The sequence below is a fragment of the Elgaria multicarinata genome, chromosome 4 (assembly GCF_023053635.1).
Source record: "Elgaria multicarinata webbii isolate HBS135686 ecotype San Diego chromosome 4, rElgMul1.1.pri, whole genome shotgun sequence".
NCBI lineage: Eukaryota > Metazoa > Chordata > Lepidosauria > Squamata > Anguidae > Elgaria > Elgaria multicarinata.
In genome coordinates, this window is record NC_086174.1 from 50,133,511 (window position 1) to 50,242,497 (window position 108,987).

The following is a 108,987-nucleotide window of genomic DNA, read 5'->3' on the forward strand; positions in this document are numbered from 1 at the left end:
AGCTGGAGTGATGGGAAGGAGAACGGGAAGGAGAAAGAGAGGGGAAGAAGAAAAATATGCCCAACCCTGGTTAATCTAGATCATGGGTGTGCAGAAGGTAGATCTCCAAATGTTTTGGACTTCAACTCCCAGAAGCTATGGCTAATAGTCAGGAATGTTGGGAGTTAATCCAGTGCTAGGACTGAAGTCCAAAACGTTGGGAGGTCTTCTTTCTGCCCATCTCTGGCCCCCGAATGGACAGCCAACTAATGCCTGGGATAACACTGATCTTTGAGAGAGCGTCGTGCTGCTAGGGCATTTAAAATATTGCAAGACTCCAGAAATCCCGAGTCTTGCAAGATTTCAGCTTTCTTTGTCTCATGATGGTAGGGAGCACCGGCCACCATGAGACTTTGCCAGTTGGTGCCTGAGAAGCCACTTGAGTACATTAGGTTACCAGTGGTAGCAGCATCCAGGAGCTTTAACTATCAGGGGGCTTGGTCTGCCTTTTCCTACCCCACAATCCCCCCATAGTCTGCTTAGGGTGGTGGCCTTTTCCACATCAAGCAGGTTTAAACTACATTAATGCAAAGAGCTCTTGCCAGCAATTCGCATGAAAATTCCTGTTGTTGTTGTTGTTATTGTTAAAAGGGATTTTATTTTTAAATGAACATAAAAGCAAAATACCCATATTTATAGTAGACCAGATAGTAAGTGTGTGTGTGCGTGCATGACTGTGTGTACAAAACACTCAACAGTGGGGATGGGGAACATGTAGCCTTCCGGATATTGTCCAGATGATGACCATCTTGCCTTTCATGATGGAAGGTGGCCTATAAATAATTTTAATAATAAACCCCCATCAGCCCTAACCAGCATAGGCAATGGTGAGGGATAACGGGAGGCCACATGCTCTTCATCCTTACTCTACAAGTTTCTTTAATCTCTATATAAACCTCTAATCCATATTAATTCTATTAGAGCAGAGCTACATGTTACCCTCAACATAGGGCTGCTATTAAAAACAGCATCCTGTAGCAATTTCACCCCACTCTCCCTTCAAACATTTATTTATTTATTGCATTTATACCCCACCTGTTTTCTTCCAAGGAACCCAAGGCAGCGTACATAATCCTCCTCTCCATTTTTATCCTCACAACAACAACCCTGTGAAGTAGGTTGGGCTGAGAGTCTGCGATTGGCCCAAAGTCACCCAGTGGGTGTCCATGGCCAAGTGGGGACTAGGACCCGGATCTCCTGACTCCCAGTCCAACACTTTAGCTACTACACCACATTGGCTCTCATCGTGCAGGCTAATTTATTCTGATACCCATACTGAGCATCAATGCCCCAGCCCACCTCATCCTCAGATCTTGTCATGTCCCCCCTCTCCTCATCATTAGTGCCGCTGGCAGGGCTGGGCAATTGCAAAGCAATGACTTTAGGACAAAGAGTAAGTGATCCTACCTGTTTGTGATGGCAGGGAGAAGTCTCGATGCGGAGACAACCTTTTCAGCAGGGGCTTCGTGCCAAGCAAAACACCTAGTTCTAATGTTAGCTTGAAGCTATGGCAATTATGTTGTCACAAATACAATTTCTTTACTAATAAATTGGGTCTAACAGTGGATTATGAAAAGCACCACTTTCTTTTAAAACAACAATGTTATATAATTAGGGGCTGCAAAATCAAACCTTCAAAGTTCTACAGCTTTTAAGCACTAGCAACTAGATCAAGGTCTATTCTACATCCAGTTTAACAAGATCTCAAGTTAGTTTAAGTTCTAGCAACACTTGTTCAAAGCCCAAATTTAAACTACAATTATTATTAGTCTTAAAGAAAAGGAGTTGAAAGAAAACTAGCACTATCCCTTAGTCTATAGGATCACTCTTTTATTAGTATAGTCTAGGGATTAGCAGAAATGTTTGTCTAATGAATGCTGCTACTATATTGAGCACATGCCTGAATAAGCTTTGTGTTGATTGAAACCTGTCTATTTATAAGTGCTTCTAAATATTTAAGAAAAACCTTCCTAGGTTGCATAGTGCTACTGCTTGGGCTGCTAGATCTGAATGCTTTACCATTTGTGATACGAGGTCTCTTAGGAGGTTTTCTTCATTTACACATTGCTGAACTATTTTCATGCCAGACAACTCACAGAGCAATTTACCACATATTCACACCCTATCAGAAATGGAAGAAACAGGAAGTGGTAAAACTACCCTCACCAGTTGGCAGGATGTTATAGATTATTGGCTTATCAAATAGTTACATGTTGTGCACCATGATAAGTCACCATTTCGCAACTGAGGTGTACACTCACTTTCTCCTATGCTATTAACACCACTGTGCCTATTTTTCTTTACTATTCTACTTTACTGTAATTCCTTCCCAGATCATCTGCATTGCGCCACTACCTCTCTTTTATTTCAATTCCATCCTAAAACCTACATGTTCCATAAAGCCCTTGCCAAATGCTTCTGACTCTTCATTCCCAACCATAACAAAAGTATACAAGAACAGCGGTGCAGCAGGATCAGAGCTAAGGCCTGTCTAGCCCAGAATTCTGTTCACACTGTGACTAACCAGATGCCCCAACGGAAAGCCCGCAAGTTGTACATGAGCGCAATAGTACCATCCTGCTTGTATTCCCCAACAACTGGTATTCAGAGGCATACTGCCTCCAATACTCAATGTAAGGTATAGCAACATGACTAGTAGCCATTGGCCTCATTCAGACAACATGCTAAACCATGATGTTTAACCACAAAATGGTTAATGGAATGCACGATTAAGGTTAATGCATTCTGTTAACCATTTTGTGGTTAAGCAGCATGGTTTAGTGTGTTGTCTGAATGGGGCCACTGATAGTTTTATCCTGTAACTTGCATTTGTTCACCTACCTCTCTGTTCCTTTCATCTCCCATTCTAAACGCTTTCTCTGTGGTCTTCCCCATGATCAAGCTTCAGATTGCAAGAACTCTGATTTGTGACTTATCTTTTTCATTTTTCTTTTGTTACAAAGTATCATGTACACTAAATGCATAAGTTTCACCCTTCAGTCCAAGCTCATTTATTTAGAAGTACAGCCAGCTCACTTCATTGCCTTAAGAAAAACATTGAATTTGTCAATTATTATGACAAAAGAGGGTTTCTGAGCCAAGAGATAATTTGTCCTCAGAAAAGTATTGAGTTGATACCCTCTGAAGTCAATGTCCCTTTGTGGAAACATTGGCATTCAACATTCTCCAGGAGCGATGAGCTAGTGCCCCACCCCCAACGCAGCTCACCTCATAATTAGCTGTTTCCCCAAACCTTCCTGAATAATTCTTAGGAAAAGCTTGGGCTCTTTCTGAACTTCTTATCAACAAAGCATGATAAACCTGTGGGAACCTGGCCATGAGCCCTCCCTGTTGTCTATCCTGCCCAGAACATTGCCCTGGCAAAGTGGTGGCAGGAGAGCAGGAATGTGCAGTGAAGTGAGCTTCAGCAGTAGCCTCATCACCTTTAAGGCCCAAAAGGGAGATTCCACTTCTGAAATCTATTCAGTGGCTTCCAATTCACTTCAGAGTCCAATATAAACGTCTCCTGTTGACCTATAAAGCTTTTCACAGTCTAGCTCCTGCCTATCTTTCCTCTCTCATCTCACACTATTGCCCTGCTCGTGCTCTTCACTCTTCAGATGCAATGTTTCTTACCTGCCCAAGGGTCTCTATTTTTCTTGCTTGGCTTCGTCCATTTTCTTCCGCTGCCCCTTGTGCCTGGAACGCTCTTCCAGAACATTTGCGAACTACAAGTTCAATCACAGTTTTTAAAGCTCAGCTAAAAACTTTTCTTTTTTCTAAAGCTTTTAGAACTTGATTTTGATCTTACTTTTATACTGTTAGTTTTACTCTACCCTGTGCCTGTTTGGTGCATTCTCTTCCCCTTCTTATTGTTTTATTATGATTATATTGGAATGTAAACCTATGCGGCAGGGTTTTGCTATTTTATTGTTTTACTCTGTACAGCACCATGTACACTGATGGTGCTAAATAAATAAATAATGCCAGGGTGCTTCTGGATTCCTCCAAGCTGATGGGATCTCAGCTAGCCGTGATGGATCAAGAATCTTAGGGTTATGGTGGACAGCTCAATGAAAATGTTGACCCAATGTGTGGCGGCTGTGAAAAAGGCAAATTCCATGTTAGCCATAATTAGAAAAGGAATTGAAAATAAAACTACTAATAGTCTAGTCTCATTATACAAATCTATGGTGTGACCACACTTAGAATACAGTATATCTCTCCGGTCACTGCATCTAAAAAGGGATATTGTAGAGTTGGAAAACATGCAGAAAAGGGCAACTAAAATGATGAAGGGGCTGTTGCAACTCCCTTATGAGGAAAGGTTACAACAACTGGGATTGTTTTGCTTAGAAAAACAGTGGGAGTGAGGAGACATGATAGAAGTGTACAAAATTATGCATGGTGTGGAGAAAGTGGATAAGGAGACTCCCCCCTTTTCATAATACTAGAACTCGCTTGTGGGTTTTGCATGGGCAGCTGGTTTTCCAGTGTCTGAACAGAATGCTGGATTAAATGGATCCTGGTCTGATCCAGCATAGGCCCTTATATTCTTAAGGGGGGAACATGACCTTCACTGCCCTTAATACCTTATCAGAACAGGTGGTTCCCCCCAACCCTACAAATTGAATCAGTTTTTCATAAAGATGTTTCGTACTGTTTTACAGTAACTGAGAATCTTGAAGTCACTTTATACTTTGCACATTAATTCTATGGGCAGTGCAGATGTTATGGACATCATTACTGGCAAAATTCAACAGATGCCATTGCACAGATTCTCAAATGATCAGTCAAAACCACAATGAGTCTCAAGAACTTTGTGGACATCTTACCAGGGTATAAAAGTTGACATTTAACAACCATACAGATCAAGTGACTAAAAGAGTGGGTAAGAGGGATGTATATGTATATATGTACACACACCAGATTAAATGTTGTGCTAAGTACTCATAATAGAGTTAAGACACCATAGTAACTGTAATGGAAGATCGTACGTATTGCTTACTTGCTTTTAAATATCACACATCCTCTCTATACTAAGCCTTCCTTCGTGACAAATCACAAATCCTTTGTGATATTTCAAAAAAAATATTTTTCTATCACCATGGGCATTTTTAAATGGCTTTTGGAAAACAGAGCAGCCAATCTGAGTAATCTTACTGACAACAGTTCCATAGATTTGTTAGCCATTTGTCTTATTAAGTTTAATTTTTTCCTAGATGCACTCCAGTTTATTTTTAAATATCAAGAATGCAATGTGTGTGCCATTCCTATTTTTTGTTGTTGGGTCATTTGTTCCTAAAATAATTTTAAAAAAGCCTGAAGAGTGAATCCTGTTCAGTTTTTGGTAATCATTAAAATGTGGTATAATGGAAATGTCCTAACCGTGATCTGTGCTCTTAGCCTCTTGGATGGGATTCAGCATCTTTGAATGGTGCACCCCCCTGGAGCATATAGGCAGGGCTTCTCAATTAATTGCTTCTCTGGGAGAAGGGCTGCTGTGCCCTCCCAAACCAGACTGGAAGAGCACATGACCCCTTACCGGAACAGAAGAAAACACAGCAACTATGCCCAAAGGGTGTGTCAACTGCTATTATATTAGATAAAACAAGACAAACACACCTGCAGAAAGGAAGTTGTCAGGAAAGGATACATTCCTAAGAGTCAGGAAAGGATACATTCCTAAGAGTCAGGAAAGGATACATTCCTAAGAGTCTCTCCTTACCCATCCACGCACCCCCAAATGTAGCGTCATCAGAGGCTATAGTTTAACCAAGCCCAAGCTGTCTTGGTCCAGGCGATGCAGGGAGGGAATACCCTCCATGGGACTGAGAGACAGAAATTTGCAGTAAGGAAATGTTCACTTTCTCCTGAGGGGCAATCAGCACCTTTGGGACTTGCCCAAGCAGTGAAAATAGAGGATGAGTAACAAGATGATTCAGAAGCATCCTCGGAACCGACCTTCTGAAGGAAGCATCTACAGAACGTGAAGCATCTATTTTTATCATTTCTGACACCTGTCCAGCCGACAGGATAGTGAGCAGAAAAACTATATTGAGACCAAGATGCTTCAGGGATCTCAACACATCTTTTAAGTAGAAAATCGCTGCCTACATCAATCCAGCCAAGCATTTTGTTTTGCAACTTAGAAGAAAACATTAAGTTCCCCTTTGAAAATGTTACATTGTGTGTGCTCAGCACGTCTGAACTTGGCAACTTCTTGCGGTAAATATGATAGGAAGAAAAATACACAAACTGATCTGAATTCTCCTTGAGGTGACTTCACCACCCATGAAGGTTAATTATCACTCTTGAAGAAAGTGCCATTCCGCAATGCTTGCAACACAAGCCTTACTATAGAATCCATTGCACTAGAAAGGTCATCAGTTCCTGTAATGCTGCTGGATCCCATTATAGCTAACTTCTACATAATGTGAGAGTCTCCTCTCATTCCATCTGTAAGCGGTTAAGAAATCAAGAAGTCACCCTCTCATGGCTTTTCTGGGACCTGCAAATAGGACAACACTTCCAGAAAGCTGAAGACAAACAGGACAGGGAAGAGACCTTCCTAATGCCAAATATGGCTAGCACTTCCACGTATACTCACATGTCTTTTTCTGGTCTACATAAAATGCTGCATTACATGCAGCTGAGTGTTAAGTGTGAATGTGACAAAATGAGTGGAAGGGTTGCATGTGCAGAGGGTCCCAGGTTCAATCCCTGGAATTTCCTGTAAAAAAAAAAGTTCTCAGGTACATCCTCTGCCTAAGGCAGGGGAACAGAACTTCTTTGAGCCCGAGGGCTGAGTTCCATTTCAGAGAAGCATTCGGGGGGCCGCATTCCAGTCATAGGCGGGACTGAAGGCAAAAGGGGTGGGGGCAAAATACCAGTGTATTTTAGCTCTTACTGCCGGTCACTGAGCCTCAGGAGAGGCATTTCAACCTTTTGTGGGGATGGGGTGGGACTGCACAAAAGCCAGGAAACTGCCAAACGATTGGTGGTGAAAAAGGTATGGCCATCTGGGGAACCCTGGAAGTCCAGATTGTGACCCCAGGTGGGGGGTCCAGGGCCTGAGGGTTTGCACCCCTGGCCTAAGGCCTTGTTGAGTGTTTGCCAGGCAGAACACACAATGCTAAGCTAGCAGTGGAGGATGGCTCCGATGCGAGTGGTGTGGTGAATTTGCTCCGGGTTTCAGTCAGAACTCTAAAGAAGCTTTCCAAAGTGCAGTTACATAGCTCCTTTAGAGTTCTGACTGAAACTTGGAACAGATTCACCACCGCACTGATATCGGAACTCCTGTAAACTAGATTAACCAATGGTTTGACTCAGAAGACAGCTTCTGATGTTCCCCATATGCCTTCAGATAACATTGAATGGTAAACCCAGTTTTACCACTCAATGTTCTATGATTCTATACTACTGTGTAATATCAGAGAAGGCATCAAATATCATCCACCACACTTATTCAAGTTTTGCACCACCCATAGAAGCACATGTCTGAAGGAGTAACTTCTTTTTAGCATCCTTACAGATGCTATATAACTGGAACTGCCTTCTAGGCATGACAATTATTTGTAAACGCATCCAGAATGACTCATTTTGGGTGTGTGTGTTTGTGCACAATGGGAACTCCATGCACACCAAAGAAAAATAATTTCAGCGTGGTTAATGCATACCTGACAACACCTTAAAAAACTGAAAATAAACACAGGTTCACTTAAAATGCACCAGTCTTTTATTATAGGGAAAAGATGCTTTAGATACAGAAGAAACCACTATGAAATGACAACTCTGTGTGCTTCAGAAAAAAAGCAAATTCGGTGTCAGGAGTCATCAGGAAGGAGACTGAAAGTTACATGTTATATATTGTATCCCAGTCCGGTCAGCCCATCTTCAGAAATATAGCTGAGCTAGAGCAGATATCAAAATAAGCAACCAAATGGTCCGGCAATTGAAGCATCTTCCTTACAACAAAAGTTGAAGGTTTAGGTTATGACAGAAAAACAACAGGTGGTGGGAAGAAGTGTGCATAACATAGATTTATATAATTATCATTGTGAAGAACTTGAGATCTTCCAAACAAACAGCACATTCAGGACAAACAGAAGGAAGTACTTATTTGCACAATGTAGAATCAACTTATGCAACTCACTGTAAGATGCAACAATGGTCACAATTTTAGCAGATTTCAAGGATTATATACATTCAGAGAGGCTAGTCTAATGGCTATTAGCCAAGACAGGAGGGGAAAAGGAAAAAAGAGAGACTTATTCAGAGGCAATATATCTCAGTTTATCAAATGCTGGAGACAAAGGAGAGGGATGATTATCTCCCATCATGGCCAGCTGGTAAGGGCTCCCCAGGGGCATCTGGATGGCACTGCTAGAGATAGAAATAAAGGGGCAGCTTTGATATTGCCACGCTGGCACTGTGTTCCCCCTCCAGCCTGCAGTTTCACTACTGCAGGGTCGCGCTGGGTAATTCCCATGCCAGGAGTGAGTGTGGAGCTTCCGGCGGTCATCCGGCTACTGGAGCCGCTGCCTGCCTTCCCCACCCACATCTGGGCTTCCAGAAACCAATCGGAGGTTGCCTTCAACCAGGGAACTGCTCTGCAGTGAAGCTGGAGCAAGGTTAGATGGTGGAAGGGCCGTATTCGCCTCGCTCCAGCCAAAATATCGGGTATAAGTTTCTGAATTTTTTTCATTTGCAGCTTTGTGGGAAAGCCCCGTGGTGGCTGCTGCATTGTATAACTTAAGCAACACCACTGTGGGCTTTTAAAGCGAATAGGCAGCCCCCAGGACTAAATAGCCCTGGTCTCATCTAACAAGGGTTGACCTTATTATTTACACCTATTTTTAGGTTATTGGGTATGCAAAATGACAGTGCTATGACAGTGCTTGTGTGAAATCTTATGGGATGGACCTGCTATGCTACAGGGTGCTGAAAAGTCAGGAAAGCTACCAGAGCCCAACATGTAGCGTCCCATAAAGCAAAGGATCAGATCGGTGTAAAGATGCTGTGGCAGTACAAGCTACCACTGATTGTGCTGCCACTGATGTGCAAATTTATAGGAATGTGTGGCTCATTTTCTGTGCTTAGGTTTGGAAACCACAGAGATAACGTGATCACAACTGGGACCTGTAGCAGCATTATATTTGCTCTAAACATCACATTGTTTGGTTTCCCCCCTATCTTTCTAATCTCCCTGCTCACCCTGCCCCAACCTCAACTGAAACAAGAGCAAACTAACTGCCTCTTTCCTTTTTCCCTTCTAGCATCAACATGACTCTTTAATCTCTCCTATCTGCAAACTGCACAGCTATGGAAACGAGCCAATTATGTCATGCACTTGAGCAGAACTAATCCTAAATTTTTTTTTAAAAAAAGGCCTTCTAAATTAAAAAAAAAAAAAACAGTCAGTTTTGTTCTATAAAACCCTGGCCAAGATTAATCGCACATTCACCTAGCTTGAGAACCAACAGACATGACCTTAAAAACACTTTACAATCATAGCAATGCTGCCCACAATTAAAAGTTGAGACATATGGAAAAATATTTATTAGAAAGTGCCTTGGCGTATCTGATTTACTGCAAACTCATTAGCATGAACAGGAGTCAACCAAGTGGGACAGCTTGACCCTTCCTCTCTTCCAGGAAAGTATCTTCTTTTACTCAGGTCTGATTCTTTAGCAGGTTGCTAAGTTCTTGCAATTCCATTATCAAGTTCTCCATAGCTGTCACTTCTTCAGCTAGGTCACTGGAAACTTCTCCACTCACGGGATCTGCAAAAAGCTGCTGCACAAGAAAATTTTAAAAATCAATTTGTAGCAACAACTTCATTCTAAACAAGAAACAAAATAAAAAATAAAAATAAAAATCCATCTTAACTATAGATTTGAAAAACTATCCGCCATAACAATTTCCATAAGATCAATGATCTTATTTCTTTCTGGCGCCTTCAATGGATAACCCTTTCCAAAGACACCATGCTAGTGTCACTCTGTGGACAGCATATGAACAACATCTCTGTCATTGATGTTGTCAGTCTAATTAGAACTAGATAACTTTGTGTCGTGCAACGATACTTTCCAATCTACAAGCCAAAGGAAGGACAAGAAACTCGTATCAACTGAAAGCAAACTATAACACTGACAAATGGGGGAAAAAAGGGTGGGGGAAGTGGTCCCCATTGCAAGCCACTAAGGGGCTGGTGTCAAAATCTACAATTACCAGATGTCAGTGCCAAGTGCGGGGTGATAGGGTCTTCTGGTACCATTTTGGTTAAGACCTAGGATTAGCAGAGTCTGCAGCAGTCCAAAATGGATTCTGTGAAATCAGGGCTTGGGTTTGCTTGTTTGTTTGCTGTGGTCCACAAAACAAAAATTAAGACCATAAAATATATACCCTATTTTCCGGCGTATAAGACGACTGGGTGTATAAGACGACCCCCAACTTTTCCAGTTAAAATATAGAGTTTGGGATATACTCGCCGTATAAGACTACCCCTCTTCCAACGCACACCAAATAAAAATTAAAAAAACATCAGATTTGATTTCAATCCTATTACCTCCTTCTCTGCCTCTCAGATCTCTCTCGCGCGCGCACACACAGAACACAGACCTCCGTCAGGAGTTGCTCGCCCCCCCTCGCTCTCCTCCTTCCTTCCCTCCCTCGCGCTCTCTCTCTCTCTCTCTCTCTCTCTCACACACACACACACACAGAACACAGACCTCCGTCAGGAGTTGCTCGCCCCCCCTCGCTCTCCTCCTTCCTTCCCTCCCTCGCGCTCTCTCGCTTTCTCTCTCTCTCTCTCTCTCACACACACACACACACACACACACACAGAACTCAGGAGCTCGCGCTCCCTTTGCCTGCCTCAACTCCCAACACCCTCAGAACCCAAACAGTAAGTTTGGAAGTTACAGCACCCGCCCTAGACACCCGGCGTATAAGACAACCCCCGACTTTTGAGAAGATTTTCCTGGGTTAAAAAGTCGTCTTATACGCCGGAAAATACAGTACATATAGTAAGACAGCCACAGAACAAAACCAAGGTAAAAACAACAAAGGACAACAGCAGTGCAACAATCTAAATATAAATGTTTAAAACAGAAAGACTAAAAAAATTGGGAGAAGAAAAAATCTTCAGCTGGTGTCAAAACAGCAACAATGTAGGCACTGAGTGAGCCTCACTGGAGAGGGCATTCTAAAACTGGGGTGCCACCACTGAAAAGGTCCTCTCTCCTAGGGGCACCTAGGAGGAGGACTTCAGAAGACTGCGGTAGGGTCTGGTAGGTATACATCATGATGCCACTGGCATGCGCTACAGCATATAAACCTACGTAGGCTCAAACCTGAATAGTGGGGTATTAGTCTCTCCCCTACTTTTGATAACTTTGCAGTAGCAGCAAGGGTGGCCTAATCCGATTTCAGCTACGGCCTGTACTGTACATGCTGGGGTTTTCAAAGTCATGGAAAATGTAGCTCCCAGCGGGCCAAGAGCATGATGAGAACCAGTCCCTCTCAGTCACCTCTTCTGCTCTCATTTGGCAGGCAGGCTCACAATCAGCTCTGAGGCCCGTGTGGTGTGACTTCCCTAGCACTGCGACATTACACTGCAGGTTGCTTGTGTCTGTTGCTGATGGGAACATTGTGTACTATTAGATTGATGAAAACAAATGGGTGGCATGTATAGAATATTTATTTATTTATTTAATTAATTAAAACATTTGTATCCCGCCCTACGTCACTAGGATCTCAGGGCAGTGTACAGATAATCATACAATATAAAACAATAAATATACACAGCTAAAAACGATTTAAACCATTTTAGCCAACCTTTAATTCATAGATAGGAAAACATGGTGAAGAAATGGGATAATGCTGCCTTCGTGGGCTCTTAAAAGGAGACACAGTGTTACTTCTTGTGCTACCAGCTTACAACCCAGTTTTTGGCAAGGACAGCAGGACCAGAACAGCTCACTTTGGGTTGGGCTGGGAGGCAGAGAGGAAGGAAGACCACTCCTTTGTGTCAGCTTCCCATCATGTTTCTTTTTAGCAATTTCTGGCTACCCAGAGTGAGGAGAGCTGGGGAGGAAGGAAGACGTCTAACTCAGAGCTTCCTCTATCTTTTTTTTCATGAGTTCTCAGCCAAATCCTATACAGCTGGACTGAAGGCACAGAACTGTCTGGGGATTATGGGAGTTGGCATGAGAACCTGAACACGCAGCCCCCAAAATAGGGCATTTTCTGCATGCCATCTTCCTTTCTGGTTTTGACAGGAGAATAGTACTGGACAATTCTGAAGCAGTTTTTCATATGTTGTTCATATGAGTTTACACTGCTCCCTGTTTTTCCACTCATGCAAGATTGTGTTTAGTGATGCCCTGCAGAAGCAATATCAGCAATTCTCCAATAACTTCTTATTTATTCTTTACAAAGCCTCAGTTACTCTTATTCTCACCACAATACTAGCAGAAAATGCTTCAGAAAGTTGCTTCTTAGAGAAGTATTAGTTACCCTACTCTGCAGAGAGAGACAATTGAAGGGGTATTTGCAACCACTGAATCTGGTAAGTTTCTCACAAATGAACAAATAAAAAAATGTAGTTATAAAAACTACCTGTTCCTGTTCCTTCCCATCATAATGTCTTTCAGTGAGAACTGAAGAGTTAAAGCAAAATGAAAGTAACAGTTCTAGAGACCACCAGTAAGGCCACATATACATCCATACTGACCCTGGATGGCATCCTTGTTACAGAGACAATTCCCTTTAATGATGCCCATCTCATCCTCACCTTTGCTTTGGCTGCCAAACCACGCAAATTGAGTCGAGCTGAAGAGAGTATCTGCAATGCTTCTTGGTAATTAGACTTGATTTTGCTGCACTTCATTGAGACTGCAATTTTAAAAAGACAAAATAAAGGTTTGGTGGTGTGACGCTCTGCCCCCCTGTGTCGCCTCAACTTCTCCTGAGACACCCACAAGCACCCGACAGGACTGTCCACGCCACTAGCACTCAGGACCACTTCAACCCCCCCTGTGCTAATGACGTGTTTGAAGGTTTAAGTCTACTGCTGCTGCTCTTGTCTCGCCTCTTCTTCAGGCCCCACAGCCCAGCAACCTAGCCCTGTTTCCCATTCCGCTGCCACTATCTGTTGTTTTCTCCTCAGACACCTCCACAGACCACACCAGTTGTTTGTAAATATAATTGGAATTTATTAACTTAAGTGTGTGTATAAGCTTAATGGTTTCCTCAGTTCAAATGTGTATGGTTACAAGGTTCAAAGCGTATTGGTTTCAGTCACTTCTTCCTTATAAGTTCTACTATATATATCCTAAAATCTTCTACTTCTCTCTACCTCACAGAATTCTAACCTACACACTCTGTCTCATACACTTCTCCCACAGAATCCTACACTTCTGTCTCTTAGCATACCCCTTACTTAACTGTCTTGCTGTCAGCCCACTCTCTCTTTATAAAGCGCTATGTTTCTCCAGCTCCTCCCACTCTTACACAGCCAATCAGCACTCCCCCCTCAACCATCCAAACAGCACTCAGGCATTCAACCCCCCTTTACAAGTTGTAAATACATTGAGGCCTACTTACTTCCTGGAACTTTATACATATATTTACATTTATAGCAGATAAGGCAGCTGAACATCACAGGTGGTTATTAGCATGGTGGCTGAAAATGACCCCTTAGCTATCAGTTGGTTCTCTTCAGGAGGAAAAAATCTTGCTTATGAAAGTCCTTAAAAGCAGCATCAATACAAACCAGTGCAGGACCCACTGTGAATGGCTTGTTTCCCTCCTCCAGCCTGCTCCGCCTGGCCTCCCAAGGGACTTTGAGGCAGAACTCTAGTTGGGCACTTTGGAAGGAATGTTGCTGCCAAGGGGAAAGGGATGGCTTGACAAACCCTAGAACAGACCATGGGTTATCAAGGGATTGTTGGTCCGGGTGCGCATGACACGCTAACCCACCTTGGGCTATTCAAGTAACCCATTGTGGATTAGTGTGCTGTGCAAATGCAGTCATTGGCTTCAAAAGGTGAGGGTAGTGAAATGTGGAACACTGGAATGTCAGAGTAAGAGATTACATTCTACTAAACCTTATTAATAGGGAAGGGGGGAATCAATGTCAGGAGTGAGACCAGGGCCCCAGTGGTTTCTGATTCAGAGCTGGAACTCTTAGACCGGTTAGTGGGGGAGGAAATCCCCTGAGGGAGTTGTGGAAGAATCTTCCCAAGGACTTGATAATCCGGTGGTCCAGGCTGAGACACTGCCTACCCCCCACCCACATTAGGAACCAATTCTCCTAGGAGGACGGGGTGAGACTTGGTCACCGCAAGGGTGTATTGTCTTGTCGGTCTCAGCGGGTGGAAATAGGGAGTGGTTTGAGGCACTCTGCCAGAATAGCCTCTCACCAGAGGAAATGGAAAAGGGAGCCACCCTAAGGAAGGGGCTTCAGCCACTTTTCAGGTTTTAACATAGCTGCCTATTGTCAATTAGGTGGCAACTTCTCTATCTTGCAAAAGCTTTCCCTAAAAGGGAGCTCTGGATTAGCTATTTAGGCCCTGGGGTTTCACTTAAGTTGTATTGTGGAAAAGCTTTCTATTAGCATAATAAAAGCCACAATTAGCTTGAAGTTCAAGCCCCTGTATGTTCATTATGTAGAGGGAGGGCTACCATTCCTGACAACCAGATATGCTGCACCCATCATCAGCTATTCATTTCTCATAACACTTAATTTGTTCCTTAGTACAGTACAACCTTGTAAATTCATGAACCTCCCTCCCACCCCGCAATGAAATACAGAACTACTCCTATGACTTGGTACTTCACAAAATCATGTAGTTTTAAAACTATGATTGATCATGCAATTTCAATAATGAACGTTTAGCTCTGAGAAAGTCTAGCTTTGTGTCCATACTAGGTTTCAGCTTTCAATCTTCCCGTTAATTACAGTGACAGAACTCTTTTTCAGATGGACAATTCAGTTACCAGTACTTTAAGCAACTCATTTCCTGACAAGCCAAACTGATAGAGAGAACAATCAGATTTTTAGAGAGATCTGTGCAAACTACTCCAAAGGGCAGCTTATTTTAATAACATCAATAGTCCTCCATTTGCCATCAAGAAAACTGGGTGTATTGAAGCCTTTTAATTTTAGGCCACGAACCTCAGCTGAGTCCAGATAACATGGAAGACCTATCTACAAAGAAAGCCATTCAACGTAGTTATTTTGGTTGGTGGAATATTGCTTGTAAGGAACTTGGAAGAAAAACATTTTTCATCCATTCCTCCCCAACAGAAATTCAGTTTCCAATAATGAGAGAGATTTCCAGGACTTCTGTGTGAATGCTGCTTTTTCCATTATCTCAATCTTTAGAGGTTACAAATAATTTTAAATTTCTGCCTTCTTCCTACTTTTTACTCACAGCAGGCTTCTTTCTAAAGTTTCACAAGAATAGGACTATATTTCAAATAAAACATACAATCACAACATCTTAACCTCCTCACCCCCCTACATACATACATACATACATACACACACACACACACACACACACACACACACACACACACGTAGATTATATTAGTGTGTATTGCTGGTATTTCTGGTAAACACTTTCTTAAATAAGTAACCAACAATGATTGATTGCAACATTTCATACAGAACATACCATGTGCAAGCTCTAGAGCACCTTTTGCTACCTCCTTAAAAGAAGAAATATCTTTGTCCCAGTCCTGTGATTGGATTTCACATTTGTGTGCCTTGGAGAGATACTGTAGTGCCTGCAAAGACAGAACAAAAGTGAATTTAGAAAATAATCTCGGATTGGTGTTATGTAAGAAAGAAAAGAAAAAAAAATCGCCCTCTAAACATTGTACTGATTTGGTAATATGCTAGTTCCTGAATCTTAGAGGACGGTTTCCTTCCCTACAGCTGTAGCACAGATGTTTTTCGCTGTTATTGCCTCTCAAGTATGAAAGACATATAAGTAACACGTGTTTAAGAGACAATTTTTTACCTTTTAAAAAATCTGTCTAGACTGATGGATGTGACCCATATTTTGCTAGGTCGCAATGATTAAATGCATATGAAAGCAGGAAAACACTTGTATTTTCATATTTTGAACCATTATGCATCTAAGGAATGTAAACCTCAATAAATTGCTCAAATCTATACAAGGAGTAAGATGCCTATTTTATTCTGTATCAGTTTCTCAACATGGAAAGAAAAATAAGACACGGACTCTGAGAAATGGAGAAAATAAAAAGCAACTGCCAATTATCCCAAAGCTAAGCAGATGCAAATGAAGCAAAGCAAAGAATTAAAATAAACTCTTTCCTAAATCTAAATTTTACTTTCAACAAAATCATTTACAAAATGCTTAAGGCCTGAAATCCCTTAATGGAAGAAATTTAAGAATGTGCTTAATTCTCCCACAATTTCCAATGAGACTTAAATCTGTTTTGATTGGAAGCTTCAGCTGTTCCAAAACGTAGGGCTGCTTGCTTTTCATCTGGAGCTAGATAGAGAGGCCATAATCATACGAGTCCCGTTTCAAATAACCGAGTGCCGGTTTCGGTTTGTTTCTAGACTTACTTGCATGTGCTCTTTTCTTCATACTCTCTTCGGCCAAGTCAAGCATACCTTACTTATCCCATGTATATTCCCCTTTCTAATTAAGATCTGAGGAGGGGATCCTACTGTGTCTGGCATCTTTTAGGGAAGTCTGTTCTATGACAAGAGCCAGGAGAAGACATTCTCTGTTACACTGCTGCAAAGATGTAAACTCTTCTCAAAGGGGAGAACTTTGCTTTTGGATTTAAGGAAGTTAGTATCTGCCAGACATTTTGTACTTGTTAATGGCTGTTGCTGGTTTATATTCTTTTATCATGTTTTAATGCTTTTAATCTGTGCACAATTTGAGTACAAATTGGTTGACAGTTTTTATGTCATTTGGGTACTTTGTGGCAGAAAAACAGCTTTTAAAGATCTGAAACTATCAAGATAAATATGACACCTGGGCACTGACAGATTTCTCTGGATCTTGTTACACAGGAAATATTGGGGAGAAAATGTTTCCTATAGTGAAAGGATGTTTCTTTGCACTGGAACTTAAGAGTGTAAATTGCATTTTAATGTGTATCATGATGTATTGTAATGCATTTAATTACCATGTATACTGTTTAGAGATATTTTTAACTATGGAGAATATAAATCTATTATAAAATAAATCCAGTTCAGTTTTAGACTGCAAATGCCAATCAGGAATTTGATCATGTGTGACTTTACATAAGAACATAGGAAGAGCCATGCTGGATCTGAACAAGGGTCCAACTAGTCCAGCATTCTGTTCATACAGTGGACCAGGGACCCACGAGCAGGACCCGAGTGCAACAGCACCCTCCCATTCATGTTCCCCAGCAACTAGTGTACATAGGCTTACTGACTCCAATACTGGAGGCAGCTCATAGCCAGCAGAACTAGGAGCCGTTGATAGCCTTCTCCTCCAGAAATTTATGCAACCCCCTTTTAAATCCACCCAAATTGGTGGCTATCACTACATCTTGTGGTAGCAAATTCCGTGGTTCAACAATGCGCTCTACTTTTTCCACCCCCTCTATCACTATGACAATCACAGAAAAAAAGTAAGTCTCCAGAATTCACCATAATCCTTATTGGACTTCCAGTCTAAACTAAACTGTTTTTTCACTCCATACAGATCCCAACTCCACTATGTGCAGAGAATCACAGCCAATGACATTTTCTGGAAGTGTCCAACTCCTATCTTTTTATCATGGTCTTATTTTTTTTAGGTTGATTACCTTCTGCATGTAACTTGGCCATCAATATTTGTGGGACTGAGATAGTAATAATGGCAGTGAAGTTATGGGCACTTGAGAAAAGAAACAAGAATTAAAATTGAAGGCATAATCTCATATGATGTGCATGAAGTAATATAGCGAGAATGATTCACACCAGCATTTTACACTTTTATTTTTGTTCATAAAATATTAAAATGCAGAAGCAGGTTCTAAAATTCAAATGTCGAGGTTACGAAGCCAAACTAGACTTGAAAAGAATAGTTTGGTTACAGGTGCTTCTTGAGCTGTGGAATATAACGTAAGACATGGCTTTGATTCTTGGGAACTGTTAAATTGGAATGGAAAGCAGATTCCTGCCTTTACAAATCACCACAGAGGATTTCATTTTGGGGAGGGGCTGGCAGAGCAATGAGCTGCTGGCAGAGGTTAACAGCAACATGAAATATAGGGAGCAGAATAAATAAGGATGAGAAGGAACAGAATTGTTATTAAAATTAAACAATCTGGAAGATGGCTGAGATGCAGGTCCATGAAGACATATGATGAGTGAGGCCAGGCACAAGCTAGAGCTAATTACTGAACCTAGTCTGTGATGGTCCTGATAGCAAAGACATCTTTTTTTCTCCACCACCATTGCAACCTCTCAGTGTAATCCAGTGGAGCTTTTCTGAGCCTTTCTGAGCACATGGAAAGATATGGTGTGACATGTTTGCAAGACACTTTGAGGACAAAGTTGCTCAAATCCACCGTGACTTAGACTCCACAGCTACAGCAATGTCATTAGTGGATGTGTCCAGAGTTGATACCTCATCTGGGTTTATCAGATGATTTTCAATTGTTAAGGCCTGAGGATGTGCAAAAGGTGCTTTGTTTAGTCTGGCAAACCACTTGTTATGCTCAACGATTGCATTTCATGGCTTATTAAATCTAGCAGGGAAGCAATGTCTGACTGGATCTAGGAGGTTGTAAATACCTTTGGGGCAGGGAGAGAGAATGCTCCTATTATTATTATTATTATTATTATTATTATTATTAGTAGTAGTAGTAGTAGTAGTAGTAGTAACCATTTGACCCATTCAAGAAGAAATTAGCCTGGTCCCAGAAGATGTCCATCATTATAGGCCAGTAGCTAATATCCCTTTCTGGGCAAGGTGGTCAAGAATGGCAGATATTCTTGGATGAAGCTGATTCTCTAGGTCTATTTCAATTGGGTTTCAGGACTGGTTTGGGGAGAGAAATTGCCTTGGTTGCCTGTGGGATGAGCTTTGCCAAAAGAATAAGAAGGGGAGTGTGATCCTGTTGATTCTCATGCACTTCTTGGCAGCCTTTGTTACCATTGACCGCAGTATCATTCTGGATAGGATACCTGAACTAGGTGTTGGAGGCACCACTGGCAGTTTTGCTCCTACTTGAGTGGCTAATTCCAGAGGGTAATGTTGGAGGACCACTAGTCAATCCATTGGCAATTATGTTTTGTGGTTCTTATTTAATATTTATATAAAGCCACTGAGAAATCTGGAGTTTTGGTTTGAGATGCAGATGACAATATGCAGATGACACCCAGCTTTCTTTCTTTCTTTTAAGTGAGGAAAAGGCTGTCCTGTATCAATGCCTGGGATCAGTAATGGACAGTACGAGGACTAGCAAATTGAGATTCAATCCAGAAAAGACAGAGGCGGATGGTTTGTCCACCCAGGTGAGTGATGTTCCATTAGATCCAGAAGGAGTTGGTTCCCCCTAAAGGATCAGGTCTGCAGTTTGGGTGTGCCTATCTATTTAGCATTTTTACTAGAGGCTCAAGTGGCCTCTGTGTCACTACGCACTTCTTATAACAACTGTGACTTACCTGAAACAACAACTATGATGTACCTGAATAGATATAGCCTGGCCACAGCTACCTATGCCCAGGTAACCTCCAGTTTAGATTACTGTAATGTATTGAACAGGGGACTGCCTTTGAAACTGGTCTGGAAACCTAATCAAAAATAGGACTGTCAGTCCGGGGAAGGGGGATCACGGTTCTCTACTGTCCCTTCTCCAGCCCTGCTCCTGTCCCATAATGCTTCCTCTTTCTACAGGGAGAAGAAAGAGGAAGTAAACAAAGACCACGTGGCCCATTCAGGGGCCATTTTAATCACGCCGCTCTTCCTGCACACAGCAGGAAATGGCAGCACATTCTGGTTGTTGTTGTTTTTAAAAAAAGCCGGTTTAAAAGGGGTCCATTTTGTGATGGAAAACAAGCAAGAAGGACCGGGAGACATGTGGGAGGTGGATGTCGTCGTTTCAAGGATGCGCGAACATCTGTAAGTGGGCAGTAAAGGGCGTGCGATAAAACACCCGTCTGATGACGCTCTATGATTCTTAGTGGAGACTGGGCAATTTGAACATATCATGCCAGTACTTCTTGATTTGCACTGATTCCCAGACTGTTTCCAAGCCCGATTCAACTGCTGGCTTTGACCTTTAAAGCTCTTAATGGCTTGGGAACGGGTTACCTTCTACATGTATCTTCCTGAACCATACGAAACTCTTCAGAAGCACTGGTCTGTGAAGGCCTTTTCAGTGGTGGCACCCCAGTTGTGGAATGCCTTTTCTAGGCATGTCTGGTGCCTTCGTTACAGCCATTTCGGTGCCAGGTGAGGACCTTTACATCCTTCCAGGTCCTTTTAAACTGTGATCTTAAGGCTGCGGTTTTTAATCCACCATTTTTATTGTTAACTTTTTTTTACTGATCTGTATAATTTGGTTTTATTTTCTCTACTGCCAACAACAAATTTGATACTGAAATTTGTTGGGTTTGTTTTGCTATTTTAGTAGTGTGTTTTAATATTATATAGTTTGAGTGCCATCCAGAGAACATTTTTATTGGGCAGCCTACATGAATACTTTAAACAATTAAAACAATTAAAAAAATACTTCCCCACTTGAGCCTTTCAACATAATGCCTATGCTTTTCTTTCCACGTATCTAGCATTATAGCTGGAAAATATGAACAATATTACCAACCATTTGTTCCATGGCACTCAACCTTGCTGGCTTTAACTGGGAGCAGGCAAAGGAAACCGAGGTGAATACCAGGAAAATACTTTGTTACAGTTATATAATCTATAGTGCACGTTATGCTGCTCCTAAAAAGGAAAGGCTTTATATAATGCACATTGTTAGCATTTAAAGACCGACACACACATTGTAAAGGAGAGTTGGGGAACCAATGCCATATTCTAAAATGTTTTGAAAGCTGCAAACATTAGTTTTATGTTCAGAATCTGATGCCTCTTTCACACACACTATGTGGCAGTTTGAAAAATTGCCACACATAGCTTGCCTTAATTTAATAGCTGAAAAGCACATCAGATAATCTTGGCTGCTCCACAGAGATGAAACGTTTGCTTGTAGCATTTCAAATTTTCAATACAACATAAAAACACTAAGAATGATGCAAAATGTCTATTTCGTATTGTCCTTGTATTATACTGTTTCAGCACAGGGAACCTGGCCCCCAAAACCTGACGGCCTCCTTTAAGATATAGTTCTGCCACAAAACTAACTACATTATAATGTCTGTACAAACTATGCTTTCAGATATTAAGGCATGAGAGAGCATCAATACATTGTGGGAAGAAGATAACTGATGGACCGCTGGTCATTTTTTAGTATTACAGTTAGTACCAGCTGATTTGCTGGGATTCTTGGAAAGAAATATTGGACTAGATGGACCTTGATTTGATCAAGCAAGGCATTTATTATATTCTTAGGATATAATATTCTTAGGATATAAGACTCGTGTATACTCAGGATGACTTTACATTGATGATTTGTGCCTTAATTGTTATGAGCTCATGAATATGCAGTCTTACTTTATACATTTAGCTCACATTTACTGACCAAGGGAATTCTAGTTAAAAAAAACCCACAGTTGGATTCTGCAAATTTAAAGCCATTGTACTTATATTATAATATTAAGTTGCATCCAGAGCTATTCAAAGGCTATTTAGGAGGGAAAGGCTGTTAATATTGTGTATGGTTTAGGGTTTGATGTGTTGGTGTTCTGTGCATTGACTTTGGAGTTCTGGATGTCTTTAACCTATAAAGCCTTACACGACTTGGGACCACAATACCTGATGGAACACCTCTCGCAACATGAACCTACCCGTACACTAAGCTCAACATCCAAGGTCCTCCTCCGGGTGCCTACTCCGAGGGAAGCTTGGAGGACAGCAACAAGAGACAGGGCCTTTTCTGTGGTGGCCCCCAATTGCAGAACAATCTCCCTGTTGAGGCCCGCCTGGCATCAACATTATCTTTTCTGTGCCAGGTCAATACTTTTCTCTTCTCCCAGGCATTTAGCAATATGTAATTAGCCTGGGTATGTTTTTGTGGTTTAAAATTGTATGTTTTTGTGATTTTAAATTTTTGTATATTGTTTTTAAGTGTTTTTATCCTATGTAAACCACCCAGAGAGTACTAGAGGACAAAGCTCTACACAACTGGGGACCGGGATACCTGACAGAGAGCCTTCTTCCTTATCAACCTGCCCAGTCACTGAGGTCATCTGGTGGTTTCACATGGACCCATGGTCCAATTGGAGTCCACCAGGAAAACAGCCTTCAGTGCGGTGGCCCCCATCCTGTGGAATTCTCTACCTTTGGAAATCAGGCAGATGCCAGTGTTGGGTTGCTTCCTGTTCCTCCTGAAAATGTTGTTTCAGGAAGCTTTCCTTGAATGACCGGCTGCAAATTTACCAGAACTCGGTTTTATCAGAACTCTGTTTCTTTTTTAAAGTAGTTATTTTTAATATGGAGTTTTTATCCTTTTATCTTACACCACTCCAAAATCTTTTGGATGTAGAGTGTTATTATATTATTATCATCATCATCATCATCATCATCATCTTTTTTAGGAAGGTGGCGGTGGTGAAATCCTGTAATTAAAAACTTCCTTGATGTGGATATATTTTACTAAGAATATGCCTAATTATTTCTTATTTGTATGTCAAAAAGTTAGGATTTGAAGATGAATCATATCATATTGTCTCTGCTGAAGCATACAAAACTGGACATGAAACTTAATGTTCAGCTCTAGGGAAACACTGAAAGATGGAAAGTCACATTGCCATGGATTTAGAAAAGCTATGTAATACAAGCATTCCAATTTCTGGGGATGGGGAGATAGAGGTCAGCTGACAGAATACAGATAAACAAAGCAGCTTCTATTAAAGGTCACTTTAGCTAGAGGAAATCCTTCCACAGCGATCAAGGACAGAAGGATCTTTGTGCTACTATAGAACACTCTTCTGGATACAACTTATATGTACTGGACAAGTTCTCTATTTCAAGCTCATTCAGGTTCAAGATATTAACTCTGTGCTACAATGAGTCCTACAGATTAGGAGGGTCAGATGCCTGCCACATGTCCCAACCCCACGGTATGCCCTGTGTTCTCCTAACACCAATGACGAAATACTCTTTTCTAAAGAGTACATCACAAATGTATGGGCTTTCTTGTTGTTGGTCCACAAATTCATAAAGAGCACTGGCCTTATAATATATTCCCAGGTTCAATGCAGTTCTGCCAGCCCTATCCAGCAATATGCATGGAATTTCATGGATACCTGAATGCAGAAACATCACTAAGTGCAAAGCCACCATCTAGCAACAATGAAGTGAGAGCATTGGCATTATTTTGAAGCTGTAGCAGTTCTACCACCAGTTAATGGCTTACTTAAGAAGAGATTCAAGAATGAGTGGTGGTCATCAACAGGAAACATACACAGGAAAAGTTTTTTATTTGTTAAGGAATATTTGTTATTCTTACTTCCCCCTCATCCAAAGGGATGATCAGGTTCACACCTGCTTAGCTTCAGGAGTGCTGCAGCAGCCTCAACTGGTCTGAATCTATTCACTGGTCCCAGAAATACTTCTATGTGAAAATGTTCTTAAAGAAGGACAAAGGTACATCAGGAATATACAGAATTAAATGGGATTATACTGAATAATTTCTAGGTTTAATCTAGTTTCAGAAATGCTATTTCATTTGCTATATTTTACTATTACATGTCAAGGTGGAGGAACCCTGAAATTGCCTAGAGAAAAAGTCCGGCATGGTGGAGAAAAAAAGTCATTTTGCCTCTCTCAGACTGTGAATATCCAATGTAGCTAACAGTGGGGCAATGAGAATTCCCAACAGCTTCTACTGATAAGGGGCATAACACTACCATTAGCAGAAGGTGTGTGAAGAAAATGATTTCACTAAGGAAAACTTATTCTGTTGTTGAAAGGAGACAAGATATAACGGGTTTTTTCCAAAAGCAAAACAACAAAAAGTTAGCCTGGGCTTGCAAGGCAAAGTTGACATGTAAGCAAAGAACAGCAGAGTAAGAGATGCACAAATACTTTTATCTTGTATTTTTCTTCTTCCTGACTAATCTTTTGTCTCTCTTCCTCTCAGTTCTTCCATACTTATCTAGTTTTTCTAATCTTACTTATTATTTTCTCTTTTCCATCTCCCACATCCTGCTAAGCTTCTCTCTCTCTCTCTCTCTCACACACACACACACACTCACAAGCCTCCTTTCTCTTATCTTTGTTACTTTTCCTCATATGCCTGTCAGTTCTCCCAGTTCTCCCCCTTCACAGACCATCTATATGTTTTAATCCAGCCTCTCCAGATGTTTTTTTGGGGTGATGCTACACTTACTCCCACCAGATAGTACTACACCTGTAGGGCAATATTTATGTGTCAGCATGTAGTGTTGAAGGAGCAGACTGACCTTGAGGAACAGCTTAATAAGTGATTCCATACTGTGGTACAACTGTTAGGTTGCAGTAGATCATAATAGTTTGATGACTGAAAACATTCTTTTCCTCTGAGCACTGCTGCATTATGATAGTGCTTCAGCCATTGAAATTCCAAAAGAAAACTGAAACATGTAAATCAGTTTACTAAAGACATATTGCTTAAAAGAAACCTTTAACACCTCAGTACAGAATGTCTGAATTTTGAAAATATATAGTATATAAATAGAAAATATATAGAATATTAAAAATATGCAATGCAATTCAGAGATAGCTATATATGCCTAAAATAGAATTAAAAATAATTAAATAGATATAACATTGAGTGTATTGTATCCTTAAAGGAATAAATATTGTCTTAAGGAATTGCTTAAGTATGGCCCCACAGTAGTACATTTCATTTTGGTCTTGGGCGTTGATCTTTCCTGTTCCAAAGCCTCAACCTAGACCAGGGGAAGACAACCAGTATTGGTCCAGGAGCCAGATTACTCCCTTGGACCAAGCCGGTGAACTGGATGGTGTCAAGGGGCAGGGCCTAACCCTCAAAGCCCTACTCTCCCACATCATCATCCATCCCAGCTGAGCCCATTAAAAAAAACAAAAACCTCCATGTCTCTCCCTGCTTGGAGAAAAGGACTTAATGGTGGCTTGCCGGAACCAACAATATGTCTTCAGGGAAATGATTTACATGTTTCAGTTTTGTTTTGGAATTTCAGTGGCTGAAGCACAATCTTAATGCAGCAGTGCTCCTAGCAAAAGAATGCTTTCAGTCCATCTATCATGATCCAGTGCAAAGTGAGAGTGCTGCTCCTTCCCGCAACACTCGTGCCTCGACCAAGGTGCAAGAAGTGGGGCAGGGGAACCCCCAGCTTACCTGCGATCTCTCTGATCTGGCTGGACTGGGCCCCAGTGTGGCCTGGAGGCTGCCCTCTCCTGACCTAGACTGTCTACAATCTCCTCCCCCCTACCCATTTCCCTACAATTGCCACCAAATTTATTGACCTATAAATTTAAGCAAGATTTGCTGATCAGGTTGTCAAAAATAGAAAAACTGGAAAATGGAACTGTCTTAACTTTATGCATTCCAGGTATGGTTCTTGGGTAGTAGAAAAATCAAACTGTCTCAACGCAAGTATCACAACTCTAAAACCAAAACCTAGGTCTATAGGTATCAGCTGACGTTTTTACTGATTTACCTTTTCTATATCTTCATGGTTATCACTCTGCCCATTGCCGTACAGTCTTGCATACAGTCTCCAGATTTCTCCATCGTTTGTAACCCGAGAAGTCACTCTGCCAAAGAGTGCCTGCAGCTTTCCCTTTAACACCGTTGCTGTCTCTCCATGACGATCAGCCACTCCATCCATCACTGCTTTTACCAGTATCTTCAGCACCTTAGAGAGATGGTAATTTTTATTAGAACAGTGGACTAAAAGTTGGGTAAGAGAAAATGGAGATTGTAGAGAATTGTCGAAGTTTGAGGAATTAATAGTAAAAAAAGAAAAGGACAAGGGAAAAAGAATAGCGACAAAAGGGTTAATGAGTGAAATTGGAGTTAAAAGCATTAATGAGTGGAATTCATTAAAATATTTAAGGAAGAATCATGTCCCTTAGACAGCTTCTGGGTGCGGGGGAGCATAGGATTGTTCAGTTTCTTGGCTCCAAGCTCATAGACAGGACTCCAAGCTGGGAGACAGGAAAAGGCACTCCCTTCCCCGTTCATGGCTGGAGGAGAGAGAACTGCAGCAGCTACCTCTCTGTGCTCACAAAACCGAGCGCAGAGATGGGAAAAGGAGGCCTTCCTCAGGGCAGAGAGGGAGGAGACTGGGGACATGGGGCTATGAGATATTCCAGCTTCCTTCCTCCTTCCAAAGCCTCCATTAGATGGGCAAAATCACCCGTCTGGCTAAAATGCAGAGGGGAGGTGCGAGGCACCTCTGCATTGAATACTCGTAAGCCTCCAAGTTCAGAGTTTTACGAGTAGCCAGGGAGCATCCCATAGGATCCCATAGAATGAGATCCCATTCATAAATGCAAAGAGATGCTACACTTGTTTAAGGACAACAGCAAATTACTTTCATTGAATGGAGTTGATGATTATGTTGTCTTGAAGAATGTAAACACTACAAAATAAGTTTGTCATCTATTGGTGACAAACTTAGCAGCTAAGAAACAAGACAGCCAGTTTCTGAGTTGCTAGATTTATAAACAGCAGATGACAAACTTATTTAGAGGCACTCTAGTTATATTATGCTCTTCTAGAGAGCGTAATCATCAACTGCATTCAAAGTAAATATGCACACAGTTATTTTTTCATATGTCTTATTAGTACACTTCTTTTTTTAATATGTCTCACATTATACGATCACCACGAAGGATCAAACACTATTCTGCTCTATCAGGTTTGCTCTTCCCCCTGACTTCCCAATATGTTTTCATGCCCCACGCTGACTTTATCAAAAACAAAAATCTAAACTCTCCAACATCTGAGCTGCTATTAGTTATCACTGTATAGTTACAAAGCTCCTTTGATATAAAATTCAGCCTGTCAAAACATGTTCCCAAGCTGCCTTGATGCTTAGCAAAGTTGACAGAATTCACAAGGGGGAAATGGCTTTAGAGATCAGTTCTCACATGACAAAGCCGCCAGTCTATAGGGTACCATGCTGTAAAGGGCTCCTCACGTTAAGGGTCAAAAACAAGGAAAAGATCATTAGCAAGCACAGGTGTCTCCTGAACTTATTAATTCTGCTTCCTCCTCAGCTTTGAAATACCTCTCTGAAATTCGAAAAAGAATTGCTTTTCCTTTTCCATTTACAAAAACCTCCAGACCCAAATCGCATAATGAGCATATGATATGGAAAGATTGCATTGTGATGTTTCCTCCACTGGCGTCTGTGCTCCATTAAATCCTATTTTGAACACACATTCATAAACAGCTTTTTTTAAAATACATAAATAAATAAAGCCATGGGCTATAGTGAAGCAGAGTGCTTCAAACCCCACAGAGTATTTGACGCTTTTGTCGTTCTTAGCATATTATCAAAGCGACAGCACTGCTCAGTTTCAGTGGACAATGGTTCAGATAGATGTAAGTTGATTAGTACTGTTGAAGTACCACCTGATCATTCTTAGTTCTTGCACCAAAAAATATACTTGGCACCTATGGTGCAAAGTAAACCCCAAAGATGATAGATGAAGCAAATTGTACCAAATAAAATCCCACACCAAGGGAGCATGAGCTTCTTGCAGAAGGAAAAGCCTGCACTTGCTGTGTTTTTTGCTTTATTTTATTAATTCTGAAAAGGTGCTTTCACCCACTTAAAGATGGCCAGAAGGAAAATTTACTGTGCATTTCTTTTATTATATGGCAAACACAATGCAAGACGGCAGGATGCTCGGTTCAGAGGAGAAGGGTAAATGAAGAGGAGGCACTTCCACTTTCATTGGTACTGATTAGTAAAGGAAAACAAGATTCCATCACAGATTCCATCACCCAATTTTCATTAGGTTTTGATTTGGCTCAAATGTTTTACAGTGGAAACAGAGATATCTTGCAGCTTCTTTGTAAAATGGGAGACAGCCTATTGAATACATTCTGCCTTGTACAGGACATTTTCATGAACCTCATTTGAAACACTGAAAATCTGACACCTGAATAAGAAAAGTAAAACATCCCACCTGGACATCTTTATACTTTTCTTGCAAATCCATAAGCCTGTGATAAGCTTTAATGGTCTCTGAAAATTCTCCAACATCTATACTGGTGAGAATGTAATTTTCCCAAATCTGCCAATGTTCATAATTACACTTGAGAGCTTCCTGAAGGGTCCGGAATGCTTTGATTCTGGTGGAGAAGAAAATGAACAAATTAAAACACAGAAGCATTTTGTTTTGCCATTAAAAACTTTTCCTATTTGCTTGCTTGGGGTCTTTAAAATATAATGTCACATTTTGAAAAAACAACAACTTCTCAATAATTAAGAATCATGTTTCTCCTTTAACAAGAGATTGATGACTCTCCTCCCTTTATGCCAGGGCACTTCACACTATTGATGACTCCCTTCCCTTTATTTATTTATTGCATTTTTATACCGCTCAATAGCTGAAGTTCTCTGGGTGGTTTACAAAAATTAAAACCACAAAAACCATTCAAAATATAAAACAACCAGTATAAAAGCATAATATAAAATGCAGTGCCAGGGCACTTCAACCCATAGACTTTACATCTGTCCTCTTTTGAGAGGGCTCCCCTTTGTTCATAATTACAATGATATGGGAGATGCCCCCTTTTAGCTTGATCCCATACAGGTGACAGAAGTGTGCGAATGAAGCCATTCAGATGGGGCCTTCCCTCCCAACTGCTACCTTACTCAAAGTGAGGATGCCAGTTGCATGGGAAAGACCCATACGACTGGCTCATCCACACGATTACGTTGATTGCATACAGCACACATCATTGCATAGCATTGCTCCACAGAGAAGCATCTCTTGCACTACTGAGCTGTGTATGAAGGGGTTCTACATTTTCCCATGATAATATTTGACATGGTCAAGATGATGCCACTGGCCTGTCAACAACCCTCTTCTTGTGTTTGAGTCACTGACCACAGTTCAATACAGCTGAGTTGCTTGAACACCTATTCAAGCAGATCATTTATTAAGTCTTTTTCTGTGAAAAGCCCTTTAACCTAATACTTATGGAGGACAATTACACTTCCTTTAGAACTAGACAAAGTAGAAAAACAGATTTTTTTTTGTAGAGAATATTGTCTGTTAAAACATGCAATTTTAATCCGTTTGGTATGGACAAATTTCTGCCCGTCTCTCTTTTACACTGTAAAACATCTTGATTTGGTTGTGAGGACATTAAATTTAACAGCAGCTTTACATTATAGAAATACTGACTGAAGACATTATACAACAAATGTGGAAAAACAGGCTGCTAACCTGTAACTGCAGTTCTCAGAGTGGTTATCTGTCCAATCACACACATGGGATCAATGCCTGTACAGAGCAAGAATTTGGAAATGTGTAGAGCTCAGAAGAGCCTGCAGCTCTTGAGTAAGGAAATCCTATGCCTTTGCATTGCTCAAGGACAGGCCCATAGCTCTCTACACAGTTGCACAGAGGCTGCCACAAGCCCAAGTCAAAAGCTAGGCGTGGGGCGTGTGACTGCAAACATGACCAAAGTACCTGTAACAGGTAAGCAACTTGCTTTTCATCTTTGTGGTCTCTTTGCAATCACACACATGGGAGATTAGCAGCTGGCCAACTCTGAAGTGGGTGCAGGGATATCACCAAACACCATAGCCAAAAGACTACCCCTTTATGCCCTCATGTGTAGGGCATACGACACAGGCTTCAAGGGAGGAAGCCATACCAGTGTCGTACAAAGACAATGGGACCCCTTTAAACAGCAGAATCTGACTCAAGGCTGAGAAAGAGGCTCCCAAGGGACTGGAGATAGCATTATTGTCAAGCCTCACCACAGCAAATTGATAGCCAGCAAGCAAAGAGTAAGAGGAGAACTCTGAATTCTTAAGTGAGCCTTGAGGACTGATCTAAACAAGGATCAACACACAAAGAATGTTCCAGTAAGGCAAAAGTAGAGGACTTTTACTAAAAGCAATGCAAAGAAGAGAGCTCAGACCTCCAGGACACTGAGGTAGGAAAGGGTACTGGAGATACCAGCCCCCCAAAAGCATGGCCAGTAGAGTTTGTTGAGCAGGATACACAAAGCTCATAGACGATTCCTGTTAACAGACAGCTAAAAGAAATATTTGCTTGTTTGCTTGCTAAACCAACCAACATAACTTAGGTGCACATTTCTAGTTCTGCCATGAAGATTTGGCTAGTACATGCATTGTTAACAATCCGTACATGAATTAACAATACCAGTGCCCAGCCTAGGTACTGGCATCATAGAACCTCTTACAGAACATTGTGTACAAGGTACAAAGAGTTGGGCCAAGCACCAAGACTAGAAAAATACATCTACAGTATATAGAGCCTGGTAGGAAATACGAACTAGGTAGGGAAAGTTCACAGCATTAAATGATCCATACAATGTGTGTAAGGTACACACATTGGTCAAGTACACATTGGACAACTTAGGTCAAGTACTGTCCATATGAAGGCACTAGGACTGAGGCTTAGTACTAATGCTAAAGGTCATCTGTAGCCAGGAAAGTCCATACAATGTGTGCCTGGTACCTGGGCTCAGGCTAGGTACCAAGATTATCCACATGGAGAAACAGTATGTACCAAGACAATAAAGTATCTGTATTAGAAATGCATCTCAACCATATGCAGAAAGGACTGAAGTAGGTACCAAAAGTTTAGACACTGGGATGGTCAGTACAAAGATACGTTGAGAACTGGGTACTGAGACTTTGGTTGGGCTCTGAGAATAACCATACAGAGGAACTATTAAGTTCTGAAACTTTCAGTAAAAAGAGCCCCAGATACCAAAGCATCGGCTGGATAACCAGGTGAGTAAAGGGAGACATGATAGAGGAGTACAAAATTATGCATGGTGTGGAGACAATGGATAGGGGGACATTTTCTCTCTCTCTCTCATAATGCTGGAACCCGGGCTCATCACATGAAGCTGATTGGTGGGAGATTCAGGACAGATGAAAGGAAGTACTTCTTCACACAGCACAAGTTAAACTATGGAATTTGCTACCACAAGACGTAGTGATAGCCACCAATTTGGATAGCTTTAAAAGGGGGTTAAATAAATTCCTGGAGGAGAAGGCTATCAACGGCTGTTAATAGTCCTGCTGGCTATGTGATAACTCCAGTATCAGAGGCAGTATGTCTACGTACACCAGTTGCTGGGGAACATGTGTGGGAGGGTGCTGTTGCACTTATGTCCTGTTTGTGTGTTTCTCACAGGCAACTGGTTGGCCACTGTGTGAACAGAATACTGGACTAGATGGCTCTTCTTATGTTTTCATGCAAACAGTACCAAGGAAAAATGCTGGGTACTGAGTCCATAAAACTACAGAGAATGTTTGGCAATAATAATAATAATAATAATAATAATAATAATAATAATAATATGTTACCTGCCTTTCCCTCTGGATCGAGGCGGGGTACAACACAAATGCAAATGCCATAAAATACGTATAATTGATTAAAACATTTAAAACTAATACATTATTAAAAGGCTTGAACTGAGTATCAAACCTATGTACAGAAGAGGGTGAAATCTGGGACTGTTATTTGTGGAGTGTCCAATAATCTCTGGAAATGATGCCACACCAGGTCTACATTGAAGTTATGGGAGCTATGGGAGTTGCAGGTGGGAATGGATGAACAGCCAAAGGACGAGTTGTTGGTACCAAGGCTGCTGCAACAACAGTGTACTTTTGGGGATGCAACAGCTGTCAATATCAGACAGTTGCCTCCTTAGGACTCCCATGATGCCTGCCTTAGTTAGTATCGTCACAAGATTTGGTTCTTCAAAAACCTGACAGAACTGGGTATTTAGGGCCAGGTGACATACAAATCAGTTGAGACTGACAGTTCTTTGGGCCAGACGTTCAATGAGCCATGGTCAAAACCTATGTGATAACCGTGTAAAGGGGAGCCAAGACAAGACACCTTATGATCTGGAACTGTACCCAAGGAAGCTTTATATTAGCATCTGGATCAGATACTTCGGGGCCTGCCCTTGGAGGCTATCACAATTGCACTGGGGTTGGACTGGGTAGGTGGAGGCATCAGTTGAAAGAGAAATGGAAGTACCAGCTTGAAGGTATTTAATGCCCACACCCAGAGGTGTGGCACATAGCTATAAATTTTCTCCAGAATACTTCTACATAAACATTGGAAGTTGCTGGATAGAACATTTGTTCTGAAAAGGATGTTTGAACAAAAACACTGCTATCTCTTTATATCTATTTTCTATTCCTTATAGAGTCTGTAGCAACTGCATCTGTCAGTCTGTATGTTCCATAAATATGTCTAAGAGGCTCTTGAACTTATTTATGTCCTTTGGTTCAATGCACTTTCTTAGCAATTTGTTTCCTGTGTCCATAACTTTGTGAACTCCCTGTTGGTTTTCTCATTTCCAGTTTCCTGAGAGTAGATAAATTCTTCATAGTGATACAAGGGAAAAAAGGCAAGCAGATTAAAAAAAAAACTTTAATTTTTCTCTCTTGTTTTCTGAAGTTGCATTCTTTTTAGCAGAAGATTAATGGGACACAGTCCAAGCGACCAAAAATTATCTTGACAACTTACTTATGATACCAAACTTCTGAAAGAACTTGTTTATCAAGGTATTCACCCAAATCATTTTTACATAAACCAAACAAGCATACAGAACTGAGATATCGGGTCTCTTTACAAGATTAATGGCTCATTCAAAGAAGAAGAGAATAAGTGGCTTGTTATGCAGGCTGATACCGATCTGCTCCTATGAACCTAGTACTAAACTGCCAGTTTCTCCTTGAGCATCAGAAGGTTAGTAAAATATTAATCAGTAGCTATACCGTCTGTTGCTTTTAGATTTAGGGGCCCAGTTTCCTTTTCAATAAGGATGACGTCTTGTATTTATATATTTATATGCCACATTCTCTGCTATTGGCATGTCAACTGAAGCAGCTCACAACAAAAACAGAAGACACAGAACTTGCAATAAACTCATAGCAAGTCTACCACAAATAGTAATAAAGCAGCCACTGAAAATTCCATGGTTGATAATGCCACCATTAAGGACAATCCTGGAGAAATGTCCTGGAACAGCTGGGTCAGGGGGACATACGCATCCCACTAGGGCAGGGGTAGGCAATGAGCTCCCCAGAGGCACCAGTGTGCTTCCAGGCACTTTTCTTGCCACCCACTATCCCTCCCACTTCTTTAATTATCACATTTTCTTCCCATCAAAGCAAAGTGAGGGCCTGCAGCTGCTGCCATTGTAATGTCCCATGAAAGCCTCTGGGCCACACAGGAAATGAAGATAGCGGAAGGCTGCAGGCCAGTGCTTTCCTCTGCAGTGCACCCAGCCACCAAGGAAAAGAAAGGAAAAATGGATTCCAGTCACTTCTATTGGGTAAGCTGGAGTGGGGGGATGAAGAGAGCAGTGGGGGCAAGGGAGAGAAGTGTTGGGGCTCAGACCTCACCCTTACCTTGTACTCAGACTTTTAGACAAGTTAATTGTCCTTTCTGTTTAGCCGTACTTCCCATGGCAGCCACTTTGTGCTGATGCCCATGGGTTTCTCAAATTGCCAAATGTGCCCATGGCCCCAAAAGGTTGCCTACCCTGGCACTAGAGATTACATTCCATAGCGTGCATGCCACTACAGAGAAAGCCTGGCCCCAAAGTCCTGCAGGGCACACTGCTGTAAAGGGACAGGATGCAAATCAAAGCTTCAATGTAAGAACACAATGAAGGATGGAATTAATTGTATCCTGTGTAATACATGATGTATTGTAATATTTGAGGCTGGGCTGGGGGCTAAACTGTTGCTTTTCCTTTCCAACAGCTTTTAAATGATATAACCTCTAACTTTCTACTTATACTTCTGATGGGAGGCCAAATGGGAAGGTTTCAACTGCAGGTGATCATACAATGGATCATGAAAGTAGTACGTCCAAGCATTGGGAGCTAGTGGGTAAGGCTGGAGAGAGAGGAAACTAGCACTGTTTACTTTGGAAGAAGCAGCCACTAATCCCTTTGATGTACGTACTTCTGTTTTAATCTGATATATGCAGTTGATAGATTGTTCCAAGCCTCAGCATTCTGCAGTCAAAACACAAAAAGAGAATTAACATACAGTAAGAGGGATAAATATTTAAGCACTGAAAACATTAATTTGCACTTTTATCTGCAAACATTGATCTGTATGTCAACAGTTTTGACATTCATCAAAAAAATTGACTGTTAAAATTACAGCACCAATCAATAAGCACAACACAATCATAGTTACACATGTTTAAGTCCCAATGGTTTTAAGAGGAGAGTTTCAAACACATGCCTCTGAAGTGTTTCACTTTGGTTGGGTCATGCTGATTAGGAATATGCCAAATTCATGGAGAATACTGCCTACACTGAATCAGTTTCTGATGCCGTTGAAGTCAGCGGGTATAAAATCAGTGCAACATTAGAAATTATGGCATATCAAGCAGCGTTATGGTGACAGCATTATGGTAAACTACCACCTTAAGAATAATCTGCGGCTTGAAGGATTTTGGAGAACAGACCTGTCAATCTCTTTCAGAATGAGGGTGAATATTACTTCATTTGAGACAATAGTCCAATATTAAATTATTTACTGAAAAAGATGAGTCTCTAAATCATTAGGATACTTAATTTCATGGTCTCTGTGATTAAGAACCAAATAATGTTATGACTTTTTATGACATTGTGTGTGTGGGTGCACCATGCATTATGTGTGTGTGTGTGCATGCATGTGTGCATACAGACAAGCTATGGCATGATCTTTACACACAGCTGCAAAGACCTCCTGTTTCTGGGAATGGCTCAGTGCTCTTTAGTCCTTGTGCACAGCCAGGGATGGGAGGAAGAGAGATAAAAAGGGGAGAACAGGGCTTATGATGATCTTTCCTTATGGTTCCAGCTGCACCTTCTCAGAGATGGAACTTGGTTGCTGTGGTCCTAAACAGACTCATGAACAAAACAGGGCTTTTGAGTGAACCAACTTCACTTATTCCATAAAAGATGCAAAAATGATAATCAAGAACAGAAACTCTTTATCAAAGCAACACCAGAATGTTATCTTATAATCCTTTGAGAACTTACATCAGGTTCCAATATCACACAGCGTTGAAATGCTCTGGCAGCACCTTCATATTCTTCCAAAGCTAAGTAGGCGCAGCCCAAGGAAAACCACACACCCAACTGGAAGGGGGAGGGGGAGAGACAAGAATACATACCACAACACAAATTACAATATTTTATTGAAGAACTGCTTATGTTCTCTTACGCACAGTACCAAGTAATCTTTCTTGGAGTTATCTAAGGTAAATATCATAGAATATGGGAAGTATGCACATTATAAACCCTCATGTCTGGTAAATAGAGCTCTAACATGGTTTAACTTTGCCTCCACAGGACACTCTGCAAAGAGGCCACGGAATGAGGCTGTTCACACAACTTGGTAACTTACACTCAGTGGTTGAGTGTGGGTTCTTTTGAACCATGGGTTGTTTTTGAACCAAGGGTTATCATGTTGTCTGAACACAGCCAGGATTGCTTATTAATCATACGATTTGGCTTGTTAACCACCCTGAACAACCCCAACAGCAAACCATGGGTTCTGAAGATGACTTGTTTGAGAAAACAAACCACATTGCATGGTTAACAAGCTACCCTGGCTGCGTTCAGACAACACCCTAACTCACGGTTCAACAAACAACCAATGGTTCAAAACACCCCGCACTCAACCACTAAGTGTGGGTTAGCAGGTAGTGTGAACAGCCCCATTGGGCTACTCATATAACTGGACTCCCTAAGCACACAATGCCACAGCTTAAGGTGAAACCCATCATTATGGAGGGTGATGAGCGTGCTGCTATGATGAGCGTAACAGTCACTGTAAAGAAGCAGATGTATACACAGAAATCCTAATTTGTAAGAGACATTCCTCATGTGAATGTGGAGAAACACAGGGGGAAAAGTGTTAACCTGTCAACCAATCCTAACAAAACCGAGATATTCTAATCCTATAAATATTTAATAGCACATTTACTTTAAAGGAATGTGAAGCGTCACCGGCGAACTATTCAAGGTAAAAAACACAAAGATATCCCCTGCACAGTCTCATTCCTTGAGAATGACTTAATATTATTTGTCACACAGAAATACAGCCATTTTAAACATTAATTTCCAAATGCAGAGCTGGGTGTCCCTGAGGGCAAGTAATGAAGCCAAATTCTGTAAAGAAAAAATTACATCTTGCATTCAGAATGGCCTGGTTCAGAAGTAACGATTCTGGTCCAATAAACTGTTTTATGGGCCCTGGAACAAGCTGTTTTTGGGCCTAGGAACCTGCTCCCTCCTCATCCCTTGTGCGCTCAGCTACCTTTGATTCTTATATCACACTTTCTCATGACATCCAAACTGTAAAAGTGGTCTGAGAGCTCCCTTCGAATCAGGAAATGAAACCTTGGAACTAGGCCATTCTAAAAACCTGCTGTAATTCCTGATAAGTTAAAAAGGAATTTCATATGTACTTCTAGTGGTCTGTGTCTAAATCAGCTAACATATATAAAATGTTGTCTCATCTGTGTGTGAAATAATGTCTACTGGAATTTTTTCTTGAGATGTGTAAAGTTGCACATTTGGAAATGTACTGAAGTAAATGTACTAGCAACATGAGGCCTTGTTGACTGTTCAGTCACCCACCAGTCACACAGAGATACCCTCTAAACCAGACTTTCCCAATCTCCAGATGTGTTGGACTACAACTCCATCACTCCCAACCACCAGAGAATGATGGGAGTTGCAGTCTGAAACATCTGGAGGTCACTGGGTTTGGTAAGGCAGCTCTAAACAGTGGCACTCTACGTGTAGAAAGGTTTTGTTTTGATTTCCACCTGGTTTTTCCAAGTTAAGTTGAGACAAAGCCTGGCATCTCTGCATATGCCAGGAAAGAGCTACGACTCATAGATGTCAATTTTGAAATACAAAATTGAATAATCTCAGGATGTCAAATTTGGAAGCCCAGATAAAATGGTATTTGGATATTTTCCTGCCAAAAGGAGAGTGATTGTTTTTTGGTGCCTCTGCCTAATTACAAGAGGCAGGACTGGAATGATTCTGTGGAAACACATGGATTTTTTCATGAAAGAAAGGGTACTGCAACAGAATTGCAGGAAGTATGTTTAAGTAATCTTTCTACTTTTCAGAAGGAGGCCTTTAGAGGGCCCAACAGTGAAATAATTGCAAGGGAAAACTGGAGTGAGAGAAACCATGACTTCCGTAGGCAATTATGCTGGTTGGAATGAGATCTGGCAAATCACTCACAACTGCAAAAAATCAGAGGGACTGTGTAATAACTGAATGCAGAGAGATATTTCTGATAGCAAACTACTTTCCTCAACATTAGTTGTAAACATGAGGGGATACAGTGTGAGAAGCATTTCAAATGAAATTCTCACCTGAAGTAGGTTTCATTTCTGATCTTGTGAAAGAACTTGTTTATATCTTTGGATTCATAAAAATAGGGCTAATAATTTTATTAAAATTTGTTCATTAAAACATTTGTATACAGCCCTATATCACAAGGATCTCAGGGCGCCGTAGCTTTCTTTGGAAAGTTCTTGCTTTGCTTTTTATAGTTTTGTGAACCGCCCAGAGAGCTTCGGCTATTGGACGGTATATAAATGTAATAAATAAATAAAATGAAATAAATAAATAAATAAATAATAGTTGTAACTGTGAAATAATATGGCATGACTTACTTCCTCGTGAGCATGACTTGTCACATGGCCATGCCACAACTGTATTCTGGACATGCTTTCCTCTTTCGCTTTTATCGTTAGGGTCATGTTATGGCAGACTTGCCCCTCTCCTTTGAGGGGTAAGGCAGAATGTGAGACTAGGTCTAAACTTGCCTACATTTACAGCATGAGAGGAACTGGAATTTGAGGCTATGGTTTCAGGACTGCAAGGAGCATCTCAAATTAACCATTCACTCAAATTTAGGCAGGGATAATCTGGGTTCCACATACTGTGGAGATTCGATGACCGAGAAGATGCTGCTTTGGGATATGGGTCATATTTTTGAATGTGGGTCCCAGTGTTGGACCTGATGCCTTCTTTCTCTACAGAATTGTGTGAACTCTGAGTTCTGGAGCAACAAAGAAATCAAGTGTGGCAGAGCTGCATATATGGGTGCATACAGCAGTATATATACACCTTAAAAGGCCAGCATATAAATATTTTTAACAAGTTGTAATCAGTTTACCTGCATAGGGTTAATCTGTACTGAGCGTTCAAAGCACTCTACACATTCCCTGAAGTTCCTGTTGCGAAGGTGGAGAAGGCCTTTGGAGCGCTGAGCCCTGGCGCTGCGGTGGTTTGACAATTCCCAGGCTTTATCATAGTAAAAATGATCTTTAAGAACATCCCCAAGCAAGCAATATAATCCTGGTGTCTCCTTCTTCTCTACCTCCCGCCTCAAAATTTCTTCTGCCTATGGAAAGTAAACAGGGAAAGGTTCTTTGAAAATAGGAAGAAGCTACACCGCCTTTCAGTACTTCCTGAGACACGATCTCCATGGTTTTCTTTTCCCCCCTACACCCTAGGGTTGGAAACGTCCACTATTCTTTAGGCTTGGCTCCAGGTTTGGGGGCAGGGAAGGGGTGATCAGCAGTTTGTGTGACATAACAAACCCTTACACTAGGCCCAACGCATAAACACTTCTGAGGTCAAGCACCACCACTTGAAAACCTGAGGAAGGGTTCATTAAAACCTTTCCCCTAGCTATGAGGGAAACAGGTTTTATACAGGATCTGCTCTAAATATACTGTGGGTATAATATGGAGTGGGTGTTTAATAACTGTAAGGCAGGTAAATAATGCCAAGCTGACACGTGGTATTTGGTAGCTAACAAAATAATAAGTTTATTATTTAAAAACTTTAAATAAAAATATACTTCCAATCCTGTCTAATCTAAACTCTCTACACACCAACCACTTCTCTCTCTTTACACCAGTCCTAAGTCCCTAGAATCTAAACTCTTCTTACTTTACAAATAAAAAAACCTTGAGCCCCCCAAAACTTAAAAGCACCCTCCTTATATACTTCTCTTCCTATTACATCATAAACCACACCCACTCAGTTCTAACATTCCCTACTTACCAGACATACTAATCCCAGTACTACCCACCTCCCACAAGCTCCCACTGCTACTTTGACCCATTAGGGGTGGTGCCTCCACCTTCATGGGCTGACTCAGTGGCAGCATTGAGTGGCTGCCTATTACAGCACTATCGCCAATGGGTAAGCTTGCTCATAAGAAGGCAGAGGATAGAGCAGGGGGAAGCCTTTAGCCTCCCTCTCAAACATGCTCACTTGTGGGCTTATTTGGCTGCAGCAGCATAATGGCCTGAGAGCCAAGCAACTACTCCAGCTTTCTTACAGCACTGCTACTGGAGAAGCCTGCAAGCAAGTGAGCAGAGAAGCCAGTAGTGGCTGTAGCGCCAGTGCTACCGTGGAAGCCCAGTGGTGGTAGGCGCTGGAGGGGCATTCAAAGCATCAGCCCTGGTGCCTTCTTCTGAGGTAAACAGACTCGGGCAAATGCCCCAGGATGCTGAGTGCTGATGCTAGGCTTGCTCTCTGCCATTAAAAATGTGTTCATTCGATAGTCACTGAAAAGAGAAATAGCCATGATTCAAAGCAGATATTACCCTGCATCATCACTTTCTGGTAGAATGTCAAGTGACAAATACAAACACAAAACAACTTGTTGAATGGGGGGAAGGCGAAGGAGAATGAAGTTGGCATCTTGGGAAAGTTCTGCTAGCACAGAACACGAGCCACATAACACGTAACACATAAGTGGGTCAGTCCTCTTATCGCCCACAATTCAAAAGGCAATTAGCTTTTAGCCTCGAATGTTAAAGAGCCTGAGACCAATTTACTTTTTGGAGGATGCCTTACTTTGAGCAATGTTCCTTCACATCTGTGAAGGTTTCCTTTGCAGTGTGAGAGGTGCTATAGCATGGGTCCTTCTCACACTGGGAAGGCCTTGTCAAAAGCCATGAAGGTAATGCATTGCATTTTTTAAGATGTCAGGAGTCCGTGCTGCCACTCCTTGCCACAGATTGTGAAGGGGGCACCTTGATGTATAAAGGAACCGCGACACGGATGTCTTCCATGTCGCTTTGGTTCTGACATTAATAATAATGGTCGGAACAGACCAATTGCCCACTTGAAAGGAGGTTGTGTAGGAAAAGGCCAAGGTCTTTTCTGGTATAGCCACAAACTTCTGAAATTCCCTCTCTTTGGTGCCATTTTTTAAGATGATTGTTCAAAATGTACACTGCTTTTCATGTCTGGCTCCCAGAGTAATTTGAGAAGGGAAATTGTTCTTGATTCCTATTGGTTCTGCTCTTACTGCTCCCCTATGGTTCTAAATTCAAATGGTTTTTAATGAAATACTTGCTCATTCATACAATTCTAGTATTTTTAACTTTGCAGATGCTTCTGTATCTTCATTATGAACCAGTCTGAGTTTATATATCCATTGGAATCAGGTGGTAAAGCTCTTTATATTACTTTGAGTTACAGGGGTGGGAATCACATTTAATGCTCCCTAGCATATAACACCCCCACCAAACATTCCAGGAACAAGGCTGAGCTGAACCCTTCTTCAGACGTGCTAATGTTTTATGAAAAGGGAGGCTTGTTGGTTTATTATGGGATATATTCAAATATGCAGCTCTTTACCCTGTTGCCTGTATTGGTATAGCCCCAGAAAGGCTTCAAAAGCTTGATTCTTTTGTATTTATCAAACTGAATATCAAATTAAAGTGACATAAAGTATTCAATGGAATACTTCTAGCTTCCGCAAAGAACAATGACTTGGATCTAAAGCACCACATGCTAGATTCCGTCTGTACATTGAAAGTTTCTTACTGCTTTTGCACTGAAGCTCCTTCCGTCTGCCTGTGAAAAACAGGGGTACCTTTAAGAATGGTGTGTGATGCAGCACACAATCATCCCCACCCGCATCCCGCAAAGTATTTTGTTCATACATGGGACACCTTGAATCCAAGCCAGTATCTGTAGCTATACTAGTTATACTGTCATTACGGAGTTGGTTTCAAAACTGTGTCCATCATTAAACACATGTTTTGCAAGCAAAACAAATGCAGAAGAATTTTTTTTGTTACAAATCTTACAAGAGAAATACAGTTTCATTAAATTAAAATGAGAATTGCATGACTTACACAAAACCTGCTTGCTGTCTGGAAGAATGATTAAGCTATACAATAGCTTTTTTTTAAAAGGAACACACACACACACACACAGCAGCATGCAGTACAGAGAAGATACAGTGCAATATTTAACAACCTAGGCAATTTTGTTCTCTTTCTCACTTCAGAGCAATAGTATACAGTGTGAATAAATATCTCTGAGGTGAAAAGTGCACTGTGAACTGCTCCTTTACCTCATCCTTGGAAAAGTCTTTCTTAAATCCAGGTTACTGAATGGTAGTGCCTAGAAGAGGCCAGCTACTCAAAAATATTTCATATTTCGTGGACTTTCCTGGTTTCTGACTCCTGTTTAAACTATCTGAGTTTATTTGAAATTGGGTTCTTGAAGGACTCTAATCTGTGGACTCAGGTGAGGTGCCTGTGTTTGTGTCCTGCTGTAATAAAGGAATTCTCTGTTTCTTTAACACGTGTTTGGTTGCTGATGTTGTGGGGAAGCCTGGCCTGACAATTTGTTCCTACTGCTGAGGCCTGGTGATGTGGATGAGAGATTGGTGGGGTGCTTAACTTTGAGGCTTATAATATTTAGACACAGAAAGACAAACTCTGGTGCTTTGGTTTTTCTTTAATGACTTTGATAAGCTCGATGTATTTTGGATATAATCCTTCTTCAGGTGCTGGGTATATTAAAATGCCTTAAACAACTAAAAGGTCTTCAGCTTTGGGGAGGGGGGCATCTCCACCAAGAACTGCACTTTCAAAATCACTCGTACTAAACATATAACATCTAGCCAGAGAGAAATAACCAGTAGAATTCAGGAAATAATGACTGGGTTCAGACAACACAATAACCAATGGTGGTTTAAACAGTCAATGGTTGCTTATTTGACCCACTGTGGGTTATCATGTTGTGTAGAGGGAGTTTTTTAACCAACAGTTGGTTAGTTGGCCAAAATAACCAACACTGTGCAGAGTTGGCTATCTGAACCTCTGTTGGTTATCATGTCATGTGGAGGGCACCGTTGGTTATTTCCTCAGCCATTGTAGATTATTTAGTCAGCCACAGAGTTGCAAGGCAAGAGTGGTCAAAGTGGTGGCTGCCACTCTAGTCCAGCCGACAGGATAGATTTTCAGCAGCAATGGCTTAGTGGGAGAATACTAGTGGGAGAACTGGGGGGAGAGAGGGTTGGGGATGAGTGAGTCAACTCAGCATGGAGTAATAGTCAACTCAATGCTGATCCTAATCCTCACCACAGTTGATTGTCATCATGTTGTGTGGAGGAGTACCCCCAGATAAACAACTGTTAAGTTGATTATTACTCCATCACTGACTATCATGTTGTCTGAATGTAGCCAATGAATGCCACCTTCTGAGAAGTTGTGAGACTACTCCTAAATAATTTGAACTATTGGCTGATCAAAAATATTAGGTGCTTGATGTGCAACTTCAGACACCCTTGAAGAAAACTGAATATCAGGATCCATTCCAATCTAGTTTCTGGCTTGTATGGTTTTGGCATTAAGACTGGTGGATGACCTATAATCTGTTCTGTATTCATATTCTCGAGCTAACTTTACAAAGATTGAAACTTTCTTTTCTGGGTGTTGTTAATAAAAAATTGTATCACTAAAATAATAAGATGCTGTGAAAACAGTTATGTTTCTCTGGATTCAAGGACTTCTTAAAGTTTCAGAATGCTTTTATTTTTGACAGTAAAAATATTTGGATATTATGGCCATGACCCAGAAGTGTACCTCCAAAGCATGATATGCTCTTAAATTTTTCTGTTTCCTTTCATCTTAGGATATGCTATGACAAAACTTTGAAACTTTTTCTTAAATCTTCTCTAATCCTCATGAGTCTGCAGTGTGGGAATCTGGCACAAGTGGAAAATGTCACCAGTGCATGTGTAATATATTTTCTCCTCTTCCCCTATCCCGTTTTTTTTGTTTAAAGAAACCTCATGCTAAACCTGGAGGCACCAAAGTAGCTGTTCTGGGAATTTGCTGGGAGGAAGGAGTAGCTGCTAAGATAAAACTGCTCAGAAAAAAACCAGTTATGATATGGAAATAGGTGGATAATAAACTATATGCTTATAATTTGTACTTTAGTCTTTCAGCATCCCTTCTTAAATACCTGAGGAATTCTCCATCTGGAAATACATAGACTACTGGACACCAATATTAAAGAACTATTTTAAGATACATATTAACCTTACCAGCTCAGATTCATTTTAAATAAAATCTTCTAATTCTGGACACACTTTCAGCAGATAGTGGCAGGGAACATTCTTTATGCCACTCCTCTTTCCAGAAATATCTCCATTTCCTTGAAATTATTGTTTAAAGAGGGCTGTACAATGCCAGTGATAAATGCATCCTCTATGCCTGACTTACTGGCTTTTTGTATATCACTTCAAGTGAAGAACAAACACTGGAACCCTATCATTTCAGCCAACATTTCCTATCACTCTCATTTCAGCAATTTGGACTTATGCTGTACAGTGGTAGTTTCCAAAAACAGTTGTCTGCCAGGTGCTTTTCATAATAGTACTCTGACCACTAAAAACTAATTTGGAGAAGAATCACATATTTCTTCAAACAGTGATAGATAACCTTTAAAAAAAAAAGCCGAATTTAAAACAGAAGCCCTTCATTTAAAAAAAAAATATGTTTCTGACTAAGCACAAATTAAAAGTGCCCTTTGGCTTACAGATAAAATGCCCCCATTTGTGCTTTGCATAGAACTTAAACCTTGTTTTCAGTATTTCAAAGTCTTATCACAGAATTAGTTAAACATATTTTCAGACCATGTTTAGCTAATTCTGTGATAAGACTTCAAACTACTCAAGCATCAATTATGAAACAGTTTTAACCCGATACCTTCCTTATCCAGATATCAAAATACCATTTTCCTGTCTCTTGACAGGAGGTAGTGAATTTGTCCAAGCAGTAATGAATTTCTAGCAAGTGGAAAATATTGGCCTCAACTTTTCTTCATGACAGGATTTTCATATTGGCACAGTATCACTTTGGCACAAATGAGAGGAAAACAATTTTTGGCACCAAGATGCATATTTATTGCTTTATAATTACCACACTTAGGTATTTACTTAGCATAAGAATGCAAAGCATGGAAGACCAGACAAAAAGTTCTAAGTTATTTATAACATGAACTTATATTCCCTGTTGTTTCCCCTTTCTATGGATAGAAGAAGGCGAAACAAGAGGCCCATAAATGGAAAATGTATTCCTGAAAAACGGAAATCACAGTGGAATTTAACGCTCTAGGTTGCTATGGCTAATGGTATAATACATTTTAAAAGGCCTCCTGACTGATGGCCATAGCTGAGAAAAGAGCATCCTTCACCCCTATTCTCCAGAGCATTAGGAATCGTAAACACTGGACATAGTATGTTGGGGAGACTGGTCATTGCTGTCAGAACCAACAAGGAGCTGGACAGGGATCTGGGATGCAAATATGTGAATACAGATGGCAATTAATAAGCGTAGACACTCGATAGCTTTCTCAGAACATTCTGACTAGTTTCCAAAGCAGGCTACAAGTCATGCATATTTGGGATTGTCACTAAGAAACACTTTTCTATTATGTTCAACAGACCCAAAAGCAGGGCCAAAACACTCAGAGACTGCTGTAGTCTCTCTCTCTCTCTCTCTCTCTCACACACACACACACACACACGCACGTGTGTGTGTGTGTGTGAATGAGAGAGAATTAATATATATGAATATGAGAGGGACTAAATAAGTGAGGTGGATTAAGATCCCTAGGTTAATATCAAAAATTCTTTAAGGTTCTGCTCCCTTGATTTGCTCCCATTCAAGAATCCAGAATTAGAACTCGAGAAACTGGATTTGTTGTTTTGGGTGGTTCCCTACACTATGACTTTAAGAGATGCTTCCTAAATTGCTCTGCTAATGTGCCACTCAGCATATCACTCATGCACCTGTATGGCCTGGCTGGCTGGAAAGTGGCAGTGAGAGAAATATTGGGTACTAAATTTCCTTTAAAATGTAGCTGCCCACATTTGTCCACTTGAAGTTGCACACCAGGGTAAAGGCACGAACGGAGCATTCATGCTTTTAACTTTGCGTAAACGGGTCCTTTACAGCTGCCACTGATGCAGTGTGTGTGTGTGGGGGGGGAAGTGCACAATTTATGGAGGCCCAGAAATTGCACAATTCTCCACGTTGCATCAACAGCAGCCACCACTGATGTGCGGGGGAGAGGAGAGTGGGTGGCTGCCAAGCCTCAGAAGGGGCTTATGTGGACCAGAAGGCGGTGGCACTGGTGAATTCGCTCAGCCCTAACTACAGATGGAGGTGCCACTCTCTTTGCGCTATTTGCAGAGAGGGGAGCATCCCCTACCTGCAGTCTGAAATGGAACAGTCCGATCTACTACCTCAAATCTCTGCCACCTCATTTTGATGTTTTTGTGGACCACGTCTGAGCCATTGGGGGTTAGATGCAGGCCTGTGATCTTATTCTGCTGTTTTTATCTCTCTCTGTGGGAGGGAGAGAGCTGCAGGGAGGTCAGGGGTAGCTTTGGCCCCAAGCTCTCTTGTGAGATTTCTGGTTAAGATTTTGCAACAGGATTTTTTCAATCCCTAGGATCCTGGGAAGAACTATTTAGGCACCAGGGATCGCTGGATGCAAGGGAAGGAGAAGGAGGAGAAAGTATAGAAAGAAAGGAGGTGATCAGACAGAAGGAGTCACGAAGGCTAAAAGCAAGATGCCCTGCAAACCCTGATCAGGCAAAGACCAATATGGTCTTTGCCTCATCTTCACTGTTTTGAGGCCCAACAGATTAGCCTGTAAGAAGCTCTCCCCACTTTGGAGTTCTTACAATTTCAGGGACAACCTGACTTGGCTTCCTTGCTTGTGTAATCAGGAGCTAACTGCACCTCATTCACTGCTACTGTTTATAGAACAGGTTCAGATCTCGGCTAGAGGCAGGAAAGAACTTACATATAAACACTATTCTTTGTGCTAGTAGCATATGCTGTTCTGAGTAATTTTATAAACGTGGTGGAACATTGATGGGAAGGAATTCTTCTCATAGTGATCTTTCCCATACTTTCCGTTGAAATGAAAAGGAGATGTTTCCAGCAGGCCCTTAATGAATTTTACCTTGCAGATGTACACACTGTGAATATACAAAGTAGTGAACTCTGGAGTACACTATTATATACACAATAATAGTAAATGTAGCTGGATGTACTCTACCTTCCCATGCTGTCCTGCTCTTTCATAACAGATAACTACATCCTCCCACATTTCAAGCTTTTCAAAGATCTGCAGAGCTGAATTGGTACATCCGAGGTCAAATAGTAAGCTTGCAAGCTGCCGCTGCAAAGGATAATATTGAAAAATTCAAGTTAAGCATTTTCCCTGGAAAAAATCATTTAGTAGGGTTGATATGAACATAAGATAGAAAATATTTTAAAATGTCATAAGACTAGCTTTGAAAGGCATGGAAATTCATTTTCCCCCATCTGTAATGTACAGCAGCTAAAGAAATCAGCAATAAAACCCTACTGAGTTAGCACTGATCATCTTTCAAAATTTACATGAGTAGAGGTTGAGTGGGGATTTTATAAATGTAGTTCACTCAGAACGAGTTCAAACATGGATCTAGCAGATTTTTCCCCCTCCACAAGAGCCCTCTCATTAGCCCCACTGTGCTGGGTGGTGCTAATGACAGCACCAAGGGAACCAAGTTGGAGAAGGCTACTCTAGGCCACCCCCAGATTATAGATGGCAAGAACATCCATATGAACCAGCAATAATTCCCATGTCTGAGGTTACTGCTAGCTGCTTCAGACTTTATCTGCCTAGAGTCTGGGTCACATTGACATTTCTATATACAATCCTGGACTCGGAGATGGTCAGGAAAGAGCATTCGGGATAGGTGGCCAGCTTACATGTGTAAAATAGCTGTCAGAGTTAATGCTATTTTTAAAAATGAAATTTTGAATAACGTGTCCAGGAAGTGGGTGTCCAACCTATGCACTAGTGAGACTATTCCAATATCCAAAGGCAATTAAAAGGAAAGGAAGCCAGGCAAACTAAGGCAAAAGGGTAGACATAGGCACACTTTAAAGAAACAAGGTAGCAAGTAAAGAATTATACAAATGCTTGTTTCGGGAGAGCAAAATTCCATACCAATTTGTGTGTTTCCTCAAAGTTCTATATTGTCTGAATGTAGCTAGAATAGATCTAGCTGCTGAATGTAGTTGGAAGTGATCTAGCTGCTAAGTATTCCTGCCGTTAGTGATCTGGACAAAGGTGGTACCTCCAGAAACTGTTAAATGCTAAATCATCTTCCCATTCTAATTTATTCAAGACTCATCATACCATTAATTAAAGTGAGCCACACAGACTGTATTACTTATCAATTGGTCCTAAGAAACCTGAGCTTTAAAGAGTCTCCTGTCAGAAATATTCGATATGGTGTGGAGAAATTGGATAGGGAGAATACCCCCGCCCCACTGCCCCGTCTAGAAAAAGATCAGGGCATCTTGCCCTGTAAGAATGAGAGAGAGAAACAGATTAGGTTTGAACTCAAAAGAATAGAAGAATGAAAAGAGGAACAGACCAGCAAAGAACAGGCCAGCCCAGTTGTACAACAGAAGCACTTCATACCTGAGTTCACTTGATATATTCCCTAGGGGAAAAATTACAAGAATTGGCATTTTTTCGCTAGCAGATGCACAACCACTATCATAAGTAGCACAAGCAACCACCTAGTCTAATGAAGTTGTAATGAGTTCTGCAACACCTTGTGCAAGTGGAATCAAGTATTAGATTTGAGATGTGAAAGGATAAAACAGTGTTTCTGCAAGTGGCAGAAGCTTTGCACTAGCAGAATGACACCATTAAATACAACCCTTTATCCTGAATTTTGTGAGTCGGATCATGAGATGAATGCATTTGATATATTGATAAATACTACACTGATTCCACGGTAAAATTATTTGCCTAAGTATATAGACTTACACTATAAGTGCAATATGAAAGTTTTTAAAGGCATTTTCAAACACCATCCATATGTGATTAGGGTCCAGGCAATTTGCGTTAAAATTTAGGAACATAGGAAGCTGCCTTATACTGAGTCTGACCCTTGGTCCATCTAGCCCAGTATTGTTGGCACTGACTGGCAGTAGCTCTCCAGGGTTTCAGGCAAGTTTCTTTCCTTGCCCTACCTGGAGAAGCCAGGGATTGAACCTGGGACCTTCATGCAAATCATGGGCTCTATCACATTGAGCTATGGCCCCTGCCAGTTTAACATTGACTACTGGGAATTATACTGACACGGTGCCTCCCAGCAGGTCAGCTACTTTTACCTAAATTATTGCTAAGTAATCTGCACTATTGCACTTAGAAGCAACACAGTTGACCTGGGACTTCACCAAGATCATGGAAATGTTAAGGGCAAACAAGCAGGAAACAGGCAGACTGACAAGATAGGATTCAGGGAGACAAAAGCAAACAAAAGAATGAGGTAGACATTTGGAGCATTGCCAGGGAGCCCTAAATGGGAGCTACTGACAAATTCATCACTGATCCCTTTCTGTTTCCTTTTACATGGGCTTTTGGGAGGCTATAGGGAAAGAGAGAAGAGATACTCATGGCCTCAGGTGAGCTCGCATTCTAAGGAAAGTCAGGGCTCAGGAGGCACGATTCCCGACAGTAACAAATCATTTCTAAGATTTATATGTAAGTGTTTCTAGGTTAAGTATGAGAGAAATATATGAGATGGCTGTGCTACTTAGAATAATATTGCAACCACTGTCAATAATAAATCATCACGGTACCTCTTTACTAGGGGGCTCAGAAATTGGTTTGGCCTGAAAAAAAGCTAGACAATCAGAAATGAAAAACACATTTCCTTTTGTGAACTAGAAGGACGTTAAAAGGAAAAAATCCTAAGGAGAAAATATGCCATTGGTAAAAATGGTTTCTACTGTGACAGAGAAAAACAAGCACATTGGAAAACTAAGTTCAAAGTTAAAAGATGTCTGTTGGCCACACTCTCTTGACTATTAACCTAGATTTTAAACCTCTTATGTTTGTGATTGTTTGTGTCACCACTGACTAACATTGTTAATGCACGTTTTAAAATCATTCATGGATCATCACTCTTTGAACGTATATTAAAGCAAAAGCGTACTGAAGTATTCTTATATGTAGCTCTTTTTCAGTAGCTCACATGCATATATTAATACCGCAAGAGAAATTGGAAATGGGGGAGGATGTCAATGCTGAAAGAAATATTTAGCAGCCTTCGTGTTAACAAAACAAGTAATAACTTCCCCACTGCAATATCTCAAATTCAATCTCAATCAAAGGCATTCTGAATTCTACCTAAAACATTATGTGCTAGCTATTTGGTACCTGTATAGCCCACTGTGGAGGAACTTGGCAACTGTAAAATAGTTTCATGCGTTCACAAATAGATGTTTTCTTGTCTTCAAATTGGTCTGCAAGAGCCTGAAAATACAAAACATTCTTTTTGAACAAAGAAAATTAAAATTCTCCATAACAGTATTTAAGAATCTGACTAAAAGTAAAACAAAGTTATAATAGCATAATTGCATTAAATATACTACTTTAAGACTGCAAACTGAAACACAGAGATTAATAAACCCAATTGGATGCAATCCAAGGCAAACATATTTAGGATGGCACCGTAAGTGCCAATGTCAGAAAGGCTATGAAACAAACCAGATTTCACAATAAGATAGCCAGAGCTGAAGAATTCCTGACCTCAGTGGTCACCACGGGAACCTTAATTTTGCATTACAAAAAGAGATAAGAGGGACAGAGGTTTCTATAGCCAACAAGTCACTGAATAAAATGTTTAGGAGTATACTGTTTTTCATTAGAGAACATTAGGTACATAAGAGTTTCATTCAATAGAGCATACTTATCTGATTTATTTTCCACATTTTTCAATGAAAATATCTCAACTTTATAACCATATTAGTCTCCTCCTCCCACACTAGTGTATGTTGCTATGAAAAGCTGATTACTGCACTAGCCAACAAAGACAGGAGCTTCTCATTTTTACCATTTCTAACAGAGATTGCAGTTTGCTACGAAGACAATAGCCGTATTCAGCAGTAATGCTCATACATTGATTCAGAGCATGAATGGGACTATGTCAATTTGTTGTGCACACCCCAGCTTGCTCTGCCCCTGACATCCATGTGCTCAGTGCAAACATATGCACTGAGGAATTCTTTGCTCAAATGCAAAATATGGACATCACAATAGCTCATGATGTGTTAATAAGCGAAGCACAATAGCTTATTTTTGAAATACTCCACACTTCCCCATCACACAAAAGGGCTAATAAGCTACTGTGAGTAGCTTCTTAAGCTACTATGAGTAATATTACTCACACATATACCCGCCCCCTGACCTGTTGCAGTCCTCCTGCATGAGAAATGTGCTGTTTTACCTCTAAAGCACCCGATTCAACATCAAAACCCTTCAAGTCTACTCACTAAGGAGTGAAAATCCAGAGTGCACCAAAAAGGGGGTGATGGCTATAAGACTTCAAGGCTTTGCAGGATCAGGCCAAAACATATCCTCCCTTAATTGGGAGGAGTCCAATCCAACATCCACACACCCATTACTCACCAAAGAGCAAAAATCCCAAGTGGCAAGTGTATTCTACTTCATCTACACATGCAAGAAAAGGAAGATTAAAGCCCTCTTGATATAAATTAATGCAATAGACCAGAGCGCCCCCTGCAACGTATGGGTGAAATACTTTCAAGGGTGTTCTGGAAGGAACAAATATGTCACAGGTAAGTATGGCGACAATCTCAGAATAACATCACCTTGTAGATGGCTGGACCATAAATTCCAAAGAAGACACAGTGAATTAAAACTACAGGTGTGTGTGTGTGTGTCTGGCGGAATGCATTTTCATTTTACTGATTGACTCAAGGTTCCTGACTTGAATTTAGTGCAAATACTATCCAAGGCACACAGATTAATGATAGAGAATTTTAAGCAGTGAATTGGCAATTATGAAAGGTACCAGACTGACTGACCTAGAGAATGAAGACTTTCAATTATATAGATCAAGGACATGCAAGCATATACAGAACAATCTTCCTCCCATGGTCAAGAATAAAATATATCAATTCTATTCTGCAGACTACATATCTGAGCTACAGCAAATTTAATCTCGATGTTCAATCAAAATTTGTACTCTCCGGAGAGGCTCAAACAGATGTGAAATGAACTCAAGTGTTTAAGGGTGTGTGCCCTCCCCACCCTCAACGTGTTGTATTGCTGACACAGGCCACTAGTAATTTATTTTGTCTTACCATAAAAATTGACGTAGGGAGCAATTTTAGACAGAAAAAAAGCATTCTGGAAATTGTAGGACTTTCTTTTTTGTCTAAACATGCATAGGATTGTGTCCCAGTCCATCCAACCTTGTGGCCGATTCTAGATACTTTACTGGAAATGGATCACCAAAGTGTACTCCAATAGATACCCAATTCATTTCAAGTGAGATGTATGGTGTAGTTTCATTCATTTATTAAAGCAGGCATGTGGAAAAGTTGTGGCCTTCCAGATAGCCTGGACTATAACTCCCATCAGACCCTGACCATGCTGGCTGGGGATGAGGGGAGTTAGAACTCTCTATCTGGGCCTCCAAGGATTTCCTACCCCTGTATTAAAGGTCTTCAGGGAATCTGACAAATCAAAAACAGTCCAACTAATGACAACTCAAATTATAAAAAATAAGCATAGGCTAAAATAACTAAACAATACAAATTAAGAGCCAGGATCACTCCTCAAAAGCTCTGCTGAAGATCTAAAATCACCACAGTTCTTGAATGGCAAACCTCTCTACGGAGGGAGGATTACACTACATGTGCTACCACCAAAAAGACCCTGTTCTCCATCACTCTCATTTTTGTATCAACAGGTGTCTGGAGCAACGTCCTGTTTATTTGGAAGCAGTTGTGAATTAGCTGGTCCACAGGATTAGAGGGCACTGTGACTTTCAATGACCCAATGACCACAACAAGCACAAACAAATGGGTTATATCCAATGTTAGTCCTACTTCAATTATTCATTGATATGAATGAGATCTAAGTTAGACTAACGCTGCATACAACCTGTTGTATACAATCCAATGCTTTCAGTCCAACTTTGAAAATATTTATTTATTTATTTATGCCATTAAGTGGTTTACAGTACTAAAATCTTGCTCACTGGACGGTGAAAGAGAAACCCAAAATGTGTTGGACCTATTTAGAAGACTGATGGATTTAACTGCAAGGCAGGGCTGGTCCAAGACATTTTGCTGCTTGAAAAAAAGGATAAGATGGTGCCCCCCCCCAACATTCCATGAAAAAAAGTCTAATGAGTCTTGCAGTTTTATAGACAGTTTAATCTTACTTCAGCACAGGCAATGCGATGGCATCCTTCACCACACCTGAGGGCAGCAAAACAGCTTAGGAGGTGTGGGGCAGATTGAATGGCACACAAAGCTCTGTCTTTGCTGCAGCTTCCTCTAACCCAGAATCTGCTGCCTTGCTCTGCCTAATGGTAGGGCTGGCTCTGCTGCAAGGTGAAAGCTGGCCTTAATACTTTTTATTATTAATGGAATAACTTCAACTATCAAGATGTTTGTACACCTGTGGAAGAAAAAACTGTACTCTGATACACTATTAGAAAAATAATAATCTTCCAAGTAAGTTTGTCCACTTCCCTATCTACAGGAGAATTTGGCCCCAAATGCTCTTGTTCCTAGAATTAGCTTCAGACACAGGTTTCCACCTTACAAGCTGAAGTTACATACAGTTCTTGTCAATTACATTCAGAAAAGTAACTTTTTTAATGGCGTATTGGTCTCTCTGCCTACTAGACTGATAAATGTCCTATATGAAACCATGGAAGAACTATAACCTGACTTACCCTGAATAAGCCAGCAGAAATAGATTTCCCCTAAGAGTGTAGTGAAGACAGGGTCTGAGGTTGTACAAGAGTAAAGCATGAGAGGGCCTCATTTAAAAGTCAATAGATTGGCCACGCAGCAGCATACATTGCCTAGAAGCATTATATTGGTAGAAAGGCGATTTATATTGGAACCAGTTTTCCATGTGTACCAGGTGCAAAATTGAGGCCCAATATATGTAAATAAGGTCAAGAACTTATTTGTATATTTCATTATTTATTTATTTCACTGCTTTACTGCCCAGAGAACTTCAGATATTGGGCGGTAAAGAAATGCAATAAATAAATAAATAAATAAATAAAATAGTCACACTAGTCAGCATAAGACAGTTCTATGTCATTTAAGAATCATCTCATGGAGCATAGATAATGTAATGTAACTTTCCAATTTGAAAAACTTTCCATTCATCCGAATTAATCACGGAACAAAGTTAATATCTTGTTCTGTGATTAAGATAGCATTATTTGACATCTGCTGATGTGACACTGCTTTCATTCTTGAAACTTTACTTAATACCATTCACTTTAAAAGCAATGGATTCCTGAGGTCATAAAGAAACATTCTCCATAATTTGTCAAGCCCAGAAGTCCTCTAAACAAGGCATTCAGAAAAAAACAAAAACGTAACTAGACTTTCACAAATTTATTGAAAGCCAAGATATTTCAATTCCTTCCCACCCCCTCGCTCAAAATGGAACAATACGAGAAGAGGGAGGACACAATAGCACAATGCTATATTGTTAATGGGTGGAATTTCATTCCTGGCTGACAACATGTGGATACAATAGAAAAGATGACGAAAACTGCCTAGAATAGAACATACAATCACTTTATGCAAGGTAACATCTCATGGAAATGTCCTTACTAGGCAGAGATTGTGTGTTTATTACATAGGGGAAAAATCCCTGAACTAGTTTTTTCATTTATATTACTTGCAATCTCTAGCTTTTATTTTTTAGAAAGCCCCTTTTTCTTGTATATCAACTTACAGAAAGCTGAGCTTTATCTGTTCCTTCCTCTCCCCAGCTAAATCTCCACATTTTAATGAAATAGTTTAAGATTTAAGCAATAAAACTCTGCAACAAGGCAAGTACCCACATCAAGCACAACTGCTCATCAAGGATGTATTCCCACATCAAACGGCTGGGCGGGGTGGGGGGCAGGCAGGCTGGGAGAGCCACATTTGTTTAATTAACAAAGAAGAATGTAGGACACTGCTGTTCTACTACAGGGGGTGACTCATATGCAATATGAGTAAGCATCTAATATCAAAAGACCCTAATATTCTGCACTGATGGCAAGGTGAGCAAAATATAAGCTCTCCAAACAATCAATGGTGATGAATGTTGTCTACAGAAAGGACTAAACTTTGAGTTCTCCCTAAGGACATAAGTAACAATTACTTGTTTCCCCATCTTTGAGGGGTTCACCTGTGCACATCTTCACCATTAATTCTTCACAGTTTCTGGTATGGCATTTAGTATGTGAACTAACTCCAAAGGTCATAAATGGCATTCCATAAATCAGATGAGCTAATGCTTTCACAATGACGTTTTATGAATAGAGCAACGCTGAAATCCATTAGATTAGAGTTGAGTGGCAGAGACCACCTACTTGAAAATGGTCATAGGTAGGAGAGAAAGCCAAAAAACATTTTAAAATACTGTATGCTAAGGTATATACAGAGGTGGGGTGGGTGACTGTGTGGGTGCAGTAGTTAGGTGACCTTTTCTAGGACTGTATTAACCTCAACTGTACTTGGGACTCAGAATGACGCAAACACAAATATTACAATATTTTTTTTAAACAAAATGGAAATCCATGCCTATATGTAACATTTGCCTTTCACAAAAAGCATACAGTCTATCTGTGCATTTTTAACGGGACAGACAAAACAGTCTGTACTACAAGTCTGATTGATATTATGTCAGATAACATTTTACTGCTTTATGCTCCAACCTTTATATTATGTCTGGAACTGCAATTTGTTGAGTGCAAGAGAAGATCAAGGTGGAATGGCTTAAATCATAGCAATTTAAATCATAATTTGAATTACCGTGAAGAGAGACCAATTCAAAATAATTGGGAAACTTGACGTAAATAATTTTAAGATTCACATGTTAACTGAAAAAAAGTACATTTTTCTATCTGGCTAGAATAAACAAGTAAAAGGTATTGTTTTCCTATTATGTAGCCTGTATATAACTTATGATCATAATACAAAACCACCACCACCACCCATCCCTCTGGCTATACAACCCACATGATTTAGCACTGCAGAATTATGTTTGCTTAGAGAACAGAGGGCTGTAACCAAGTTTATGCATCCACCAGCAGAACAGACAATGGTGGCAGAACCGTTTCCCAACTCCCACATCTGCTCCAGAGGGTTGGCGGTACAGGAGGGGGGGAGAGGAAGGAGAAGCCCTGTTAAGCAAGAAGAGACCCTTTGACGGCTGGATGGAACCCCAAGACAGATTTCCAGATGATATATGCACTTATTTGGAAGTAAGCCCTATTGAACAAAACAGGACTTTCTTCCAAGTAAACATGTGTAGGATAAGTTCGTAACAAACATCCAAGAACTTCTGGAAACAAAGACTGGTGGGGGCGGGGGGGGGGGAGGGGATAACCTGTTTTTTAAATTAATCTGTAAGCCACTCTAGGAGCTTTTTCACCTGAAAAGATTTATAAATGCTCTAAATAAATAAATAAATAAATAAATAAATGAATTAGACTTTCTCAATAAAAAGTAAAGTATATGTCCTTCCTATTTGGTTAGTAGAGTAATAAATGTTCATAACCTGATAGCTGAACATATTGCAGTGTTCAGGTAATTGGAGAACATAAACTAGGAGTTCAAGATTGCCCATAGGGCACCATGGAGGAAACTAATGATATACAGGATGGTATCTCGTGGATCCTGGTACTTCTGATAATGCTTCTGATAAGCAGAAGACACTATGTTATTTACAATACTTACAACAGAGAAGTAACAGATTTTCCAATTAATCTTTTTTTTTATGGATACTGTAATACAATTTTAAAGAGATTAGGAGTATAAAACTGAATATGTTTGCTTGTATTACATGCACATTTCATTGCAAGGTTGTTTTTAAAAAAGAGACTTTGTACAGCATATTTATTTTTAATGTAAAAAAGATGTATTGATTTACACTGGAGATAAGCCAAGCAAATTCCATCTCACACCTGGACCATAGTTCTAACTAAAGTCAGAAAGTAAACCAAAGTCCATCTACACCAAAAATACTTGAAGTAAATTAAAACTCCCATTATAATTACTTCCAATTGCAATAATTACTTACACAATTGTGGTACAAGAATCAAGCCACATGATATCCATCATTCCTGTCAACTACAACCTTGCACATTGACACAAAGTAGTAGTAAGAAAGGAAGACATAGTGAAGGAACTAAAATATTATTCAATTAACTTAACACTTATTTCAACATATTTTCCATACTTCTAATGTAATATCCTATGGCTCTCACACTAGTACACTAACTTTCATGAAAAGAGCTATTTGTTTAACTAGGTGAAGTCTCATCTGCATTCTGGGTTCACACGCCTGGCTCACTCACACTGTGAGGATTTGGCACTGACTAGTAGGCTTTGTTGCTTATGAATCATCATTGGCTTCAAGCTTTTAATAATCATAATATAGAATTCAATATAGCCCCGAGAAGAAGGCTGCCATGAGAGTATATCACTGTTCAATGTTCAATTTCTCAGCTAATTATGGGCAAAAGGAGGGGTAAAATCTGAAAAAGTCTGAAATCTGAAACTCCCCCCCCCCCTATACTACATCCATTGCACTTTGGAGTGCAACATTCCATGTGGTCATATTGATCAGAGTCCATGATATACTTCCCACAACTTTTTGAGAGCTTTCACTCAAAGGCAGGACCTCATGTAGCCTCTTACATAGAGGTGGGGGGATTCCAAATGCCTTCTCCTCACTGCATTACGATACAGACATTTTGTGACCTCTTTTTCTCCTAATTCATCTTAGGCTATTTCAAGCACTAAAGCACATGAACGTTAGCTAAAAAGAAACATAAGAGAACTACAGTTTCCCAGTAGCAAAGTGCAATCACATATCCACTGCAAAGGGAGATAGAGATGGAAAGTTATGGCCCTACCAGCATTGGATGCTTGGCCTTAAGTTCAAAGAAGCAGGATCAGGAACAAAATGTTTCAGTGTGGAGTGTTCCTGTTTACTGTTCCAGACAGGAGGATGGACATGTCTTCTTTCTGGACTCCATTCTACCTGCTCTTTCCTCATACTCATTCAGCATGTTGAGGCCACTGAGCATGCTCAAATCTCCTTGGCCTGTTTTCTGTCTCTTGGCTCCCCCCCTTTAAAAAAAAACAACACTTGCTTTTCAGTGGCCCTTTTTTTGGCTACATTCCTGTTGATACTCAACAGCTGAGTTTGCTATTAGCAAGAACTATGAAATTATACAATTTCATCATCTGAAGGAGCCCAAGGAACATGTGAGTAACATCCCTTTATGTACCTACAATCTAGGTAAAATACAGTTTGATGTGGGCAAAATGTGTTTGAAAGTGTTTTCCACTCAGAAGTTGTAGTTGAGTAACATATCCAAAATTTGCCAAAATTCTAGGAAGGGAACACCCTCAAATTTGCATTTCCAAAATATCTCCAAGAAGGCACTGGATAAGCCAAAGTAACTAGGTGACTAGTTGCCCAGCCTGTTCACTGGGTCCAGACTCCCCAAAGATTATCCAAAATAATCTGCTGTCACTGCCTACTGAACAACCAGGGATATGCAGCCATTCAATAAAGAATAGAAAATAATGTTTCTACCTAATAATATTAACTCAGTTTATCTGAGTATCCCTTTCAGCTATGTTCTCACTGTCCTTTCCCATTCTTTGCTATTTGTCCTTTCTCACCTGTTACTCATTCTGACTCTGCACGCCATTCCATCTCACTTTCCTGCTCTCTCTCCTTCAACTCATTGGCCCCATTCAGAAGACACCTTAAAACACAGCTTTAACCATAGTGGTTAAGCCAGAAAGCCTCATTCACCATGGTTAAAGCCATGGTTTAAGGTGTCTTCTGAACACGGCCTGACTTTCTGTCTTAACCACCGTGGTTAAAGCCATGGTTTACAGTGTCTTCTTAACAGGGCCATTCTGTTAAAGGCAGACTAAATAAGAAGGAAGAGTGAGAGCAGGGGCTGCAGTTGAGGCTGCCAGCCCGCTTCAGGGAGGGACACTGTAAAGCCTATGCATGGATGAAGGGGTTACTACCAAGGACCATGTACTAATAATCAGCACTGAAATGTGAGGAAGGACACATGGTCTACATAGCTACCTCCAGTAATTTGAAAAGCAATGCAAAAGCCAAAGGTGAGGAAAGCTACTTCTAACAATTGTGTTCGCCTCCACAATCCTTCCCATTTGGATCCTTACAGGACACCCCAACACAGTTTGCATAGGGCCTTCAAAGGCTTGACTATAAATCCTGGGTTGAATGGACTTGGGAGGCTGATGAAACTTGGCTTAAGAATACCCTTGCTAAAGAAGGAGAGAAAAAAAAGAAATCTTTTGAAGATAATATTTAGAGGGGTTTGTTCATTTTATCTCGTTTCTGTACATCTTCAGGGCAAGCTGTGAGATAAAATAGAACGTTAAAGTGCAAAACTGAAAAGAATCTTTATTAATTATCTCTATATACTGTAGAAGGAGTTGTTTTAATAATTGCTAAAAAAAAGTACGTTAAAATATGAACATTGTACTTTAAAATGAAACATTCCACGCTTGTTCAGCCACAAGACTATGCAATTACCACATAAAGTAGCAAAGGGTTTATGACACCCACAAAGGATTTTAGGCTTGTCTGTTTAAAACTAGACAAAAGATTTTTGTTAAGAATCTAGTCAACATAAAAATAAAGAAAACCAAAGTCACATTCCATCAAACACAGATTTCAAATAAATCTTTTGAACTATACATTGAAGATAAATTATACCATAACTCATTTTAATTGCTAACATTACTTCTCTTTTGAAGAAACCACAAGAAAGAAACAGCTGTAGCTGATTAAAAAAACTTACTAGCCTATGGTCCGAATTTTAAGCCAATGGAATTCATTTAAAGATATCCATAACAGTTTTTCATTTGGTAATAATAGTCAGAAGACAGCAAAAGTATTTGTCAGTAAAGGAATTCTGAAATTTATAGTTTTATTACATTACACACACATTTAAAGTAATGTCAGTTTTGGCCCTAAACCTGTGGCTCCTGGAAAAGCATCCCAAGGACCACAAAATTGCTCGGAAAACCCCTCTGAGGTCAGAGACAGTACTCTGACCTTGGAAGGGGGTCTTGGACATCCAAAATCCCCTCCCCATTCCCTCACACCGGTAGGATCTACATTACTGCTTTATAGTGTTATTGAAGTGCACTGACAACTGTTGGGGCCAATTACACATCTGTACCAAGCAGGATATAACACTATGAAAGCGATATGAAAGTAGTACGTGTCAATGGGCCCCAACAGTTGCCAGTGCACTTCGATACCACTATAAAGCAGTAGTGTAGATCCTGCCGCCATATACCACTGTCATACCACTTTCAGAGTGCTATATCCTGCTTGGTGTAGATTGGGCCACTGGCACAGAGAGAACCGTGCCAGCTGCCTCTACGAGGTTGGAAAAGTGACCCCACAGTGGGTGGGTGGGGAGACTAAAAACATGCCTGTCTAGCAAAAATAGCCAGAAATGGAGGAGAGGGAGTTGAACATCATCTCTGCTGCTCCTCCCCACCCCACCAGCTTCAGTCTGGCATGGCACAGGAATCTTGGAAGACTCAAAGTTCAGAGGCCTCCAAGCAATGAGAGCATAACCAATAGGAGGACTGTAGCCTGGAAGACTAGTGAAGCAGGATGTTCCTTGTTGTGTCTTCTTCGGCTATACTTGAACTCTCAGGGATGGGGAACATGTTGCACTCCAATTTTGCTGGACTACAACTCCCATCTTCTCTTACCATAAGCTACACTGGCTAGGCTTGTGGCAGCCGCACTCCACTGGAATATTGAGGGCCACATTTCTCCACCCTTTTTCTTTATGCTTGATCATTTTATCTTTAATAATGCTTTCCACCAATTTACCCAGAACAGACAATCTCTGGAATCGGGTTTGGAGGTCACACACCTTTGCAGGGAAAAGCCAAGGGCCTGCTCCTACCTTTCTCATGTTGTTTTTGCACGGCTTAAGGCATAATGAGAGTACCTGTGTTGTGTAGCATACATTTAGCTGTATGTTTTAAAAGGCAAAACAAACAGCAGACCCCTAAAATCAAAGCTACCTTGCCACATGTCTCACAGATAAACAGGTTATTGTGCAATCGATAAAGAACGAGGGTCTGCAAAAGATTTGACCGAACCACACTCAACTTTAACTGCCAAAATCTCCTTCCTGCCCAAACATGTTGACGTATTCACTAAACCCAGTACATAGAAATCAGTCTCACTGCCATTGTGGTGAGAGCCAGTGTGGTGTAGTGGCTAAGGTGTTGGACTGGGAGTTGGGAGATCTGAATTCTAGTCCCCACTCGGCCATGGAAACCCGCTGGGTGACTTTGGGCCAGTCACAGACTCTCAGCCCAACCTACCTCACAGGGTTGTTGTTGTAATGAAAAAGTGGAGAGGAGGAGGATTATGTATGCTGCTTTGGGTTCCTTGGAGGAAAAAAGGTAGGATATAAATGAAATAAATAATAAATAAATAAATAAATAGTCACCAGCTGCTGTTGCTCCTCCTCATTGCTACCACTTGCTTGCTTGAGAGGCAGAGAATAAGTGGGATCTACTGCTCCTCCTTCTCACCACCACCATTTTCTGGACCAGAGCAACAAGCAGGGGAACAAGCAGACCGTAATAGTGGAGAGGAGGAGCAACTCCAGGGGGCTCTTGCCGCTGTGAGCCCTCGGCAGGCGTCGAACCATGGCTACCCTTGACGCCAGCCCTGACAGAAATTGTGTTCTGAGTCTTCACATCCCTGTTCCATTATCCATGCCAATCTCTTGGATGGACATAGTGACTCACACCACAGTGGCCCCGATCCAGGTGTGGTTTTATTTTTATAGGGATGGTTTGGAAGGCTATTTTGGCAACCTTTCTAACACATGCTTTAGTTTGCAAGGTGCTTTACAATCGCTTCTCATTCAGATTCACAACAGTACTTGAATCATCTTAGACTTGGCCATTAATACTCCCGCTGTATAGAAAGGAGACTGAGATTTAGAAACTAACTCAGCCAAGCAGGATTTTAAATGTCAGATTCAGTAGACAGCCATGCTGGCTCTAAACCACTAACACATTTTTAGTAAGTGACAAATCATTGCTTTCCTTTTTGTCCTCGATAATGCAGAAAAGTGATGATTACTGCAGAAAATAACACTCAAAGATGCTATTTTGAAAATTGAATTGCCATATGATACACACTTGCCAACCGCATACACATCTGTGTTTGACTAAGGCTACGGAATAGTCCTGGGAGACCTTTCAGTCTCACAAACTACCCATTAGATTACCAGTTTGCTGAGTAATTTTTAAAGGTATCTTTTATATTGCACACACTTTTGCCTCCTTAGTAAGCAATCGTATATCTGTGAATGAAAAGAGCACAAACAAAAAGAGGAATTCTCATGATTCAGCAGCCCAGTAAATCAGAAATATCTGGTACTGACAAACCTAACACTGCCATTATAGCTAGTGATTGCTTTGACTGCATGGGATTCCAATGTAACCATCATACAGATCAAAATACGTATTTGCTTGTGAGTCACACAAAGATATGCAATGAAATACCCCCAATAAATGATATTATGAAACGGGATCACTTAAGCACCTGAAGAACAAGTCAATGTACCACGAAGATGGTTTAATATATTATTAAAAAGCTTGTTTAAAATTCTTAGCCTGGTTTAATGCAATGAACATCTAGAAACCAAAATAGGAACATCTAAAGATGATCAAATCCAACAATACTAGGGTTTATTCGCAATTGTGGAGAATATCTCTTTCAATGTTTTTGTATTTTGATTTAAACGGTACAGAAAGCTTACGAGCAGTTTCCACAGAACTTTACAACTCAGTCCTATCTATGCAGAGCCGGACAGGACTTACTTCTAAATAAATCCTCATAGGACTGCAGCCTTGCAAATGCCTTAGTAGTCTTCCCAAAGATACTTTTTGACACTTCAGTTTGTTCTCCACACATCATCTAACATCTTTTGAACACCCTGAACATTTTGTCTTTGTGCCCGTTACCAGTAGTTCAGCTACATTGCCAACTGTACAAAGGCGGAAACTACCTTGTCATGATTCAGTGACAATGATCGAAGCAGAAACAAGCTTTTACTCCTGGTTATCCTCCATCAGGAGTGCAAAGGGCTGCAAGGCACTGAAATAGCAATTTAAAAAGCAAAGAAAGCATAAAGCATTTCAAAGCTAGAAGTTTGAAAGAGACCAGATTGAATTACACACCAAGAAAAATCTTACCTGAGTCTGTTTCATTGCCCGCTCCACTCGACGAATACTTCCTCTCTCAAGCTTCGTCCGAAGAAGCAAAGCGGAAGTTTGAATTGCCCAGAACTTTGGTTGTGAGAGCAGATACTGAGAAAAGGCAAAGAAAAAGGATGAAATTGTTTATTTTTAGAATCTGGAAGATGAGACATTTTGCTGTGTACTACCTCAATACACCTGAGTTATAGTAGGCAGCTATAGTTAATCTAGCAATCCCAGACGATTCTAGGTATGTAATTACTGAATTCTAAGAAGTGCACCAATACAACAAAGCTAGTTTAAATTCATAGTAATATTGCACTTAGGTACGGGAGACTATTTGTTGTGTATTAAGCCAATAATTTTATCTCAAAATAAAATGTCATGTGCGTATGGGAGGAGGAGTACAATGCAAATGAATTATTGTCTTCTACTGAAAGAAAGTGTATAATGTATCAGCTTTAGATAAACCACCAAAATACTGATGTTAAAAATAGAGTGCCATATTTCCATTGTTGCTGGAGGAAACCGTCACATGCTAAGAAGTTTGTCTCGACATCATAATGGCTTGGATCCAATAGTGACCCTCCCCAATTTCTGCTGATGCCCATTCCCAGCCTGTTTTAGGATGTTGTTTCAATTGTACAAATGTCCCAGTGTTGTTGGAGCTTCCTGTCCACTGCCTGTTAGCTTCAGAAACAGGCGAAGGGAACACCACACAGAGAGCTGCCCCATGATGAAAATTTCAAATAAGACCATCAAATAATCCTTGCATCACTGCAAAACAGGGCAGCCCGCCTACTAACAGGGACTGGCCAACGAGATCCTATTACGCCAGTCCTTCTACAACTTCATTGGCTGCCAGTCCAGGTCCAGGCCGATTCAAAGTGCTGGTATTAACATTCAAAGCTCTAAACGGTTTGGGGCCAGGTTATATGAAGGAACACCTCCTCCCATATGTGTCTGCCCGGACCTTAAGATCATCCACAGGGGTCCTTCTCCATGAGCCCCTGCCGAAGGAAATGAGGTAGGTGGCTACTAGGAGGAGGGTTTTCTCCGCTGTGGCACCCCGGCTGTGGAACGAGCTCCCCAGAGAGGTTCGCTTGGCGCCTACATTGTTTTCCTTTCGTCGCCAGCTGAAGACCTTTTTATTTTCTCAGTATTTTAACACCTAATTTAATTTAAATTTAAACTCTGCTGTTTTAATTTCATATTTTAACCTGTATCAATTTTTGCTGTGTGGTTTTATCCTGGTCGTGCTTTTTATATTGTATTTTGTATTTGTGTTTTTAAATTGTTGGTTGTTTTATTATGCTCTTCATGGTTTTAATTTTTGTGAACCGCCCAGAGAGCTTCAGCTATTGGGCGGTATAGAAATGAAATAAATAAATAAATAAAATTAATATGATGACTATGATTGTCCCATTATCTAACATTTAATAGATTGTTGTTACCTAGAAGAGCTGTGGACGCCTTTTAAACACCTGTCAGTTTTACCTGGCCACTTTTACAGCTAACAGACAGTTTTCAGGGTTATTGAGCACGAGATTTTATTGCATTGCCTCCACAATCTTGTTGGACTGGATAGGAAGGCCTTGAGCAATTATTTCAGCCAAGAAATGTTTCAAAAGAGGGAAATATCTAAATTAGTTACTGTGTCTAATGATCTTAGCCAGACATGACAGGAGGAAGGGAAGAGGGTAGCAGCAAAATGGATTAACTTCAATAATAGAATGACACCACAAGTGAATGTATAAATGCAGGAGCACAGACACTCCTACTAAAGGCCAACTGAAGATGTAGAATGGATTATGAATTATTGTGCTTAAGGAGGAAATCATCTCTACAGTCAGTAACAAGCACCTGTATTGTGGAAAGACTCCCTTGGCCGAAACCATCAATCAGGAGAGACAATAATTCTACAATCATAGGCTTGCTCTGCTGCTCAACTGCTGCTAGAAAGGTTTTTGTGTATCTTATACTCATTACCTCTCAGTAATCATCTATAATGCAGTCATTTAACTAGTGGAAAAATCCAGTTCCCATTTTTCGTCCAGGAAAATTTCGTCTTTTCTTGCATATTTATTTCTTGTTTCTTATCCCTCCAAACTTTTGGTCAACATCCATTTTAGAATATGGCAATACTTTTAAAGAAGCCAGTTTCAATCTGTTTAGTTTTCTAGTTTAGATGATTTTATGTTCCTCATTTCATAACACTGCACACAAGAACTTTTGGAATACAGATTAATAAGAAAGAGGAGGATTTCATACTTCAAGTAACTATAGATTTTGTACATTCCAGAGAAATGAGTGATTGGACTAGAGAAATTTACATCTTTTGAGTTCCTCTTGTGGAGACATAATACCATATTTTTAAATTCAGGCCTGGAAACAAAATGAAATAACATTTGACTAGGAGAAGAAAACAAATGTTAAATTTTTTAATGTTTATTTCATTATTAAAATGCAATAAAGAAACCTAGACAGGGGTATATATTTGGATCAATGTTTTTTTTAACTTGTTCATAAAAGATCTCGAATTAGGAGTAAGCAGTGAGGTGGCCAAGTTTGCGGATAACACCAAATTATGTAGGGTGGTTAAAGCAAAAAGGAATTGCTAAAAACGTTCCAAAAGGATCTCCCCAAACTAGGAGAATGGGCATCAAAATGGCAATGTAAGTAAGTGTAAAGTGATGTGCATTGGAGCAAAACATCCCAACTTCATGTATACACTGATGGGATCTGAGCTAGTGGTAACTGACCAAGGAAGAGATCTTGGGGTTGTGGTGAAAATGGCGACCCAATGTGTGGCTACTGGGAAAAAAGCAAATTCTATGTTAGGCATGATTAGGAAAGACATAGAAAATAAATCTGCCAATACCATACTGCTTTATCTATCATGCAACCATACTTGGAATACTGTATACACACACCTAAAAAGAATATTGTTGAATTGGAAAAATTGCAGAAAGGGGAAACTAAAATAATCAAGGGGCTGGAGAAACTCCCCTATGAGGAAAAGTTTGGGGTTGTTTAGCTTAGAGAAATTGTAAGGAAATACGTGATAGAAGTGTAGAAAGTTATGCATGGTGTACAGAAAGTGCATAGGGAGACATTTTTCCTCCTCTCATGAAGTGAAGCTGAAGCTGATTGGTGGGAGTTTCAGGGCAGATAAAAGGAAGTATTTCTTCAACCAGTACATAGTTAAACCATGGAATTCGCCACCAACCTGGGATAACTTTAAAAGGGGATTACAGAAATTCATGAAGGATAAGGCTATAAATGACTACTAGTCCTGATAGCTATATGCTACTTCCAGTATAAGAGGTGGTATGCCTATGTATACCAGTTGCTGGGGAACACAAGTGGGAGGGTGCTACTGCACTCATTTTCTACTTGTGGCTTTGCCACAGGTGTCTGGCTGGACACTGTAAAAAGAATGCTGGTCTAGACAGTCCAGCATTCCTTTCACACAGTATCAGATGTTCAGACCTTGGCTTTCTTTGCAGCCAGGCTGTCAAGTTGTATTTCCAGTCAATTGCTTTTACTCTGCAAACTACAAGCAAACAGGCATAACCTCAGGCTACAGACAGTATCCTCATGCAGCAAATAGAGAGAGGCTTTTCTAACAGGCTTTGCATAATACAGTATTGCATAGACCTCAATGGCTACCTGGAATTAAAGATAGTTGCTATGAAGCTGCCAGTGGCTACTACTGGCTTCCCTTCTCAACCTGACTAGACTACCAAGTTCCACCCTCAATGTGGGTCTTCTGATGGGATTGCCTTCATTGCTGCAAGTCTCTTAGGCCATGGCTAGACCAGGCCTATATCCCAGGATTGTCCCAGGATCATCCCTGTGCATCCAAATGACACACAGGGGATCCCGCGAGCAGGCAGGGACGACCCCTCCATTTGCCTGGGATAATCCTTAGGTCTAGCTAAGGCCCCTGAGTGCCCTGTGACCTGGCATTGCTCCTCCCATTTATTTATTTATTATATTTATATACCACTCCCCATTCAGAATTTTGGAGCGGTGGACAAAATAAAATAGAATAAAAACAGATTAACAACATGTTAAAAGTACATTTAAAAGAAACAAGGTGCAATAAAACTGTGGCTTCTTGGAATGATGTTTTCAGGAGGTGCCGGAAGGAATACAAAGTTGGTGCCTGCCTGACTTCCAGAGGCAAGGAATTCCATAGGAGGTGGGCCACCACACTGAAGGCTCTTCCCCTGGTGGCTTCCAATTGGACGGTAGGTCTATGTGGAACCACTAGGAGCATGCCCTCAGATGCCCTCACTGACCAGGCAAGTTGACAGGAGAGAAGGCACTCTCTCAGGTATCTGCCATCTAACTCCTGGGTCTTTTATTCCTATTCCCTCCTCCTCTTCTTTAGAAGCCTGCATTCCCATGGGTTCATAGGGTCCAACCTGGCTGCCTTTCAAATGACTAGGCGGCAGCTGGGTTTCAAACTCTTAGTTGAACTTCAACCTCCACTTCCCCCCTCTCTATCTGATTCAAAATCACTTCCCATGTCTTCTTGGGGTGGGCCTGCAGAGCCCAATCCCTACATCTTGGTCTGAATCACCATGCCTCTTCTTATGTTATTATACATTAACAGATGAGAATCTGAGCCATCCAGTCCCACTATGTCATACCACCGGCAGAAGTCCTCAAGTGATCCGAGAGCTCCAGAACAGAGCTTTCTGTTCTGCAACAGAAAGGTTGCAGAACAGTTGAGAGTATCTGCACTTATTTTTCTGACAACAGAGATCAAGGCCATTTTTACCAGGGCCAAGTTATTGAACAGGCTAACAAGGCTCTGGACTAAGATGCATGATTTTCATAATATGGCACTGAAGCTGCCTACTACAATTCACCCTAAAAATCAATGAGTTAAAGGGCATTCTCTGAAGCCTGGCCTAGAGCTCATGATTTTTATAATACAGCACAGACGCTGATGGGAAAGTTGACACTGATTTTTTAAAAAAGTCCAGCCACTTCTCACATACAGAAAAAGAGTTATAGCTATTATTTGTTGTCCTATGATAGCTAATGGGAGATATGAAGCATTGGATTTCCGAATCTCAATGGGTTTGGTGCCCAAGTTGAAGCCAATAGCCTGTGAATCAATCTGAGCAGTATCAGGTCATTTTCAGAAGCACCAAGTTTGGATTTGAGCTGAATGTTATGGTTGGTGCATACCTCTAATATAGACAGGCAGACACACAAATATTTTCCTAACTTTCTCATGAACGTTGACAAAGGAGGTGATATCAGACTTTCTCTAGCAACCTTAACTCAATGTGGAACAGTTATTATAGTTAGTCCTAACATTTAAACTAATTTATCTCCCTAAATGTACACTTTCTTCTATACCTTTTCTTTGTTCGCTTACAGTGATCTGAGTAATCCTTTCAGTAATCTGTTCCTTCAGTCATCTTTATAATTTTGTAACCATGACCAAATAGGACTGACTGCATAAGAGGTGCAATGAAGACCACTTTAAGACCACATCTTGGAAAATTCATTCCAGTATCTGAATAATCAGATACAGGGAGAAATCACAATGGGCCTGTTCAGACGGCACACTAAGCCATTGTTAGGCTGCTAATCCTTTTGCGGGAAATGGTTAGTGAGTGTGTTTAAACCATGGTTATGTAGCCAACAAGGTGGGGAATGGTTCACACAACACGCTAAGCCATAATGTTTAGTTCAAAATGCTTATCCACCGTGGCTTAGCATGTCGTCTGAACAGGATCAGTGACACTAATCCTACCAACCTGCCTTGAATGAATTAGCATCTACAAGTTCTCAAGCATTTGCCCAACAAGAGACCTCTGATGTTTGTTTCTGGCTTTCAGTGATGTCTCTTTGAATATATGCCTGGAGGTAGGATCAGACCATTTTCTCATCTCCATGTATTTACAACAGAGAATTATTCACGGAAGTGCTTCGAGCACACACACGTACCAATTCATTTCACTTGGATAATACCACACATTCAGAATGGAACATTTCCCATTTCCAGCAAACTAACACTATTCAATGTAGCATGCAACTAGATTTTTATTTCTGTCTATAAAACTAATCCTAGGATTGCCCAACTAAGAGCAGCTTTTCAGTACAACAGGTGTTTTCAGATCACCAGCGGAGAAGCCTTAAGCTTTTAACCACAACTGAAATAACCCTTTTTACTCCATGTTGAAAAGCCAAGACTCCAGCATGATCTGCATAAAGGGATCAGCTTAATTAGAAACAGTATTTTTAAATTTTGCTTTATCTAATCTTGTAGCCACTGTGCCAGATTTTCAACATTACATCACTAAAAATAAATCATAAGAAATGCCTTGCTGGATTAGACCAAAGGGCCTTCTAGCCTAGCATTCTGCACAAATAAGTACAAGATGTACTTAAAAAAATTATCTCTCTCTGTCTCTCACACACATAACATTTTTCAGATTACAGACTCATTTAAAAATGTGAACGTTTCAACAAGCAGTCACATTTTTACCATGTGAATTATCTAAAAACAAACTGTTTTATGATTTCCAGAAAAAGGACAGTTCTTGAAAGTAATTCCTTGTCTAGATATACATGGAAGTGTACTGTATGACTGAAACTGCACACACAATTTGTACTCCTTCAGTAAGTACTTGAATTACAGAGGGAGGGGGGAGGAGAAGAGGGGGTTTCACTAGAGATGTTAAATTTCCGGAAATGTTGAAGCCATGGGAGAAAAATATTTTTTCCCTGTTTTTTCTGGAAAAAAGTGGAAAGTTCTGGAAAGATTGAAACTCACTTTGTTACTTTAGGAACATAAAATGTAATTATGTCCAAGTTGGTTTGGCCTAAAATTATCACATCTAGTATATTAAAATTATAGTGCGTTCAAACAATTATTACGAATTGAATTTACTTTTTTAAATTTTTATTTTTTTTGTAACAAATGGAGCTACAAGCTCCTGAACTGTAAGGAACACTTGAACTATAAGGAACCTCTTTGGTTTTGCCAGTTTATGAGCAGCATGCAAAAAACAATTAAAAACAACAACAGAAGAAAAAACTATTAACATTAGTAACAAAGAAAAATATTTATGTATCCACTAGTCCTCCAGTATCAAGCAGACATAAAGCATCCATTCCCATAAAAAAAACCAAGAGACCGGGGGGACCAAGATTCAATAAATATGCATGAAACTTAATGAGACTCATTTTCTGAGCTATAGCTATCACTATCAGTTTCAGTTTGCAACCTAGGACTTGCTTGTTCTTGGTGCACTGAAACTGAAATAATCTCATATTGTACATAATTTTTAGAAATCATTTGGAGAAGTAAATATATGAACACCTTGTCTTAAATATTTTATTTATCATTCTAAAATAAAATATTCCATAATCCATTATTTCTTCATTTTTTCCAATTTTTCAGGGGGGAAAAGGCTTTTGGGGGAGGAATGGTCCCCCCCCCCCCGAATTTTTCTGAGTTTTTTTTGTGGGCCTTCACATCTCTAGGTTTCACTCCCTTACCTTTTCAATAGCTGCCTTTAGCTACCATTTTTAGTAGCTGAAGTAGCTACAAGGAAGTCATAATTTGGCTAAAACTGCAGGGAGACAGGGCTTACAGTTTGTATTACCAGATATATACAGGGAAAAGAATTCAGTTAGTTAGCCTGGTCCCAAGTTAAGGCTTTGTATGCCATCAACAAAATCTTGTACAGCCTCAGTAGCTAATAGGCAACCAGTGCAACTCTTTTAACACAGCTGTAATATGTGTATATCTGGGTGCTCCACTGAGCATCTTAGCTGCTGCATTATACACTAACTGCAACATCCAAACAGGGTGCAAAGTTAGCCACACACAGAGTACATTATAGTAGTCTAATACTGGACCCATAGGAAGATTGCAGTGACATAGTTGAGACAATGCACTATAGCAGCCACCCTTTAGACTGCTTTTGCCTCGATGTGGAAGCCAAAATGTAGCCCAATACAGCAGAAATCTGTAGAACCTTTTCATTTGTATGCAAATCGTCACCCTTCTGCAGATGAAAGAGCTATGCTGAACTAATAGCTGAAATCCGAAGATCTACTCTGTGGCCTGGTCTTCATGATGAAACAACTCAGTTTGCTGTGAGTTGTTTGCGAGCGTGTAAGCATGCTAGCTCCCAACCGGTCACTTCCAGTGTGTTAAACAACCCAGAGCTCCAGGTTCAGGTATCACAGAGAACAACCCAGGGATAGACCATCTCTGGGTTGTTACTTTAGCACACTGGAAGTGTGTTCTGGATTTTTAGGAAATAGTTGATTTTGCAATTTTGGACTTCCTGGGAAGACTATTGAAAAAATGATAATCCACCTCTCTTAAAACAATATAAGCTGTCTTATTATGAAATGTAAATACTAAATGTTATGAATATTTAGGAATTAAAAATATAAGTTAAAAGTAAGTGTATTAAAGAGAAGACAATGCAGAGACACAAACACGGTTCACAACAAATTCTGGATAACTGGCATGAAAAATAATGGTCAAGTTGACCTGGACAGTATTCCCCCCACAAATTGAACTAAAACCCTATCACTTGAGACAAAATGTTATTTGAGTAATTAACAGGTATACGTCTGCATTATTTCACTTATCAGTTAATGAGTAAAACGCATTATGTACAGTATACACATCAAAAAGCTTGATATACAGATGTCTAGAAAAATGTATGTACTTGGGTGTAATTAGCAAATTTTGAGTAATGAGTTGTCTTCTCAAAAATATAATTCAAAAGGTTTATGTATAAACTCTTTTTGTATGTTCTAATTTCTAAGGAATGCTTAACAATGAAATAATTAAGACTGTTAGCCTTAATTTATAGGACAGTAGATAATACAAGTCATGAAGTAATCCCTACACAAAGAAGTATAAATCTACCCTGATATTAAAATGCAGGAGCTTCTTATTAGAAGCTTACCAGATCTGTGTACATGTCAGCTAAGTAGCCTATTCAGTACTTGAATGGCGAACTTTATACTTAGAATGAGATCTCTCCATTCTATTTGGACTAGAAGCCCAAGAAAAAGAAATGTTTAAAAGTTCTATATCTTGTTAAATTATTAAAATCTAAAAGTCTTTAATAAAGCCCTATTTAACAATAGAAATGTTTTTATGCCATTTTATGCAAGTTATATTTTGATGTGAAGGTACAAGTATATTTCTATTAAAAATGAATAACAGGTCAAAAAGATTTTCCTTTACTTATTCATGTTAGTAGAAAACCAAAATTGAATCCACGTAAAACAATTTTTGATGTACACTTTGACATATAATGATCAGCGATGGGTAGTTAACTGACAGCTTAAGGCTTCCTAAACACTGGAACTATAAATTGAAAACACTCAGTGAAGGCCCAAATCTGTAACAAGTGCATAAGCAGTCAGGATCCAGCACGTTCACTCCCTCCCTCCCAAACAAGATATAGACTGGGTTCAGACAAAATGATAACCAATGGTGGTTTAAATAGTCATTGTTTGGTTATTTAACCCACCGTGGGCTATCGTGTTGTGTGGAGGAAGTTTTGTAACCAATGGTAGATTACTTGGCTGAAATAACTAACAAAAATAATAAATGCTGTGCAGAGTTGGTTATTTGAACCATCATTGTTTATCGTGTTGTGTGGAGGGCACTGTTGGCTATTTTGTCAGCTAAAGAATTGCAAGGCAAGAGCAGTCAAGAGTTGGCTGCCACTCTAGTCCAGCTGGCTGGATAGATTTTCAGCAGCAATGGCTGATGGGATACTAATGGGAGGACTGAGGGGGAAGAGAGGGCAGGGGATGAGTCAACTCAGCGTGAACTAATAGTCAACTCAATGCTGATCTTAATACACACCATGGTTGATTATTATCATGTTGTATGGGGAATAACCCCCAGATAAACAACCGTTGAGTTATTACCCCACCATTGATTATCATGTTGTATGAACACAGCCACAGGTAACAAACTGTGGTCGTTTCATTGTATGAACTGCGTCTGTGTGCCCAAGGACTTGTGCATGCCTGGTGGGATTTTTACTTTCCCTCCTTTGAATAATAGAATCCTATACCATATCACAAATTTACTTTTGAAACTACACTTAACTTTAAAAGATCTTTCATAAGGAATGACATATGACAATGCTCTCCAAGGAACACATTCAAAAAGTCTGCCTAGGTATGAGAAACTAGATATGCCAACATGTTTAAATATACCTATGTATCTTTGTTTCAAAAATAAACAAACTCATTAAGGGTACAACTGTATCAAACTGCTGCCCGCTAGCTGGAAGCCTCCAATTTTGGAAGCTTCCAAGATTCCTATGCCCCGCTGGGCTGCTGCCAGCAAGGCAGGAGATCGATGGAGACAATTTTCATATCTCCATCCTCTTTTTAATTTTTTTCCACTAGATGGGTCTCCGAACTTAGTGGAGTTGCGGTAGCAGAGGTGGGCCCAGGACTGTAGAGGCTACAGCATATTGTGGCCTTTCCTCCTCCTTTCCCTCTCTGCCCTTTTGCCTCTCACTGACCTCAGAAAAAGAGCTACTAGAGAGTTTTATGTGGTATCTGGGTGGTGGGTGGTGCACGTGATAATCCAAGAAGGGATTTTCACCTCCAAGGTCATAGCTCTATGGCCTCAGAGGTGAAAATTCAGTATCCTTTTTATTCTCTCAGTATTTTAACACTTAATTTTAACTTACATTTAAATTTTACTGTTTTAACTCTGTATTTTAATCTTATATCAATTTTGCTGCATGGTTTTATCCTGGTTGTGCTTTTTATACTGTATTTTGTAATTGTGCTTTTAACCTGTTGGTTGTTTTATTGTGGTTTTAATTTTTGTGAACCGCCCAGAAAGCTTCGGCTATTGGGCGGTATAAAAATGTAATAAATAAAAATAAATAAAATAAAAATAAATATCCTATGCCCCCTCAAACAATGTCTAGAGGCCATAGAACTGAAGCCTGAATTACTTTAGAATAGTTGACTTTAGATATTATTTGTAAAATTTTATTTGCTGACTAAAAAGGAAGGCACATTTTAAATGTTCAAGTGTCCTGAAATATATTATTCGACATATATATATATATATACACATAGACCTAGTAGGGTGCCAATATTTTTACTTTTGCTTCCATGTTTTAATGAAGATTATTCTTGAAAACATTTCAATAGCCTCTAGGCTTTTTCTTACAAGACCTTCTATAACCCTTCTCAGGCAGACACACATCCTGTTTATGGGCAAGGACAGGAGCTGAACAGGCCATTGTGGTGTAGCTGGCGTTAAGTATTCTCGTTCTTAATTTGCAGCTAACTAGTGCCAAAGGTTTACAACCAAGACCAGACAATTCCTTCAAACTCCTACAGCTCTTACACAGGGAATTCATTTCTGACAGGGTTACAATGTACATTTCAGTCCTGGAGTATGTTTTTCATCAAACGAGACTTGCAATTAACCTTTTCTGTGTAAAGAAAATGGATCCCTTCACTATTTTGTTTACGCGATTTGTTTCAATAATGACTGAAGCATAAAGCATGGCTTCCATTTTCACTTCAAATGAAGCTGAGCCATATTACCAACATGTACCCTACTCCAAACATATCATTTATTCTGTGTTATACTGAAAATCACTTCAGCTATGTTTGACTGCAACACTGTCCTTCCACCCCAACTAGGTATTTAGATTGGACTAGCTCCTGAAACCATGTAAGTACAGCATTCCATACCACATCATAGTACATCAGCATGTATTTCCGAAGGCCCAATCTCAACAGCAATAAATCAGGAGTTTGGATTTCTATGAAAAGGATTTAACTTTTTAACACCAGATCATAGACGATAGTTGACAGCACAAAAATAATTCCTGACTGAATGCTGCACTAACATAGTATTTACTCCCTTTTGAATATACAGTTTAAAACTAAAATGCTTTGAACAAGTCACTTGGCTTGGAGACAATGGTGTCATTCCAACAGCAGAAGAGAAACGGCTGGCAGAATGGATTTCCTCTGGCATATGTAGCCCCACACACATGCTCCCTTCCGGAGCAGATTTGGGGCTGAAGTGGTGAGGAGAGGATGCGTGAATTGATGGTCATCTTTTCCTGGATGGAGTACAGAGTAAAATTTCTGGAGATTTTGAGGCCATGGGGGGGGGGGGGAATAAGCTTTTTTTTTTAGTTCTATTTACAAATCTAAAGTCACTTTGTTGCTTTAAGACAGCCTTCCCCAACTTGGTGAGCTACAGATATTTTGCACTTCAGCTCCTATTAGCCTCAGGCAGCATGGCCAATGATCAGGATGGCTGGGTACTATAGTCTAAAAAATGTGGAGGGCACCAGTTTGGGCAGGGCTGCTTTAGGAAGACAAAGCAGCCTTTCTCTACATAAAGTTATTTTATGTATAACTTAATTTGCTCATAAAATTATCATTTAAAACTTTTAAAAATAAACTCAGTTAACAAATTTGTAATAATTGTCTGAACTACACTAGATTAGAACTACATTAATGACAACAGCATCGTAAGGTCTCTATAGAATAAAACCCAAACTGTCAAGAATGCACATTTACTGTCAAGAATGCACAGCGGTGACTCTACTGACATATTGGGAAACTTAACATAACTGTCTATCAGTAAAACATACTTTCCATCAATAACTTTTAATAAGGAATGAAAGAAATAATTATGCTGGGAAACTTACAAAGAGGATTAAAAATGTTTTCCCACATGGCTTCATTCCTCCCCCTCCCCCCCCCCCCCGATATTTTGTATCTCTAATCTTTCTATAAAAATGTTCTTATCACATAGTTTTTAAAAATCATTTTATGGGGAGTAAAGGCTGGGTAACAATACATAAATACTCTGTCTTAAATTCTTAAAGAAAATATTCCATAATTTTTATTATTACATTTCTATCCCGCCTTTTTTCCTCCAAGGAACCCAAGGTGGCATACAAATTCCCTCCTCTCCATTTCATCCTAACAACAACAACCATGTGAGGTAGGTTGGGCTGAGTCTGTGACTGGCCCAAAGACACCCAGTGGTTTTCCATGGCTGAGTGAGGACTAGAAACCAGATCTACTGACTCCCAGTCCAACACTTTAGCCACTACATCACACTGGCTCCAAAGCTTTCCTACTGAAGGACATCCTGGGTACCAATACAAGCCGTGGTAACCTCCAGACTGTACTACTACATTATGCTTGATCTGGTGATCTCATTGAAGACTATCTGGAAGCTTCAATTAGTTGATACGCAGCTATCAATTTAATTAAAGGAGTGGGACGAACGTAAGACATTACAAGCGTGGTAACAAAGCTGTACTAGCCTTATTAGGCAACCAGAAAAGTGTGACTGCCTGAACCACGCCCCTTGCCTAAGGTGTGGGGTCTTGCCCTTGACCTCATACTGTGTTTTCAGGCATAGCACAAGGTCAGAAACAACCCATATTCCCTCCCTAGCTCCAAGGAGTTGCGGGGGTACTCTCCAATGCAAAAGCAAGACCCAGCACTACCCTTGCTTGGAACTAAGGGGAGGTGCAGACTGACTTTGGCTCTGCATTTGCCAGGGCGCTGAGTGCCCAGCTTGCCCAGGGAAAGCTCACTCTCCTCCCCTTGTCAACTCTGAGCTGGAAGGTGCAGGAAGGCATGTGGCCTTGTTTCAGAGCTTGCTGGGCACCCAGGATGCTCAACAAGCATAGTGACAAAATATATCCCAAGCATCCTTTAAACACCGGGATATGGATGAGACACGAACTGTCCCTGTGGTTCCGGAGTAGGAGAACGTCTGGGGCTTTTTGTGCTTCCCAGGGACTGAGCACTCACCATTGTAAGCAAAATTATAGATCCATGAGTATGAGCAAATACATCTTTTTAGCACATCATTATCCTTTGCCCAACAAAATGTAATAAAAATGGAAGTTCATAGGCCAGTGTTGTTCACATTCTTAAAAACAGATTCCACACAGCTTTCTGGTATATAAGGACAACCAATCATCATTTGGTAAAAGAATAGTTGTGTGAATCAGTCCCAAGAATCCATTTGAAACGTCAGTTTTAAGACAGAACATCTCTTACAGTAAACCAAGATGAAACATTGGAAAAATTGAGATATTTTGAAGAACAAACTGATTCAGCATTCTGATCTTGTATGCCAGACCAAACAGCACTCTGTTGTAATTCTGCTTTGATGCTATAAAGAAGTCATAGACTTCCTGACCAAATGATTCACAGAAGATATAGCTGGCCAAGGACATACGAGAGGCAGGTGATCTTTGGGCACAGACCAGCCAGTTGTCTACAGTGCTGCCAGAGAAAAATACTGACCAAGTGAGAGAAAGAGGGAGGAACCGAGAGAGCTGTGTCTGGGGAAACCTTATTTCACATTCCAAAAATGTATATTGCTGTGGTTCTTGGAGAACAAGACTGCCACTTATTTACAGGCACAGCACGTAGTTCAACGTGTTACAGATAGGTGAAATAAAATGTAATCTAACTGGAGAGAGAAAGGACAGCCGAGATTTGCACGTCAACACTTCACTTGTTACATTAGAATACTTTCATTAACCAGCTGTACTATACAGGGGAGAAAGCAGAATGCTTATCTGGGTAGTATTGTTTAATACCTTTGTAATATAAGTTACACTCAGGCTATAAGGTTGTAAAGTGGGTTTTGACATATAATTTACCCTTACCAGGTATACGAAAGCCAGCTGTATTGGGAGAAGGAAGACACATTTGGCAACCTGTAATAAACAAGTCACTGCTGCTGTGGGTTGGTAGATTCTCAGACTTCATATCACAAGAGAAAATCTGCTCTGTGAGAGACTGCTCTGAAGCATTTCACAGTATTGATGGATTGTTGGGCATGGTAGGAGGCAGGGAGAAAGGACACAGGATTCAGTCACGTGGCTCTCTTCTAAACTCCTAATACAGCCAGAGATGTGAATGGGCTCTCTCTTGGTACTGATCTGGATAAATTCCTGGAGGCGAAGGCTATCAATGGCTACTAGCCCTGATGGCTGTGTGCTACCTCCAGTATTCGAGGCAGCAAGACTGTGTTCACCAGTTGCTGGGGAACATGGGTTGGAGGGTGCTGTTGCACCATGTCCTGCTTGTTGGTCCCTGGCCGATGACTGGTTGTCCACTGTATGAACAGAGTGCTGGACTAGATGGACCCTCAGTCTGATCCAGCACGGCCCTTCTTATGATGTGCTACAGGCACACAGGAAGGGCTTCCTTTGTCCTGCCCTGTGTTGTAACTGATTGACACAAACACCACGAGAGTTTTCTGCTCTCCGATAGAAATTAGGTTTATCTGCTTTTGAGTTTTATTCATTTTGTCATAAGGAAAAGGTGGTATTCAAAGGTGCCCATCTATATGCTGAAGAGGTCTTCTGCTCACAAAAAGACTCTTTCATACCTCACATAAAAACCTAGTGCTTCTACTTGCTGTGCCTTATTAGTACCTAATATACGGTTCAAGGAGATTATGATATAGAAGATTGGTATAAAGAAATATGGGATATTGTTATAAATGATAAATTAGCATGTAATATTAGATTTAGAAGGGGAATAACAAAAAACAATGATTTTGAAGAGATATGGAAATTGTTCCTAGAACATGTATTGTTAAAAGGGAGAGGAAAAACACCTCCAGAAGATTCAATGCAATTTTGGAAACTAGGATAAGTTCCCGAGGGTGGAGGGCACTTATTAATGTTAGTTAAGAAGTAGAATGTATAGCTAAGAAATAAGAGGAATGTTATGTTATGTATGTATATGATTTATCATGTGTTGTCAAATAATTAATTAATTTTTTTTTAAAAAAAATATAGGATTACAGGTGCAATCCTATTGGGATTCCTGACAGCAGCTGAACTCAGAGGCTGATGGGAATCCTATGCAGAGAGGGAGCCACACAGAAGCAATCTTTGCCTCTGTACGCCCTCTGCTCTGTATTTCAGCTAGATGAGTGTTTTCACTCATCTAGCTGAGGCGTCGGGGAGTGGGAAGGATGGAGGCTGGGGATAGTTTGTATTCCCGCTTCCCCATTCCCCTCCTCTCCCCACCCATGGGAATGCTCCATTCCCTCCTCTCTGAGGGAGAGACAGCTGGCACAGTTCTCTCCGCTCCAGCTGCAAGGGGGAGAGGGCAGGGAGGTCGGACTCCTGGGTCTGAGGTTGGAGCATTGCTTATCTCAGATCCAGGAATGTGAAGTATCATATGCCCACGCACCCCCGGACACTGTCTAGGTGCCATAGGATTGCTCTCAAAGTTAACTTCATGCAGGCTGTTGCACATGCTTCGCAAAAACTTCAAGCAGCTATTTTAATTCTGCTCAAAGTTCTTTGGATCCAACCCAAAACTATTTTTATTAACAGCATAACCCTGTTAATTCATCTATAACGCAATGGCCGATGGGGGGAACGTTTAAAAAATTGAGTCACAGGGGAAGTTATGATATGTATTAGACTAGAAGAGGTGCAGAGGTGAGAAAAAGTATGCACAGACCTTTTTCCTTCCCATATGTCAACAGGATTTGAGAGCTTATGAAAAATAAGGATCAACAAAAGTGGAACGCAGCGCTAGCTTCACCATCTGGTTCACCTTCGAGCCAGACTATGTTCTATCAGTTTTGACAGCTCTCCCTCCCCTTGATCTTATCCCTTTTAATTCTGTTATCTGATTTTCTAATGTTTTCCTATGTTTCATCAAGCAAGTGGACGCAAGCAGAAAAAATTAAACAGAAAGGCAAAATTTAATCTGCAAGATTATTAAAATTTTCATATCTGAAGTATGATATGGGTTGGAATACTTTCACAGGAAAGTATTCCAACCCAATTCGTTATGAAGAAAAACACTGAACTCTTCTATATACTTTTAAGAAATAAAAATTTAGAGTTTATCAAAACAAGAATTGTTTTCATTGTTTTCATCCCTGGCCAAATACTATAAAGAAAAATGGGGAAACCAGCCTTAACTCATTTCCATTTAAATTGACAATTTAAAAGGATACAAGATGAGCCTTTCAACTGTGTTTATGGTTTCACTAACTATTTTTTCCAAATTATTTTCTTAAGAAATACTCTTAATGGTTTCTAAAATCATCAAATCATATTAAGCTGATGGCTTCCATCACAAAACGTTGAAAAAAGCTCTGCAAAACAGATTTGTTTTAAAAACCCAATTAAATGAAAATAATAGATATATATTATTCTATTTTAGAAACCGTCATTTAAGTTCTCTGTTAAAAGTGAATGCTCATTTTGAAACTGTAGTCTTAAGGACTCTGGCATAGATTTTGAGGTCCTTCCACTATTTTTTGCAAATCTCCCCTTCCCTCATGCAACCTCCCATGCTCTATTGGAAAGTTTCCCATACCTTCAAAGCAGGTTTCCAGAAGAACGAGAGGCTGCAGGGGGAATCTGTGAACACTCCCTGGCCCCCATGACTGAAAGAACTTAATATCTAAGCCTCTATCTGCATGGCAGTGAATTTGTGGTGGAAGATACTTACAGTGCAATCCTTTGCATTGTCTACACAGCAATAAGCTTCACCGAGTTCAATAGGACTTATTCTGAGGTGTGTATGGTTGCAGCCTAAGTGAGCCTAGATAGATTCTGTACCATTTCCTATAGTTCTTTGTTCAGTCTGTATTTGTTAATGCTGAACAGTCACAAACCTTCTGCGCTAAGAATGTAAGATCAGTGCACACTGACACCCATATACATATCTGGGAAGCAATAGCTCCTGACTTTGCACAGCTTGATCCCCAACTCCCCGTATTTGTTGACTTGGGCATATGTTCTCCTACTGCAAGCAGTTCTCTCACACACATCGGAAGCTTTTGCATAAATTTCTGGAAACATGCCTATTTTGGGTGTTGGTTTCTCAGTGACTTCATAGTTTATGTTAAAACCAACATTTTTCCTCAAACAATAAGAAATTTTGTTTTATGAGCCACTGTCTGCAAAACTGACATCTAGGAAATAACTAATACATTTAAAATAAATTTTGTAAAGGTTTTGGGGTGGAGTGGAGGGTACTATCAAGAAATGAACGATTGTTATCCCTTTGCATTTAGTTGATACTGCATATAATCACTCACAAAAGCTACAATCATGAATCCATTCGTGAGGCTTCGGACTTGTATTTCCTAAACAATAGACTTCCATAGCACATAATAAGCTGAAGTTCAGGGCAATTTTAAGAGCAGTTTGTGGCAGGGTGGTCTTGCTGTAGTTAAAAGCCCTGCTAGGTGGCTTAAGCAAGCCCTTGGTCAGGCCCAAAGAAACTCTTTGGATTACAACCAAAATCTGAAAAGTATTTTCCCCCTAGAAGTAGACTATTTTCCAGTCTAGAGCATGAATTCTAATTGTAGCGTGTTTCCACCAAGGACATTCGTTAAGATGTCTGAGGGTATTTACATATGATAGAAACATATAACGGACAACAGATAAAATTGTGAATATGCAAGTCCCATTGCTGGCTGCTTTTTTTAAGAAACTGTTTTAATTTCTCCTGAATGTTGTTGTTTGTGTTTTTGGTTACTGCAAGATACCTGGAACAACAGAGAGAAGAGGATACAAATATTTTAAATAAATGAAGTCTGAGATATATGGACCTCTTCTTCAGGAGTAGGGGTTTAACATAAAACATGTAGGTTTGAAATATCAGTGGGTCCAGCAAAGTATCTTCTCCCTTGATCTGGAATTTTTGAGCTAAGATCAACATGGTCACTAGGGCTCTGACCTACACAGACCATGCTGAAGAGGTGACTCATGATTTGCTTTCAAGGATCTGCATAGATTCTGATGCTTCAAGGTATCTTGAAAGGCCTCACTTCTTCAGGATAGCTATATTTAAGCAGATATCAGATGAATGTATGACAACCATCTAACCAGCCTGCAGATTTAGGAATCCACATGTAGGCTGAGAAGATGCCTGCTCACACATACACGCAACAGTGTATATGATGTTAGAGGAGTGAAGGTCAAATATCGACCCTGACTTTACTGACTAATCCTCCTTCTGTAGTTAGTGTCTAAATAAACCAAAAAGGTACTTGCAATCATGAGATGTTTTGTAATGTTGACAGATATTGTGGAAGTTCCTGACAAAAAGCATGTGAAAACTAGTTGTTTTTCTAGTTGTGACAGAACTTTGGTCTCCTGAAACAGCAATAAAGCTTAGAGAGTGGGCACAGAAAAGATTCTTTGAACGGATCCTTCCCTATACTCACTTTCTACTGCAAAATATATTATGGAACAAATAATCCAAACATCAATATTGTAATTGACAACAAATAGCATGGATGTCTACAAGCAACATATCAGCCTCAGGTGGTAAAGAATAACTTTCCTGAAATTAAGTAAATGACACGACACAGCTTTCCACTGACCAACAGTAGATGTACTGGTAGACTAGTTTTCAAATAATCAGCCACTAGATGGCAGAGTAATAATATACCGCTCGTTTCTTTTATGAAGAATTTGCCCAAAAGGTAAGGCTACATTACTTCAAGAGACACATATTAAATTGAGTATGAAGAACATCATGCAAAGCTACACTTCTGCCACAAAGAACAGGCGGCCACCATAGTTCATGTCTTCTCTGGTAACAGCTCGACAGCAGCATTCATTTAAAACTTTAGCATGTTCAGCAAAGCAATTCAGAAAGCTTTTTTGATACCACAATTTTAGACGAGCTTTTCTGATGTCATGATTTTAAAATAGCTAGATTAAAAATCAAAGGGGCAAATGTACACTCATGAAGTTCACTGTACGGTGGGCTTTCTGTAGCATTTTATCTAGTAATTCAAAAGTAGCAGCGTGCACACAGAGCAAGATACAAATATAGATGGGAATTCTAATCAATACAAAAAAGTCCTTAAAATACAGAAATCTCTATAACAGTTTCTGGATTTCAACCATAAGGAGGAGCATCTTTTGATCATGGGCTTATTAAGGTGGTAATTATATTCTGAGAAATATGGTTAGTGCTCCTGAGAAAAGGCATGAACCTGTTTTCATAGGACATTCAGGTACAAACAGCAGAAAGCCAGCCATAAAGTATACATCACCAGAAGTAGCCTGTCATCCACATCAGCTGTGTGGAGGCTCCTGAAGAATATCAAATTGAACCCAGAAAGAACTTAATGATGACAAGGCCTACATTCGAGTCAACAGCAGTATTTTAACGATTCATTTTTTTTAGCAATTTGTCTTACTTATCCTGAAAACATTCTGAGATTAGAGATACAGCAGTTTGCCCAAGACAATGACTCCAAGGATAACACATTATTCACTGGTTGAGACGGCTCTCTCTTATAACTATCAGGATTGTAACTACATGCCGCACACAAACTGAGGACAAGTCATTATGCAAATAGCATAGCGCTATGAACAGCTCAGGGTACAAACAAGAAGTATTTTCAAGAAATACTTCTGCATAAGTTGTGTGACTTGGATTCAGAGTCTGTCTCCTGCAGATGAAGGGCTCCTTCCACCTATGGAAGGCTTCTAATCCAGCAGAGCATAAAGCATTTCTACTGGTAGAATGGGAGACAAGGCAATATTTGCTGACCCACCATCCAATATTTGCCAACCCCACACTGGAGCCATTCAAGAGGCAGCTGGACAACAATCTGTCAAGGATGCTTTAGGGTGGATTCCTGCATTAAGCATGGGTTGGACTCGATGGCCTTATAAGCCCCTTCCAACTCTACTATTCTATGATTCTATGAATTCCCTGCGCGTGCGCCCCCCCCAAAAAAAAAATCTGCTTTGATGGGGTGGGAGACTCTGGAACAGTATTAGGAGGTGGTCCTGGGGGAGGGGTGAATTACCTACCACCACCAATACCCCGCTTCCCACCATCCAGAGCATCATGAACAGAACATTTCCCAAGGAGTGTTTCTACAGGCAGGGGGGAAATACTTGATACCACCCTATGTACATGGACCCTTCCACATAATTGTGAACCCTAATTGTGCAGAACTGTGTACAACAGTCTGCACTACGAATGTATGGACCTTGTTAAAACTGTTCCACCTATGTTTTGCAGATTATCAGGCATCTTTCCTCCCGTCATTTGGTCATTGACGGAACCTGATTTTTGTGCGAGAATTTTGTTGGTTTGCAAATGAGCATTTGAGCGTAGGCATAAATCCCCCCTCCCCCAAACAAAACTAAAAAACAAAAAACTGCCTGCAAATCTGCATGGCTGGGAAAAAGTCAGTCCTCTGTGGAAGCCACACAATGGATTCATAGAAAGCCTAACTAATTTGGATCTACTGAAGATTGTTCTGACTTCCCAAGTCCATATGCATAGAGCTGTATGTGCATAGAAGCCCCTTCCAGATCTTCCAAGTAACATGTGGTGGTTGTAGAGGATCCCACCACCAACTAGGGATGCCACAAGCACCCGACTCGGTCTGGAGTCTGGCAGACACCTCTCGCCCCCGTGTCCGCCCTCTCCCAGACCTGGTTAGGCTAAATCCTGTCTACGAAGGATTTAGCGCCGGGTGCCCCACGAACACGAGGTGCGCTACAGGCGAGAGGCTGCCCCCTTCCGGCCGCGCTCCGCTACCGAGATGGACGGCTCTCCTCACCGCACCGGGCGGGGACCCGGCACGGCTAGCCGAGACCAACCGAGGCTCCTCGGCGCTGCGGTATCCACATGAACGCGGATCCCCACCTGAGCACTCGCAAGGACCCGCCGAGTGCTCAGCAGCCACCCAACCATACGCTGAAGGGAGAAGGGATTAAACAAACTTCCAAGCAATGCAAGAGAAAATATAGATAAGTTTGCTTACAGATGTAAAAGCAAGCAGCTCCTCTTCAGTGAGCTTATGGACTGGATTGTTCTTTTGAAAGTTTATGCTGTAAAAAAACAACAACCACATGCTGAGTATTACACCTTTTTTCTTTTCATTAAATATTGTTAGCCACTTTGGGCATAATTCTTTGAAAATGTGGTGTGTACTCGTGTTAAAAGAAAAATATCAGCAAACTGAAATGAAATTAATCCACAGCATGTTGTTACATAAGCCACAGGTTTTCAAGTCTTAAAGCCAGTTGAACAGATCCTGAAACACATTCTCACATCTTATGTGAGACAGCTACAAAAACTCAAGACACCTTTTACATATGCCTCTTCTGTTAGATTGAAAAAAAAAAGATTAAATCAAAACAGTCACAATACTCGATACCACCCTATGTATCTGCACCCTATGTGGCTCTATGTATAGAAAGCAGAGCACAGAAGCCTCTTTGCATGTAAATGTTCCCAGGAGAATAGATCTGTAGTGCTACCAGCCTTGTGTGTCAGAACGTGTGTGGAGTTTCCCCTGCCCTGAGACGTTTTTCCACCAACAAGGTTTTGCAAAACACAATCTTTTTACTGTATGAAAACATGGTTGTCGGCGGAAAAACTAGATAGAACCAAGGTATCATCTTACCACATTCCAAGGATAACAGCAAGTTCTTCTGCACACAGGTCAGGCATCTGGTTCTGATGAGATTCCGCAAACTTTATTTCATTTAACACTGTGTCATCATTTAAAGCGTAATTCTGTTGGGAAATACACACAAGTGATAAATTACATCTAAAATTGTTCATGTGTTTGGAAGTTGCAGTAATAATAAATATCTTGTACAGCAGCATCAGGTTTTAACTTTGCCAGGAATATAAATTCTCAACTTGACTAACCAGCAGAAAAGATTCTTTTGGCTGGCGGAATAGCAACCGTGATGAGGATTTTTTTTTTATTTTTTTTTAGAAAAGTAGGATGCTTGACAAAAATGCAGAAATATGAATGAATAAAAGTTCTTTAAAAGAACAGAAAAGTTTAGAAATATATTCTCCATATATCATCTGAATCCGTAAAATCAATGATTTGCTAACTGTGTTCCAGGAAATCTTGAGCTTCCTTAAAACATTATGAAGGGTTTCTCTATGAGAAAATTCAATGGTGGCAAATAAGCTTACTTGAAATACTGTTTATTCATTGTACTGATTTTCCCTTGCAGTGTACTTATTTTAAAAACACTTATCCTCCCTTTCTGTTTTAGAGAACATTCAAGGTACTTGCAACGTTCATCTGCACTGGAAAAGTTGCAGAAAAAGGCAACTAAAGTGATCAAGGGACAGGAGCATTTCTCCTATGAAGCAAGGTTACAACAGCTGGGGTTGTTTAGCTTGGGGAAAAGGTAAGAGGAGACATGATAGAGGTACAAAATTATGCATGGTGTGGAGAATGTGGATAGGGAGGCATTTTTCTCCTTCTCTCATAATACTAGAACCCAGGGTTATCCCATGAAACTGAATGGTGGGATATTTAGGACAGATAAAAGGAAGTCCTTTTTCACACAGTGCATAGTTAAACAACAGAATTCACTACCACAAGATGTAGTGATAGCCACCAATTTGGATGGCTTTAAAAGGTGGTTGGATAAATTCCTGGAGAAGGTTATCAATGGCTACTAGTCCTGATGGATATGTGCTACCTCCAGTAGCAGTGGCAGCAAGCCTATGTACACCAGTTGTTGGGAGAAATGGGTGGTAGTTACACTCATGTCCTGCATGTGGGCTCCTGGTCAACAGCTGGTTTATCACTGTGTGAAAAGAATGCTGTACTAGATGGAGGTTTGGTCTGATCCAGCAGGGTTCTTTTTATAGTGTTAAAAGTTGTGTGCCCTTGAATTTAAGAGCCTCATGTGGCGCAGAGTGGTAAGTGGCAGTTACTGCAGCCGAAACTCTCCCCACGGCCTGCGACTGGGGAAGGCAATGGCAAACCACCCCGCTACAAAGTCTGCCAAGAAAACGTCAGCGGAAGCAGGCATCCCTCTAGGAGTTAGCAATGACTCAAGTGCTTGCACGAGAGGTACCTTTCCTTTCTTTCCTTGAATTTAATGTGCATCTTTAAAAAAGTGAAATCATGTATTGGCACACTGTTACAGTGGAGGTTCAGACACACTTGTCTTCTGTTCATGGGTATTGTGACCTATGGAATTATTGGGCATTACCTTGACACATTGATTCGGCTCGCATGTCACAATGACGCCGGCTGTTTATTCCATGAGTTCAAAACAAACAAGCAACTTTTTGTAATGCATCCCAATCCCTCCCAATCCCTTTTCCTTTTGTGTCAAGTCTTTTAGATTGTAAGACTGCGGGCAGGGACTGTCAAGAAATACTTTTGTAAGCCGCTGTGAGAGCCTTTTTTTGGCTGAATGGCGGCATAAAAATCCTTAAATAAATAAATAAATAAATGTGTGCATGATAAGAATAAAAGCCTGCAAATATAATGTCTGCACTCTTGAACTTTTAAAGTGAGTGCATTTAGACCAATCCTCCCAACTTAGAAGCAGCTATTCCCCATGTATAACAATTCTGTTGATGGTTTTATTGTATTATATATATTTGTGATTTTAGAGTTATGATTTCAATGGTGTTTGTGTGCAGTGTTGTGTTTTGCACAGGATGTTAGTCACCCCAGGCTTTTTGTGAGGAATGGTAAACTATAACCAAATAAGTAAATGCCACTGTGTGCGCACACCATCTCCGGTTAAAGGCCCCCATAGATCCATGTTGGTTGTTACACATGTACAAACATTAGCTACATCTGCATGTGAACAAGGATGCACGGCATCAACTCCCAGAATCCTTTAACAGAAGGTGGCAACAGTTTCTATCTGATGAAACACCTGGTGATACACAAAAATCTTTATTTGAAACTAGATGGCAGCATGAAAATGTTTTTCTGAATATCATCAGGATCCAGGCAGGTTCTTGCTACATTGCTCAAAACTTAATGGATTTATTCTTCATCACTAAAGAATATTCTTTTACTCCATGTGTATCATTTTACACTGCCCAATTATGTTATAAAATTACACTGGACAAGAAATGTCAATAACTGTGCAACACACACACACACACACACTCATGCCGCACCAGGAAGTCTGCATTTTTATCAGCTTCCAAAAACTGCACTTAGCCTTTTATACATAAGATAACAATTACTACACTTAGGCAAGCATGGCAATCTATGGATTCAATTCTATACCTTAGTTAAATCTTCTAGTGGAGTAGGTGCTGGACTAAGCTCACGGTAAGGAAGGTGGATGTTATCTTTCCTTTGAACATCTAATACAAGCTGTGCTACATATTTTTCCTGAAATTTTGTCCGTTTGCCCAGAGCACCTGCAAAAAATTAACCATTAAGATGAAACAGAAAATCCACCAGAAACTGATTAGAAATTATAGTTTAAAGTTACACATGTGCATATCTTTGTATGTATAAAACCACAGACTGAAGGCACGCAGGGTTATTCCTACTTTAATTTCAATGGGTCTACTTCAAGTAGAATTAATACTGAATACAACTCATAATGATCCTTGATGTGGTTAACCAGGTCCGAGTCAGATCAGTTCCTGGATGGAACATGGCCTGAAAACCCCATATATGCCACCTTGAGTCTCATGATGGAGAAAAGAAAGGATATAAGCATCATAATCACAATAAATACATAAAATATACAGTTTGGCACAAAGATACATTAATAACCAGTGTCCTTGTGTTTTACAATGAGTGGGTTCGGATGGCACAATAACCCACAATGGGTTAAATATGTCACGGTGATTTATTTAACCCATTGTGGGTTATCCTGTTGTCTGTCAGGTATTTTTTAATCCACAGTGGCTTATTTGGCCAAAATAAACCATACTGATAACTCACGGTCTGCAGAGTGGGTTATTGAGAGTCATACAGTGAGAGTGGTTCAGCTCACTGCCACATGACTCTCTACAATAGAAACAGCAAATAAACCTTCTCCAATTGCCAAGAAACCAGTCTGTGAAGTGCACAAGTGGCGAACGCAGTAATGCACTTCTGTGCAATTCTGGAACTAAAAATAAAACTGTCCCCGAGAGCCCGTAGCCCTCTCCCAGAAGTGCACAACTCCAAAGTTGTGAATGGGCGGAACAGCACCCCCATCATAGCACTAGTGCACTATGGCGATATAGTATGATTTTTTTTTAACAAAAATCCCACAGTGCCGGTAGCCCTCTTCCTGAAGTACGCAAGTCTGAAATTGCGAATGCGTGGAACAGCAGGCCTCCTGCCATAACGCTAATGCACTACAGTGATATAGTGTAATTTTTTAAAAAATGGATACAGCCAATACCCCAATCTCTAAAGTGAAAAAACATAAGCAGGGGTTTTGAGGGGGATCAGGTGCCTCCCTACAGAGGGACGCTGTGTATGAACTTTGTTCCTTTCCTGCAAACTCCAAGGGTTGATTTGCCCCACCCCCTTTTTTATGCACCTGGAATTTTCCCTCCCTGTAGCTCCTGCTGCGATGTAATGAATGGTTGAAACAGCGCTACTGCTGAGTGGGAGGACTACAACAGGACGGGGCAGATTAGGCACAATAGCTTAATAAGCTACACACAGTAGTTTATCAGCCTGGTTCTGTGGACTATTTCCAACACAAGCAGCGAGGTTAATTAGATAAAATGACACATTTGATGACTCACAGAAACATCCACAACTAAATGCCCCGTTTATTCCAACAACTGCCCTATATGGCTTAGGCTACGCTGACTGCAGCCAGGAAATCAGAAGACGTTTACTTCTTGGGAGGAGAGCAATGACAAATCTTGATAAAATAGTTAAGAGCAGAGACACCACACTGACAACAAAAGTCCGCATAGTTAAAGCAATGGTATTCCCCATAGTAACCTATGGCTGCGAGAGCTGGACCATAAGGAAGGCTGAGCGAAGGAAGATAGATGCTTTTGAACTGTGGTGTTGGAGGAAAATTCTGAGAGTGCCATGGACTGCAAGACGATCAAACCAGTCCATACTCCAGGAAATAAAGCCAGACTGCTCACTTGAGGGAATGGTATTAAAGGCAAAACTGAAGTACTTTGGCCACATAATGAGAAGACAGGATACCCTGGAGAAGAGACTGATGCTAGGGAAAGTGGAAGGCAAAAGGAAGAGGGGCTGAACAAGGGCAAGATGGATGGATGATATTCTGGAGGTGACAGACTTGACTTTGGGGAAGCTGGGGGTGGCGACAGCCGACAGAAAGCTCTGGCGTGGGCTGGTCCATGAAGTCACGAAGAGTCGGAAACGACTGAACGAATAAACAACAAAACCTAAATTAAGGTCCGTATCACAAGCCATTCTCTTGGTGTCTCTGCCATTAGAAATAAGGCAGGTAGTTGGTGACTGGAGAAAAGCCTTGCATTAGCTTCAGATGCCAGGCTAACAGTTTTTGCATTAGCTTTTGATGCCAGGCTAACAGTTTTTTATTTGCCAAGTCATGTGCATAGGCATGTGTATATATACCTATATAAAATTATAGCTAGAAATAGTAATTGCAGTCTACCAAAACATCTCCCAATTAAAGTTAAAATGTCTAGCATAAATCTTCAAACAAAGCTAAGTAAGTACAAACAACATCAATCAGTTGAATTTTTAATTTGTCATATTTAATCATATTGTAAGTATGAAATGAAGTAGCTTTGGGGCTATTTTTACCATACTCTTTCGAAGAGAAGCCATCGTTTTCGCTACGTTATAACGAACAAAGCAAGCTTCTCTAATTATAGCACAGTGCAATCACTAAATTATGGATTATCGTTGCTTTGGTTTGAGCCCTTTTGAGTACAGATTTATAGCCATCTCATAAAATATTTACTCTGACAAAGCTTGTTTAAATCCCAGAGTTGAAATAAAAAATATTTATCCTTTTATTCTAGTGTAATGTTTTTAAAAACAAAGTTTGTGTTCATGCAAGTTACTATGAGACAGACCACAAAAGCTTCCAAAGGAGCTGTTCAACACTATAGTAAATCACCGCAGAAACTGGGTTAAAACAGAATTCATCAGCTCCTAACATCTTGCATCAACATCTTCTACTGTTGTTAATTTTGGATGTCCCCATTTTCCTTACTGATCAGGTCCAAACCCAGCTGGAAGACATCAGTTTCAATCTTTCCTGGCTTTGATTTTACTTTTTTTACTGACATAACATCAATGTGATAAAATATGGCCTTTTCTCTCCACCCACAGAATTAAAGCACTTGCAAAAGTCCTTCATTAGCTCACATTGAGGCTACAGCAACAAATCTTCTCTCTGAAATTGGCACGTTCCATTTAACCTCACTAATCAGAGTATTGCCACCAAAATAACTTCCCTAATCCATCATTTTAAGCATAAACCAACCCACAAATTTTGAATATTTACTAAAGCTGTTTCTTTGTTTCTGATTTAAAATGGATCTACTTGATTTTACATCGAAGAACTGTCATATAGCAATTCCAAGTGTACCTAGGGATACGCACAGAAATAATGTGTAAACTTGGAGATGCCACTATTTGATCTTTTCCTGCAGTGCCCAGAAATCTTGATGTTGCCTTCATGGTACTTAATGGATCAATTCCCACATCACAAAATGTAAGATAAATAAGGATTCCATTCAGTACTAGCTAGGCACACGGTTGAATAAACAGGCATAGATCAGATCCATGTAAACCAAGCAAGCAGGTCAACCCTGGCAAGTCCAGGAAGCAAAGAGAGGTCCAGGAGGAACAGAGAGTAAGACTGGAACAAATAACAGAAGAAAGAGATAGCAATGTTTGGTAGGAAAACAAAGACTTGATTTGCTGTTGACAGAGGATGCAAGCAGAAAGAGTAAGGTATAGGTGCAAGATTGGGTAGCAATTAATCATACAGAAGGGTGATTGAACAATTCACAAATTATCACATGATAGTGATAATTGCAATTCTTAAAGGAACAAGACTGTTCTCACAATATGTTTTTACACACACACACACACCATTTGCAAATGGACATTTCTGCTCCATTTAAGGACTGTAAATGATAGCTTTGCACTTTGCTGCTTAGTTAGGCCCAAAGTGATTCAAATCAGATGTCTAAGGCAAAGATCAAAAGAAGAAGACTTCCAACCTAGTCATGTATTTACAAATCACAGCTGTATCTCGTGTGCTTACTCTAGAAGCATTAGCACATGAGATTACTCTTCGCCCAAACTTACCAGCTGCAAGCAATAAAGCCATCCTACAATGCTGGCAACTACTCTAGACCATAACACTTCTCACAGAACATGCCAATCCAAAGGCAAAATAAGGGAGAAAATGTGGAGTGGGGAAAGGGAGAGAAATAATAAAATAGAGCAGATACCATAATCATTAGGTGAAAAAGACAAGAGAACTACCAAGCAATCAAGCAGCACTGAAGACTAAAAGAGAATAAGACAATACAAAAACCAATAAACAGTGAATAATGAACCAGTTCACACTCCAAGTTCTGAAAGAATGATCACATATAAACTAAGCCCACATGCCTCTTAGAATTCTGAAAAAGGAAGCAATGTTCCACCTACCAGGAGTTTCTGCATCCTATATCAGCTTTCTCCAATGTCCTCCAGATGTGTTGGGCTGCAACTCCCATCATAGAATCATAGAATCGCAGAGTTGGAAGGGGCCTACAAGGCCATCGAGTCCAACCCCCTGCTCAATGCAGGAATCCACCCTAAAGCATCCCTGACAGATGGTTGTCCAGCTGCCTCTTGAATGCCTCTAGTGTGGGAGAGCCCACAACCTCCCTAGGTAACTAATTCCAGCTTCGCACTGCTCTAACAGTCAGGAAGTTTTTCCTGATGTCCAGCCGGAATCTGGCTTCCTTTAACTTGAGCCCGTTATTCCGTGTCCTGCACTCTGGGAGGATCAGCTGGGAATGATGGGAGTTGCAATCCAACACATCTGGAGAGGAAGGACACTTTACACCTTTTTTCCTGTGTTCCCAATGAAGAGGGAGAGTATCTGCTGCATTTGTGAACAGCCCAGAGAGCTTCGGCTATTGGGCGGTATAGAAATGCAATAATAAATAAATAAATAAATTCTCACAAACACGAATCACTCCTTATCAGAAAGAAGGAATCACTGCCAGAGGCAGTTTATATGATAATATTCTACTTCTCCGCTGCTAGGAAATCCTCCCAACATTTCACCAAATGGCCTAAACTTTTCACCCACTACAATCAACTCCTCTCAGCAGTTGTATCCCATACACATCATAAGCAGCTTGATTGAAGAAGCCCTTCCACATGGCAGACTGCATGGCTTCATAGGCTGAGCACCAGTCTCTTGTAAGGAGTTCCACTTGTGGAGAAGCTAGACAGAATCGCCACAAGCTATTCTGTTCCCTAGGACATGGACATGTATCAGATACTTTCCTCTTCAGGGCAATTTGCTCACAACTGTCAGTGTGGCTGTGCTTTCCTCTTGAAGGCAGCTTTAATATAATTTCTAGTGTTAAATATTTTAACCAAAATCAGTTCATTCAGTTCATGGCAAACTGTGTTAACGTGCATGAGAGAGAGAGAGAGAGAGAGAGAGAGAGAGAGAGAGAGAGAGAGAGAGAGAGAGAGAGAATGTATTAATGCTAAAGGATCTGGAAAAGAAACATACCTGTCAAATCAATCTGTAACTTGGTTATGTCTTTAGCTGCAAGGAAGTGTTCTTTGGCTTTTCTGTATTCATAATAATTCAAAAATATGTAAGCACTCTCTAGATGGAACTGAACAGCAAGATGCCAGCATTCATCATCAGTGAACAAAGTTTCAATTTCAAACACTGCAAAACAAAAACGAGAACAGAAGAGATTAAGTAACAGAGTGAAGAGGAACTATAACAAGAAGCAGAGAAATACACACTGGATTGTGTCATGAGTGGCAAATCCAACATCAGATTTAAAGTGGCTCCATTATTCTTGGGTTTTCATGCATAAGTTTTAAAGAATCTCTTATATAGTAAGCAAATTTCAGAAGAACTGAAAACATTTTTGAAAAACTTCCTCTTGGGAATCTAGCATATAGACATCTTAAAGCAGGAAAAAAATTGCTTTAATCAAACACAATACATAGGGAAGAATGGGGCTGTTTGCATGACAAAACAGCTCACAGTGATGCTATGGTGCATGTGGTGCTTCCGTTTTGAATATGCAACACCTGTTCAGTTATTGTTATGTCATGCTAACTCAACAAGCATTAGTTACGCAAGGGTAAAATAACCCTCGCATAACCCATGGTCTGATTTAGGTTGTTTAAACCCTCACCTAACTCACACTTGCTGGATTCGCATGACATGACAATCCCTGAGGGGGAGCTGGATATACAACCTGGCATCCGATAACAATACGCAGCATGTAGTCCAAATCTTGTTAGTGTCATCAAAGAGAGCAGGATTCTGCTCTCACAACACAATTTTATCGTTCTCTACTCTGCAGCCCCTGGAAAATCCACTCCAGAGTACATTTTGAAGGTGCAGGGGCACTGGGGAATCATCCCTCTCCTGGTTTCACTGATGGAAGTAGGCTCATCAGTAGAAGAACTTAAATGGATTTCTCCCACATAGACACCAACCCACCTAGATGTCTTTCACCAAGTGTTTTTTTTAAGTATTCTGAAGGATGTTATACAGTTACTCTAAATAAATCAATAAAGAAAAAGAGAAGGCAAGGCAGCAGAGAAAAATGGCCTTCTCTTACCACATTTGAGAGCCAAACCCCTATTCTGACAGGCCTATGCAGTGGAATTTTAGGATGTTTTTAAGATGTTTTAAAATGTATATTATGTTTTTAATTCAGTTTTATGTATTTTATACTTATTGTTGTTCCCTGCCTCGATCCAAACGGAGAGGTGGATAAGAAATACATTAATTATTATTATTATTATTATTAGGTTGTTGTTCTTTTTGCAGCCACCTTGTAAATTGTTATCTGGCTATTAGAGGTCATGTGTAGGCCACATCCCCTGATCATTTGGCCGTGATAATAAGACTAACTAGAATTCAAAAATAATGTTTGAAGCTGGGTTTGTTTGTTTTTACAGATTTAAAGCCAATCATGAATAGCATTTCATTTCATAGCTGCTACTGTATTGCATTTCAATTTACGTATTCTGAGAAGAGTGGGATATATATTAAATAACAATATAAGTAATAATACACCAAGTTAATGTTTAACTGGAGGGGAGACGAGGGGGGATTTGTAGGGAAGGATCACCTACATCCAAAAGCTCAACCCTAATCAAAATGACTGGGGAAACATGCCTGCACAAGGCCAAACAGCACTAGCTTTGAAAAGTAAGTATTTTAATACCTTAACTTTCTTTATACTAAATTCCTTCTTCTGAGTCTACATGAAAACAGGTACACTGGGAACAGGATTTTAGGAATTGTGTATCACATGGGAGGCTACAGTACTTAAAAATATTAAGCATCCAGTCAGGACCTCTGTTGTAAAGTTTGTGTTTCTAAAAAAAAATACAAAAAATAAAATACTGGCTCATATTGAATGTAGTTCTTTTAAAAAGTTTCAAAACAATTTACTAGAGTGGTTTAATCACATGCATATATACGTTCTGAAAAAAATGGTTTCCCAGAACAAAAGCCTTTCACTTTTGAAAGGTTCAAAACTCTCATAAGCATCTGCTCAAGGTTGCAGACAAGATAAACCAGTAATATAATCCTACTACAATCACAGAATAATAAGTATGCAATGATGCTCTATTTTTATACCTTTCTCAAATACAAAGGGGAGTTAAATATTTATATATTTGGCATCCAAACCTGGTTGTGTATATATATTTAAAAAATACTGCTCTGCACTTACGAATTGGATGATAGATTTACTTAAGATTTTCTATTTAAGAAACTGGCTGAGTTCCATGGTACATTTTAAAACTGAAAGTTACAAGATACTAGTAATAGCAGAATGATGTAATTTCTATAAAAAGATGCTTAGCATATCTGCCAAGTATAATTTATTTTCACATACTGCTTTTAAGTATGAGAAATCTTGGTATCAAACCAAACTGAGTTTTCATATGAAGCTAATTAATCTTATCTTCTAATTTGTCTTCACAATCAGCATTAACCGTATCCTATTTTAGAACAGAGGTTATTGTTTAAGTCCCAAATTGTGTACGCTTTCTTGTCCCACTAATATCAGCAACTGAGATCACATTACTTGGCTGTTATCCAAAAAGCAAAGACAGACACATTAAACAGAAAAGTCATCTTGTTTATTACCCCAAAAGCATGAAAAAGTTACAACACTCAGAAAATTTTTCTAGAAATTCTTTACAGCTGGTCAAATTAGTAACTGTTAAACTAACTAGACGGTACAGTTTTCACATTTTCTCAGTTGTTAATATTGGTTTAAGTCAACTGATACTATTGAAACTGAGATACTAGTGGGCAGCTATTTGTATGTGATTACCTTTTAAGGAGCTTGTTACATGGGGTTGTGTCCAAGAAGCTTGATTAATCGTTTAATTTGTTTTTAGCTGTGTATATTTATTGTTTTATATCCTAAAAGACTTAAGCATCCTACAGCTTAGGTGTTCCTAACAGTTCAGAAGTTTGTAGCTCCATTTGTTACCCAAAAAAGTAAAAAAATTGAAAATTCAATTCAATTTGTAATAATTATTTGAATACACTGTACTTTTAATATACCAAATGTAATAATTTTATGCCAAACCAACTTGGACATAATTACATTTTATGTTCCTAAAGTAACAAAGTCACTTTCAATCTGTAAAATGTGCTAATATTGCATTATTTCAATTTCTCCCCCAAAACCCTGTTGTTTTTTTCTGAAAAACATTTTGAAAAATTTACATCTCTAGTTCTGTCAGATTAGGAAAAAAAATCCTAAAAACTGTTCATAGAGGTCTGTTTATGAAGTGGCTTTCTGGTTTAAGCAATCAAACACACAAATAATCCTCATTATCTGCCAATTTTAAATATACCTTGTTGTATACAGGCCTGTGCTACAGCAAACAGTTCAGGCGATCTTTCTTCTAACAACTGCTGGTGAATGTTCACACATCGCAAAGTCCACCAAGGCAATGTCTAAAAATGAGAATGAACCATTTTGGAAGCATTAAATCCACTTGCTTTCAAACCGTCTTGTTTGATTTGGTTGTTACACATTCACGGTAGATGCAACTCCTCAACTAAAGGTGAACCTTCTTAAGCGTGAGAACATTTGACCAAGAGCACATAACTATATCCGTTCCCCAATTCCTGTAGGTTCTCTTTGATTACAGAACCTACAAATATCTAGACAGGGAACTGTACTGGAAGAGGAGAAGCGCTATAGTTCAATGGTAAATAAAACGCACACACAAAAGGTCCCAGTATCAATCCCTTTCCTTTCCTATGACCACCTAGTCCAAGAAAGTTATTCCACATCCATCCCTTATCTTGGGCCTCCAGTCACAGCAAATAGGAGAAATGAGATCCTTCTGCTTATAAATGCATTAACAGTTTCACCTGTTCCATGGGAGCATTTCTATTCTAGATGCAGTGTAATGAATCTTCTGTCCAATAGCTTGAATCTGCTGTCTAATAGCTTGTTTTTTATTTTATGTAAGTCACACTTGATATATGAAAAACTAAGTATTTGTGAATGTTCTAAAGAGATTTGAATCACTAAAAAACTTTAAAGTTTATTTTTACTAGGGTTGATGTGGAAATGTTTCTTCCTCTTGTATTGCAAGCTTTTGGCTACAAAACATTGCCTTTGAACCCATGAAGTTTGTCATGAACTGCATGGTGGCAAAATGGCACTCACTTCTAACATGTTATAAAGTCTTGTGAAATGCTAAAGAAAGTGTCAAAATGTAAGAGTTGACCTCTCTATCAAGGTCTCCTGTATATGTACCTTATTTTATTCAGCTTGATAGCATAAGTCATATTTCATTGTGTCCCGTGCGAGACAATTCAATATCCGTCTTGACAGGTGTTTCTAGAACAGCTTTAATAAACTGCATGTGACTGTTCCTTGAGATATTTTTGCCCTCAAATTGTGGAGTCTCTTAACACAGTTTGAAGCATACTACAGTCATGTTATAACATAATTGCTTTACACTTAGCAGAAGCAGCAAAGTTGGGGGTTGACTTATAAAGCCATCAGATAACTAAATTACCCATTATGTGCTTAAAGTTGTTCTGCTTCTTTGTAAGAACTTCTGACATCTGATTTCAGTGGCACACAGTAGAATTACAACAAATGACCTGGGGAGAAACTGTTTTCAGGAGTGTCTGTATTTATTAAGGTTTGACAGGTTTTGGAAAACAAGTTTCCTTCCTCATGGGTATTCAGGAACCTACAAAATTAAACTGCTTAAGTCTTTTATTACAGAATCAATGCTAGAGCTTAGGAGTTTGATTTTGCAGGTTACTCAATGCCCTTGAGGAAGGAAACTTGTTTCCCAGAATGCATTGGGCCTTAATAAATTTGGACGCTTCTGAGAACTGTTTCTCCCCTGGTCATTTGCTGCATTCTGTGCCTTTCCTTGGTGATCTAATGGATTTGCAAATATTCTGACAACTATACATGTCCACAGTCGTTTCTACAGGCCATCTGTTTACATCCAATAGACATACCCTTGTTAATGTCATTCCTTTCGTTACTCTTTCCACTATAGTGTTAGCAGCAAACAGAAAAAGGAGTTTCAATGTTGGGCATGCAGGGCTTGAACCAGGATCCCTCACAGTACTCAGCCACAACCCACAAAGCTAGGTAGGCTCAGGAATGGTAGATGGACAGAGCCCTCTTCAGGCACTAAGGAAAAGCACAGACTAAATAATCTCTAAGCTGATTGGCCACAGAGCAGAAGTACTGCAGGCTGGCCACATAAAATGTCACAGCTCCCTGGGATATGAGTAGTTCAGAGGATGTGACTAGACACCAAGAACAGCAGCATGCAAGTCCATAGGAAGCCAGCCCCTACCAAACCTGGGAGAGAAAGCCCAGGAGCAAACTGATGAAGTTCTGAGTCACACATGAGAATGCAGACCACCACCAACTGCCTCAGGAAGAACTAGTAAAGGAGCCTTTTGGTTGAGCAGGGCCTAAGCATTTCTTTGCATTCCTGCTCTTTTCTGCCCTTCTGGCACCTTCTCAGCTCCCTCATCCTAGACTTCTCACTCTATTGCTACAGTGTGGCTTCTAGCCACACAGTTTGAGTCCTGTTTACTTGTGGACCTACGTACGACAGAGTCTTGTATCCAATCACTTCCTTGGAACTGTTCACATTCTAGCAATTCTGAGCTCGTCATGTAAAAATAAAAAGATTGGCGAAAGAAGAGAAAGGGTGACTGAAGAAACACACACACTGCAAATAACAAAAATGAATATTCTGAACCAACTGAAAGCTGGAAAGAAGAAAGTATTTCATATTGTTTTTCTTTACCTGAATAGCTTCTAGCTTATGTCTTGATTTCACAAGCACTGCTCTAGCTAACATCAGCAAGAAAGAATGGGAAGTCAGGCTGTAGACTGATTCACCATCTAGAACCAGTGTGGTCAGGACAGCTGTAGATAAAGCAGTGGGCTGGAAAGAGCAAGCAAGAAACTCATTTTAAGCATCTTTAATATTATTTTACAAGACTTAACAAAATATGCACGCTCAACACACTAGTTTATATAAACTTTATTGCCATTCTCCTCCTCTGAAAATAGTTGCATGGGGATGAGAGGGAAAGAGAGAGAGTAAAGAGCCAAAAAGAAAAAAAAGAGGAACCAGAGAAAAAAGAGAGAAGACCTAGAGAAAGGGGGGTGGGAAGAAGGAACAGAAAGAAAAGGAAAAAAGAGCAGCAAAAATAAAGAGAGTAATGAAGAACAGCCAGAGAGACAATAGAAAGGAAGAGGGAAAACAAAAAAGGAGCCAGAGAGAGAGAGAGAGATGAGGAAAGAGAGGAGACAGAGAACAAGAGAAAGAAAGGAAGGGGAGCCAGAGAGTCAGAACGAATGAAAGAAAGAGGAGTTAGACAAAGAGAAGAAATTAAAGAGGAGAGATAAAGAGGCTCAGTTCAGACAACACATTAGTCAACGCAGTGTGAAAACTTCCCTCAAATGGTTGGGTTTTTAGGGGTACGCCTCACACAACATGTTCTAACTACACTGTTGTGTGACTGTGGGCTACCATGGAGTTGAGTAAGTCAACATGACATTTGATTGACAGTTCCTCCGCCCTCTCTTCTCCCCTGGTCCTCCTGATGGTATCCCACCAGCTATTGCTGCAAAAAAACAATCTTGGTGGCTCTCCTAGAGTGGCACTCCCTCATTTTGCTGCTCTTGCCAGAGAACTCTGTAGCCAGTGGGAAAAGTCGACTCAACGCAATGGAAAACTTCATGGAGCTCGCAACATAATCGTTGTGTAGGAACTTTCCTATGCACAGCATTGGTATTCTGCATAGAGTGTTTTCCAAAAAAAACCTCTACCGTTGTGTGGAGTTTTCCTGCCAGACAACACTTTTCTCAAAGGTGGTGTAAAACCCCCACTGTGGAGTTCTAAAACCACCGTTGAGAAATGTGTTGTCTGAACTGAGCCAGAGAAGGAAGAGGAGACAGATGCAAGAAAGGAAACAAGGAAGAGGAGCCAGCAAGAGAGAGAGAAAGCCAATTTGGATGGCTTTAAAAGGGGGTTGGATAAATTCCTGGAGGAGAAGGCTACTAGCCCTGATGGTTGTGTGCTATATATGTCCTGCTTTGTTGGTCCCTGGTTGACAGCTGGTTGGCCACTCTGTGAACAGAGTGCTGGACTAGATGGACCCTTGGTCTGATCCAGCAGGCCACTTCTTATGTTCTTAAATAGAAAAAGAGGAACCAGAGAGAGAAAGATTAGGAGCCAGAGGGGGAGGGAGGGAGAGAGAGAGAGAGAGGTGAGCCAGGGAGAGAAAGAGAAGGAAAGATAGAAAAGAGCCACAGAGAGAAGCCAGAATGGGTAACACACAGAGGGTTGAGATTCATGCACACTAACACAAGTAAGGAGGCACTTCTAACATTTTTTTGATTGGCTGTCCCAGCCCCCTACAGCAGTCAATTTGTGGTGGTGCACAGGGTACTTTTTCAAAATGCCAAATGTGCCCACATGCCCCAAAATGTTGCAGACCCCTGCTATATATGGACTGACAAAGTAACTGACTAGATTCGCCCATATTTATCAGGAAGAATGCTTATCACAGTTTCATTATCTTTCTTTACAGCTCCTGAAATGACATCACTCTCCAAACAGTGCATTCAGTCACTCCGATCCTAAAGACTAGTTAGGATAATACAAGTTAACACTAGTCCAATAGAAAGTTACAGTGCAAGTGAGAATTAGTAGAAAAAAGCAAAATAAACTGCCCTTATTTAAGAGTAGAACCTTTTTAACACATAAGCAAACTAGAATGAGATGTAATAGCCAAGATATGCCCAAAGTGTCTAATATTATTAGAATATACTTTTTTGCTTTCTCTTCTTTTCTTGTTACAGCCCCCTATAATCCTTCACAACAGGGTAGGATGAAAACCTTAATGGCCACAAACCAAAAATGTAAGAACTGAAAACAGGATGGAAAACTGTTTAACTTCGACTGCATACTATCCACTCTTAATAAAATAATGTATAGTGGAATGGTGTTTCCAAAGGTCAGAAGAGTTTAGCAAGCATCACATTGTGAAGAGTCTGGCTGAGTCAGACACCAGCTTGCCCGATTTCTAGTACTAGGGAAGGCATTTTTTTTTCCAATCAGTAACTGTATCACTTGGGGGGAAGGGGAAGTACCTCATTGTATTGTTGTAGAAATTCTGATGGTAGAAAGTCCTGAGCTTGTAAGTCAACAGGAGGTCCAGTCCAGTTGCTCTGAACAAACAACTGCAAGCTCCCCACACCAAGCAGAAACACCACACTTTGTCTGCAAGACACAATAAGCAAATCTTGTTGTTTAAGAGATTACATGTAAGCCGGTCTGAGGAGCAGAATAAAAAAAACTTCAAATAAATAAATAAATCTATTTTTATTAACACTGTTGTATGGGTACAAATGAATACTAGATAGAAATCCACTCCTTGTATAGAAGTCTTTAATTTAAGAGATGGAAAGCCCAAATGATTGAGCAGAGAGTATAAGTCCCTGCTCTGAGAGTATGAAGAAATATTCCATCTATTACTCTTCAAGGAAACCTGTAACAGTTTGCCCTTCTAAAGCAGTGGTTCCCAATTAGCTAAGTATTGCGGACCCCTTGTTTTTCAAATGCCAAGCCATGGACTTTTGAAAATTTTGTTATCTCTATGGTAGTTACCTGAAGAAACCAATTTTTTGGAGAAAATAAGGGGTAGCCCCTAATAAGCAAAAGATTTTAGGTATACTAAAAAACAGACCATAAAATTTGTGATATTACCATGCAAAAATGACAATGATTTAGTTAGGAATATAAAGCTGAATTTAATTTTACTAACGACTAGTTCACAATTGAACAAATTGTGACCTGTTGAGCAGCTACTAAACCTAAATGTGATGGGAGAAATCATGCCTCTTTTTGTCCCAAACAATCCCTTCCACATCCGGTTCAATTTTTCCTACTTTTAATCTCAAATCTGGATCAACATCAAGCTGAATTCTATGCTTGTTCTTCATATAACAAAATGCTGAAAATGTTTGTTCACAAAGATATGTGGAACAAAAGAACTAGAAGTTTCAAAGCTTTTTCACCCTAACTTCTTATAATCAGGAAAAGTCTTCACCCAGAATTGGTCTAGTCTATATTCTTTGAAAAATGATTTCAATGAACCATCACAAGTCACGTCAGCAGGTGCATCTTGCTCTCCGCAGATAAGAGTTGTTAGTTGTACATCACCACATTCAAAAGTATTCCTTATCCATGAGCTTTCAGGATTAGGTGCAGAGAAGTAATCTCTGAAGCTAGTCGCTAAATCATGCAGGTGCTTTCGCGCATGATGTCACCGTCAAAGCAAACGGAGCACGGGAGACGGCGTAATTTCTTTTATTAAAATGCGGACCTTGCAGAAGTAATATGTGAATGGTGCCACAGACCCCCTGGGTGGGTTACGCAGACCCCCTGGGGTCCGTAGACCACCAATTGGGAACCACTGTTCTAAGGTACTTCAAGTCAAGATTAATTGACCTCACACTGACTCTCAGATAGGTTTGGAAAACATCTAGATGTCTTGTCATTCCGATCTTAGTGTGATTTGGAAAATCCCCCTGCCTTTATTCGGAGCCAGCAGAAAGGCAGGAAACTTTCGTCAGAGAAATTGGAATTGGAATAAAAATGATTTTTTAAAAAGAATAATAATGAAAGATAAAATGAACAAAATGTTATGGGGATATTAAAGCACACAAATACAATAAAAGAATTTGATAAAATAATAGTTAACAAGAACACATATTTCATCCAGAATCTTGATTTTATAAATAGATACGTAAATGTATGCAAGTTTAACTGATTAACTCATTAACAAGTTCTGGTGATTAACAATGCAATTCAATGCATATCTACTCAAGAGTAAATCTCATTGGCCTGGTTCAGTCATCTGGAAATTTTTGAATTGAGTTTTCCCCTGGGAAAATTTCCAATGTCCTAAATAGAGAGCATGATCTGATTCAGCATGTTTTTTTGATTTACATTTAGTAAACAAGAGGCAGTATCATTCTGGTAGCAGATATGAGAGCACGCTAGCAGAAACTATGCACAAGAGGAGAATTCAACCAAAGTTACATTTGTGCAAGCGCTGTTGTGCGTTACGCTTGCACAACTGGTTCCACATTATGCTTGCACAACCACTTGCTCAAGTGTAATGCACATCTGCTTGTGCAACTGAAAGATTTGGCAGAGCTCTGTTAGCACTATTCATGTGTGTGGAATGACACTGTCATGCCCCCTCTGGAGGGATCTTCCAGTGTGTGTTTACAGAGCAAAGAGCAGGACCTAGCTGGAGCAGAACGGATACTGCCCATTACTATAAAAGTACTCCATATTAATTTTATGGCCCGATAGCTGTAAGTGCATCCATTTGGTCATTGTGGGAACAGAATGCTGGACTATGTAGGCCTTTTGTCAGATCCGGAATGACTCTTATGTTCTTATCTGAACTGAAGTATTTAATTAGGAAAAAATTAAATGCAGCACATTTAAAAACAAATAAATCGACAATCCAAATTAAAGTTTTAAAAATCTGGGCTTTTTAATGTCTTTTTCAATCATTAATTTTTATCCATTCTGCAATTCTCTTTCTGTCTTACCTGACTCATCTGCCTTGCTTCGCCCAGCTTCGCCATGACATGAGCACAGAAAACAACAATCCTATCCAGCCTGCCTCTTTGCACTTTAGTTAGAAAAAGAAACTGAAAGTCTAGAACTTTCAAGAAACAAACGCTGGTAGTTAGGACAGAGAAATTCTCATGAAATGAATGCTTAACTGGTAGATAATTAAGAGAGTAATCCTACAACCTTGTGAGGGGGACTCCAAGATCCAATCCCCCTGCCCACCACAGCCAACACAGAAAGAACCATGTCACTTTATTTTGAGGTAGCAAAACAGTGATGTCAGGTGGCTTTGGGAAGGGTGGAAAGGGGGTATTCCAGTGGGTGCAGAGGGGAGAGGCTGGAATTCGCTATACCCTGTGTTCCCTCAGCCCACAACAATCTCTCTAGATGGGCTCAGAGATTCAACTAGAGGGGGGGGGGGGAATAAAAAAATGTACCGAGGGGGTGAAATCTGCTTCTGTCATTCCAGGAGAGCATTCAACACTTGCAAGCCTCTAAAGGGGTGTGTCCTAAAGGGGTGTAAGTGTGAAAGAGCCACTAATTCATATTCATGAGACTGTAAGTATAGGTTCAGCCTGTTTATATTTAATTGTACTGTTATTTTTAAATAGAAATTTAATATGTTATTTATGATTATTTTGAAAAAAATAAAATCCAATTTAAATAGCTGTTTGTTTTTTTAAAAAAGTAACTGTTTTTCTTCATCTTGCTTTTTACAGATAATCACCTGAAAAACACTGTGTGAATTCCAAATGTATCCTCCTGTTGATGGAATGGTATCCACCGGTAGAGCAGACTTGCCCTCCCAACTGTAGCACCTTTCAAAAATGCTCTGAAGCGCTGAGGGACCTCTTGGAACAGATTTGGGGCACACAGAGGGGCAACACCTTTAAAAACCTCTCACAACAGGCAGGGAATAATGCAGGTGCATGAGTAGAAGTTGTTTCCAGGTCTCTTTGGACCCAATCTTTGTAAATGATTTATTACAAAATACAGAAAATGATAGAATAGTTAATTTTGTTTTGTTTTGAATCCTCATGTCTACATGAAGAGACTACAAAACTAACTTTTACAAACCATTTCTTGTGGGTTTCGCTCCATTGGTAAGTGGCTTTCCTCTATTTTCTAAAAAGGACTTTTATCTCAATCAATCAAATTTTATTTGCACCAAGCCATCGGCCATTGCAATTTAGAACAATTATCTCATAGTATATTTTGATCTGTCTCATCTCTTTTCACATTTCTTATTTTCCTTTCTTCTGATTTCATTCTCAGACTATGTTTATGCCTCTCTCAAAGTCAGCTGGGAAGTTTTTATTAAGTGTGTGACACAACCTTATATGAATGTTCTCAGCAATTATATGAAGAGCAATGCAAGAACAGTTTGCCTCGTCATCAAACTGGTAGTAGTTGAAACTTCAAAAAACAACACCCAACTATGTATACACATATATCTTTGTAAGACTGCAGCCAGAGAAAGAGAAAAATAAAGCAATTCAGTTTTGGTTTGGAATATTTTCATGTGTCCTCCTATGTTGTGGACCGCCAGGAACTAGTCAATCAACAGTAGTCCCACTAAAAACAAGGTTGAAAAACTACCACACAAGTACAAAAGGCTCAAGAGGAACCCATTAGAAAATGATGTAGACACAAATACAAAGTATCTCATATTTAAATCCCACAGTTAACCTAAGGTTGATATCTAAAATGTCTAGGATTTCTACATATATGTTAAAGGATTATTTAAGTCCTTAATCCTGTTAAGACACTGACTAGATATGTCTACAAACCTCAGGTTGTATCAATGTTAACCTAATTAATCCCATCCATTTCAATGGGTCTACTCTAAGTAGGACTAACATTGAATAGAATTCCTCTTCTGACACTTCTCCAATGGTTTTGTCATCTGTTAAAACAAAAAAAAGTCCCCCAGGCATCTGTCCATTGGTGGCAACTCCTAAGTGTGCATGGTAGCAGTTTTATTCATCCTTTGAAGCAAACTCTTCATCACAATGCAAAGGAAGAGCAGAGAAAGTCTGAATTATGGGATAGCTTGAGCTACTCCCACAATACAGTTCAAGCCAGTGAACAGAAGGGCAACCGAGTATTGTAAAATGAATGGGATAGTGCAAGTGCAAAATCCAAACACTACTCTACCCAGATACTTCCTGAGATAATTTCAAAAATGTGCACTGGGATTTCATTCAAAATAGCTTTAAAAAATAATCAAGCAAAACCTTGCTATTGGTTTCTAAATTGTCAAGTAATACATGAGAAAAATAAAAGTTTCTTTTCCAAATAAAGCTATTTTACCTTTCTATAGAATCAATATCCGCAGAAGAACAGTCCAAATAAACCTGAATCTGCTTTTCTAAATAGCTATCAAGGGCTTCTTCTGCTCTTGCAGGTCTTGTGAATACATGCTGGACTGCTTTACTTAATAAGATGGCCTCATAATTCCCTTCCAACAGCAACTGCAACAAGGATCCACTTTCTAAAATAAAATTAAAAATGTGTGTGAAATTCTTAAGAGCATCCTATGCTTGACATAGTTATTTGACATTAACAAAAAAAATGAATGTTATGTGCTTTTCAAGAATGCCCATTGGCATTTACTATATCAAAACAGCATTTATACTCTTATGATGTGCTTATTGCATAAGTTCTAAAAAGATGGAAATTAGTATTAAGGAACAGTAATCCATTGGTATTGAGGATCTGGCTTCAAATCAAATGAACATTATAACATCTCATTTGTTCAAACATCATTGTGAGATAGTTTCAATGTCTTTTTTAAAACTCGCATAACTTGTTCTACACATCACATATATTATCAAGCACAGCAAGTGGTTCATCAGCTAATATTTTGAGAATTACTTTCTCATCTGTACGTTGGCCAGAGCTGTCAATCGAAGAAAACATACAGTATGTTAGAAATGCAACCTGATACCTATCATCACCTTTACAGAACTCAACTAGGGTAATCTAAGTTAGGATACTGTAAATTGGCTGTAGTCAAAAGGATACTTCAAAGCCATTTGTCATGTTGGTGCTTACAGTGTGCTACAGCTGTGATTAATAGGTTCAGAGCAATCAAGACAATTCTGAATCAAAAACAGGTTCTGTAATTAAATCAGGGTGGGGAACAGAATCACTAAAGACTTGTGCAAACAAGAAGCTTCCCACCACTATATCCGAGACAGTAAGCAGCATTAAATGCTTAATAATAACAGGGAGCAAAATTTCGACCAATCAGCTGCGAAAAGTGTTATAATACCTCAGGGACATTCTGTGCCATAACAAGTGACAATCTTATCAATCACTGAGGCTTTGATACATAAAGTTTCCAGGAAGTGGGGCGGGGAGGAAAACGCAGTACTGACACCCCCTGGTTGGTTCGGACTAGGATCGCCTACCAGTAACCATGGAAAGGATGTTTGCAACGTCGTAAACTGAGAAAACACGAACTGCCTGTCTCACAGGCGTTATGTTTTTCACCAATCCATCCCCTTATCCGTCTCCCCCCATTACCCCGGTTCACCACTGAAAGCTGCATAGTTCTGCAAGCTCTCGTCCACCACTAAACCCTCCGCAACTCATGGAGAGGAGGCTGTCAGGGATGCAACAACTTCCCTGCAAGAAATCCACACCAACGTCTGGGAGGCATATATCCTGAGCTAAAACAGACATCAGGAAAAGGAAACAGAGAAGGAAGAACGCCCTGCCATGTCTTGAGCTGGGCGATTCCCTCTATAGTCCGATCTGGCTCGGTCTTACCTGCAGCCGAAGCCGCCTCGTTCTGTTTCCACCGAGGCGACTCCGCTGCGCTGGGAAAGCCCCTCAGTAACACCCGCTCCAGCGCCCGCATCGTCTCGGCGCCCACGCTCCTTCAGGTCCAACCTCTTGGAAAAGGAGCAACGATCAAGAAGAAACCGTTTTCTCTCATGCGTGGCAAGAAGGCTGCCGAGCCTAACCCATGTGCAATCAGCGGCCTCTGGGAGCCGCCATGCCAGTCACGCGTGGCACCCTGGGAGAAAGGGAAGACGTTGACGCATGCGTAGCACCACCGTTTGAAGACCGGTGTTGGCGGAAGACTTCTTCTCGGGCCGCGTGAGGGATGCGCGTGAGCGGTCGCGTTTCACGTGGAAAAGAATGGTGGCGCTTGTCAGCTCGAGCCTGCGGCACGTGTTTCCTCCAAAGTTAACATTTCCCTTAGCGCGCGCGTGTTCTATTAGCGCGTGTGTGAGAGGGAGTATTCTCCCGCCCCGCTACGACGCCGCGGCGTCCAGGGGATACTTTAGGCTCAATCCTATGCGTCTAAACATGCATAGGATTGCGCCCTTAATAAGCCAAACTTTATTGGTTTTGTAGCAGTCCGGTTGGTATCAATTACCTTGAAGCCTCCAAGTCAGGGGTTGCATAGTGGTTGGCTTTCCAGTTGCATGTGTATGTGTACCCCTGCCGCTCCAACTATGCTTTGCTATCGCTTGTGTACCCTCGGATAAAAAAAAGACCAAAAATGACTCTTTCACACGATCAAAACCCTCTGAAGCTGTTTCAAAGATAGGTTTGTTGCAAATGAGGAATGCAGTATTATATAAAAATAAAACTTTTATTGCCTCAAACAAACAT

General features: G+C 40.2%; 1 protein-coding gene across 2 annotated transcripts; it reads right to left on the reverse strand.

Annotated features, from left to right (window-relative positions):
• Window positions 1–7,750: 7,750 nt before the first annotated feature.
• TTC27 (tetratricopeptide repeat domain 27) lies at window positions 7,751–108,379 on the reverse strand. 2 transcript variants are annotated; one of them, XM_063124256.1, is made up of 20 exons: window positions 108,133–108,379; window positions 106,669–106,849; window positions 101,853–101,982; window positions 99,496–99,636; window positions 97,045–97,147; window positions 93,701–93,865; window positions 88,261–88,397; window positions 85,651–85,763; window positions 85,006–85,072; window positions 63,162–63,275; window positions 50,011–50,106; window positions 46,840–46,962; window positions 38,618–38,845; window positions 35,449–35,547; window positions 34,376–34,428; window positions 28,356–28,521; window positions 25,871–26,068; window positions 15,729–15,840; window positions 12,839–12,939; window positions 7,751–9,834 (listed from the first exon to the last, which is right to left on the reverse strand). In XM_063124256.1, exons 1-20 carry the CDS (start codon window positions 108,221–108,223, stop codon window positions 9,715–9,717), a joined length of 2,538 nt encoding a protein of 845 aa, XP_062980326.1. In that variant the 5' UTR covers window positions 108,224–108,379; the 3' UTR covers window positions 7,751–9,714. The 2 variants fall into 2 exon arrangements, with proteins under 2 accessions (XP_062980326.1, XP_062980324.1); XM_063124254.1 differs by having other exon boundaries at window positions 7,751–9,837.
• Window positions 108,380–108,987: the final 608 nt, after the last annotated feature.

Bases quoted from the DNA above. Each gene is read 5' to 3' on its own strand.
- TTC27 (XM_063124254.1), bottom strand. From the start codon at position 108,223: ATGCGGGCGCTGGAGCGGGTGTTACTGAGGGGCTTTCCCAGCGCAGCG. The intron at 97,148-99,495 runs GTAAAGAAAAAC...TCTCATTTTTAG, and splicing joins ATAAGCTAGAAGCTATTCAG to ACATTGCCTTGGTGGACTTT. The intron at 28,522-34,375 runs GTACGTACATCA...CTTCTCCACCAG, and splicing joins TATATCAGATTAAAACAGAA to AATCAAAGCATTCCGGACCC.